General features: G+C 52.1%; 5 protein-coding genes and 1 pseudogene across 5 annotated transcripts; 4 read left to right on the forward strand and 2 right to left on the reverse strand.

Annotated features, from left to right (window-relative positions):
* Positions 1 to 1,446: 1,446 nt before the first annotated feature.
* CFAP410 (cilia and flagella associated protein 410) lies at positions 1,447 to 8,197 on the forward strand. Its single transcript, XM_037407399.1, has 7 exons — positions 1,447 to 1,555; positions 2,193 to 2,211; positions 2,884 to 2,930; positions 3,734 to 3,963; positions 4,598 to 4,769; positions 5,415 to 5,508; positions 7,117 to 8,197. Exons 1-7 carry the CDS (start codon positions 1,479 to 1,481, stop codon positions 7,240 to 7,242), a joined length of 765 nt encoding a protein of 254 aa, XP_037263296.1. The 5' UTR covers positions 1,447 to 1,478; the 3' UTR covers positions 7,243 to 8,197.
* Positions 8,198 to 10,831: 2,634 nt separating this feature from the next.
* LOC119156980 lies at positions 10,832 to 17,326 on the reverse strand (annotated as a pseudogene).
* A 5,363-nt stretch (positions 17,327 to 22,689) lies between these two features.
* PROCR (protein C receptor) lies at positions 22,690 to 25,885 on the forward strand. The gene is made up of 4 exons (XM_037407616.1): positions 22,690 to 22,870; positions 23,071 to 23,307; positions 24,967 to 25,233; positions 25,317 to 25,885. Exons 1-4 carry the CDS (start codon positions 22,690 to 22,692, stop codon positions 25,427 to 25,429), a joined length of 798 nt encoding a protein of 265 aa, XP_037263513.1. The 3' UTR covers positions 25,430 to 25,885.
* A 6,323-nt stretch (positions 25,886 to 32,208) lies between these two features.
* DNAJB11 (DnaJ heat shock protein family (Hsp40) member B11) lies at positions 32,209 to 47,897 on the reverse strand. Its single transcript, XM_037406310.1, has 10 exons — positions 47,718 to 47,897; positions 47,428 to 47,584; positions 43,903 to 44,000; positions 42,681 to 42,813; positions 41,599 to 41,741; positions 40,985 to 41,067; positions 39,651 to 39,708; positions 37,968 to 38,079; positions 37,397 to 37,556; positions 32,209 to 33,150 (listed from the first exon to the last, which is right to left on the reverse strand). Exons 1-10 carry the CDS (start codon positions 47,885 to 47,887, stop codon positions 33,086 to 33,088), a joined length of 1,179 nt encoding a protein of 392 aa, XP_037262207.1. The 5' UTR covers positions 47,888 to 47,897; the 3' UTR covers positions 32,209 to 33,085.
* A 310-nt stretch (positions 47,898 to 48,207) lies between these two features.
* On the forward strand, positions 48,208 to 57,145 carry TBCCD1 (TBCC domain containing 1). Its single transcript, XM_037406309.1, has 7 exons — positions 48,208 to 48,666; positions 48,746 to 48,895; positions 50,629 to 50,995; positions 51,965 to 52,151; positions 52,304 to 52,801; positions 55,870 to 56,030; positions 56,622 to 57,145. The coding sequence occupies exons 1-6, from the start codon at positions 48,325 to 48,327 to the stop codon at positions 55,997 to 55,999; spliced, it is 1,674 nt and encodes a 557-aa protein (XP_037262206.1). The 5' UTR covers positions 48,208 to 48,324; the 3' UTR covers positions 56,000 to 56,030; positions 56,622 to 57,145.
* A 6,145-nt stretch (positions 57,146 to 63,290) lies between these two features.
* CRYGS (crystallin gamma S) lies at positions 63,291 to 65,909 on the forward strand. The gene is made up of 2 exons (XM_037406311.1): positions 63,291 to 63,625; positions 65,584 to 65,909. Exons 1-2 carry the CDS (start codon positions 63,317 to 63,319, stop codon positions 65,854 to 65,856), a joined length of 582 nt encoding a protein of 193 aa, XP_037262208.1. The 5' UTR covers positions 63,291 to 63,316; the 3' UTR covers positions 65,857 to 65,909.
* The last annotated feature ends 36,401 nt before the right edge of the window (positions 65,910 to 102,310 follow it).

Raw genomic sequence — 102,310 nt, forward strand, 5'->3', positions numbered from 1 at the left:
GAAGCCACCTCATGCCAGCTGGCCTGTGAACAGCTGCAACACAGAAAAGTCAAGAACTCCAAAAATTGCTTCAGCTGCCTCCAAGCGCTTGTATATGCAGCTCTAAAAGCCTCTGTGCAACACCTGTACACTGGATTTCCAGCCTGAGGTCCTGGCTAGCTCTCCATGGGTGTGATGGCAGCCCAGTGCTGAGAGACAGAAAGAAGAAAATGCAGAGGGATGATCTGCCTGACCTGCTTATCCCACATTTTTCCTCAAAAGTGCATGCCCATTGGTCCCAATAAATGCATCTTTTGGCCCCCTGCTTATCCAGAAGCATGGCGGTAAGGAAGGTTGGGAGCTCAGTGCCACCCATGTCCCCTCCCCACCATGAGGCCATCACCACCACCACCACCACAACGGAGGGTTCAGTTCCAACGTATTTGAAGTGCTGCACCAAAACACCAGTGCAAACAACTAAATAACCACCAGCCCCCATTCCTGCAGTGGTTTCTGTTGCTGAGTAAGGCTGAAACACACAGAAAAACATCGGGAAATTATGTATTAACCCTTTCTTTTGGACTGTCAGTCCTTGCTAACCACACTGCTTCTTCAGGCCTCTTCATTCCAGCCATCCCAGTTCAACCTGTGTGTTTGCCCCCCAGGTAGAAGATGGCAGCACGACACAGCAATTTTACCCCAAAACATGAGAGCAGGAGAGGCCTTGCAGCTCCTGGTGCTGATGCAGTCAGCAGTGCTACCTGAGTTTCTATACGTTAACACACAAGGTGGTGTAGAAATACGTGGAAGTATGTATTTCATTTATGCACCCTTGATATATACATATATAGTGGGGTATATATGTATTCTATGTGTGCACAGGTATATATACTCATGTGTAAAGTTAGATATAAATATATATACTGTAAATGTGTAGCTATATGTACGCAATATTCCCTAATTAACATGCAATGAAATTAGTAATACAATTTGCACGTAACTATTAAGTAATTAAGTAAAACTGTGCCTCAGGGGGCTGCAGGGCAGCCAGCTGCTGCGGGCAGCCCCAGCGGCCACAGCCCGAGCACAGCCGGGTACCGGAGGAGAACTGCCCCGGCCCTGCCCTGCCCTGCCCAGCCCGGCCTGCCCTGCCCCGGCCCGGCCTGCCCTACCCTGCCCGGCCCTGCCCAGCCCGGCCTGCCCTGCCCCGGCCCGGCCCGGCCTGTCCTACCCGGCCCGGCCTCCTCGGCCCTGCCCAGCCCTGCCCTGCGCAGCCCAGCCTACCCTACCCTGCCCGGCCCGGCCTGCCCTGCCCGGCCCCCGGCCTGCCCGGCCTGCCCTGCCCGGCCCCCAGCCCAGGCTGCGGGTGAGAGGCCGGCCAGTGCCCCGCGGGGCCCCGGTGCCAAGGCCCGTCCCGCCCCGGCCGGGAGGAGCCTACGCGGGGGATGGGTCCCGCCCCTGGCGATGGCGGCGGCGCCGCGGCCAGGCCCGGCCCGGCCATGAGGCTGACGCGGGCGGCCGTGCTGGCGCGGGCCAAGGCGGCCGCGCTCGATGGCGTCCGCCGCCTCAACTGCTGGTGGGCGCCGGCGGGGGGGTCCGGGGCCGGGCGGGAGGCGGGCCGGGACGCGCAGTCGGGCCCGCGGCGGCAGCCGGCCCGGGGAGACGGGCAGGCCTGGGCCACAGGGAGCAGGCAGGGCTGGGGGGCACGGGGGGTGACGGGCAGGGCTGGGGTAGGGAGGAAGGGCGGGGGGGGCAGGCAGGGCTGGGGGGGCAGGCAGCGCTGGGGGGCAGGCAGGGATGGGGTAGGGGGGCAGGCAGGGATGGGGGGCAGGCAGGGATGGGGGCAGGCAGGGATGGGGGGCAGGCAGGGATGGGGTAGGGGGGCAGGCAGGGATGGGGAGGCAGGCAGGCAGGGATGGGGGGGCAGGCAGGGATGGGGGGGCAGGCAGGGATGGGGGGCAGGCAGGGATGGGGTAATGAGGCAGGCAGGGCTGGGGGGCAGGCAGGGATGGGGTAGGGGGGCAGGCAGGGATGGGGGGCAGGCAGGGATGGGGTAGGGGGCAGGCAGGGATGGGGGGGCAGGCGGCCTGCGAAGGGGTGAACAAGGAGGCCAGTGGTGGGGCTGGGCCGGGGCTGTGCAGCCCAGGCCTGGGGGCAGCAGGTGGGGGCTGGGCCCTGCCGTGCCGCCGGTGACCCCTGCTCTCCTCCCGCAGGGGCAGCCACCTGACTGATGTAAGTACGGCGCAGCGCTCCCGGGCCTGGGCGGCCGTGGTGGACCCCAGCCCGCACCCCGCCGGAGGGAAGCCTGAGCCAGCAGCCGGTGTGGGGAGAGGATGGGGTTGACAGGGCGCCGAGGAGGGCGCAGGCCTGGGTTTGGGCTGGCCCGGTGCCAGTGAGCTGCAGTGCTTTTCAGAATTGATTAGCATCTCATAGGAAAAAAAAAGAAATAAAAACGATTGGTGGTGTTTCGAGAGAGCACTTGGAAAATTCCACTCTGAGGTCCTGTGCAGACCCCCAGAGAGTGGGACCCTGAGTCCTGCGTCATTTGTTCGGGACTTTGGATGACGTGCCCTTGTTAGGAGAGGGCTGTCTGGCGTAGGAGGGATCCTCTCCTGTGTCTGGGGGCTGGAAAACCAGCACAGAGACTGCGGAGTTGCTGGAGCAGAAGAGCAACGTGATGCTGGTGTCTGCGCTTCCACTGCTGGGCAGAGAGGGTGGAGGAGCTGCTGACTCTGCACTGACCATGGCAACAAATCTCTCTGGTGGTGTTAAGCTTGGGTTAGACTCAAGCAAACCCAAACTGCTGTTTTGCTTTTATCTTCCTTGTGTGTGATTTTAAATTGCTTTTATTTGTATTTGTTTTCTGGGAGTGTCAAATTGCTGTTTCTGTCTCTTCCTGCACAGATATCGATATGCCGGGATTTGCCCAACATTGAGGTGATCACGTTCAGGTGAATGACAGACTGCCAGCTTTGGAGAGGGCAGGGGAAATGGCCTTTCTCGTGGGGCTGTGCCTTGTCCCTTGGTTTCTTACCACTTTTCTGTGCTTGTGCATCTGAGCTGCCTGGCTCTTCATGCCTGATTTCTCAAGCAGCAGAGATGCAGAAATGATTATTCTTCTGCTGGTTCCTATGCACGTTTCCCTTTGCTGCTCAAGAAAATAATCTCTGTTTTGAGAAGTGTTATAAACCTCTTAGGATTGTTGCTCCCCAAGTCCTATTCCGTAGTTTGGATGGGGATCTTCTGGGCCTCTGCATGGGGCCCGTTTGCAGAATGCTTGTTGAAATGCTTCATGGACCTCACAGAGCTTTTAATTTCTGTAAGCCTCCCCCTAACACACCCATCGTTCACCTACGCTGGGGATCCCACGGACCCAGTGCTGTCTGTGAATCTGAGCTTTTTCGCTTGGGAATCTTATATGGGTTCTCCTTCAGCGAGTCTGAGGAACTGCTACAGAAACGTGTGCGGGTGCGACAGGTGTTAGGGGGAAGCAGAGGCTGTTCATCATCAGGAGAGAGGAGAGCCTGCTTTTTTAATTCTTTCCCCTGTTTAAAACAATGAAATGCTATAAGCCCACTGAATGTCTGTTGCCATGCTGTGGCACGGTGAGGTGCCACGATGAGACTCCTCAGTGAAACTGTTGCAGGAAAGGGGGCTGGAAAGCCACTGTGCTACAGGGGCTGTGCTGCCACCTAAACAGTACAGCGAGGGAGGGGTGGGCTTGCTGGTCTCTGACCCTACTGTCTCTCTTCAGCGTGAATGGCATCTCAGACCTCGAGCCGCTGAATCAGTGCCAGAATCTGAGTGAACTCTATCTGAGGAAGAACAACATTACAAGCCTAAATGAGCTCTTCTACCTCAAAAACCTACCCCGGCTGAGGGTCCTGTGGCTGTCTGAAAATCCCTGTTGTGGGTCAGACCCCCACCGCTACCGAATGACGGTGCTGCGTAACCTACCCAGCCTGCAGAAGCTTGATAACCAAGGTGGGTGCTTGCAGGTAAAGGGACAACCCCAAGCTACAGGCAGGGCGACGTGGAAACCGGTAAGGTGTTGGTTCCTCTCTTTAAGGCATCCTTTGACTCTTCCTTGAGTCAGGATGTGTTAGAGGTTGAGCATCCCTTCTGCAAGATCCACCGCTTCTGTTTTCTCCTTTCCCTTCCCTGCAGCGCCAGAGTTAACACCAGCAGGACTAAAAGCCTCATTGTAGCGGAGATGGTGCCACTAATTAGTGGTTTTTTAGAACTCTTTGCTGTGGCAAAACAAAGATTCTGTAATTGGATCTGCTGTCATTAAAAAAAAAAAAAAGAAGCTTTTCCATCTGGTAGCAGTAATTTGGTAGCTTTTGGAGCCTTCTCCAGAGACAAGAGATAACAAAGCATGTTTGCGTCCCTCCCTGATACCTTTCTGACTTTGTGAGATGGGTGACAGCTGCCAGTGTCCTCCTTTGCGGGTTTTACTGCAGGAGGACGACGAAAGCAAAAGGCCAGTACAAAGGACACTTTTTGGCCCAGACCCCAGTGATGTAGCTCTGTAGCAGCAGTACCTGCCCTGTTACAGCTGCTGTGTTCCTGGGCTGCTGGAGCTTGTTGCAGCAGGCTTTTGTTTTGGTTTTTGCAGCTGTGACAGAGGAAGAACTGTCCCAGGCCCTGGTTGATGGTGAGGAGATCACGGCCCCACCAGCTAGGAGGAATGTGGAAAACGGCTGCCCTGAGTCCACTGTATCTAGTGCTGCTGAATCCACAACAGAGACTGAGAGTGAACTGCTGAACTTCAGTCTGGAGGAGACAAAGTGAGGGCTTGCTCGTGAGCTGTTAGGATTTCTGGGCTGAACTCGCATGTGGCATGAAAGGACCCTGCCAGCCAACCCTGATACTCCGTGGGCCAGGCCTGCGGCTGGCACAGATTCCTGTTGTTCCAGTTACCGTGGTGGAGCTGTGCTGGTTTAATAGCACTTGTGGGTCTGGTTCTGTATCTGCAAAACAGGCTCTTCTGTAGGTGGGTACTTACTCTCGAGTGTCAGCTGCATGTGCGGACAGAGATGGATCCTCTCTGAAGCGTGAGCCCCAGTCCATTCCTGCTTATCTCTGCTTCTGCGACACGCTTTGGCGCATGTCAGCGCTGCGGCATGTGTTGTTCCAGTGCACTGTCACACAGTCTGCAGTCCCAGCTAGTGTCAGGCACGGGAGCCTGTTGCCCCAGGTGGGGGTGCAAGCAGACTCCTTGTGGCGGCATCCTCATTTATATTTTATAGCTGTGAGGTTCTTGCTTCACGTGGGAATTTTGCTTGGGGTGTTGTGGTGTGTGAATAGATGTGCCTTGAGTCCTTCAGCTGGATGTTTCTTGCGTGGTTGCCCATGATTAGAAAGGATTCACCTGGCAGTGTAAGGTTCTCCCAGCTGGTCATAATAACGTTTGCTCTTCTTCCCCTTCTTAGCAAAATTCGAGAGGAGCTTGGTATGAAGCCTGTTCCCAGGGATAAATTTTCCTCCTTTTCACCTCGAGGGACAGACTGCAGCTGCAAGAAGAGAGTGAGTATCTTTTAAAGACCAAATTGCTTTTCATTGTGTGCAGCTCTGGGCCCCCCCATTTCAGAAGGACGTTCAGGTGCTTGAACGCGTCTGGAGGAGGGCAGCGAGCTGGGGACAGGGTTGGAAGGTGTGTCCTGTGAGGAGTGGCCGAGGGACCTGGGCTTGTCTAATTTCAGGGGGAAAGGAGGCTGAGGGGCAACCTCATTGCTGTCTGCAGCTTCCTGGGGAGGGGACACGGAGAGGGAGGTGCTGAGCTCTCCTCCCTGGGATCCGGTGACAGGACACACAGGAATGGCTCAAAGCTGCGCCCGGGAGGTTCAGACTGGACATTAGGAAGCATTTCTTCACCGGGAGGGTGGTCACACCCTGTAGACATGTCCCAAGCCTGTCACGTGTTCAAGAAGCATTTGGACAATGCCCTTAATATGCTTTAACTTTTGGTCAGCCCTGAAGCAGACAGGTCATCAGTTGGACTAGGTGATCTTTGTAGGTCCATTCCAACTGAAAATACTCCATTCTCTTCTATCTTTAAGACATCATGCAATATAAAGAAAGCCCAGTGGAGTTTGTCCTCTTGGTCTGTCTGCACACAAGCTCACGTGTGCCCCTTCCCTGGGGTTGTGCTAGGAACACGTGCTGGATGGGCAGCAGCTGAAATGCAGCTGGTAGACTGTCGGCCTAGGGGGAGGTTGCTTCATTGAGAGCTTAGGTGGTTCCTCAGCCCCTTCCGTGGTGTAGCCTTGGATGAACTTCATGGATCTTGGTTGTTCAGCTGGGAATTGCTGTCTGTTGGGCTGAGCGCCATCACTTCAATTGGTGCAGGGAGGCCAAAGTGAGATCTAGACCACGTTCTGCCTCATTCTGATGTTAGTTGCCTGCGATCTCTGTTCACGTTTTATGAGTGAACACTTGAGTGAATCACTTTGCAGCATCACGAGTAGTACCCACGGGCTTTGGCCTTCAGGAAAAGAAAACATTAAAGGGGAAATGGCCACAGATTGCAGCAGGGGAGGTTCATGTTGGATGTTAGAAAAAATATTTTCCCTAGAAGTACAGTTATTTAGGAGGCTGCAGAATGTCTCCCTGGAGTTTTGCAAGACATGGTTTGACAGAGCCATGGTCTGGTGCTGGCAGTAGTCCTGTGTCAGTGCGGGGGCTGGGCTGAAGGCCTTCAAGCGTTCCTCCCAGCTCACGCTTTCACAATTCTACAGGCTCTTCTTATTCCTCAGATCAGAAGGTTCCTGTCCTTTCCCATCCTACATGTAGTCACGCTGGAGAGAGAGGGCGGCTGCTCTTGCACTCTTGTGTGCGCCTTTCCTCACAGAAGCCCGTTGGGAGGGTGGCGGGGAGCCAGAGGCATGTGGGCAGTCGGTGCAGGACTGGGCGGATGGGTTTGTCCTGCATTCCAGTTCACCTCCTGACACGTCTCTGTCGGTGTTTGCCCCGAGGGCTTGGTCGTTCTGTCCCTGTAGCTGCAGGTGGCTGTTGCAAATGGCCGGCTGTGGTGGTGGTGGTGTTCCTAGAAAGAGCAACTTTGAAAATCAAGTGTCTTTTTCTGGGCTGGTGTTAACATGCTTGTGTAAAGCATTGTCTTTCTCGTCCCGACAGAACAATGTCCTGAATGCCATCCTGCTTCTCATGAAGGAACTGGACACGGAGGGTCTGGAGATAGTCCAGCAGACGGTGGGGAGGAGACTGCAGGCGTTTCGGAAGAAGGAGCTGCAGGAGGAGTGACAGTGCCCATTACAAACCTCCCTGGAGCACCAGCCAGCCCCAGCCCCGCAGCACCATTCTGCCCACACATGCCTGGCTGCAGCCAAAGCCTCCGTGTTTCCCGCTGTGTTTCCCCTGCGGAGGGGCTGGAACGGGGTGCTGCTGGCTGCCCCTGCCCCGTAGCTCCCGACATCACCCCCAGCTGTGTATGTCACACTGGGGCGGGCAGCACCTGACCTGGCTTGCGGGAGCTTTCCTGCTTGTGTAACAGGCTCAGTTAACGTCTGTGTCTCATGTCACTGGGGCTGTTTGATGGGAGCTGCCGGTAAATCAGCAAAGCAAAAGCGAGCGGGGCCGCAGTGAGAGGTGCTGCTGTGCTGCGCGATCGAAGGGGGCTTGGCCAAGCCTGCTGCCAGCTAGAAAGGTCACTGCTTGTCAGTGGCTCCCTGTCAGACTAACCAGCAGCCAGCCCCTGTGTGTTTGCAGGCTCTGAAGGCAGTTTCTACCACAGAGTTTGTTTTGTGAAGTCTGTCGGGGAGATGCTGCCTGAAATGATCACCCAGAACTGTCTGGTGCAGATTGTGAAGGTCAATGTCAAATTCCTAATTTACATTCAACTCATGACTTCTGGTGCTTGTTAGTGCATGTAGCACCTGACTTGGCGGTCAGGCGGACCAAAGAAAAGCTCGGTGCAGCCTAGGTGAAACAAATGACTCTCTCCTAGATCCTGAATGCTCAGCTGTACTCTCACCCCCACATGCCCCTGTAGGCATCTTAAGGAAACAACATTAGAATAAAACGCCCCTGTGCGTTTTTAGGAGAAAACAAGCCAAGCGTTACTGTCAGGTTTGCGCAGGCATCGAGGGTGGCATTTCTGTGTAACTGAAAAAGCTGCATTTACTAAGATTTTGTAGAGCCGCTAAATACAAATGAAAATGTTGTGACATACCAAATAAAACCAATTATCCCTCTCGGACGTGTAAGCTGTGGCTGGGGTTCAGCAAACATAGCGAGAACAACTGACTCTGGGCATTGCTCCATTATGTCTGGTTCATGGCTTGCATTGTTAGCCCTGCGGAGCAGGAGCAGCGCTGTGGGCCCCTGCGTCTTCCCGCTTCACTGGACCCGTCAAAGGGCTCGCTCGCCCCCGGCGCTGGTTGATTCTGCACCGAGCTGCTGCAGGGGCTGCTTTTCAAAGGGGCTGTGCTATTTGGGAACCTTGCGGCCACAAGTCCCCGCCGAGTGCAGGAAGCAAAAGAGGCAGCGGGCAAAGCTCACTTGCTCATGGCAGAGGCACAGAGCCCACCCAGGCAGGGCAGTGGCCTCCGAGGCACAGGACGCGGCCCCTCTGTGCCGCTCGGCTGCAGACCCTGGCCCTGTGTGAGGTGGGGTGGCGTGTCCGCATCCCTGCTATCCCAGTTTGTACGGGGGTCCGAGCACCCGTGCGCCGGGTCATGCTGCTGTGAGGAACGCTCCTCGGGGATGGTGACAGCCTGTGTCCACAGGCCTGTTTACTTGACCTTGGTGGGAAGGGGCACAGTTTGACCCTCGTCACTTGGATGAAGATTGCTGATGCCTTTAACTCCTCAAATGACCTAGTTCTTGCCTTCTGCATTAAACCCAGCTGCGTTTAAATAGCCAGTGTGATTTATAATGTACCAGACTTTCCTTGACAGCCAGGGCCTGAGAGACATACCCGTCATCTTGTTTGCATCTTGCCCTTGTGCTGAGGGCACGTCCTCTCCCAGGCTGCCTCGACAGCCTGCTCGGTGGCAGTAGTCGCGCCTGTCTGTGTCAGGGGACAGGGGAGCCAGACCCCCCAGCTTTGCTGGGAGGAGAGTGATCAAAGCAAGTGTCATGGCTTGTCATCAGGGCAGCTAATGGAGCAACTGCCGTGGCCTGAGGCTGCTCTGGCACCGTTCCTCCCCTCCGCGCTGGAGAACTCTGGCTGTTAATCCCTGACTGCACGACTGTCCCCGAGCAGAGCTCGCTGCCTACGTGCTGCGCTTGTCACGCTTGGCTGGGGCGGGTGCTCCTGGGGCCGGGTGAGCTGCCCTGGGTGCTCCCGACTGCTCCTCGCAGGGTGACCCTGATCCCGCACACCCTCGGAACAGCCCAGGGGGGGGCTGGCCTCTTCCCTCTGGGGGCCTGGCAGCCTGCCTTTCGCTGAAGATGCTCATAGCTTTTTTGCTCTGCCTCTCCTCAGGGCCGGGGGGCAGCCGGGGCTGGGCTGGCCGTGCCTGGTTGCACCGTCACCGCATCCCCTACTGCTCGTTCTAGCAGCACACAGGGTGGTTGCCCCCCTGCAGGATGCTGGGGCTGTCCCTGTCCATCTCCCCCCCCCCCACCCGCCAAGGGATCTGGGATCTGGCGCTCCAGGCTTTTTTGAGTGGAAATGAGGTGCGAAGGCTCCAGTGACCCCTGTCCCCAAGTGCATCCAAATGCGAAGCTGGCCTGAGCGTGGGGACACCCCCCTTCCCCATTAACACCCTGCACCCGGCTGCTGGAGGGCGGCTGCCAAGAGCTGTGTGGTGTGACCTGCTTTCGCCCTGACCCGCCCAGCAGGGGATATGGAGCAGCGAGGGCAGATGTTTCCCGGTCTCGCCTGTGCCAGCGGCTGTCCGGTCCGCGGGTCCGGATCCAGCACATATTGTGTCCAGGCCAACCGCGGGGGTCCTGGATGGCCAGCGGTGGGGGCAGGTGTGGGGGACAGCACAGCGCGGGATGGTCCCTGGCTGATGTGAGGTCCTGCACAGGAGCCAGTCGGGGCTCCTCAGATGTGGGATGGTGGAAGAGCCTGTTTCCCATTGCTGGCACTGGGAGGAGCGGCCAGGTCTGCCTGGGTCCCCACAGCAGATACTCGCCTGGGAGAGCCGTGATGCAGCCTCCGTCGCAAGGTCTGCTCTTGCTGTGTGTCCAGCTTCTGGCAGGGAAGATGAAGAAATTACCATCTTCCTCCGGAGCCTAAACAAGTAACGTGGCCAACTAGAGGAAAGCACTGAAAGCAGGGACCTTGGCACTTGGGACAACTTGCTGGAGGAAAAAAATAACTGTGTGTTTGACCCAAAAGACTGTGAGGCATCTTGGTGCTGGCAAGGCCTCAGAGGCTGGAGCTGTCAGCCGAAAGCCCCAGGAGGGAAGTGGCCTGGGAAAGGGGCGATGCACACGCACAGCCGGCCGGCAGCGGCCGAGCGCGGCGCAGCGCAGCCAAGCCCGAGGTTGCTGCACGTGGGAGCCGGCCCGCTTGGCAATGCCCTGAGAAACTGCTCTACAAACATCCGCCTCCATAAATCACTTCTGCGCTTTCTTTGAAGGTGGGTGAACCAAACAAGGAAGAAGCAATTCTTCTCTGGGATTGCGAAGTCTGCCTGCAGAGGGATGCTGACCTTGCAACCGCACCGGCCCGGCAAGGCAGAGGCCGCCTGCGGTCCCGCTCTCTCGGGCTTTGAGGACAGAAGCAGGGAAACCTCCTGGCCCAGCAATTAATCCAGCTCTGGGAGACCATCTGGCTTTGTTCAGGGGACTGTCCCCCCAACCCTAACCCCCGGTCTGCCCCCGTCCCTTCCCACGGGGACTTGGCGCACAATGACCACTCTCCAGCGAGGCAGGCTTTGGCTCCAGCGGGTTTTATCTCATAGAGGAGGAGAGCAGCGCTGCGAACAGTACAAGATTTTGGGAGTGTCACCGAGCAGTGGTGAGATGACAAGGCATGGCACCCGAGGCCACACAGTGACGGTCACCAGCCAAGCGTCATGCAAGGTGCCAGGGAAGAGGGGCTTGCCGGCCCGGTACTCTGCTGCTGCGCCCTCCAGACATGCCATTGGGCAAATGCCACGGGAGGATGGAGCTTTACCTCACGGGCAGCCGAAAGCCCCTGAACCAGCCCCTACCCGCGCCAGGATGGCGCGTACCTCCTCAGCTTCCCCCCTGCGCGCAAGGCAGGTGACTAAAAGCAGCAGTTGGCTCAGGCGTCAAGCCGCTACATAAGGAATCAAGATACCCCATCATTAAATAACAGCAATAAACTACAAGGGAAGATTAGGGTCTGGGCTCCGCAGCTGGGCTCTAGCAACACCTCTTTTCTGCGTCTGCACAGGGATCAGACCCTGGACCAGCCACCTGGGGCAGGACTGTGCTGTTTTGGGAGCCACAGCCAGGCTCTGCTGCTTTAAGGGGTTGATGGCGAAGCTACAGGCTACTGAGAACAGGGGAGACCCGGCGCTCCCCGAGCAGCACGTGGGGATGGAGAGGATGTGGGTGGGGGCTACGGCTTGGGCTGGTGGGACTAGAAGCCCTTCTCAATGCTGAGTGTGCGGCGGGTGACGTGCTCCATCTTCCCCGAGATGTACTCGGTCAGGCTGATCTGGTAGTTGGCGAGCATCTTCAGCATCAGCCGCAGGTTCAGCCACCACTGCTCTGGGGCAGCCTGTGCCTGCGCAGGGGGGACTGGCTCTAGAACCTGGGAAGGTCCCCTGGGACCTGGTGAACTGCTGGGACATGGGGATGGGACTTACTCAAAATCAGTGACTTTCTTGAGCTCCGTCACGGGGCTGAAGGCCACCACCTTCTTCCTGAGCCCGATCACGCAGGCAGAGTCTCCCGAGTTGGCAAACACACGCCCTGGGTAGGAGGACACTGTCGACTGTGGCTGCCTTGGGGGCCAAGTGGCCAAGCCAGAGCAGCAGGGGCTGCCCGGTGCCACCAGCCTCCCACCACCCCACCACCCACAGCCCTCGGCTCACCCTTACGATAGACCTCCTCCAGCTTCTCTGACATCCACAGCACCGCCTTCACTCCCATGCTTGGTCCCGTAGTTGCGGTCAAAGGGGGTTGGGGCTCCCCCTGGGGACAACGACATGGTGATGTCAGGCCCATCCAAGTCTTGGGGAAAGCAGTGGCCATGTTGCCCTGTCCCCTGTACCTGCTGGAGGTGGCCCAGAACGTTAATCCTGCAGTCAAAGATGCCTTTGCCTCAGACGAGTAGAGGTTGTAGAGGAATCGGTGGTATAGTGCTCGTGGCACTTCTCATTGCTGGGGAGCAGAGGGAAGGGATTGGGGGGGCTGCTCCACAATCTGGCATCCCCAAGGGGTCCCTCTGTGCTCCCCTAAACACCTATTTTTGCTGGGTTTTGTTCTACCTGAGCCCCGAGCGCCAGAGGCCCTGGATGGGGTGCTGGGGCAGGGTGGGGACAGCAGCAGAGGCATCCAGCACAGGACCATCCCTCTGGCCGAGCGTGGCAACCGGGCAGGATGCCACCGCCCACCGTGCCAAACTCGCTGCACTCAGGGACTGTCTCTGGCCACGGGAAGGGCTCAGCTCTGGCCTTGCTCCCTGCCACAGGGCTGGGTTTTCTTAGTGAGTGACCCCAGGCGTCCCCAAACTCACCGCAGTACCAGCCCTCTCTGGATATCCGTCTTCATTTTGTCAGTCAAATGTTCCACGTTGGCCTGCAAGATGAACGCCAGGATGCTGGCAGCCATCCTGGGTCCCTCTGGTCTCTGTTTGGACCCAAGTGCCACTAACATCAACCCAGCAGCTTCACGGGGCTTGGCCGTGTTCCTCCAAACTCTGCCCTGCCTCGGAGCCTTCCCTTTCCCAGTTTTCCATCCTATTTTACCCAAACGATGCTGCCAGAAAGCAGCTCCTACTCTGCTCACCTTCAGGTCATGGATGGTGAAGGGATCTTCATAGACGTAGGCGGCGTCGGCGCCCACTGCAATGCCAGTGACAGTCGACAGGTACCCGCAGTAGCCCCCCATTGTCTCCACGATGAAGACGCGGCGCTTGGTGCCTGAGGCCCGACATGCTTGATGCGGTCACAGCTCTGCACCCAGGAGAAGCCGGGGGTCACACCAGGAAAACCTGTCCTTGCTGCCCGGGATGGGACGCTGGTTCGTTCCCGCATGCCATCCCACAACATGGCAGGACCTGGGACCCAGCGAGCTGCCCCCTGCCCTCCCTCACCTCCATGGCCGCGTTGACAGCTGTGTCCGAGCCCAGGCTGAAGTCGGTCCCCGGCACGTTGTTGCTGATGGTGGCAGGGATGACGCACATGATGATGCAGAGCTCCTCGTACTGCCCGCGGGCCTCCACCAGCTGCAGCACCCCCTCGTACGCCTGCAAGGAGCCGAGGACTCGGGAGATGCCCTGGGGCCGGATCCACATCCCAGAAGGGGTGGCCCGGGGTGGCCTGCGCCGCCCTCGATGCCGGCAGCCCCACAAACCAGAGCTGAGGATGCCCCCACACCTCAAGACCCCCCGATGACCAGCAGCCCCTTGATGTGAATTTCCGCACGTTCTCCCACAATCTTTTCCATGCAGGTCTTGGGCAGCTGTCCCTGCGGTAGGAAGGGGAGGAGAGGCCGGGGTGAGGACAGTGGTGTCCCCTCCCCTCCCTGCCACCCCCCTCCCACCCCCTGGGCTGGCACTTACCGCTTGGTGCCCAGCATGGACCCCGCCACGCCCAGCCAGCCCGCCAGTCGTGCCAGCCCACCTCACGGATCTGCAAGCAGCAGCGCTCGGTTTTAGGATGGCAGAAGCAGCCTGCCGCTGCCCGCCAGCCCAAACCCACCCCCTTGGGAAACCCGCAGCACCCAGGCTCACCGTCCCCCTTACCTGCCCCTTGGACAAGCCCTCGAAGAAGCCGTCGCTCACCACGTAGAGGGTGTTGCCCCTGGCAGATGCCGATCCCACGGCCCGACCTGACGGCAGCGTTCATGCCGGCGGCGGGGGCACCCACATTCAGGATTGCCAGGCTGAAGGGGCTCTGCAGGGACAGAGATGGGGATGGCACGTTGGTGTGTGTTCCCAAGGCAGGTGATGATGTCCCCTGCTGCTCCTCATCCACTCCTTACCTTCTCCTGTGCCGGTTCTGGTGTGCCAGCAGCTTGTAGATGTTCCAGTTGTTCTCAAAGCTCCTGCAAGGACAAGGCGGCGTGGCCCCGAGGGGCGCCTGTGACCCCGAGGCGTGGGTGGGGATGCCCTCCCAGCTGCAGGAGCCCATGGTTTCCCCCCCAAGGGAGAAGCCTCCAGACCAGCATGTCCTTTTGGCCCATCCATAGGGATGTCTCCCCCCCATCCCGGTCCCCACTCCTCACCTCCCACGGAGCTGGATGGCCTCCTCAAACCTCTTCTCATCCATGGCCTTCTGCACGTCCTTTGTCTTGGGGGAGGAGAGATGCAGCACCGTGACACCCACGCTTATGGGGAGGGGAGCAGGACCCCCACCCAGCGGGCTGGCGTGCCTGACACACACCCCCCGCCCCGATACTCACCACCTGGACGCACTCCATGAGTGGCAGCCGCACTGACTTGGTTCCCCGAGAGGCTCACCACGCAGGCGGGGTGGTCCGGCGTGGCCTCCAGCAACGCCATCACCGGCCTCCATCCCCATCTTGCTGCTCTGCAACAGGCAAGGGGCACCCGCTGCCCTCGTGACGCTGGGGCCCACCCCCGCCAGCCAGGCGGGATGCTCCCCTGTGCTCACACAGGGATGCTCCCATGACCTTGGAAACCAGGCGGCTGCTGGCACACCCAACTCACAGCCAGAGAGCTGCTGGTTTCATTTCAACAACCCGTGAAATTTGCAGCAAATGAGGGGACCTGGGCATGCGGCTCTGCTCGCACAGGCGGGGCCACCCCTGCGGGGGCCGTCTTGAGCCTCAAGTCCTTTGCAACAGGCAGAGGGAATGCAGGAGCCGGGCTCCCCACCAGCCTGCTGCTTTCTGCAGGGTGACCCCCGCTCCATGTCCTCCCCCAGGACCTACCAGCACACGGTCAAAGGCTGACGGGGTCCCTCCGCGCTGGACGTGGCCGAGGACGGTGAAGCCAGCTGTCAAGCCCAAGCGTTGCAACCACCAGCTGCGGAGAGAGAGGATGTCATGCTGGGGACCGCCAGTCCACCCTGGGTGCCGGAGTGGGTGCCAGAGCGGGCGCTTACATCCTTCACGTAGTTGGAGGAGATGGGTTTGCCACTGCGGTCGATGGCACCCTCGGCAATGATGATGATGTTGAGCCGCGACCCTCTGCTGCGTGTCTGGTGTGAGGGGAGAAAAAGAGCTGCCACGGCTTAGCCAAAACTCACCGGCGGCCGAGCCTGAGCACCCTCCCCCGCTTGCCACCAGCTGCTGCCTGGGGGCGGGGCTCAGGCTCAGGGTGGCTGAGCCCCTGAGCCAGCGGTGCCCCTGGCACGCGAGGGCTGGATTTGCGCTCGGCTGAGTGCCCCGTTTCCAGGGACAATGGTGGGAGCTCCCGAAGCTTCGCAGGGGCTGGGCACCGGCTGTGGGGCTCAGCCCGGGGCCTGCGGGATGCTCTGGGGTGAAAACGGGGACAGGACCTTAGGAACCCCCCCCTCACCTCCCCAAGCCTCTCACACATGAGGTCCTCCCAGCCGTCCTCCGGAGGGGACTCAGGGATGAAGAGCCAGTCGGCGCCCGAGGCCAATCCGGACACCAGCGCCAGGTACCTGGGGGGACACGGCGGTGGCAGCACCAGGCCTGGCCCCCGAACGTGGCACCCCGTCGCACCGCAGGGGCTTACCCACAGTGGCGGCCCATCACCTCCAGCACGAACGTCCGCTGGTGGCTGCAAGGACATGGGTGGGAGGAGAAGGAAGGTGGGTGCGATGCTCCAGGGGGGTCCAGCCCCCAGCCCCAAGCCCGCTCACCTCTGCGCCGTGGTGGTGATGGCGTCAATCACCTCCATGATGCGGTGCAGCGCCGAGTCGGTGCCGATGGTCATGTCGGTGCCGCAGAAGTCGTTGTCGATGGAGCCCACCAGCCCCACGATGTTCAGGCGGCAGTTCTCCCGTGCCACCTCCTCGCTGATCTGCCCTGCCGGGGGGGACCGCCGTGCCACTGGTTATTTTGGGGTGCCCCCATCCCCCACCAGCATCGGGCCGGATCCTGCCGAGCAGCGGAGGAGCCCAGCCCTCCCTGGGGGTCACAGTGACAGGGTGGCACCTCTGGAGCTCAGCACCCTTTGAATGCTTTCACTCTCCCCACCCAGTGCGTGTGGGAGGGGGGGTCACCCACCATCTTGGACCAGCTCCTCCAGCAGCCCACCCCACTCAGAGCGGAAGATGTCGGCGCCCGTCAGGCTGCCGTCCCCGCCGATGACGCAGAGGTTGGTGATGCCGTGCTCCACCAGGTTACGGGCGGCCCGCAGCCGGCCCGCGCGGGTGGTGAAGGCCTTGCAGCGGGCACTGCCAATCACCGTCCCGCCCTGCAGAGGAAAAGGGGGGGGGGGCACAGCTTGTCATGTAGCTTTTTTTGGGGGTGGTGGTTGGATTTGGGGGTCCCCACCGGTGAGCCTCACCAGCTGGATGATGTTGGAGACGCTGAGCCAGTTGGCTTGCTTGATGTTGTCACCCCCCTCCACCAGCCCCTCGTAGCCCTGCGAAGAAGATGGGGGTGAGGGGGACCCCGGCACAGGGGGGGCAGCTGCCCCCCACCCGTGATGGGGAGCATGGGGGTGCCCCAACCTCGTAGATAAGGAAGACCTTGGCTCCCACGTATATCCCCATGCGGGTGACGGCGCGGACGGCGGCGTTCATCCCTGGCAAAGCGAGAGGTGAGCCAGGGTGACCTCGAGGGGCCCCACACCCCACAGGGCACCGGATCCCAGGGGTGTCCCGCCCCCTCGAGTGGGGGGGCCCAGAGACCGGGGAGCTCCGCGCACGGGTGGCAGCCGCAGGTGAGCGAGACCCGTCAGCCATCCCGGGGGGCCGCGACCCCCACGGCGGGTGCTCGGGGCTGGGCACGGGGAGGTGGCGCGGGTGGGCCGCGGCGACCCTTCCCGTGCGTCGGGGACGCACGGGAGGGGGGTGCCCGTCCGTCCCCTCCCCCGCCGCGGGCTCCCGGGCAGGAGCGTGGGCCGCGTCCCGGCTGCGCGCCCCGAGGCCCCGCGGATGCCGCTCCCGCCCGGCCCCGCTCCCGCCCGGCCCCGGCCCCGTTCCCCCGCCCCACCTTGCGCGTCGCCGCCGCTGGTGAGCACGGCAATGGCCATGCCGGCCCCCGCCATCCGCAGCCGCTCCAGCTCCGCCGCCGCCATCGCTGCGCTCCCGGCACCGGCGCCGCCGACCCCGCCCCGCCGGGACACGCCCCGCGGCGGCCCCGCCCCCGGCCCCGGCCCCGCCCTCGGCCCCGCCCCGCCATGTTGTGCCAAACTCTGCCATACCGCGCCATGCGGTGCCATACTGCACCATACCACACCATATTGTGCCGTACTGCACCATGCGGTGCCATACCACACTATACTGCACCATACCACACCATATTGTGCCGTACTGCACCATGCGGTGCCATCTGTGCCATACCACACTATACTGCACCATACCACACCATATTGTGCCGTACTGCACCATGCGGTGCCATACCACACTATACTGCACCATACCACACCATTCTGCGCCATATCACACCATACTGTGCCATGCGGTGCCATACTGCACCATACGATCACACTAAGCCATACCACACCATACTGTGCGGTGCCATACTGCACCATACCACACCATATTGTGCCATACTGCGCCATGCGGTGCCATCTGTGCCATACCACACTATACTGCACCATACCACACCATATTGTATGCCCGTACTGGCCCATTGCGGTGCATCTGTGCCATACCACACTATACTGCACCATACCACACCATATTGTGCCATACTGCACCATGCGGTGCCATACTGTGCCATACCACACTATACTGCACCATACCACACCATATTGTCCGTCGCGCCATGCGTGCAATCCTGTGCAACCACACTACTACTGCACGCATACCACACCATAATTGTCCCATACTGCCCATGACGGGCATAACTGTGCCATCCACACTATACTGCACCATACCAACACCATTCTGTGCCATACCACACCATGCGTGCCAGCTGTCCATACTGACCCATACGCAACATACCACACCATATGGTGCATACCCCACCATGCGTGCCATCTATCCACACCATACTGCACCATACCACACCAGCTCGCCATACACCTAGCCTGCCAGCGTACCATACTGCACTGCGACACTACCTAATACTGCTGCAACCTCCACACCATATACGTGCGGTGCATCTTGCACCATGCACATACCACACCATACTGTGCCATACTGCGCCATACCATGCTGTACTGCGCCATACGTGCTGTACTGAGCTGTACCACACCATACTGTGCCATACTGCGCCATACCATGCTTACTGCGCCATACTGTGCTGTACTGAGCTGTACCACACATACTGGCCATACTGCCATACCATGCTGTACTGCGCCATACTGTGCTGTACTGAGCTGTACCAACATACTGTGCCATACTGCGCCATACCATGCTGTACTGCGCCATACTGTGCTGTACTGAGCTGTACCACACCATACTTGCCATACTGCGCCATACCATGCTGCACTGCGCCATACTGTGCTGTACTGAGCTGTACCACACCATACTGTGCCATACTGCGCCATACCATGCTGTACTGCGCCATACTGTGCTGTACTGAGCTGTACCACACCATACTGTGCCATACTGCGCCATACCATGCTGTACTGCGCCATACTGTGCTGTACTGCTGTACCACACCATACTTGCCATACTGCGCCATACATGCTGTACTGCGCCATACTGTGCTGTACTGAGCTGTACACACCATACTGTGCCATACTGCGCCATACCATGCTGTTACTGCGCCATACGTGCTGTACTGAGCTGTACCACACCATACTGTGCCATACTGCGCCATACATGCTGTACTGCGCCATACTGTGCTGTACTGAGCTGTACCACACCATACTGTGCCATACTGCGCCATACCATGCTGTACTGCGCCATACGTGCTGTACTGAGCTGTACCACACCATACTGTGCCATACTGCGCCATACCATGCTGCACTGCGCCATACTGTGCTGTACTGAGCTGTACCACACCATACTCTGCCATACTGCGCCATACCATGCTGCACTGCGCCATACTGTGCTGTACTGAGCTGTACCACACCATACTCTGCCATACTGCGCCATACCATGCTGCACTGCGCCATACTGTGCTGTACTGAGCTGTACCACACCATACTCTGCCATACTGCGCCATACCATGCTGTACTGCGCCATACTGTGCTGTACTGAGCTGTACCACACCATACTGTGCCATACTGCTGCCATACCATGCTGTACTGCGCCATACTGTGCTGTACTGAGCTGTACCACACCATACTGTGCCATACTGCGCCATACCATGCTGTACTGCGCCATACTGTGCTGTACTGAGCTGTACCACACCATACTGTGCCATACTGCGCCATACCATGCTGTACTGCGCCATACTGTGCTGTACTGAGCTGTACCACACCATACTGTGCCATACTGCGCCATACCATGCTGCACTGCGCCATACTGTGCTGTACTGAGCTGTACCACACCATACTGTGCCATACTGCGCCATACCATGCTGTACTGCGCCATACTGTGCTGTACTGAGCTGTACCACACCATACTGTGCCATACTGCGCCATACCATGCTGTACTGCGCCATACTGTGCTGTACTGAGCTGTACCACACCATACTCTGCCATACTGCGCCATACCATGCTGTACTGCGCCATACTGTGCTGTACTGAGCTGTACCACACCATACTGTGCCATACTGCGCCATACCATGCTGTACTGCGCCATACTGTGCTGTACTGAGCTGTACCACACCATACAGTGCCATACTGCGCCATACCATGCTGTACTGCGCCATACTGTGCTGTACTGAGCTGTACCACACCATACTGTGCCATACTGTGCCATACCATGCTGTACTGCGCCATACTGTGCTGTACTGAGCTGTACCACACCATACTGTGCCATACTGCGCCATACCATGCTGTACTGCGCCATACTGTGCTGTACTGAGCTGTACCACACCATACTGTGCCATACTGCGCCATACCATGCTGTACTGCGCCATACTGTGCTGTACTGAGCTGTACCACACCATACTGTGCCATACTGCGCCATACCATGCTGTACTGCGCCATACTGTGCTGTACTGAGCTGTACCACACCATACTCTGCCATACTGCGCCATACCATGCTGCACTGCGCCATACTGTGCTGTACTGAGCTGTACCACACCATACTCTGCCATACTGCGCCATACCATGCTGCACTGCGCCATACTGTGCTGTACTGAGCTGTACCACACCATACTGTGCCATACTGCGCCATACCATGCTGTACTGCGCCATACTGTGCTGTACTGAGCTGTACCACACCATACTGTGCCATACTGTGCCATACCATGCTGTACTGCGCCATACTGTGCTGTACTGAGCTGTACCACACCATACTGTGCCATACTGCGCCATACCATGCTGTACTGCGCCATACTGTGCTGTACTGAGCTGTACCACACCATACTGTGCCATACTGCGCCATACCATGCTGTACTGCGCCATACTGTGCTGTACTGAGCTGTACCACACCATACTGTGCCATACTGCGCCATACCATGCTGCACTGCGCCATACTGTGCTGTACTGAGCTGTACCACACCATACTGTGCCATACTGCGCCATACCATGCTGTACTGCGCCATACTGTGCTGTACTGAGCTGTACCACACCATACTGTGCCATACTGCGCCATACCATGCTGTACTGCGCCATACTGTGCTGTACTGAGCTGTACCACACCATACTCTGCCATACTGCGCCATACCATGCTGTACTGCGCCATACTGTGCTGTACTGAGCTGTACCACACCATACTGTGCCATACTGCGCCATACCATGCTGTACTGCGCCATACTGTGCTGTACTGAGCTGTACCACACCATACTGTGCCATACTGCGCCATACCATGCTGTACTGCGCCATACTGTGCTGTACTGAGCTGTACCACACCATACTGTGCCATACTGCGCCATACCATGCTGTACTGCGCCATACTGTGCTGTACTGAGCTGTACCACACCATACTGTGCCATACTGCGCCATACCATGCTGTACTGCGCCATACTGTGCTGTACTGAGCTGTACCACACCATACTGTGCCATACTGCGCCATACCATGCTGTACTGCGCCATACTGTGCTGTACTGAGCTGTACCACACCATACTGTGCCATACTGCGCCATACCATGCTGTACTGCGCCATACTGTGCTGTACTGAGCTGTACCACACCATACTGTGCCATACTGCGCCATACCATGCTGCACTGCGCCATACTGTGCTGTACTGAGCTGTACCACACCATACTGTGCCATACTGCGCCATACCATGCTGTACTGCGCCATACTGTGCTGTACTGAGCTGTACCACACCATACTGTGCCATACTGCGCCATACCATGCTGCACTGCGCCATACTGTGCTGTACTGAGCTGTACCACACCATACTCTGCCATACTGCGCCATACCATGCTGTACTGCGCCATACTGTGCTGTACTGAGCTGTACCACACCATACTGTGCCATACTGCGCCATACCATGCTGTACTGCGCCATACTGTGCTGTACTGAGCTGTACCACACCATACTGTGCCATACTGCGCCATACCATGCTGTACTGCGCCATACTGTGCTGTACTGAGCTGTACCACACCATACTGTGCCATACTGCGCCATACCATGCTGCACTGCGCCATACTGTGCTGTACTGAGCTGTACCACACCATACTCTGCCATACTGCGCCATACCATGCTGTACTGCGCCATACTGTGCTGTACTGAGCTGTACCACACCATACTGTGCCATACTGCGCCATACCATGCTGCACTGCGCCATACTGTGCTGTACTGAGCTGTACCACACCATACTGTGCCATACTGCGCCATACCATGCTGTACTGCGCCATACTGTGCTGTACTGAGCTGTACCACACCATACTGTGCCATACTGCGCCATACCATGCTGTACTGCGCCATACCATGCCACACTGTGCTGTGGCAGGTGATGCCGTGCTGGTATGTGCTGCCGCCCAGGCTGATCCAGCGGGGAAAACTGGATATTTTAATAAAAATTCCATTATTTCATGTGTGTATAATTACGTTAGGTGTAATTAAAACCCACACAGCGTGATCCCGGGCAGAGGTTTCTCGGTCCCAAGTCCCCACCCAGCTCATTACGGTGGCTTCAGGGATGCTGCATCCCGAGGGTCGCATCCTGCCAGGGGTGGGGGTCCTGCCACAGCTGTGCTTGCCTGGAGTGCCAGCACTGGCCATCTGCCCCAGGCCCCCCGAGGGGCACAGCGTGTCCCCCCATCCCTCCCGGAGCAGCCCCCGCACCGCTGGGTCCCCGCCGGCCCCCGCCCCACCCAGGGGAGCGGGGACGGGCCCTGCCTAGCGGAGGGACGGGGAAACTGAGGCAGGCGCTGGCGAGCTTGGCGCCTCATCCTGCGTCAGCATCACTGGGTCCTGTGGGGCCCAGCACCCCCCGCACGGCCGGCAGGGAAGGGGTGTGGGTGGCCCGGGATAAGGAAATGGGAGAGACCTGGCCCGAGTCCCGCTCTCCTCCTCCCGCAGCCCCACCTCCCCGGCCCTTAACTCCCCGCCAGGCCAGCGGGGCACCCTCCGTCCCCATCCCTGTCCCTGTCCCTGTCCCCACGATGCTCCGGGTGCTGCTGCTCTGCGGGGCCCTGGGCTGCGGTGCGGGCCAGGCAGGTGAGGCAGGGACACGGTGGCGGTGGGGTTGGAGAGGCTTGGGGTTGGCATGGAGTGGGGGACATGGTTTGTGGCGAGGGGACGGAGCGGTGGGTGATGTCGGGAGGGGACAGAGGGGTGGGTGATGTCCGGAGGGGACGGAGCGGTGGGTGATGTCCGGAGGGGACGGAGCGGTGGGTGATGTCCGGCATCTCTCGCAGTCCCACTCACCTTCACCATGTTGCAATGGACCCGCGTCTCCGACGGCAGCTCCGTCTTCTGGGGGAACGCCAGCCTGGACGGGCAGCTCAGCCACCTCCTGGAGGGGTTTAATGTCACCCAGATGCTGCCGCTGGAGCCCCCTGACGCCTGGGCCAGGCGGCAGCAGGATGTGGACACCTACCTGCAGCTCTTCAGCCAGCTGGTGAAGTTCTTCAGCAAGGAGAGGCCCATCAGCTGTGAGTGGTACCCAGAGGGGGGCACCGGGGCGCCGGGTCCCACTGGGGAAAGGGAGCCCCGCTGTGCTGCCTAGACATGGGGACAGCTCTCTGGGGACAGCTGGGCAAAGGGATGGGGACATGGCCACATGCAGAACCTGTCTCTGGGCAAAAGGAGCCCTGCTGCAGAGCTGGGAGTTTCTTACCTGGAGCTCACCCTGGGAACAGGGGGATGCTCAGCCTCCTGCTGCCCCTCAGGGAAAGGGCTGGGGGCTGCAGCTGGGGGGATGGTGAGGTGTAGGGACCCTGCCTGCATCCCACCTGCACCCTGCCTGCACCCCGCTTGCACCCCCCTACACCCTGCCTGCACCTCCCTACACCCTGCCTGCACCCTGCCGGCACTGCCTGCGCCTCCCTACACCCTGCCTGCACCTCCCTACACCCTGCCTGCACCCTGCCGGCACTGCCTGCGCCTCCCTACACCCTGCCTGCACCCTGCCGGCACTGCCTGCACCTCCCTACACCCTGCCTGCACCCTGCCGGCACTGCCTGCGCCTCCCTACACCCTGCCTGCACCTTCCTACACCCTGCCTGCACCCTGCCGGCACTGCCTGCACCTCCCTACACCCTGCCTGCGCCTCCCTACACCCTGCCTGCACCTCCCTACACCCTGCCTGCACCCTGCCGGCACTGCCTGCACCTCCCTACACCCTGCCTGCACCTCCCTACACCCTGCCTGCACCCTGCCGGCACTGCCTACACATCCCTACACCCTGCCTGCACCTCCCTACACCCTGCCTGCACCTCCCTACACCCTGCCTGCACCCTGCCGGCACTGCCTGCACCCCCCTACACCCTGCCTGCACCTCCCTACACCCTGCCTGCATCCTGCTGGCACCCTGCCTGTACCCTGCCGGCACTGCCTGCACCCCCCTACACCCTGCCTGCACCCCCCTACACCCTGCCTACACCTCCCTACACCCTGCCTGCATCCTGCTGGCACCCTGCCTGCACCCCCCTACACCCTGCCTGCACCCTGCCAGCACCCTGCCTGCACCCTGCCGGCACTGCCTGCACCCCCCTACACCTTGCCTGCATCCCCCTACACCCTGCCTGCATCTTGCCTGCATTGTGCCTGTGCCCTGCCTGCGCCCTGCAGCCTCTGCAGCGGGGGTGGGATGCTGGCAGCGAAGGTTTCATGGTTTCGTTGCTCCTGCCTGCATCAGTCCACATGCCCGTGTTTCCTCTGATGCTCCTGCCCAGAGTGTTTTACCTTCATTTTCTTTGTCACCCCCCCAGCAGTTTTGCCCCAGCCCTGGGTTTCCCTGCCTGGCACTCGGGGAGCCCTGTCCCACCTCGGGGTCCCTGGCGCGCCCCATGCCTCTCCTTGCCCAGTGTTCCCAGGCTGGCAGTGCCACATCCTTCGGCGCCCTGTGCTGCACAAGCACCATCCCTGTAACCCGAGGCTGTGCTCTCCCCAGATAAGAAAAGGAAAAATAAGCACGGCCACCCCACCACGCGAAACCTCGCTGCCACCAAACGGAGCGAAACCAAAGCGCCGGTGGGCCGGGTGGTGCGGGCTGAGGCCTTGCAAACTCGGGGCACAGCTTGATGCTGGTGACGGCAGTGGGCTGCCGAGGCTGGGACATGCTGACCCTGACCCCCACTCTGTCCCTGCAGACACCCAGAGCTTGTGCTGCCACCTGGGCTGTCAGCTCTTCCCCAACGGCACGGCCCACAGCTTCTACGAGGTGACCCTCAATGGGACAGCTTTCCTCAGCTTCCACGTCCCCAGCGCCACCTGGAAGCGGCGCTGGCCCGGCAGGGACGCGGTGGCCACCTTTGCCGAGAAGGAGCTGATGAAGTACACCAGGACCACCCAGGACCTCCAGCATTTCCTCAACACCACCTGCGTTGGCATCCTGCAGGCTCAGAGCGCCAGGACAGGTCCGTGCTGGGGCTGGGACGGGACACAGTGGCACGGTGGGGGTGACCCCAGTTGTCACCTCCATCCCTCTTGCCTTTTGCAGGAAAACAGAGCAGCCGGTCGCATGCCCCACTGGTGCTGGGCCTGATCCTGGGGGCCTTCACCTTGCTGGGCATCGCTGTGGGGATCTTCTTGTGCACAGGAGGGAGCTGCTAGCGGAGCCGTCAGCCATCCCACGTCACCCCATGAAGGCAGGAGATGGACCCATCATCGCCCCATGGAGGGACCGAGCCTGTGCCCCACAAAGGATGCATCTCCCCAGCGCCACGAGCTTTGCTCCCAGAGGACACCGGTAGCTTCCCTGCCTGGCCCCAGCAGGGCTGACCCCCCCAGCAGCAGCACCCTGCCCCAGGGACGGTCCCTGCGCTGGGCTGGCACGGTGCGCTGAGGCTTAACACAGAAATATGCTTGGCATGGATGGAAAAAAACAAGAAGGCGGGGAGGGGGGCAAGTGGCAGGAGGAACAGTCAGGAGAGGGTTAAAAGGATGGCACTGAGACCCTCACTATCCCTGTGCCAGTGGGGATAAAAACATGGGACAGGGGGCAAGGATGTCACACCTTTGTGGCACCGCTTCGAGATGTCGTGCAATAAAACCGCCCGCCAGCGCTCACAGTGCGTTTGGTTGCTCTCCCTTCCCCCCCGCAGCGCCGATGTGGGGCTGCAGGTCCATCGCGGGGGGCAGGCATGGGAGTGGGGGCTGCGAGGTGCTCCTCAGCGTGGCCAGCCCCTGTGTGGGACCCCGGCCCGTGCAACGAGTTTGCCAGGTCTCTGGAAAGGGGCTGGGGGGGTTTGCGCCTCCGGAGCTCGGTTCGTGCTGCCCACAGCCTCGGGCGGACTCGCTGAAGGCATTTTGCCAATGGCCAAGTGGCAACGTTTCGTTTATTTTTCATTTCCTTGTCCTCGAGGGAGACACCAAGGCTGAGCACAGGCAGCTGTAACGGGAGGTGCCTTTTCTGAGCAGATGAATGCCTTTAACGCTCTCCCGTGAGGATGCTGCCCGGAGGGATACGGGAGCACGGGGACACCAGGCGAGGGGCAGGGCGGGCACGGTGGAAAGGCCCAAGGAGCAGCTAAAGAAGCGCAGGGCTGTGTTGCCACCACAGCACAGCAGAGTCACTGCTTTGCTTTCCTTTTCCGCGATCTAGATCCGAGCTAAAAGCTGCTCTTTGACTGTTTAAACCTTGGTTATAGTAATAATAAATCCTGGCTGTGTTTCCCTTCATAGCAAGATTTTGAGCACGACACCCTCTCGTGTTCATCTCCACTACCCCGAGGGCAGGAGGGGTTTGGGGTGAGCCAGGAGCTGGCATGGGCCACCAAAAGAGGGGACAGCACAGGAGCAAGGAGCTTCCCTGGATTAACCCCCAGCTCACCCCTTTCTAAATACCCTTCCCTGCAGCTCAAAGCAAGAACGAAAGGGTGGGCAGGGGGGAAGGCAGAAAAGGAGCTGCAGGACAGAAAAGGGATGGGAAGATGACATAGCGGTTGTCCTTAAGGAGGGATGGAGGAGGAGGTCTCCAAAGACCACATCTCATCACCCTGGCCACGGGCCACCCGCCCGGGCAGCCCCCGCCCCCACCAGGCTCCCAGGGCAGGGGCCAGGGTGCTCCCCACCCTTCAGTGGACTTCTTTGAAAAAGGGAAATGGCAGCCAAGAGGCTGAAGGATCCAAAACAAGGCTGAGGCACATCAACGTCATTGCTCGGCTTCTACAGCAGCGACCTTGGCAGGAGCTCTGCCGCGGGCCGAGCACGGCGTGTCCCCACCACGCGGGCACCAGGGGGGGATGAGGCTGATGCTGGAGGTCAAACGTGGTAGGCTTGCTCCCCACGAAGGGATAAAAACACTCATCGCCAGCTTCCAGTGAGGAGCCACGGCATTCACAGCTCTGCTTTGGGTTTTGGACCTGGGGCATCCCCGCTGCCTCCACGTGGAGGCAGGTGCCGCCCTGTGGTCACAGGACCTGGAGTGACTCTCATGCCAGGTTCCCCCCCAGCAGCTCCTCGCTCCAGCTGGGAGGGCAGAGCGTGGGTCCCACGGGACCCCCAGGCTGCGACGGTGCCGTCGGGCACGGGCTGGCAGCAGGGATGGCACCTGGGACAGACCCAGGCTGGAGAAACCGAGGTGGTTTGGAACAACAGGGCTTGTTTGGCTTTTTGTTGCTGAAATAAATCATTTTTTGGACAGATGAGGAAGTCCCTGCTTTAAAGAGCTCTGGAAAAGCCTTTTTCCTGCCCCTGGGTGCCCCGTGCATGTTGGCTGCAGCAGGAAAGCGCTCCAGAAAGGAGCCGACTCTGCTGCTGGTCTCTTGAGTCTCCGCCAGTGCTCAGAGGGGGACGGGGCCCCAGCAGCGGGGATCCCCCCAAAACTGCAGCACCCGGTGAGGCAGCCACATCCCGAACTGTGCCTGGGGGCACCGCGCCCAAGGCTGCCACCCCCATCCCAGGGCCACCTCCTGCGGGGGGACCAGCACCACTGCCTGACACAGGCATGGTGGCCAAGAGCAGAGGGGTTGTGGCAACAGCATCTACCTCCAGCGCACCGCAGCCCCAAAGTTTCTCCTCCTCACCCCAAAACCCCAACTGCCTCATTGCAGGGCCACCAATACCTGGCCCAGCGTAGCGTGCTGAGGCCACGTGGCCTGGCTGCCCCAGCCGGTGAGCTGGGGTCTCTCTCCACCACCACTCCAACATCTACCACCTCTCCAGCAGCTGGTAGCCACATCCATCGCCAATCTTCTCCCAAATTTGGTTATTCTTCCACTCTTGATCACAGCTCGGGACAGGCGCCAACACCTAACCGCGTATCCTGTCAACAGAAGGATGTTTTTAATTTGGTCCTTGGGGTTTTTTTGCTTTCTGCAAGAGGGGGAACAAACGCGCACGCAGACCTTGGGAGGCTTTAACCAACCCTCCTACGCAGCATTGCCCCAAAGCAAACCCACCTGGCCATCCACACCGCTGTCCGGGTGAGGCTTTGCTTTCCATGGGCCGCATGGTTTCCATCACTCAGCCCTGCTGTCCCTGGCTCAGATAAGGGCCGAGATACGACATCCAGCCTTGAACCTCACTCCAGTAAGACGATGCCAATGTGCTAAGAACCAACTTTGCCCTTCACCCACATCAGCTCCCACCCCGGTGTCGGTGTCCCTGGCTGTGTCCTTCTGGAACTTCAAGCCCCTGGCACAGCATCCTTGGCTCCCTGCCCCAGCCACCCGCGGTGCCCTGCCTGGCCCCAGGGACAAAGGGACCTGCCTGACAACACAGTGATGGGCTCCTGTGCCTGCCCGGGTGAGAAAGGGAGGCAGCAGCTCGGACCCCCCCGTATGTGGCTTATTAGGAAAACACGTAGCATCAGACATAAATCTGGAAGGAAGAAAGGATTATCCTTGTAAACACCCCCTACGCACTTGGTGCCGGTGTTTGTGTCATCATTTTTCTGGATTAAACAAGCTCTGTTCTTCTAAATTTCCCCAGAAGTCACATTGTCACAGCCCCACACAGTTTCGTTCATCACCAGCTTTGGGACATCCTTTGTAACCCGGGGGCTGCACTGGGCTGAGTGGGGCTGCAATATGCACAGCCCCCAGCCAGCCCTCCCCCGAGCACGGGATGCTCCTTTTTATTTTTTTTTTTTTTTGGGGGGCAACAGTTTTGGAGGTGGAGGCTGTCGGGTATCTACTTTCTAGCAGCCTCCTGCTCCCACACGAATGGGCAGGTCCCTGGAAATGTTGAACAGCCGAGGGAAGGGCTGCGCTGGCACGTGGCTCCTTGCAGGGCGCGCGGGTGCCCGGGGCCCATCGCAGCCTCTTCCCGTTCCGCTCGCCTCAGGTCAGCGTGCCTGACCAAGCCAGAGGGAAGAGGAGGAGAAAGCTGGCTGCTGGCCACAGGCAACAGCAAACAGGGCTACGTGGCACTCGGGGTGAAGGGTGGCTTCTGGGCAGCAGGACACCGCCAGTCCCACCGCACCTCCTGCCCTGCCCCAGCTGGGCTGTCCCCTCCCTGGGGACCGCTGGGACCGAGCCAGCCCTCGCACGATGCTCGGGCAGCGCCGCTCATCAGCCCGGTGGCGGGGGGCAGAGCTGGGGCTGCCGTCCAGGAATCCCATTCAGGACTCCAGCAAGGATTCATCGCTTCACCTTGCCAGGAAAGACCCCCACGGTCTCCAGACACTTGAGCAGATGTGTCCAGGAACATCACAGATCCCTGTGCCTTCAGAGCCGTTTTTTCCTGAAACCAGTCACTTCCCCCCTCCTATCGCCAGTGCCTCTCTCAGAAGCAGAAAAGTTTAGATACAGATAAGCACTTTACAATAACAAACTCTTCAGGGAAAATCTTGAGCTCACTTGCACTGTACTTGCAGAGAAGTTTCCACGGAAAAAGAAACCGCTGTTTGGCAACACTTTCAGCCCCTGCCCGGGGAGGAGGGATGCTCTGTGCAAGCAGTGCCGGGAAGTGACAGCAGTGGCCCTCGGCACGGCTGAAGCCATTGGGGGGAAAAGGACCCCCTTGGGCCAGACTGCGCCCCGGCACCCACGTACCTAATGCTGAAGCCCCTGGTGCAGCCCCAAAATGTCAGCACCCGGGCTGGGACAGGCGGCGTGACTTTAGACGGGGCAAGCCCAGACTGCAGAGGGACAGAAGCAGACAAGGCTGCCAGGGCATGATGCTGCCCAGGAAAGCAGATCTGACCTCTGTTTTCACCCCCCATCATCTACCTGCCAGGGGGTCCTCACCCCACCTGCTCCTTCACCTCGCCTGGGACGGGAGCGATCCCACCTAAGGCAGGTAACAGCCTGGGTGAGGCGAGGGTATCCCAAAGCAAGGCTGTGGTGTGGCCCTGGAGGAACTTCTGTGGGTAATCAAACTCGCTCGCGTCGGAAATACACCGGGATCCCATCTCAGCCAGGCAAGAACCCCGTGCTTGCTTAAACACCCCCTCCTCAAAACAGCAAGGACTTCTAAACCCTCAACAATCCCAGACTTCTCTAAGGATTTAGGGTTAAAGGGGACCACAAAGTTTGCTTTATTTGATCTAATTCAGGAACAACAGAAGGGGTTGGAAATTAAGACTGTGCATTACAGGATTCCCAGCTCAGAGGTTCACGCTTTCAGGACGCTTGCTCGGTCCCAAACCAAGAGGCAGCGATGTGGACATCTAAGCCTCCTAAGAAGATGATGTAGGAGTCCATGTGCGCTATGACTCACTGACACCAGCCAAGTATTACCGAACTAGCGGACACAGGATGCCAAGGACACTGAATAGCTCCTACAGCCCCCTGGCCAGACACCTCGGAGCCCTTTGAGGACAAACACCTCCCCACAACCCCAGAAGCAGCACAACTTCCCTCAGACAAGAGGAAATGTTTGAACCAGACCCTGGCAAGCACCAGCGTACACCACTGCCCGCAGTGAGAACATGGAACCCCGGCAGCTTTGAAGGTGGGAAAGGCAAAGGACACCACTGCACACACCCCACGGCCAGGGGGAATAGGAAGAGGGAAGGAAGCAGGGTTGCTTTGCACAATTTTGGCCTTCCTCTTTGGTTTTCTTCTCACCCTTGTAAAAGCTGGGGCTTTGCAGCTACTGTTGCTGTTCTACATAGCGCTGGCCTCCAAGGAATACAGACCCACAATGGAAAACACACAAACCACAGGAAGGAAAAGAATTAGCAGGAATAGGAAAAGCAGCAGCAGGAATGAGTACTCGTGCCCGAAACAAATGCACTACCTGCACCCCTAGCAGCAGGCAGGAAAAACCACACCACCTTCTCCTGTGCAGAAGCTGGGGCTTTGGTGTGAGGTCCAGGCTTTTTGGCTTTATTGCTACTGGTGAGCACTGGCAGCATGGTCATGTGCCAGTAGAACAGAAAGACAATCATCAAACAGACCCTCGAGGGGCCCAGGTAACAGGATCCAGCCCCATGCACACAGATATCAGCTTCTTTGAAATCTGAGGTTTCTTAGAAATCTAAGCTAAGGGGGGGAGGGAGGGGAAAGCAGGGGCAAAGCTGCCTGCGGACACTTGGAAAGAGCTAGTCATCAAATGGGCAGATGCCCAAGGTAGTGGCCTCAGCTGGGATTACAGCTCTGCATTACAGATTTTGAGGAAGACCAGCACTGAGACCACGGGTTTGACACCCCAGGTTTGTCTTGTTCCCCCCTCTCCCAGCTGTTCCAAAAGCCCCTGCTTTGCTCTGCCAAGCCAAACGTACAAAGGATCCAACAGGAAACCTTCCTGCTGCTGCTGCTTCCGCTGCGTCAGCTCCCGCCGCTTTAGGGGTTGTGTGCTGCCCTTGGTCTAGCAACGTCCCACCCAAGGGCTGGGCCAGAGCTGCTCTCCATCTCTCCACGCTCAGAGCTGAGCTACTTAAAAAGCTCACGATGAAGAAAACCAAACAAAAACCACTACCTTGAGTCTCATGCTGCTGCTCCCTGGCAAACATTTCCACATAGAGAAAACTGATCCCATCCACTTCCCAGGCAGGGGACGAGGTACAAGGCAGCAGCGGTAAGAATCCCACTTTATAGCCCCTAAAAGCCCCCAGGGAAACAGAACACCATCCTACGTGAACAACTGACTCATTTCTCTCACTGCCTACATCCCTGTCACAGCGAAGTACAAGTCTGACAGGCACCTGAGGAATTGTTCAGCTACCATTCCTGAAGAACAAGGAGACGAGTCTCTGGCGGGGGTGCTTAAAGCACGAGGGTCTTCACAACAGAGACCAGAGCAGCACAGGCACCTCCCTGCCAGGTTACCAGCCCCCAGTTCAAACAAAGCAGCTAGAGCTTTGCCTGATATTAGCAGCTGTAGTTTCACCCTTTACAGCAGCTCGTGGCTTACCTCACCGAAGGGACCGGTCCTTGTTAGTCCAACGACTCGCAGCTGTCCCAGGGTAAGGGCTGCTGACACACATAACCAGGTAGCTTTTGCCATTCCAACTCAAACATCTTTATTTCTGTGCTGTTAGCTTCACCCGTCCTCACAGAGGACAGAGTGCAGGAGGTAAGTGAACTTTTCCAGACAACTTGTTATGTTTGGGGGCAACGAGGAAGAACCAAGGCCACAAGGAGCCACTCCCGTTGTTTCCCAAAACCCCACCGTGGAAGTCTGAGGACTCTTTGCTAAGCTGTTGTGACTTCAACTTTAAAAACCAAGCGTTAACTTTTGGGACACGAGGACTACTTGGTAGTTAAGAGCCCACAGGTGCCTTAAGAGACTCTCTCCCTCTGCTTTCCCAGCTGTGTGAGGGGCCCAACATAGCCCGTGAAGGACCTCCTGCCAGTCCACTCCCAACAGCACCCGTACTCCTGCCCCAGAAACACAGACTCTGAAACAATACCACACTCTGGACTCAGAGGGGAAGGGGAGGAAGGGCTGGGATTACAAAAAAACCCCAACAAAACCAACAGAAACTCAGAAGAGACTGACACAAAGGACGTAAAAAGCAGGAGAAGCTATGAAAGTATGTTGAGATGGTCAAGAAAAGTCACATCAAAATATATTTAAAAACCAGGAATTCCAATCTGTGTGGAATTTAAAACTCCTTTCCCCACCTTTTTTTTTTTTTTTCTGCTCAAGGAGCATGTTGTTCCAGGACGTGGAACATGATAGGCAGCACCAGTTATGTCCTGAAAAGGGTAGTATTTCCCAACTTGTGTGAGCACTTCCACCATTTACAAAGAAAAAATTATATATAGCTCAACAATTGCCCCACCCTCCCTCTTTTCCATTCTACAGTGGGCAGGAGAAAAGACTGCAAAAAAATCTGACTTTTCATTTTCAGTTAAGTCCAACTTTCCCCACACATCAATAGCCCTGCAATCCATTGTACACCTTCTGCACCGATCCTTGTTTCAACAGCTGTTTGAGACCTGCAAGAGAAAGGAAAACATTACTGCACAGCACAGACAGGAGGACAACTCTGCACTTGCTGTTCCTGTTGCATTTACACATCTGGCTCTAGGCCCTGGGGTACCAGCCTTTCAAGGCTGAGCCCACATACCTGAATAAAGCCTAAACAGGTACTCTAAGAGCATCATTAAAGAGAAAGGAAAAATCCCCCTCAAACCCTGTGGCGAGACAGCTTTACTCCTGCTCCTTCAGCACTCCTACAAGGAGAGACAGGTTAGCGAGGCTTTAACGGTGCTTTCCCAGGCTCTCAGGGCCGTACGAGGCCAGCCATTGCAGGGAGAAAGCCTCTGCTACAAACTCAAAGCCCAGTGCAACACCTCAAGATTCTCAGAGCTCTGCAAGGGATAAAGGCAACTCCCAGAGCTACTCTGCTGTTGGAAGTTGACAATAATCTTGTCATTTTAAGCACAAATGCAATGACAACTTGCTGGGTATTTCCAGAGTCTAATTCAGACAGCTCATCTCCCCAAGCTGCCTCACAGCCCAAGAGAAACGGGCCAGCAGCCAGCTCAGGAGTGCCATGCGTGCTTTGGGTCCTTCTGGACTTGCAGCTACAGCAGCCACATCACAGTAATTAGAAAGCAGAGCCTTTCACACTGGTACGTGGTGCCCGAGGACACTGCTGTCCACTAGAAGTAGTCGCTTAAGGCAAGGCAAGCAAACTTATCTGTGGGCTTAAGTATCCCACTGAAGGCCTGAAAATATTTTTTTTTTTTGGAAACCCACGGTTTTACAAAGGGCTCTAGGTGACTTTTCAAATACCATCTTCCCCACCCCTGAAAGGCCGTTCATAAAACAGTTCAAAGAACTGTCACCTCCAGGTCCTATCAGTATCAAGTGCTTACCAGAACAGGGTAGGAGTGAGTCAGCTCTTAACGTACAAAGTACGGTTAAAAAAAGCACGTTAAAGTCAGCACCTTCAGGACAAGACTGGCAGGTCCTCACTGTTACTTAAAGGGCAAATCCATACAAAACAGAGGAAGCAGGACCGGCAAGAACAAATGTGTCACACTTTTTTCAGAGATAATCGTAAGGGACTCCCTCTTCAAAGTCAGCCTGGTCACATGCTGCCAGGACACCCACTGCCTCGGACCAGCACCAGAAACCATTGAGCCCAAGAAGGAGCTGTCAAGACCCAAAACAGAGAGGAAAACTCCCCATACCATGGGTAACTTTCAAACAACAATACTACTAAAAAAAATAAAGCTAAACTGCTATAATTCTGCTGTTGGGTGTCCCCAAAACAGCATCAGTCTTGCAACAAAGCACACAGGCAGCTTGCTTGCACCTCAGCGTGACAGACGACAGGATTGTCGTCCTGCCTCAGTTCAGCTTGCTCTGCTGCTCCACTGAAGCCAGTCACGGTGTCATACTGTACACGTTTGTATAACAGGTCAGGTTAGGCTGGCTAGAAAAATTTAACAATAATGGTGATATTTAAGTGAGGTACATAGGCATGGAGAGGGAGGATCAGTAATTGAGTCAACCAATTTACTTCTGCAGAACCCCGCCCCGCCCCTAACTTTTCAGGCATACAAGCTCTTCTTCAGGAAATCTAGCTAGAAGAGAGCATGTCTTCCTGCAAACCTCGTTCTGCTTGTCTACCTTTAAATTATTTGGCTACAAACAGTACCGTCCTTTCAGACCAGTGATTTGATGCATAAGGGTCACAGCAGCTCTGTTGAAATACTGGAAAACTGTCCTGGAAGTAGTAACTGGAATTAAAACAGCTCTCTGGCAGGCAAGAACTATTCATGCTTCTTGCTTGCTGGCCAAAGAACCCTGAACTCTTTTCTGCATTCAGAAAAATCCTCAACAGCAGGGCGGAGTGAGCCCCCGTGCAGGAGCTGGTACTCATTACGGGTAGGTTGCTCTCCAGGGGAGCGCAAGGCAAGTTCAGGTCCCCACCGCAGCCAGAGGTGGCTGCAAGCCACTTCCTGGCTGATGGGTAAGAGGATGTGCCTCCTGGAAGTGTAGTTCTTTGAAAGGAAGGCCTTAGCTGGAGAAAGGTGTGCTCCGGTAACCCTGAAAAGAAAATGTGATTAGCACCAGCCCCGTATCTCACTTCCTGCTGGCTAGCTCTAGACAGCTGCCTGCTGGCCTGAAGGATACCCAGTCTGTGTACAGGATACACCAACACATATCTGATGTCCAATCAGGAATTCCGGCCAGGAATCCTGACATTTGGTGCTACTGCACCTCAGGCATTTTTTTTTTTTACTAGAGCCAACTTTGAGATTTTTCTGACATCACCAACAGATGACAGGTTACAATACAGCCTGGGCATTACGCTGCCTGCTGTTAGGCTAAACACTCCAGAGTTAAAGCACGGGATCCAAAGCTCCAAAACAGACAAACCACAAGTCTCACTAGAGAAGAACGAGAGATATGTCAAAGAGAAAGTCACCTCCAATCAACAGGCAATAAATTCCCTGATGTCACACTAGCACAAAAGCAAGCATATTATTTCTCTGACTCTACAGCTTAGATTGACCAGAGTGGTGCTCTCTGAGTCAGAGTATCTCCTGACTGCCCTCGGAGCTGTACGTATGGTTATGATAAGAAATTAGGACTACGGCCAACAATAAGAAAAAAGGGATGTTTTGAATTCTGAAGCCTAGTGTCCTTTTGCATGTGTACACTGAACTGCTGCCACGCAACATGAATAGACCTATTCCCTCATAAAACTCTTTAAACAACTGGATGTTTGGAGATATTCTAGCACACAGTAATGCATCTGACTGCCTACCCAGTCACCTTCCTCTAGGAAGTGTGGAATTGCTTTAGGAGGGAGTGAAACACCCAAAAGCCCTGTGCCTGAACATGCTCGTGCCTGTACAATCATCTCTTTGTTCCTGGGATATCCATAAAGGCGTGTGAGTAACTTTCACAAACACAGGGGCTTCTGTCACTGCTCCTTGTCCAGTCTGCTTAAACTGTCAAGAGCAACAGCTGGAATAACCTCATGTCTGTCTGCAAGGTGCTGTCCCCTTATGGAGGGAGGTTCAAGAAGGGCAGCAGAGCCTGGAATGAGACCTTACACCGATGTGGTCAGTGTGTCCTGCAGCCCTCACCGGGCACAACATGCTTGCAACAAGCGGGAAAGCACAGGGGTCAAAACACAAAACAGGTCCCCTCAAAGCACAGCCCTCACAGCCCAAACAGCAGCAGGAAGAGCCACAGAACATGAATCAGTAGCTGCAGCTACCAACTGAGCTCCAAGTGGCAGTAGCAGTGTGGCCAATGCAGCAGTACATGCCACAGGGCTGAGAAAAGCCCTCCGAGGGCTTGGCTTCCCTCTACAAACTTCGGAGAGTCCAGGAAAGCTCTGCATCTGCCTCATTCCACCAGGACAGCTGCCAGATTCCACAAAAGAGCAGCAGAAGAAAGTATGATAGCCCTGACCAGCAGGAAGAAGTTCTGGGGATGGGGATTTTCTGATGAGCTGCACTGGTCCATCCCAAGAACTTCTTTGCCCCATAGCAGAGGATGGGGCCCTCAATGCCTACTCTGACGCCTTGTGCAGAGCAGCAGAACCTACTGCAGAGGTGGCTGAAGTGAAGAGGAGTTTCCAGCTAGTAGTATCTACCCTCCCGTCAGTTATAGGATTTCTACATAGTTCATGAAGTTTCCATTTCAGCACTGAAGCAGAGACGCGGATTTCTCCCTATGAAATACCTGCATTGCATGCTTCTTCCCTATACAGCCATAAAGCGCTCAGGGTAGGAGACACAGAGAGGAACAATCCTTCTGATGCTGCATGACACTCTTTACCCTTGACAGTGGAGGCATTTTCAAAAGTCTTGCCTCCCAAGAAAGTAGCAGGGGTTGGAAAACCGCTTGTGATCCCATTCCAGCCGAGGCAAAGCAGACAGAGGCTAAGCCCAGCAAGTCTTTCAGTTCAGACAGATGGCCAGCTACAAAACAAAGCACCTGCAAATCTGCCAAGTGCTACGTCCCAGCAGTGGCACATCCCAGCCTAATCTGGCTCCCTACAACCGCAGCAGCCAAGCTCACTTGCTTCAAAGGGAAATGGAAGTTAATCACAGGGCATCGGCCAACTGTGTTATGTTGTACAAGGGGCATGGGGAAAGCAGAGCCTCTTCCGACTGCTGCAGGCCACTGGTCCCATCGTGCCAACTTCTTATCAGCTTTGGTGAGAGGTCTGTGCAGCCCGCTGCCAGCACAGAGCTTTACAACACTCACCTTCCCGCTGTTCGTTTGTCAGTTGCTCTTTGGGGAACTCCACATCAAACGTTATTATTAGTGAGCCTTTGATATTATTGTTATCAAAATTTGGAAGACCTTCTCCTTTCTTCCACAGTTTGGCCCCGGGTTTTGTAATTTTATCCCGAGCAACGTGAACCTAGAGACAAAAGAAAGAGCAGAACATTGCACGTGTTCTGTGTGTATATCCCAATACTCCAATGCCATTTCCAACCTACTGGAAAGCTTCAACTGAAACTGACTCTTCACCAAAGTCAGTGATATTCAAGGTGTCTAGGCAGTATTACTGCCAGGACACATGCCAGAACCAACAGCACCCAAGACAACACATGCAGTAACTGCTGTGGCAGCCTCGAACTACGACCCAGACTGTGCACCCCTGGTACAGAGTCTCTTTTGGCTCCACAGGAACTGGTCTGGAAGTCTCTAGCAGAGGAGATCCTGTGTGCAATCAGCAGCTGCACAGACCCCAAGAGAGCTAACCCTCAGCACAGAAGACCTGCAGTTAAATTTTGTTTACACACAGCAAGAAAGCAAACCGTTGCCTCACCTTGTGCCCATCCAAGTGGGCAATATCCATTTCAAAGCCTGTAAGTGCCTCGACCAGCGAGATTGTCACGTTTGTATACAAGTCATCGCCCCTTCTTTCAAAGACTGGGTGCCTGTGGAATTAGAGACTTTTGATGAATGCCAGGTGCCCAGCAAAGCCACTCTACCACTCCCTTCCTCAAAAGGACAGGGGAGAGAAAACAACAAAAGGCTCATGGGTTGAGATAAGGAGAGGGAGATCACTCAGCAATTACTGTTATGGGCAAAACAGACTTGACTTGGGAAAAATTAGTTTATTACCATTCCAATCAGAATAACACCTTCCCCTGACCCCTCCCTTCTTCCCAGGCTTAGCTTAATTCCCAGTTTCTCTACCTCTTCCCCCTGATCGACGCAGAGGAATGGGAAATGGAGGTTATGATCAAATCATCACACATTGTTTCTCCTGCTCCTTCCTCCTCACACTCTTCCCCTGCTCTAGCACAGGGTCCCTCCTACAGGAGACAGCTCTCCATGAACTTTCCTAATGAGTCCTTTCCACAAGCTGCAGTTCTACACACACTGCTCCACCGTGGGTCTCTTCCACAGGGCACAGCCCTTCAGGAATGCACTGCTCCGGCATGAGGACCCCATGGGGGTCACAAGTCCTGCCAGCAAACCTGCTTCAGTGCAGGCTTCCCTTGGGTCACCGCCTCCTTCGGGCATCCCCCTGCTCCAGCGTGGGGTCCTCCATGGGCTGCAGGTGGAGATCTGCTCCACTGTTAACAATCACGGGCTGAGGGGGACAGGCTGCCTCACCAGGGTCTTCCCCACAGGCTGCAGGGGAATCTCTGCTCCGGTGCCTGCAGCACGTCCTGCCTCCTCCTGCACTGACCTTCATGTCTGCAGTTGTTGCTCTCACATAGTCTCACTTCTTTCTCTCACTGCTGCAGATTTTTTTTTCCCCCCTTCTTAACACGCTATCAGAGAGGCGCTACCACCATTGCAGATGTGCTCTCCCTTGGCCAGCAGCGGGTCTGTCACGGAGCTGGCTGGCATTGGCTCCATTGGACATGGGGGAAGAAGCTTCTGGCATCTTCTCATAGAGGCTACCTCTGTAGCCCCCCCCACTACCAAAACCTTGCCATGCAAACCCACTACACTTCCTCATAGGGGAAATAGGTCCTCTAGCTTCCTTCCCTTTATTTGTGAATTTGGAGAATTCACAAATCAGATAGGAAGTAAAGAACAAATGAAGTTAAGCTTCATTTTCCTGCACAAGAGATATACTACTAAATAACCTTTCTATTTCTAGGGCAGTGAGTGGTGAGGTGTGTCAAGAAGTTGTGACTCAATTTTTTTAGTAGTTCATTTCCTTATGATAGGGAGATAGTATATTTATGGAAAAAGGAGATATTTCATGTGATTCACACAAGGAGCTACTAATGCGTGCCAGAATTCAAGCCAAAGTAAATACAAATGGACTTATTGCAGCATCTTAACAGTGGTGAATACTCCACTCCAGCATCACCAGGGCTGAACATCCTGCACAGCCCTGAGTACCAGAGCCCTGGCTGCACTGGCTGTGCTGAAGGGCAAGTTGCATGCTAGTCAAAGAGGCAACACTGGGCCAGAAATTTGCTTGTAATCTTCCTTTAGAGTAAAGAGAGAAAGAGAGAGTGGCCAAACTAGGCCAGTTACTTACTTAAGAACTTTTATTCTGAAGCGCAAATCACCTGGCTCCCCATCCACGTGGGGCTCACCTGTGAAAAAGAAAGGAAAGCTCTGTTTAAAGGAGCTAGTTAGTAACAACTAAGAAACAAGCAGCATATTTAACATGTGAGCTGCACGTTGTGTTTGAGGAAAAAATAATTAATTGATCTTTACATGACTAACCCCTGCCTACACATATCCATTATTAAAGAGCCTAGAACTTTCTGAGTATTGTCTCAATAAGCTCATACCACTCCACTGTTCTGAAAGACCTGCATGTTAATGATGTCCTTTACTTATTGAAGGACTTCATCTCCTCAGGCAGAAGGGATTCCTTCACATAGTCAAGCCTGGAACAGAATTTTTGAGTAGAAGGGTATCTGAAACCTCAGATTTAGAGTTTTGGTGGTTTTTTTTTTTTTTTTTTGTGCACCCCCAGTACCAACAAAGTGAGTGGAACTCAGAGCGCTCTCCAGACTTAGCAATGAGTATGCTCCTGGATTTCAGCAGCACACAGGGGACACAGCACTTACAGGAACACATGCCGATCAGTCACCCAGTGCAGGGCTCGGGCACTTCCATTGCTGTGCTGGCTTGAGCTGGGATACAGCCAATTTTCTGCATAGTAGCTGGTACAGGGCTACATTTTGGACTTGTGCTGGAAACAGTGTTGATAATTCAGGGATTTTTTTTCTTACTGCTGAGCAGCACTTACACACAGTCAAGGCCTTTTCTGCCTCTCACCCCATCCCACCCGCGAGGCGGCTGGGGGTGCAGAAGGAGTTGGGAGGTGACACAGCTGGGACAGCTGACTGACGGGATATCCCATACGATGTCACGCTCAGCATATAAAGCTGGGGGAAGAAGTAGTGGAGGATGTTTGGAGTGATGTAACCATTAGGTGTTATGGAGCCCTGCTGTCCTGGCGATGGCTGAACACCTGTGCACCCATGGGAAGTGGTGAGTGAATTAAGTTTTATTTTGCTTGTGTGCAAAGCTTTTGCTTTACCTATTAACTCACTGTTGAGATAAAAGCAGTTTTCCTCATTTTTACTCTTCTGATGCTCTTCTCCATCCCACCAGGGAGAGGGAGCAAGGGGCTGCATAGGGCTTATCTGCTGGCTGAGGTCAAACCACAACAGTCCTTTCTGGTGCCCAACGTGGGGCTTGAAGGGTTCAGATAGCGACAGATTTGATTGGAACGTCCTAAGTCAAATTTACAGCCATTATTGCTGTTTAGCTATTAACTGCCACAAAGACCAGCCTCGTATGACTGAAAAGGAGCAAGTCAAAGCTGAGCAGCAGGGCAGCACCCACATAACATACCTTCGCCAATGAAGGGATACTCCATGCCATCCCGCACGCCTGGCTCTATCTCCACTTCTAGTGTTCGCTCCTCATTCACGAGCCTGCCAAGGGGAAGAGCAAGCAAGCACTAAGTTTTCAACACCTACTTATGTTACCATCATAATGAGAACGCTCCCAGAAGTTACCACACACTCTCTCCTTGTTCATACCTACAGAGGGAAGAGTGCTGCATTTCTTGTACGCTGATACTAATTTAGTAGGGAGGGCAAAGTTAAGCTAAATGCAGTGTCAGCATCTGAATGCATGACTACATCACAGTATTCCACATCCAACTGCTCCCAGCTGGAAACTGGGCTTCCCTGGCTTTGATTATTCATATTTAGTTGTGGAACTTCCACTGTAGTATGACTGACTGTTCAAGGAATAAAAGGCTGAAAGGGCAAATTGAGGACCTCTACATCCAAGAGCTGGCCAACCCTACTGCAAGAATAAAGACTGGCTTCTTGGGAATGAGAAACCCCTGTTAAGTGTTTCCACATTCCCCAGATATTACTGGTAGTACAGGCACTTTCCTCCATCTAGTGGCAAGTTTTGATTAAACAGCCATATAGCAGTAAGAGCATAAAACTCACTTGACATTTGGACATTCATCACAAACAACTTCTTGAGTCATCTGGAAACGTCCAGGACCCAACTGGGTGGTCCTCATCTCCTGCCGGCAATTGCATTTCCGTTTGCCAGGTGCCTGTCTTGCCACTGGCTTGTTCCTGACAACCTGCATGAAGAGGAAGAGGTTGATACCAACACACAGGCTGGCACTCCTGGGTTGCCTCAAGGGTCTGGATTGCTCAAGCAGCCTGAACATGATTTGGTTTTGTGTGCTGCCTTCACAGCAGCTCAACAGCCTCAGCAAAACATTCTGACAACAGTCTTCACCTTCCATCTCTTGCTCATCATACATTAAATACCACGAAAAACTCTCCGACACCACTGTCACCATTTCCTTTCTTTTTCCTGCACACCTTTCTAAAAAGGAAAGGTAACATTAGGATGAAACCCTTCACACTTTTGTTAGGATAGTTTCCTTGTCCCACACAAGGGCAAAATTTGTAGTTCCCATTTACCCAGACACTCACAAACTCAATCAATACAAATTCTAATATGTGGAATAGCAGGGATTGTCAGCACCAGAAATGCAGCTTCCTTAAAAAAAATAATCAAAAAGACCACCATACATTTGCCAAGTATGTAATCCAGACATTTGCAGTGACATGTTTGGCCCCTTAAAGAGACTATGAAAAATCCTCAACATGGTTTTGCAAGAATTACAAAATTAATTTGAGGCTTATGAATGGGCCCATCAAATATCACTGAATTCCATAGAGGGGCCACTTACACCTTTTTCCAGTTTGGCTGCTGCAATAAAAGCAAGCTACAGCCAGACACACGCAGCCAGTAAATAAGCTATTATCACAAGAAACATCCCTTTACAGAGAAATTGCCAGACGGCAAACATGAATAAATGTATTGTTTCTTCAGTTAACTACTAGCAAATAGCATCACAACATCCTCCGCTGTCACTGCCAGATACTGTGAAGACAAGCATCCGTTTTAGTTCTGTTCTTTGGGAGAAGGTATTATCCTGAGCAGTGGCCAGGCCAGGCATGTCAAACCTAAGAACACGCTGGAGAGACCGACAGGCGAGCAAACTTACTTCTACGAAGTTTCCTGAATACACCTCCTCCAGTGTAACCTCCAGGTCCACAATGATGTCGCTTCCTCGGGGAATGTTCCGGTCTTGTTGGCGGGGGTTACCTCCAAACATGAATCCAAAGTCCCCGAAGAAGCTGGAGTAAAGCACATCAATTAATCCAGGAAGGAATTCTGATCAAGCGAGGCTCCGATGAAGACAGCCACCCAAGGCAGCAGCATCATGCTGCTTGTCAAATGCTTCTAGCCTCCTCCGAGTACAAAACAGCCTCCTCACAGTACAAAACCACCACAGTAAATCCAGATACCTCTGTTTGCTCCCTCAGGACACAACCTAATGCCTTCAAACAAAACGGTCACTTTGGAAGAGTTTTCTGTACTAAAGAAAACAAGTTTTGCAGCAGGAGTTGAATGCCAACACCTCAGAATCTGACCACTGCCTGAGGAAGTCCTCTCCGTACTACACGGCCGCTCAGCTACCATCACCACAAGGTGCAAACTCTGTGTAGCACTTCACCTCTGGCACTGCAAGTCAGTGCTGGCAGGTTGGTTTTCAGTAGTTTGAAGACGAGGGGGATGAGAAAAAACTTCCTAGTGAGTCTGCATATTTTTCCTCAAAACAGACCAGCAGACGGTGCAAGTTCTTATCCAGAAGGATTACACAAGATGGGCAACTTCAGGAATTGGTTTAGTAAATTTGTGCCTAGCAGAATCAAAGGGGCACAAACAGAAAATTGGATTCTACCTGAGCCACATGCAAATGCCTTCAGATTTTAATGATCCAAATTCTACAGCTGCTCTGAAATGTAGTGTAAGTCACTACAGCATTACCTTGCAAAAGAAAAAGTGACCCCCAAACATTAATCAAACACCAGATAACACAAGAAAGTTCCTACAGGTTTAAAGCAGCTGCAGCACCTTACAAATCACACACACTGGCAATGCAGCTTGCTAACTGAGCCAGAGCTGCCTATGTGGGAAGACACCATTGGTTCCTGCTCACTGCTCCTGAAGCAAGGACTGATGCAAGACAGACAACTAAAAGCGCACATGGGATATCCACTGTAAGTGTATTTCTTCAAATTCTCTACTGTCACTTCAGATCAGTACCTCCAGACGGCGTGAGAGAACTTAACATGGAATTTGCCTAAACCAAACACATCCACGAGCATCACAGAATTAGACCACCAACTGCAGAACAGCTTAAAGCGGCAAGATCTCCTTACTGTGAGAAGATGTCTCCATGGGAGCTCTGGTGACCATCCTTCAAGCCCTCCTCACCATAGGCATCGTACTGCTTCCTCTTCTCCTCATCTGACAGCACCTGGCAGAGGGATGCAAGCAGACAAGACACTCACCCACAGCTGAGCTCAGTTACTTAAACAAGGCTCCAAGAGGAAGCTCACCAGTACTCTTCACTGGGGGACAAGCAGCAATGCTTTATGTTACAGAAACGCTGGCCAGAATTCGCTTGCTGCACTGGGCTACGAAGTTAAAAATTTATCATTTAAACCCATAAAAAGTACAATTAGTTTATTAAAACAGCAGAAAATATAAGAAGTATGAGTTTATCTTAAGGATTAAAAAGGAATCGGAGGGAACAATTCAAAGCAGTTTCTACAAAGCAGGACACTGGAAAAAAAAACCACAAACACATTAATACCACTCCTGGTTTTCAGTTTTCTTCAAGCACCCAAAATGGGTATTTTTTAACAACTGGCAATGATGGCAAGCTTGCCTACCAAGCTGAACTTGTCAAATACAGTAACTGCACCAGCTTGAATGTTGGCCCTCATTTCTAAGGGTAACAAAAGTTAGAAGTGACTTCAGTGCTGAGGCAGAATAATACAACCCAACACGCATGACTTTCAAGACTGTAAAGCTTCAATTTTAATGCCTAAGGATTGATCTTTGCTCTTTCCTGCCCCAGAGACCCAAAAATTTCCAATCACATTTAGCCTTCCTCCCCTGTTGATCATATTTGGGAAGGTTAAAATTGCCAGGTTAGCTTTCAAAAGGCTAAGGAGCACAAACAGGTGGAGAAGCAGTAACAGCCAGAGGAGCTGGCTAAATGATAAAAACTAGTCAACAGTGACTTTACTAGTTTCACCTAGTAGATAAAAGTTCAACTCTCCCTTTGTCTCTTCAGATTTTGCATTAAAATACACATTTCCTAAAACCAGGATAAGCTTTCCATTCTGTGATCTGTTTGTGTCAGAGCAAAATTATTCCGGTAAGGTACTGCACAGTCCTGTACTGTGAGCAACAGGAAGAGAATTAAAAACACAAAATATCTGCCTTTCTGTTAACTTCCTTCTTTCTGCAGGCTGTTGGAGAACACAATTTCAAGTACTGTGAAGAGAGTTCTTTTTATGTTAGGCTGCCTTTAAAGCAAAGCAACCACAGTGGACAAGCTTAGAAAAAACCCCACAGAAGCTCCACCCCTGAACCATCCTGAGACTAATGAGGACACACAGATGAGTCTTGGGTCCCTCGCATGGGACCAGTCTCCTTTCTAATTGAAACTACTGTTCAGACCACACAGCTGCAGGGTGGAAATCACTTTGGCTGTTAAAATGAAGGAGACCGCAGTACTTTAATTAACCTACTTTCCCCACCATTATTTTTTTTTTTAAGACTTTGCTATAGATAGTCAGCTAGCCAAACCCTGAGCAGCAGTACTGCTCACAGAGGCTGGTGCTTTACGGCAAAAAGCAACCAGGTTCGGATTAAGTGATACCCAATTCTAGCTCCTTTTTGCTCAAAACAATCAAATCGACACACTGCATCTTGTAGCTAGTTTAGCAGGACTTTCCAGCTGTACTGGCTAAACAAAGAGACAAGGACCTTGCAGGACATCCCAATGTTATGCCTTCCAAACCTTCTTTAAAAGCCATGTCCATCAATACCAGATTTCAGTATTCTGATAGATCTCTCTTCAGCAAGGAGCACAGGAGACTCTGAAGGCAGGGTTTTTAGCTTAATTTTCACCAGCACCCAGCAAGAGCATGTTGCAGCGGTATTGTCTGTGTTAGCACTAGAACGCCACAATTTACGCTGAACAAGGACACTGTTGTGCTTCAATAATACCCTGGGGTTAGGGGGAGGCAGACTCAAGTCACTGCTCATGAAAGTTACTATTCACCTACTCCGGCTACCACATTCCCTGCTGATTTGATTTACAACTATTTTCTCCCCAATGTTTTTAATAGCAAGAGTACTCTCAACTGTTACTATGGCAAAGACTTAAATAAACTAGGACTCGGTGAAGAGGTAGAAAAATGCTTCCAGGGAATAAAGTACTGTCAAATGTGACAAGATCCCAGCCCACAGAAACTACATCAAGCTCACAGCTTTGAAGTAAACCGCATGCATCCACCTTCAGATACTGCAAATGACAGGTAACAAATACTTTTTTCCGCAAAAGAATTTCTTTATGTTCACTGGTCTCCCTGCGATAGTTCAGCCAATGTATTTAAGAATAGGTAAGTCTGCTAAAAAGAGGTCCCAGCTGATACAAAAATAGAGTTTATGCGTTTTCTTTCTGACCAAAGAGGAATGCTTTCAAGCTGTTTCTTTCACTTCCTCATTTATTTTGTATTTGCATATCTGAAGAGCACATGAACATCGAGGATGGGAGCAGGAGCTACACCACAGCTGCAGGCTGAGCACCACCGCTGGACTGCAGCAGGAACACAAACCCTTCCCTTCTGAAGCTTGACTCCTCAAAGAGGACACAAACATCCCACCCAAACAGTCCACCAGGGCAGGCAAGCTCCAGGTGGAATCACTGCTACAAATTCTTGCTGGTGAAACACTATCTTCCTTCAGGGCTCTCTGCTCCGTGGGGAACTACGGGAGCGGATGGAAACCAGCGACAGCAGGGAGACAAAAAGGACAGAGAACGTGGACAAAACAGATCCTATCACCTTGCCTAAACTGCATTAACACATATGTACATGGCAGAGAAAGTAGGCTTTGACTTAAAACACTCTGCTAATGAAATAATCTATACGTGATTTATCTAATACACTGTGCTATTAGTGTCAGGTATCATTTGTATGCAACTGTAGTATCATGGAAACGACAGGAATCCTCATGTGTACTGACCCACAACTATTTTTCCTACCTTAACACCTTTTAAGGGGCAAGCCAACCACCTTTTCGGTCCCAACAGCTCAGACTCGCAGCCAGACTGCATACATAGACACTTGCTCCTGTGCCAATACTCGTAGCTGAGGCAACTCTATTTCTTCCTCAAATAACTATTAATAAATAACTTGGTAACTTTAACTGGGTGCCTTCATTTTCTTTTAAGTGAGCTAAGCTCTTTCATTGTCCTCCAACAGAAGGAGCTGTTTGCTCAACCCGGCAGCCTCTCTGCCATGGCTTTTTGTTTGGTAGAATGCCTGAAACTTCATGCAACAAAAAGAGGAGGATGCAGCCCACCTACGCCTTACAGCAAGGCCCTCGCATTTCCAAGCGGCCCTCCCTTCTTCCCCTGAGCGTTACAGGACGAAGCTCCACGGCACTACTCGCGGGCCAAGCTCAGCTTCACGCTGGCAGCACCGTTCCCCACACACCCCCTCCGCAGCCTGGGAAGAGCTGGGCGCCCCCCCCCCCGAGCTCCTTACCACGGGGGGCACGTCCTCACCCCTCCCTCCGCGGCGGACCTCGGCACCCCCTGCCCCGCGGCGAGGCTCGGTAGCGCCCACAGCAGGGCGGGGGTGCCCCGCGGCCCCCGGCCTCACCTCGTAGGCCGCCCCCAGGTCCTGGAACTTCTCCTGCGCCCGGGGGTCGTCGGGGTTCCTGTCGGGATGGAGCTGCAGCGCCAGTTTCCGGTAGGCCTTCTTGATGTCCTTGATGGAGGCGCCGCGGGAGACCCCCAGGATCTTGTAGAAGTCCCTCCTGCCGGGGGGGCGAGAGAAGGGAGGGAGCGGGGCCCCGTCAGCGCCGCGGCCGCCGAGCCCGGGGCGGGGATGTGGGGAGGCCCGGCCCGGCGCTGAGGCACGGGCCCGGGGGCGCGGCCCGGCGCACTCACCCGGCGGCGGCCTCCCCGCAGAGGCAGAGAAGCAGGAGGCAGAGGCGGCCGAGCCAGCGCGGGGCCATGGCGCGGCGGCCCGGCCTGCCCGGCGGGCGGCGGGCAGAGGGAGCAACGCTCTCCGGGCGGATCCGCAGCGCCGCAGCCACCCGCCCCGGACCGGCCACCATTAGGAGTGAAGCGGGGCCCGCTGACGGCCGCCAGCCAATAGGAACGCGGCGCAGCCCCGCGCGCTGCTGGCCGCCGGCCTATCGGCTGCGCACACTTCACCACCGGCTCCGCAGCAGCAGCCAATCGTCTGACAGGACGTCGGCGCCGAGCTCACCGGTCCAATCACGGCTCGTGGCGTCACATCCTATCGCCCTTCCAGGCTTCGCGGAAGTACGAGTTTGCCCAGCGGCAGCCAGTCAGAGGGCGCGTCGTTTGTTCCCGCCTCCTCGCTGGCTTGAGCGGCCAATCGGAATCGGCTCCGAGGGGAAGGGGCGGACCCCGGGCTTGGCGGAGTCCTCCACTGCGTGAGGGAAGGGTCATCTCGTTGGTCCTACGCGGGTGCCGCTCCGCGCGGCGCCTCGGCGGGCACCGGAAGCGAGCGGCGGCGGCGGTCGCTATGGAGGCGGTGGCGGTCCGTGTGCGGCTGTGGGTGAAGGTGGAGCCGTTCCTGGTGGGGGCCCTGCCCGTCCCACCGCCCACCCGCCTCGGGCCCCACTACCTGCGGAAGATGGTGGCCTACGCCCGGGCGCGGGCGGCCGAGGGCTACTTCCCGCGGCTGTCGTGGCCCTGCTGGCGGCACGTCGCCTGCGGGAAGCTGCAGCTGAGCCGCGGCCTGGCCTGGCTCTACTTCGAGCTCTTCCGCAGCCTCCTGCGGCACGACCCGCCGCGCAGCCTCGAGTGGGCCGAGGCCGAGGCGGCCTGCGCCAGCGCCGAGGAGCTCGAGCGGGAGCGGAGCAAGGCAGGAGCCCAATCCCGGGCCGGGCGGGTGTGGGGGACCCCAGCCCGGCCTGACGCCTCTTTCTCTCCCTCTTGGCTAGCTGTCCGTAGACACCCTGCAGTTTCTGCTGTTCCTGTACCTCCAGCAGGTGAACAAGGTCTCTCTGCGAAGGTCTCTGATCGGGGAGGAGTGGCCCAGCCCCAGGACCAAGTCTCCCAGCCTGACTGGAAAATCGGCCAGCGAGAATAAGGTACCTGTGGCTACAGGATTCTCCTTGTGTGGCCCGGTGGGAAACTGCAAAGTCCTGCCCTGAGGCAGGCTGAAAAGCAGTGGGTGTGTTCCTGGGAGGGTGTAATACTGCCTGTGGTCAAGTCTAAGCTAGAGTCAAATTGGAGTTACTGCACTCAGTAGTAAACAAAACGAGGTTGGTGTATTCTCTGCAGCTTTACCAGCAAGAGTTGACCATGGGAATTTCCTAGAGTCTGAGACCAACTGTGATAGTTTTCCAAGAGCCTTGGCAATTCTCTTTTTAAGAAGCAGCTTCCTCTTTGCTTTTTCTATTACTCAAATGGAAAGCTTTTGTTATGTTGGAGGCTGCTTTCCAGTGATCCACTGTAGAGTATAAGAATCCCGGGATGGTCTGTGGCGTTACGTTTCAGAGAGGGGAGTTGGTTGGTCAGCTGTAGGTTAACCATGTGGATGGAAATGTTTAATGGTTTCCTTTTCAAATAATGTCAAGTAATTTGAAAGAAGAGAAGCGAGCTGGATTTATTGGGTGCAGCTTATTGGGCAACTCTGTATTTGAGAGCGATTGGTAACGTGATAAGGCTGGCTGCAAAACTCTGTGGATTTCTGTCACAACTGTGATGCCATGAGCTGTCTGAGGTAGGGGAATGTAGCTTGGGACAAGCTGAAATAATTAAAAATAGGAACGGGGTAATTTTATACTGAAAGAGTGAACAAATGAAAAAAGAAACGAGAAGAACTGACACAGGGCTGTGAGGTGGGTGGGCATGGAACATCCATAAAAGCTGATGTTCTCTTTTAAACTAGAACTGTTACATAAAACTCTGGACAGGAAGGAGGTGTGTCTTGACTACCGTGTACCCCTCCTGGAGGTTTTGGTCCCGATGGAATTGGGGCTGTCTCCACTTTTCCCTGTGCGATCCGGTGAGATTTCCCCAACTTCAGCAGTGCTTGTGTCCCCTTTGAAGTGGTGTGGAGAGGCTTGCCCAGTCCAAGGGGGTCTCTGTCACAGTGCAGGGATCTCCAGCTGCTGGACAAGACGTTTGCAGCTGCTTCTCATCCCTTTTGGCTACAGCCCTTGTAGATGGTGAGGAAAATGTGTAATCGCAGCCGTGTGTTGCTTGTTTTGCAGTTCACGGGCCGACAAAGGTTGTCTTTATTAAGGTCTGCCATAATTCTAGTCTCGCGCTTTTTTTTTTTTTGTCTGGAGCCCTTTAGAATTTGAACTAATGATTCTTTCAGAGGTCTTTTGGTTTATTGGTGTGCTCGCTGTGAAGAAATGACCCTCTGCTTTTTTTCCCTGCAGTGCCTCAGGAGACGGCACTGAATCATATCTGAAGGTCTGGAACAGACGCGGCAATTTTCCAATAGAGCAGTTGCGAGACCTTGACTGTCAGTTACTGATTTCTTTCCTGCCGTCAATTGCCAGCAGCAGCTGGCTGAATTTGTGTGGGAAGGATTGTAGGAGAGTCTGTTCCTGTTTCCTAGAATGAAATATGTGGTGCTTGGAGTTAGAATAAAATGGTTTTGTTCCTTTTTGCGGGGAGGTTGCTTTCTGTGGGTTGGAAAAGCAGAGCAGCAGAAGCAGTGAGCAGGGGAGAGCACCACATTTGACTTGCTTTCCCCCTTCTAGGACAAGCGTAAGCAAGGATGCATTGTATAATGTCAGTAAAGCTTGCTAGCTCTGTGAGAACTTGCCTCTTCACCTCTCTTTTGTGTGTTTTTCTGCCCACCAAGAACTGGAACGATCAGGACCACCGTGCCTTTGTGCAGAGCCACCTCTTGGATATGCTGGAACTGCTGCTGGAGCCAGAGCAGCTCACTGCCACCTCCCATTCCACCCACAGTAGCTTGGTGTCCTATGAAGCCGTCTGTGCTCTCAGCTTTCTTATTGAAGGGACCGTGAACAAATCCAAGACAGTCCATCCTTTGCATGAGCTTGCCCTCTGGCAGCCCTGTCACGGGCAGAACGGCTACTCGAAGGTTTCCAGAGCCTTCTCTTTCCCCAAGCTAGAGAGCTGGCTGAGGTCTTGCCTGACGACAAACCCTTTTGGAATGAATGCTTGCCTCAAGTCCGGGAAGAAACTCGCGTGGGCACAGCAAGGTAGCTACCGGCCTTGCCTTTATTTTCAGAAAGGACTTTCCGGTCTCAGCTCCTCTTGCTGACCAGGAGTCTGGCAGTGTTGGGGGGGGAGCTTGGTTTCTTTTCCTCCTACTGTCAGTGGAGATGGGGAAAGTAACAGCTGAGAGGTGAGTCTGGGCAACTAGAGAGTGCTGCGTGACATCTGCGTGCATTTTTCTGGTCCTTGGATCACTTTTGTGAGCAAACAGCAACAACTTCATTGTTAAAGGCCCCGCTGCGTGAGGTCAGTATTACTACATTATTCAAGTACAGCTGGGCACAGAGAGTAGATACTGTGGTGTGTTTGCGGCAAAGCTGAAAACTGGTCTAGGTTTCCTTGTCTTGAATCACAGCCCCTCACCTGCAGAGACATGGTGGTGGAGCCAGAGCATCTTCAACCTTAGGAGAAAAAGAATCGGATTAATACGTTGTTTCTCTGACTGCATAGACGTGAGAGTGACAGTATGTTAGGTATGACAGCGAGGTTGCTCAAGGATTATACTGTAGAGGGAGCATTTCACTGTTCTAAAACATGCAGCTCCTGCTTTCAGCATAAAACTTGCCCTAAGGATCTTCTTTCCAGGCTAAATCTTGTGTTTGGGACCAGACTTCTGGAAATGGAGATGCCTAGGGCAGGGCTGTCTGTAGCCTGTGGGAGGCTTTGGCTGCCCCTGAACAATCTTGAAGAGTTTTTGATCTTCCAATGTGCCCTGAGTTCTGGAGCTTCTGCCTGCTCCGTACTACTGACCTGCCTAGCAGGCACACATCGGTGGGTGGTGTGACTCGTGCATGAAGTGATGCAGCTTGACGGTACCATCCTTGAAGTTGTGGCCTGATTATTTTCTCAAGGGATTGCTGAGTGATGTGGGCAGTGAGCCAGCATCCTGTAGGGATCCCATGTAACCTTTTTGTGCTTTAATTTTAAATGCATTGGTGATCTTTATTTTGCAGTTGAAGGAACAACCAGGAGAGCAAAGATTGCCTGCAATACTCGTGTGGTGCCAGAGGTGTTCCCCATGGTGATAATGAGCCAGGTGTACAAGCAGACACTGGCCAAGAGCTCGGACACCCTCGTGGGGGCTCATGTAAGGATTCATCGCTGCAACGAGTCCTTCATTTACCTCCTCTCCCCTCTCCGGTGAGTTTTGTTCTCCTGGAACACAGCTAGATGTCTTTTCAGCAGGTTTGTTCGAGCGCAAAGTTTTTTGTTAGATAGACTAAGCAGTGAAAAATTGAAAATGTTTTGCTCTTTCCTGCTCACCGTGTCCTCGCTGTCTTGTTCTTTGGCAGATCTGTGACCATTGAGAAGTGCCGGAATAGCACTTTTGTCCTTGGCCCTGTGCAGGCGTCTGTTCATGTCCACAGCTGTGACAATGTCAAGGTCATTGTGGTTTGCCATCGTTTGTCCCTTTCTTCCACCACTGGCTGTACTTTTTACATTCTCACACCTACCCAGCCTCTCATCCTCCCAGGGAACCAAGCAGTCAGCTTTGCCCCTTTCCACACCCATTATCCGATGCTTGAAGACCACATGGCTCAAGTGGGCTTGGCCACTCTGCCAAACTACTGGGACAGTCCCATGCTGGTGTGCAAGGAGAGCGGTGACATGAGTGTCTTCCGCCTCCTGCCCCCCTCGGACTTCTACACCTTCGTAATTCCTTTTGAGATGGAAGGAGACACCACGGAGACGCCGGGTGGGCTTCCCCCTGCCTATCAGAAGGCGCTGAGTCAGCGAGAGCAGAAGATACAGATCTGGCAGAAAACTGTGAAGGAGGCAGGCCTGACCAAGTGAGTGCGTCTGAATAGGAACGTGTGAGCTGCATTGCAGCTCAGCTCAGGCATGCAAATAGAAGATGCCTTTGATGTGGTCCAACAAAAATGCTTTAATAATGGGTTGATTTGCATGAATCATGTCTTGCATGCCGTTTCTAAAGCATTAGTAATTAGCAATCTTGCGATCGTGGTCTTTGGTATCATTATAGTGAGAAGAATAATGCTCACAACCGTAACTCTGAAGGAGGTGCATTGTTTTGATTGCATTTTCCTAGCTTGTGAGACTTGAGGAAAAGCATGCCTAGGTACTGGTGATGGTTGAGGTGAGGGATCCACCCTGGCAGTAAGAGTTTACAACCTGTCTCACGCTGGGTACTGTCTCTCTGCTGTCTCTGTTCTGCTTCCAGTGTCGCATGCTGCCATGGGTGAGATCTGGGTGCGTACCCTGAGCGACAGCTCGACTAATTATTGGCCTGCAGCTGATTGACGGTCGCTCTTAGCCCAACCTTTACATTGAGACTGAAGCTTTAAATTACTGTCCCATCTGTTGTTGAGGTGAGCTAAGAATGTGCATGTGGACCATTACGGTAGATCACCTTGTGGACAGTAGCTTTTAAAGTCCTCCTTACCAGATCACGCTGAATCCTCTGCCCAGCTTTTGCTGTGCTAGCTAGGCCTATCTATCCCACCCCATGTACCGTGAGCATCTGCTGGCTTTCTCAGCACCTGTTGTGGAGTTCTGAAAAAGTTCAGCTTGCTCCCTGTGTCAGCGTGCTTCCTGCTGCAACCAGCCAGATCGGGCGAGGGTACAAATCTCTGCTGACTTCAGTTTAGCTTTTATGTTTTTGTGAACCGTTTTGATACAGCAACCTGAAGGACCTGGCTTCCTTTGCAAAGACAGAACGGGGATAGTACAATTGTGAAGACTTGAAGAGATGACAACAAGTTTTGTTCCCTAAGCTGTACTTAAGCTGTATAGATTTTCTTTCTGTTCTGTGCTCAGTCGATGAGTTGCCACGGGTGTGTAACTGGGTGATGATAAGCAGTGATCTTGGAGGGGTTTATACTGTGGGGAACACGGAATATGAAAACCTCCTCTTGGGTCAAACTGTCAACAGTTCCCATCATACCAGGCTGAGGAGTTCTGGTCCATTTGTTTGTTCATTGTTTTGGAGGAGCTCCCTCAGCTTCCCTTGTTCTTTTCTGAAGTCCAGGTGCCTCTGTGCTGAGCGTGGAGGAGCGTGCAGTTTGAAAAACTGGGAGAGAGAAAGGATTCTGAGGCAGGATTTTGCTATAGGAGGAGGGTAGCTGAGCAGCAGTGATCCAGTAGTGGTGACAGAGGTGTAAAAACCTTGGAAATTCTCAGTCTTCAAGGGCTCAGGGAGAAAACTCAGAACTTTTCAGAGAGGAAAGTTAGAACCTCAGCCCTTGTGCTAGCTGTTGTGTCTATCAGCTGCATTTAAGGTGCTTCCCCCTCCACCCATTGTCCTCCCAGGGCTGCCACTTCGCATCGTAGGGTTTTGTGAAGGTGTTTGGCCTGTCAAAATCTTGCTGTTAAAGGAATGTGAAGTAATACAGATTATATGCTTAGTTTTAACATCCTCTACAGCAATCACAGCAAAGAGGCAAAAGCTCACTACTGGAGCGGTTAATTTCTTAAAAGGGGGAAAACTCTGCCAAGTGTAGAAGCTTGCTGAAAAGAAACTGGTCAGCTGACAGTGTAAAATGTGTCTGTCTCCTGCAGGCAGGGAGACAACTAGGAAGCTTAGAGCAAACAGGATATCAGACTTGTAGAAAGAAAAAAGCTGCCGTGCTTGAACGGGGAGGTGAAAGGGAATGTTAGAAATAAGAAGACATCTTTCAAGAAGTTGAAGTTGTCTGAATGAGGAAAGTGGGGCAAAAAAAGAATGCAAATCCTGCCAGGCTGAAAGTAAAACCCCCGTAAGACAGGACCAATAAGACAGCTTGAGGAACAACTCGCAAAAAGCATAAAATCCTGTTTATTCATTTTCCGAGCATATGAGACAGAATGTCTTTCAGGGTCAGTAGCAGATCAAGGTATATAAAGAGCACTTGGAGAACATAAAACCATAAGGGAAGAAAGAAGTGACTGCCTTTGTGTTCATGTTCTCTGGGGAGGAATTTAGGTTACCTTCTGTCCTAGAACCCTGCTTTCTGTGGAATGTCTCAAATGTAATCGATAGCACAAAGAAGAACCTTCAGCTTCAAAAAAGGGTCTCGGTACACCGGGCCTCTGAAGCCGTGGCACAAAAATGAATGGGGCTGGTTTGCTCCTCTTCCCAACGTGGGGTGGGATCAGCACATCAAATTAGGATTGGGTTCAAAGCAAAACCACATAAAATCCCACAGGATATTTAAAATGTTATGTTTTACATGGGTTGTGAAAGGAATTGTGTAAGCTCATAGAAAAAAAAATAAAATCCAGCAGGACTACTCAACACCCATGCCACCTTTGGCTTAAGAAATTCTGGAACTGATGGCTGGGATGTGACTCTGGAGAAGTATTGCTGTTAGACTGTGCTGCTTTTGGGCATCTGACTGGTGCCAGTGACAGAGAGCCTGCATTCCCTGTTACTGCTGGTCTTAATAAAACCACCCCAAAAGTTATTTAGCAGTAATGGGAATTAGTTAAGGAGTGTTGTTTATAGGTGCATTTTTTCCCCTGATCTCCGTCCTCTCTCTTTCAGATGCTGTCAGAACAGAATTTTGTGTCTTTAGTGCTAGAATGCTGGTTACTAATCTTCTTTTTCTCCCTTTTCAGACAGTTTTTAATCTGTGCTCTAAGAGTAAAGTGCAGGCAGCCCTGTGGGGCAGGGTTGCTGTGCTGGTGGGATGGGGAAGTTTGCATGACTTTTCTAACTCTGCCAGTTCTGCCTTTGGGGTTCACCATAGTCATGTTCACTTGGTAAAAACCTTCTCTTCCTGGTACAGACAGTTCAGGCATCAAGCCCAACTCTTAGCTCTGATGTATATGGAAGCTTGTTTTGGTAGTGAAAGTATAGTACTATAAATAAGTGTGACCTTTACATACTGATCTTTTGCTGATCTTCTTTTGCTTTCAGGGATCAGAGGAAACAGTTCCAGATACTGGTAGAAAACAAATTCTACGAATGGCTGATTGAGACAGGGAACCGTCAGCAGCTGGATAGCCTTGTCCCTCCTGCCGTAGGCTCCAAGCAGGCAGCAGGATAGAACATTCCTGTGCAGCGGAAGGAAAGCAGGGGTGAGTAGAGGGCCTGTTTCTCTTGATTCTTTATCAGGAAGAATTGCCCCGTGTTTCTTTGCACAGCCTTGGCAGGGGTAGGAGAAGGAGGCTGTTCAGTGGCCATTCTCCCGAGAGCCTGGCATTTGGTTTTAGTTCTTACTTTGCAGTCAAAACCTCTCAAGCAGTTTGAACCTGTTCCCTGTGTACACAGCACCCCCCTTGTTCTCTGCAGGTGTTCTGTTTGGTTTGTTGGGGACATCCGTGTGTGTCTATAAAGGCAGATAGGGATATTGTATGTAATCTGATGTAAAAACTTACTTGAATAGCTGCTCTGTCAGAGAGGCTGTGTGTATTAATGTTTGTACTTATCTGTCTTACTTTTTGCTTAAAAGAGTCGAGTGAGATGTCACATAATTCGTACTTTGTGGTCTCTTTCTCTTCCCAAGTGGAAGTGGTTTAGGAGCCAGAGACAAGCCCTTATTGTGCTTTTCTGCCATTGCATATTTCAAACTGTTGTAAAGTTGTTGTTTTTTCCTTTTTGTTAGTCTTTGGGTTGCCTTTTCTTTGCTAGTGTTGGGAGTAAAATTTGCTCCTCTTATTTTGTTACAGTCTCGGAATATACACTGAAAACAGTTCTCATTAGGACTTTGTGGCCATCCTGCCTGAACACGCTCGATGTGGATCTGACCCCCAGCCTCGGTGTGGACTGGGCTGTCTGCTGCAGGATTTCTGGTCACTGCTACTTTCCCAGGAAGATGCTGTAACTATGCTGTTGGTAACTGAGGAAGTGCATGTCACTGGAGGATGATGAAGTGTGCCTTGTTGTGGATCCTTCAGCAGGGAGGCTGTCGCCACGGTTAGTGTCCGTGGCGTGCAGGTGTCTGGCACAGGAGCCCTTCCCGTTGCAAAGCTGGATGCAGGGCTCTGGGCATCGTGTGTGTCTGTATGGTACAAGGCAGCTGCACTACTTCTGTAAATGTGAAAAAGAAATGTTTGATTTTTTTTTTTTTAATGAATGAAATTCAATGGATATTTTTTTTATATGAAGGTGGCACTTAAGCAATGCGTTTTTATGGAATTAACTTTTACATGTTTGCGTTGTTTTAACGAATGTCAATAAAACAAAATTCTCAGATAAGCTTGGCATGTGTCCTAGGGAGAGGGTTTTACCTGTATGGTGGGTGTTAGAGGGATGCAACATCTCTACAGCTTAATGAAATGTGAACAGGTCAGCTGAGAGGAAAGTGCTAATTTATTAACCGCCGTGGAGTTGAATGTTTTGAAGGCTGCCGTAGCACAGTATTTTGTTTCCTACCTTTAATATTGCTTGTAAAGGGTATCAGCTTGAATGAGTACCATTTTCATGCGCTAGTGGAACCTCTCATGGGGATATCTGCTCATAGCTGAGCACCTAAATAAGCCAGGCAAGGCAGACAAAGGCATCGTGTGGGTGACCAAAGGCAGCAGCTGTCGGTGCCTTATGAAGGAGTATCCAAGCTTGGAGTGAGAGGAAGGCAGGGGCGTTTAGTGCTCCAGTGTACCCAGCTGTTGTGATGTTAGAAGTTTTCTGAAGGTCGCTCTTAGCTCCAGGTGAGTCGAGTGATGCAGTGCAAGGTGAGTTTATTCTATTTAACCAACATTTAAGGGAGGGATGTGCATAGTGACCACAGCGGAGCTTTGAGATGTCCTAGTGGACGTACTGAGTTGCCTTTTGATAGGACCTACATTGTGGTTAAACTCTGATCTTCAGACAGCATTTGAATAAAAAAACCCCAATATCTAAGTGGCCTCACAGCTTTCTAGCCGTAAGAGGTGTAAGCAACAGCACTGGGCAATTCAAGACATCTAAAATGGGCAGATTGGTGCTGAGTGTGTCTGCCTCAGGCTGTTGTATCTGACTGCATCTCGCAGAGCTGCAGCAGTGTACACGGTGTGGCACGCAGAGCCGCTGTTGCGAGACTGCTTGTCCTGACAGATTTGAAATAGGTTCTGTGTGTTTCAGGCGCTGCTGTGCCAAATTTGTTTCCCTTTGTTTCACTAAGCCTTTGGGCTGGTGCAGTGAATAGCTGCAGAGGTGTTTTTTCATAATGCGCTGGCGGGGGGGGGTGTGTGGGTGTCCATAAGCCAGCAATCCTCGCCCTCCCTGCTCAGTGGGCCAGACTGTGGCTAAAAGCAAAAACCTTTTTGCTCAAACCTCAGACAGTGGTGTAAGAGTTTTGAGTTGAATTTGTGATGCTAGCAGATACGGTCACAAATCTGGGCATCGTTCTTTACTATCTGATGGGTGAAATCACTCACTTTGGGGGTGTGTGGCCAGGCATACTTCTTTTCTTCTGTCAGGCATCATTTGGAGCAGTATAGCTCAAGCTGAGGGTGTGCTATAAAAATACATGGCCTGTTTGCTGCACAGATGTTTCCATTGTGAGCTTTTGATGCAGAGGCTGTTCTTTGCAAGCCTGTGGTGTCTGCCCTGAGCACGTGTTTACTGTTTCCTAGCTGCATCTTTTGCTGCATGGGAATGTTCTCTGATAAATATTGGGTCTCCTCCTTACAAATGGGGGTGGGCCTTTTAGAGCTGATGGGGATGCCTTCTTGTTTAGCATGCTTGAAAGGGAGAGAGCAGCCAGATTGCCCTCCGTCCTCCAGGACTTGGCAGGGGGCTGCGTGTTTTGAGTGTGTTTGGCAGAGTTTTGGTGTTCTGACTCAGCAAATGGTAACAAAGGGAGGATGGCGAAGCCTTCCTTTATTCCATAATCCTGTTTGCTTTTCTGGAAATCGGCTATAGCCTCAGAATCACTGACTCAATTTTTGGATCCTATTCTCATGACAAAGCGGCTGTCTGGTTTAAAACAAGCCCATTATAAAAAGGGTGCCTCAGATCCTGGCTGTTTGTAACAGCTTCTGACGTTCCTCCAGCACTGGGGAGCTTGGCTGGAACGGAAAATGTCCAGAGCTGGAACCAAGGTAAGTTTATTTGCAGCCTGTTCATGATTGTGGCTAAGAGTACAGAATTTATCAGGGATAAGCTGTGGAGAAACTTTGATTTCTTTGTTCTGCTGACAGCTTCACCCTCTGTCAGTGTGTCAGCAAGAGGAGATGCTTGGAATCCCTCTTCAAATGGAGGGAAACTGAAGCTGAGCCCTGCCTAGTCTTTTCCCAGATCTTGGCTGTTTCCTATAGGTGTGGCTCAGTGAGAGGATGGAGTTGAACACAGTGACTGGTGAAGGGATATTTTAAAATGCACCAGGATCTGATGCCTTATAAATTGATGGTGGAGGCTGCTGTGCCAGCAGTGAATGTGACGAGCTGCGTTTGCAGAGCAGAGTCTCGTGGAAGGCTTCCTTGGGAGGACCCGGGTCCCAACACCACTAGCAGCAGCCGTTGCATCCCCCTTCCATGGTGGAGCAAAGGGTGTGCTGCGACAGAAAGACACCTGAGTGATGACCATGTCACCCTGAGAGATGCAAACCAGCCTTCCGATTTGGTAGAACCAGCAGAGATGAATTTAAACTGGAGAAGGAGGTAGATTAGAAAGCTCAGCTACAGCTAGAGTGGCATGTGTCAGCTGAGGATCCAGCTCTAATGCTCTGTTCTTTGGTCACGAAGTTAGCAGAGCTGGGCTGGTTGGTCACGCAGACCTTGTTGCAGGGTTGGGACTGGGCAGGAATGAACAGCTGGGAATGGAGGGTGAGAATTCGGGGCTGGCGGCCAGTTTCTCCTGTGAAACGTTAAACAACCGTTGAGAGGTTGTGGACAGGTGTACATGTTTTCACTGTATGAGTTTGGCTTCTGGGTTATGTTCCGTTTAACCTGTGGAAACTGTAAAACCCAAGGGGGCAGAGGGCTCAGAAGCAGAGTGGTCTTGTAGGCACTGGCTGATGCTGTGGAAGATCTGGATTCAGTCGCTCTTTTCCGGCTCCTTTCCTCTGTGATCTTGGCTGGAAGTCATTTGGCTATTGATGAACAGTCTTTAGAAACCGAGGATGGTGTGTGCTGCTGGCTGTGAACCTGGTGGCTGGCGGGTTGCAGTGGGATGGTCTTTACGTACCCGTGCGTAGGGAAGGTGCCGGGGAAACGTAACTGATCCATGCTGGAGTCTTCTATATGTTTGAAGATACTTTTGACACGTACTGCCCTTACCCCTGCTGAAAGCCATGGCCCCTTTGAGCGTGCTGCAGGGAATTCGTTGATTATGCACTGCTGTGGTGCAGCAAAATGTCCAAGAGAGTTGTCGCTGAAAGAGCTCAAATCTCCTCTTTTCTCTGTGCTGCGCTCATCTAGCACATTCCAGGGAGAAGAAAAGGGCAAAGGAGAGAATTAAACACAATTTCTCACAACATAAGCAAGCGATCTGCCCCAGGAAGGGGTCGCTGCCCCCATGCTACTTACTCAAAAGGCAGTGGGTGCTGCTAGTGATTGTTTACGAGTTTCCTTCTAACAGAGCTGCAGGTGGGAAGAGGTGTGATAGCTGCTGTGAGGTGGCCAAGGGAGTAAGAGTTTTACAGTCCTGTGAGGAAGATCTACTATGGCAAATCTGTTATCTGCCAGGTAAGCCCCCAAAAAGCAAAGTTTGGGCAGCGAGCAGCTAATGGGTTAGGACTGCGAGCAGAGCAACTTGGTGGCTTTGGTGAAGGAGTCGGAGTAAGATGCGACTGGAATGGACTGACGAATCCGGGATTGAAATCTGTAATTCACCTGTCATTGTCCTGCAGGTGAAAAATGTCCATCTGGTCTGTTTGTGCCTGAATCGCTGGAGGAAAGCTGAGAAGCGCTGAGTGAGGAGGTCTGAAATGACCGGAGGGTGTGCGCAAAGGGCTGTGGTGGGGAGGGGGTGGGCAGGAGCCCGCTCCTTCAGTCTTCCTCTAAGTATAGAACAACGAACGACAGTTTTGGTTGGTCACTGTTGTGTGGGAATGGCCGTACTCTGGTTCCGCTCTTGGATTTCTTTGGCTATGTGGCTTGATAAGCACAGGGAAAACACCCTCCTGGGAACGCCAGGTAGCTCTGTCAAATTGAAGTTCAGTTGTGTTAAGCTGGGTGGGGAAGGGACATCAAATGAGCTTTTTTGTTACAAAATTAAAGTCCGACTGAACCAACTGCATGCACAGTTGCTGTGGTAGGGCAGCACTGGAGGAGCTGGCTCTGCTGGATGCCAGCCATGGAATCAAGGCAGCCTGTGCAAAGCCAAGTCCAGAGGTGACGGAGACCTGTTCCTCTCCCACCGCCAGCCGCCCTGCTGTGAGGCTGGAGGAGGTGCTGCTCTGCCCGGGCAGGGTGCTGCCTGCTGAGACCAGACCTGTGGGCTGAGATCCAGATGTGTAAACCAGCAGGGTTGTGGCTGGCAAGGGCTGACCAGCATCGCTAACTACTCAGAAGTAGCGGTGCGGGAAAACAGGAATTGGAGGTTTTAGTGCACAGCTTTTACGATCTTTATTCACTTGCTGGAAGGGTGGTGGCGATCTCCCAGCTCTCCGTTGTGCTGAAGAAGGGAAGAGCTTGCTCAAGAGGGAGAGACGTGAGGACAGGTTGCTTTTCGATGTGCCGACTACTTTGTGATAGGAAATCAGTCTCTTGGAAGTAAGAGGGAAATAACATTATCCTAATAAAGGTTTACTAACAAGCCACAAGACCAACAACATAAATCCTCTGGCATGATACCTGGTCAGGCTGGCGGGACACACTGACCATCCAGCTCCAGGAAAACTGTGACTAATTTATTTTTTAACACAAAGTGAATGAAAAAAAAAAAAAATAGGGAGGGGGTTGTCCTAGATTTGAGTCTATCTCCTGGGTTGAAACTGTGGCAATGAACGGTATTGTCAACAGCAGTCATGTTAGACCAATACCAGTAGCCGAAGTACAACCAGCCAGGAGCAAAAGGTGGTCCTGTGTCTTAATACTCAAGCTATGGAAAAACTGTGGGGAAAAATGGATTACAGAGTACTACGTGTTAGATGTTTAAACCATTGTGGCCAGAAAAATTCTCTCCAGAGCAATTGGGGGAATTGGCTGAGGTGATCTCAGATGCTACCAAATAACCCGGCAGCATGTATGGGGCTGGGGTGGTACTGGAAGGCTGGAAAAGGTGAAATGTCTTGAGTACGTGGTGCATTGGATCAACCAGCCTGCATATCAGCTGGTTTGATGCAAGGCTCTAGAAGACACTGAAGTAATCAAACTCCTGTTAAGGTGGAAGATGGGCTAGTAATTGGGTGCAGCTGAAAGGGTTTTACTGAGACTGGTTCACATCAAACTAATGTAATTTTGAGCATGGTCTGGCATCACAGTATCATAAACCAACAAGGGGTGTAGTCAAAATAGACATGCTGGTTTGGGAACCCTTATTGCAAAAAGCAGCTCTTGATCAGTGTCATCTGGAAGGATCTAAAAATGGGGCTGAAAAAGGGACTGCTCTGGGTCTAGAGCCTGGCAATATTCCCACAAAGAGTTTTTTGAAGGAAGCACGTGTTGTCTCTCCAGGGCTGCCTGGGTTGGTGATACCTCGGGCGAGAGGAATGGGATTTGCTCACCAGCTCTCAAGACCATTTCAAAACAGGTTGTGATCAAGTAGGGAAGAAGTGTCCCTAAGCAAAGTGCTTTGCAGTCAGCTGCCTGGCCGTAGAGCAGGTCTTGGGAAAGAAATGTGACAAATTGGAAGTGTCAGCTGTATCGCAAACTTGCAGCAACCAAAGCAGAAGCGGCCAATTGCAAATGCAGTCCTCGGATTTCCAAAGAATTCTGCTGTCCACCACGTACGTGGAGCAGCACTCCTTTAGCTTGTGGCACTGGTAAAGCTTGCGTGATGTCCAGCTTTTGGCACTGACTTTTGAGAAAGCAAGCTGTGGAGTGTTAGAGTGGGAACAAGGAGGACGCTCGCAGGGCTAGAAGATGTGACCCAGGGGAAAAGCGACCTCACCACCCCCTTATCAGTAAAGGTCTAACTGCAAACACTCGGTAACGAAATGCTGCTTAGTGTAGTCCATCGACTGCTTATAGCTCCCTTGGTCATTGTTTAGTAACTACTGATCTAGAGAAGGTGGGAGGGAAATGTATTAATAGTGTTTTGCTGCAAAGAGGACAGGGAGGGACTTCACCAGGGGAGCTTTGGGTTGGATTGGGACCGAATCAGGTGCTGGGCAGGGCAAGACATTGGTGGCAGCTGTAGGTGTTGGGGCCAGGCTGGTGAATTGGCTGCCACGGTGAGCTGGGATGCAGTTGATCCTGCTCAGCGGTGGAGCTTGAGGAGTTTTTGACATCCTGGGGGCTCTGTTTTCAGATATTTCATGCCATGGTACAGCTAGAATATGGATGCAGACACGTGCCGGGGGACGAGGAACCTCCCTGCTTTCCTTTCTCTGCTTGTGTTTCAGGTCACCTTCTATGAAGACAAGAATTTCCTAGGCCGTTGCTATGAGTGCGACAGCGACTGCCCCGATTTTCACACCTACCTGAGTCGCTGCAACTCCATCCGTGTGGATGGAGGCACCTGGGTGGCCTATGAGAGGCCGAACTTTTCTGGGAACATGTATGTTCTGACGCGTGGGGAGTACCCTGACTACCACCACTGGATGGGCCTCAACGACCGCCTTGGCTCCTGCAAAGCCGTCCAGATAGTAAGTGTGACCTCTTCCCGAGGGACATTTTAATTGAAACACCTATTGTTAAAGGGTTTCAGCGTGCTTGTGGGTGGCCTTCATCCTCCTGGAGACCTGTGGGAGCTCCCTTGGAGAGGGTGGCTGTAGGGGGTTTGCTCCTGCAGTCCTGCTCTGGGACCGGCAGGGCGTACGGGGGGTGGAGAAGGTAAATCTCTTCCACTTCTGGCTGCAGTGGGGAAAAGCAGATCCCTTTAAGCACTTTGTAGGTGAGTTTCCACAAGAACAGCAGTTTAGTTTTATCTGCATGTTCCTCTTGGGACTTCAGGGTTGCACCGAGGTTTGCCCCTTGCTTTCCCTGTGGTGTGCTGCCAGCTGATCCAAATCGGGCGGTGGGCACAAGGCTTGCAACAGTGGGATGCAGGTTGTGCAGGAGCACTGAGAACAAGGAGCAGTTTGCCCCTCTAGCAAGCCAGGGCTCCCTTCTGATACAGGGAACTGAATCTCAGCATCACCGAGCCCCTCTGGACATGGAGAGAACAGCCCCAGCAGCAGACCTGGAGTGACCAGGAGTAGGAGGGATGCCTGAACCCCTCCCTGGGCAGCCTGCTGTCTCCTGGTATTAGGAGCGCACGGGGCAGTGCATGTCTCCCCACTGCAGCGCAGGAACTGTCCTCATCGCCCTCCTAGCTGATGATGGTGAGATGCTTCCGCAGCCTCCGGCAGCAGCTCTCCTTCCACCCGCAGGAGGTGGGATAAATGTAGGTTGACAGTGAGCAGCATTTACACCTTGTGGAAGCGCTGAGGGGGAGAAAGAAGCAGAGGGGACAATCTGGGTAGCCTGTGGGGAGAAGCACCCTTTAAAAGTGGCAGGGATGGGAGCATGGATGGAGTGTGGATTGGGGCTGAGACACTGCGTGCTGCCGCTGCTGTGTTCTTGCCAGCAGTGGGGCAGGCACTGGAGATCTGTGCATCGCTGATTTGAGTAGCACAGCCGTCGATTCCTGTTGCGTGGAGCAGGTCTCACAGCTGAGAAGGGGTTTTGCTTTCATGTCTGGAGGTCTGTCGCGGCTTTGAGCCTGCTCTGGGTTTGAGCTAGGTCTAAATCCCTTTGCACAGGGCAGGGAGAGTTTCCAGCCAGTTCAGAGCACTGATCTGGCATAAGAGAAGGAGGCAAAACACGTGGGAGCTGTAGCAGCAACACAGTTTCCTCCGTCAGGATGAAATGCGGAGGCCTTATCCTGCACGTGCACCTGGTGCCTGACTACCCGTGCTGCGCCCGGGGAGGTTGCATGGGGACCTGCAGCTCGCAGTGCCCTGGAGAAGCGTCGGATCCGAGAGACCCGCCGAGCCTGGCTGGGGCTGGCGACAAGAGCAGGCTGGGGCGGGTGGGGGAGGCGGGGGAAGATGGTGTCCAGGCAGCTGCAGATTAAAACTGCCGCAGAGCCTTCAGGCAAAGCAGCGCTTCAAATCACAGTGGAAAATACCCGTGCTGTGTTTGCCTGTAATACAGCCCAGCTGGGGTCACCAGCTCATTAAACTCCTCGTTGCCCGGAGGAGCGGGGAGTGGAGGGGGTCCTTCTCTCCTTCTCATGCTCACGTGGCGTGGCTGACGGGTCCCAGCCAGCAGCGGGACTGGGACGGAGAGCCCAGTGCCTGCTGTCGTGGCCTTACCCCTCCCTGCCCCCTTCGTCCCTGTGACAGCGGGCCTGCGGTGGGGGTTTGAGCTGAAACTGCTCTGCTCTGCCTTGATGCTTCTGTGCACGCTTTGCACGTGATGCTCAGTCAAGATTTACCCTGGTCGCCTCCCCGACACGCTTTTGGGGGCTGACGTGAGCTGTTCAGCCCTGTCCTGGCACGCTGTGGGGGTGGTTTGTACCTGACATGAGTCTAACCGTGCCTCAGCTCTGCTCCCATCCGCTGGGGACACGTCGGTGTCTCCCCCCAGCCCTCTGCCATTTTCTCTTCCTTTTTTCTAGCCGAGTGGAGGCCGGGGCCACATCCAGGTCTTTGAGAAAGGAGATTTTGGTGGGCAGATGTTTGAAGCCACTGAAGACTGCCCTTCTGTCATGGAGGAGTGGCACATGCGCGAGGTCCATGCCTGCAGAGTGCTGGAGGGTGTCTGGGTTTTCTACGAGCACCCCAACTACCGGGGCAGGCAGTACCTGCTGCCCAAGGGGGAGTACCGCAAACCTGTGGAGTGGGGAGCAGCGAGCCCCGCCGTCCAGTCCTTCCGCAGCATCGCTGAGTGATACAGCCCATTGACTGGGCTGCCAGAAGCCATCAATAAAGCAACTGAGTCGCTCAGCTCAGCTTCTCCTACTTATTCCTGGGGTCTGTGTGCGAGTTATCCTGCCCTGGGGGAGCCGGTGTGGAGCTGAGCCTTGTCTAAGCAAAACACCCTCCTTGCCAGCCCCAACTGCCTGTCTCTGCTGTCATCCCCTTCCTCCAGGCTGTCCCCTCCCTTCCCCCCCATCCCACTGCCCCTCTCCAGGGAAAAGCCATCCTGAAGCTGGAGCTTGTGCTCTAGTGGAGCGGTGGGACCACCCATCCCCAGGGCTCCAGTTTTTGGTGCTGGCTGTGGGTGGCTCAGTCTGTCATGACCTTGTAGAGTCCCCGCTTGCTGTGTTGCTGCTCCATGGTGGCTCGGGAGAAAGGGCTGCTGGTGGCTGGGGAGAAGGGATGAGGTTTACACCCATAGCGTGTGCAGCGAGACCCCCCCGGGGGAGCCTGAGCGGGCAGCAGACGTCCTGTTGCCGAAGGAGCATGTCCATGTCCCTCGCGTGATGCACGAGGCAATGGGACTGGGGAGGAGTGGAGGTGAGAGGCAGGGGCCCCTGAGCAGGCAGGAGGGAGATGACTGCAGTCTCAGTGGGGGATGCTGGGGACCCTGACAGCCCAATGTGTCAGGCACAGGGTGGCCCTTGGAGGTGTGAGACAAGGGGTCTGGCTGCTTTAAATGGGACTAAGCAGCACATTAGGCTGGGCAGCTGGTCAGAGGTGGCGAGTGCCTCGGAAAGCTGCTTTGGGATGGCAGGTTGCTGCTGAATGATCTCAAAGGGCAGGAAGAGGTCCCCGGGCACCTGAGATGTGCACAGAGCAAAGGGGGCTGTCAGGCTTCCAGTCAGCCCAGTCTGCTGCCGCCTGCAGCACCCCATCTTGCCCAGTGCTGCTAGATGTCAGGCTGGGTCTGCACTGTCACCGTGTGCCCACACACAGCCTCCTGCACAGGGATAACTGATGTCCGCTGCGCAGGGCACTCTCCTCCCGGGCACCCCGGGGACCCACAGCCTGTTTGCATATCGAGCCAAGGGGCCTTGGGATAATGATGCTGGACGTAGGAGCAGAACCCTTCTAGCCATGCTCTGCAGTCTCTTCCCAGTTGATGTATGAGGTTATTATGGAGCAGGGAAGCAGGTTAAGTGATGCTTGTCAAGCAGCGGTGCTATGACCCCCCGGGAATGCAACCACCGGTGGAGAGTGGGAAGAGGCTGCTGAGAGGGGCAGCTCCGGCCTTCTGGGCTTCCCCCAGCACAAAGGTGGGCTGAAGAGAGTTGCCTTCCTCCTCCTTCTGCTGTGACCCTGCAGTTCATGCCCCACCCCCCAGCCTGAGCTCCCTGCCCTGTTTCAGCCCTCTGCTGCAAAGGGTGATGCATCCTCTTGACCAAATTCCGTCCCACCTTGCCTTTCTCATCTGTCACCTCTCCATCATGGGTCAGGAGGGTGCAGACAATTTGGCATCATGGTTGGGGCTCAGGGTGTTTTCCCCCTAAAATATTTCTCCAGGACCAACCAGCCCTGCCAGCATCTGGCTCCAGCTTCCATTTCCCCCCTGGCTCCTGGCAAAGCTCTCCAAGCACCTCCAAGGGCTGCTGGCTCCCACCTCTGCAAGGCACCAGCCCGAGCATCACCTGGCTGCCGTTTTTTGTGGGGAGCCGGTTGCTATCCCTGTTTTGGAAAGAAAGTCTCCTGCAGCTGGGCATGCTCTGGCCAGTGTGTTTCCAGCCATCTCCCACCCCAGCTTTGAGGAATGCCTGCCGGGGCAGTGTGCTTCCCCATCCTGTGTCCCCTGCAGTGGGATCTGTCCCACCCTGCAGTGGGTGCCGGCGCACGTTTGGGGTGCTACAAGTCCCATGGCTGCTGGTGTACATCCACCCCGGCGCATCAGGGGAAGCAGACCTGGTTCTGGTTTGCCCTTACAGTAACATTCCCTCCCCATGTCCTTCCCTTACACTGCTTGATCTACCCACTGCAAAAACACAATTATCCAAACTCTTTCCCCCCCGCTCCTCTGGCTGGCGCTTGCCCTCTGGTGTATTTTGCATTGTGCCCTGAATGTTGGCAACCAATGCAAATAACAATAAAATATGCTAGTTGGGTGGGGTTTTTTAATATTTTTTTTTTATTTTATTATTCTTCTAGATTACTTTTTCCATTGGGGGCTCCCTTGTCACGGCTGCACGCAGAGCGGAGTGCATATGGATATGAGCGGTGGCGAGAGCAAGCGGGGAGTGCAGGCAATCCAAACCCAGCCTGCTGATGCTGTTTTTTGCTTGACAGCTAATTTCCATTTTTCAGTATCAGGGGGTCTGCTCTGGTAATTGGCATGCAGATTGTGTCTGATGGGCCTGTTAGACACGAGAAAAGACTCTGCTAGTTAGAATAAGCCAACCCCAGGCTGATGGATGGGGTGTAAGGAGGTCATTGCGAGAGAGAATATACAGATGCCCGCGCGCACACACACCTACGAAATTTCACATTTTGTGCCCTCCCCCCACTCCTACTTTCTTTATCCAGCAAACTCTAATCTATCATATTTCATTGAGACAAATCCTGCTCCATTTCTCTCTCTTTCCTTTTTCCCTTTAAGGGAAATGTGATGGAACCTACTCCTGGATTTAATAAGAAGATGGTGCGGCGTAGCAGGAATTAAAACGGTGCCATGCTTCATTAGCAGCTGGGGATCACACGAGCTGGCCCAGATGTTAATTACACTTTGGGAATTAATTGGTATAAGGCATTCCTCTCCTCCGTCTTCGGTAATCCGGTGGGTGTGCAAGGACTTTGGAAACAGAGCCTGCCAGGCAAGCGTCTCCCCTCCTCAGCCCATCCGGCACCGGCTGTGACTGAGAAACACAGGCTGGCTTTGAAATCCTGAAGTCACCTTCATTTCCATCCCCTTGGTGCCCAAAGACCCGCTGTTATTTTCTTCCTCCCTGCACCACTCTTCTCCAAACTTTTTCTCCAGCTGCTGGGGAGAAGCAGGTCCAGGTGGGACTGGGGAACGGTGGGAGGTAGCACCCATTTGGAGGTGCCTCTTAAAACTGCCTGTTCCCAGGGGACCCTCTATGAGGGCTGGTGGGATGGTGACCTCCCTTTCCCCTGCTCCCTGACCCATCCTTGCTGGCCCATCCCTTCCCTCCAGTTCTGGGTGAAGACCCATCCTGCTCCCTCAGCCGCACAGGAGGGCCGCAGTTCTCAAATGAAAATGGTCTCCAGTTTCTTCCCTCCCCTTTTCCACCTCGGATTCAGGCTGGTGAAATGCAAAAGCTGCTAAAAAGCTGGGCAGGGGGGGCTTTCTGCCAGAGGACAGGGATGATATGCTTGGAAATGAAGAATATTCCTCTGAATGCTGCCAATTTGTTCCTTTTCTGAGCTGGCTGGTGGCGGCCCAGCGTGGGGCACGGTTATCTCTGCGACAGAGCATCACATCTTCAGATTTCTGCCTAGGCTAGGAGAGATTGCTGCATGATCCCAGTGGGACAGTTGTGCTGAGCTTTGTCCCCCCCTCAGATTGCTCCCAGGCCCTAATGACGTGAGCTTGCTGGCACTGCAGCCGCAGCAGGGCTTGGCTGCAGCTCTCGCCGTGGCAGGTGTGATGCCATCAGCCCACGCTCCTGTGTTTGCCCTCCTTTTCCAGGTTTCCCAGCAGTGATGCACCCAGGTTGCAGTAGAAATCCTCCTTGCTGCTTGCTGTGGGCACAGCCTGAGCTTTCGTGCTTCCCACAGTGGTCCTCAGGGTTTTGTGGGTCTTCTCTTGGTGTTGCTGATGCTCTTCAGTCCTGAGGCATCAGCAACTTGACGAGCCTTTCTACTGCCAGCAAAGGTCATTAATGAATGAGACTCAGCAGTGTCCCTTTGGGGCAACACTTTATTGCCATTTGGTTCCCTTGGAGCCCTGCTGCTTTGGATTCTGGGTTTCCCACCATCTCCTTGCTGAAACCAAAGGCTCTGTAGGTTCAGCCACTGCCCTAGACCACACCTGGGCAGTCTCTGAAGGTCCTCACTCGTGCTTACAGCACATACTTTGGTTTTGCCAGTGCAACCCTTCCAGGTGTCCTCTTTTCCTCTGTTTTATGTGCAACCCACCCGCTGGATCCCCTGTTGACGGCAGCTGAAATGTGAAGGTTGCACAGAGCAAAGCATTACAGGAGGTGATGCTCAAGGCTTTGTCCATCTCGCTGTGAGCTTGTCAGTGGAGTCTGGCCCAGCGGTGGGCGTGCAGAGCTTTCCAGCTGTGCACAACCATTGCAGTGGCAGACCTGAGCTGCTTCGTATCTCATGCACATCTGTGTACACACATGGATGTCCTTGGAGGCCCTTCTGGCGTCTGCTCACTATCCCTCGTGTCCTCTCTCGTCCAGACGTGCTGGCCATGTGCGGGGTTGGCCGTGCCCACGAGCGGGTGCGCAGGCAGAGCTGCCTCTCCGGGACGTGCGAGGGGTGACGAGGGATCGGCACCAGCACCCCAGCCTGGGGCTGCGCGGCTCCCCTACAGCTGCAGAGGGACACGAGAGGAGAAGACACTGCCCAGGGCATCAGCCTTCCCTTTGACAGTCCCCAGCAGAGGGCAATAGAAGCAAATGCAAGAGACAAGCCCTTGCAAGCAACGTGCAAGGGGAGCAGTTCTCCAGCCCGCGGACCTGCCGGCAGCGAGGCACCGCAGAGCGGTGCGGGAGCGGTGTGCGGGGGGGGGGGGGGGGGGGGGCGGGCAATGTGCAAGCGGAGGGATGTGCGGTTGAGGGATGCTTGAGAAGAAGGTCGAAGCAAAACAGAGTGATTCAAGGATAATTTGGTCGGAGTTAAAAGCAAAACAATGCTTTCGTAAGCCCACAAGTAACTGCTTTGCGTTTAGATGGAGAAGGAAGGGGAGAAGTTTAACCCTTTTCTTTAAACTTTCTTCATTTTAGGTCGGTTTTTATGTGGAGAGTGCTGCCTTGACAGGCCTCCAGAGAATGGTGCTGGAAGGACAGGCTCTGAGAGTTCCCAGCACTGATTATATCCCACCCGCTCAACTTGTGTGGCTGAGCTGAGCTCAGTTTCTGGGTCTCTTTCTGGATGTTCTGGTCTCTCGGACATCAGATTCCATGCGTGCCTGGAGGCTCTGGGTGCAGACCTTTGTCCTGACCGGAGGGATGTGCAGGGCTGGGGCTGGCCCAGCCTGGAGGCTGCCTTCCTTCCTGCAAAGCTAAAAGCACAGCAGGCTGCAGGGGGGAAGCAGCCGGGAAGAGGAGGGCAGAGCATCCCTTCCACCTCTCCACGGCTGGACCAGCTTGGGCGAGAGCCTGTGTCCTGCTTGCTGCACTACTGCTTCCTGCACGCTCCTGCCTGCCTTGGCAGGTATTCACATCTTGCAGGTTTCCTACATGTAGTTTTTCAGCAGATGGTGGTTTTTTGGTTTTGTTTTTTCTCCCCCCCTTCCCCGCCCCCAAGCTGCTTGGAAGTACATGAGGATGTTTTAGCAAGGAAAGATTTCCATGGCAGCAGCACGGTCCTACAGATGCCCTCCCAGCCAGGACAAGACATCTGCACAGACACTGCAGGAAAGTCTTTCCTGGCAGTGTTCCCACCTGGGTGCGGAGCTGAGACCTGGTCTTCTTTGGGGAAAAACACGATTATTTGAGAAGAAAGGGGAAAATCTATGTGGCAGGGAGCTGGGAGTGCCAGGGAGCAGCACCCTGCCTGGATGTAGGGTGCCCAGGACGGCCAGACACCCCAGCAAGGAGCTGGGAAGGGTATTTGGGCAGAGACCCATACTGTGCTGCTGCTGCTGCTGCTGCTGCGGTGTGGGGCTGGGGTCAAAGCCTTGGGGGACAGAAAGTTTTCTGGGGAGTCTGGGGTAGGCCTTTTGTCGAGATGCTGCTGCTTGGAGACGGCATAACCAGAGTCCTTCCATAAAGGAGAAGAACCGAGGGGGTCCCACCAGCTTTCCTCCGTGGAGCCCCCCGATCCACCTCATTAAACCCCTCCTTGCTGAGATGAGCAAGGCGCAATCTCCCCATCTCAGCGTTATCTCCCCATCGGCCTCTTCTCCTGCCACGCTTCCAGATGCTGCTTATCTCCTCTCACCTTCCCCAGAAACCCGGCACGCTTCTCCCACTCCCCCGGCTGCAGGCAGAGACGGCTGCCCGCGCCGAGACTCTCTACCTGTGATCTCCCTGGCTCTTATCTGCTGCCGGGAGTTTTGATTCAGCCCCCGGCTCAAAGTCAAATGGATTTCTGGCAGGGCGAGCACGGTGAAGGTCGGCAGCAGGGAGGCAGGCAGGGACCACGCTCTCCCCCTCCGCCCCGCTTGAGCCAATTCTCCAGGTAGCGCCTATCCCCATTTATTCTCCAACATTATCAATTACATTTGGATTATTATTACTCATTCAAGCCAAAGTGAGTCGCAGACAGCTATTTCCTAATGGGGAAATGTTACAGGCAACTTATTAACGAACAATGCATCATTAAGGGGGGAGAGCTTCAAAGGCTCATAAATGCATTTCAAAGGATACAATGCGAGCGGAGCCTGCAATCGCATATCTGGGGGACATGGGCAAAATTTGTGACAAGGAATATACTGGGCCCAATGTAATTAACTAATTCTCGATCAAAGGGGTTTTAGAACTGAATGGTCAGGGAATTCAATTATGGGTTTCCTAATGAACCACTGTGTGCCAAGGCAGGGGGATGTTTTCTCCTGGAAAAGCAGGGCTGAGGATCAGGACTAGGATTTCTAGGGTGGTTTGGGATGAGAAGCACCAGAAAAGCTCATCCCAAGTGGATGTGGCATGGGGGGACAGAGCACTGCACTGCGGAGGGAGGCACCAGCTAGGTCCCCCGTGACAACTGTCTCGGAGATGGCCCATAAGGTGGGACGCGTTCACCCTGCACCTGATTTGGGGCAGAGCAACAGCTCTGTTGAAGCCAAGGCTGGTGGAAGGGGCTGGGGGATGCAGGTCCCAGGAGGGCAGGATGGCTGCCCTGGGGCGGGTGCCGCCTCATCACCTCCTGGGAAAACCTGGGCAAGGGAGATTTCCTCTTCTGCTTTCTGAATCCAGCCTCTGGTAAAAATAGTGTTGCGCTCTGTTTATGAAAGGAGCATCTTCTAGTCCTCCACTAGTTTCTTTTATTATAGAAAGTTGGTTTGCTCACTTTACAAAGGGAAATGTATTATGAATTTTCCCTTCATTCTCCTCCTTTTTTTTTTCCACGTTTAACAACCGATTTGTGTGTTGCATGAAAGTTACACAGTTCTTTAGATGCGTTTGCTATTTTATTTTCTTTCATTCAAAAATATGTCAGTAATCTTTTTGTTAACATGAAAGATAAAGGATTAGTAATGCAAGATGCAGTTTTCTTGTAACCTTCTTGAAAGCAGACTATAGTTTCTTATCTGGCTCTAACATTCATTTTCCTGAAATGAAAAAAAAAAAAAAGGACTTCTTAAAATGAAATAAACTATATTTGATTCAGACGAGCAGCGCTAGCAAAGAAAATTATTGCAGCTGGCAGAATGGAGAAGCTGCACAGAAGTCCCTCTGCCACAGCCGTGAGCGCTTTCCAAGAAAACAGCATACACGTGTGTACATGTGTGCACACGTGTGCATAGTCTGCACGGAAAATGCTGCCAGGAGAAAGCACCGTGACCGAGCCTTGTGTTGATTCACAGCATATCCCAAGAGCTGGCTCCAGAAGCCATCACGCTTGCCTTGGGGACACCCAGGCAAGCGTGGAAGCAGGACCCTGATGGCATGTCCCAAGCTGGAGGTTGGCCACCCATTGCCTCGGCTTGATGCGCGTTGCAGACGTGCAGCAGTGGGCTGCCCGCCTGCTACCCGCTGTGCGTGCCCCTGCATCCCTTCTGGCTTTGGCCCAGAAGCGCTTGGGAGCTGGGGTGTCTTTTGGGCCACAACTGTGCTGGGTGTTTTGCAAACCCTGAAGACTACAGAGGCCAAGAAGGAGGGAATCGGTGGATTTTTATATGCTGATGATCCCTTGAGGAAGGTTTCTAATGGAAGGTTTTCTCTGGCAGCAGCTCACGAGTCTGGCAGGTCACTGTGGTGGTCACAAGCACAGCCCCAAACCACCTGATGGGCTGGGGTGGGTGGCAGGGTGCGACCCATGTGGGCAGTGCCCACCGCAGCCTCCTCCTGCTGCTGAGCCCAGGCACGGTGCTCTAGCTAGGGCTTGCAGGCAGGGCTGTGGGGTAAAGTCACTCCTGGGCCTCTTCTGGGCTGCCCCTGCCATCCCTGTTAAACTCCAGCCATTGCCATCTTGGCATCTTCTGCTCACGGCTCATGAGCAAACAGGGTTTTGCAGCACTGACAGCCCCTGGTTACTCATTTGAGCGATGCTGGGTCTCCAGGAGGTCCCACCTTGTCATACTCCACCTGTCTTGGCTGAGAGCTTCCTCTCCTCCCCGCCGGCCGGGGATAGGAGCTCCTGCTTTGGGCTGTGCAGGCTGGTGATGGCAGGTAGGGAGGAAAAGATGCAAGAAAACACAGGGAGGAGAAAAGAGAGATGGGGACAGTGCGAGGGGCTACCAGAGACCAACAGGTCTTCGAGCATCACGTGCTGAAACAATCAAGTGAAATCTGATGGAGTTGATGTCTTTGTAGACACGGAGAATGAAAGCAAACACAGGGTGAGCAGGGGCTGGTTTTCACAGGACCAAAATCCTTTGGTTAAAAAAACGCCTCGGCAATAGCAGGAGAGGGATGCAGTAGCCCCGGGAGAGGTGGTCCACACAAGTACTCCAGGATGCCGCCTGCCCCTGCCCACCCTGCCGCCGTGCTGGCTGCTCTCCCACACCGGCTGCCCTCTGCCACCAGCCTGGCAGCTCTGCGAGGGTTAAATCATTATATAAAATGATGGATTTCTATAGCAATTAGCTAATGGGTCCTCAGCATGTAAAACAAAGTACTTGCCCCCCATCAGGTGGATTTGGTTAATGTTGAGCTAGCATAATAAGAAGCCAGTGTTTATAACTTTGTTTATAACCTCATTTGCAGGGAATACTTTGTTTTGCTCCGGAGAAACTTGATATTTTCTATTGCTGACAGAAATAATGATTTCTGTCGCATACAACATGGATTACATTCTACTCCCTCTGCAGGGCTTAAAAATAACAAAAAAAAAAAGAAAAGAAAAGAAAAGCGTCAACTTTTAGGCTGAAATCTTCACCTTTAGTGTTTAATGAGCCTCTTGTCCTGTGCTAACAGATCCATGGTTTCATTTGAGGAAAAGTGTGTTTTCATTTCAAAGGAGCCCCCCCGCACTGACCCAGCCTTCCCTTCCCCCCTCTCTGCCCCAGCACACACGCTATTTTAATATTTCATATATTTCATAAGCTTTTATGCCTCTAAAAGAGAAGTGAATTTGTGGAGAGTTGAGCTCTCCAGAGCTGTACTTCAGAGCTGGGAAGTAATTCAGGGTGAAGCCTGTATTAATCTCAGGTGAGAGAGATATTTAAATTCAGGCTACCAGTGTGAATATAAAATGGGGATCTCTTTACAAAAATTTCAAATTGTAATATGCAAAGCTTAAAGAAAAGAAACCCCAAGGGAACAGCTTTCTTCTAGAACATTTTGTTCCAACCATCATCTCTTTACCTTTATTTTTTTATTTAAAAACCCTCCCTTTGCCATTTTGTATTTTTAAATTAAATCTTTCAGTTTTTAAAATGAAATTCTTTATTGCTGGGAGATGGTGGTTGGGGGTGGGGGTGGGTGGGTGGGGAACATAAGTGCCTGTCTGTGAAAAATGGTGCATGGGCCCAAATTTTAGCTGGAGCAGAAGGAATAGTGACCAGCGGGGAAATAAAGCCCTGCCTGGTCGGTGCCTCATGTCGCCAGGAACGTGGGGCCCCTTGCCAGCTCCCCACATGGGGGATGCTGCCTGCACCCCGCTTTTGGGGCAGCTGCCCCCCCTCCCTCCCCCCCCAGTCTCTGCCTGTAGGGAGGGGAAGGCAGCATGGTGACGGTGACAGTCCTGCCGTCCTCCTCCAACAGCCCCAGGACAGCGCTGGGCTGAGCTGGTCCTTCACCACCGGCGCCTGGCGCACGTTCAGCCTCCTCCTCCCAAGCAGATAAAATGTTAATATTGATTTGTGATCCTAGGCAGCGGACAATTTATTTGCGTGCATTTTGGTAGGGGTGGGGATCAGCTCGCAGAGGTCTGTGCCCGGCGTGTTGAGCAGCATCACCCAAACCCCGTTAGTACCACTCCTGGGAGAGCCCTGTATTTGGATCCATGGCAAAATCCTCGGGCTGCAACCAGCTCCCAGGTCAGGAGAAATGGTGACAGATGACATGCTATTATCAGCTCTGTCAATTAATTAAATTATACATTATGCTTATGAGGGTGATACACTGAGCCACTCTAGATTAAGTGTCTCAATTAAGTCTTTAATTTAGATTTAATAAGTAAGTTATTATATGTTAATAAAAGATCAATTAGTTGTTAAAAGAGCATTGATCCAGGTACAATAAGTGTGTCAGGGAGACATCAGGCTGACATTGAAGAGACTGAGCAATCGCGTGCACAACATGTGTACAATTAGGTTTTTAATACAGTCAGACTGGAGTGGCACGGGGGCATCCAGCCGGCGCTCAGCCTTGGGTTTGGGATGTTGAACAGAGTGAAACCCGGCTCGGCCCAGCTGTACGGGCTGGGACAGCCAGGTCAGACCCCATCCTTTGCTCTCAGCGAGAGCAAGTGGTTCCTCCTCATGGGATGACCCCAAGGAAGGACCTTCCATCAAAATTGGAAAAGGGGTGTCTCCAAAACAGCTGGATTTACTGCTCGCTCCCATATAAACTAGGCGTCGTGGTGCCTTTCCACGCCGGACACCCCTTCCTCTGTGACCCCCAGCTGAGCCCACACATTCCCATGGGGAATTTGGGGCGAGTGCGGATGGTTGGGAGCCTGTGGCTGGGCTTCCAGGGGGAGGGGAGGGAAGCGCTGGGCTCCAGAGGAGCCAAGATTTCAGCTGAATATGGATGACATCATTATATGGGTGATCCTTTCAGCAACAGCGAGCCGGGTTTTAAAGTAGCGACCTACAGCATACAAATGATGGGTTTAAAGGAAATAAAAGAAGAGATGATTTGAATAGCATACATTTATAGAAGAAAAGCCTTCCCCCCCCTTCCATTTCTAATATCTTTCTACGGGGCAGGCGCTATGCATTCGAAAAGAAATTAAAACACTCCTCCTAAATACACTCCAGGCAGTAACAATGGCAAAGTTAAGAAGGTTACGAGACTTAGTCGTCCCAGCAACATGTCATCAAGTTGAAATGAGCAGGAAACACAGATAACGTAAGAAAGAGGAGGGGGAAGGAGAAGAATAAAACCACAGGAGGAAAAATGCCAAGAGATTGAGAAAGAAAAGGGAAACCCCTTTTTATTTGCTGTTTCGTTAGGATGAATCTGATTTTATAGACTCTAAAAGAGGCTAAAATATAATCTCCTTTTGTGTAATGCGTGTGTTAGGAAAATGTGTCATCAGCAATTCTTCTGTACACCACAGCAATATTCAAAAAATTAGCAGGGATATTCAAGTCGAGCGACAAAGAAAAACAAACAGACGACTCACATTTCAAGCTTGAGCTGTCATTTAAGAACATTTCCAACTTTTTATTAACCTTTTTGATTGTCCCTGATGGTTTCTTTCTGCTGCAGCAGAAAAGCTCTGAGTTTCAAAAGGAAGACAAAGCACATGAGAGAGAGAGAGGTCTGAAATGCAGCTCGATCTGCCAAGCAAGCCCAGGGCTCTCCCAGCTCTTCCACCACGGCAGACGTTTGTGCTCGGTGCTGTACGTGGGCACGGGGAGAAAGCACCCTCGCCCTGTGCGGTGTGGCGCCTGGCAGAGGACAGAGAAGTGGTGAACAAAGAGAGACGAGAGGCTCATCTGAGCCATAAACCCAGATCTGTCCGGTCAAACGTAGGCTAGTTATCCTTGTTCCATGCACCAGCCCAACGCCGGCACGCCAACACCAGTTTGCTTCCATTTTACAGGGGCAAACCCAAGTGTCACGGGAGTCTACAGCGCTTGGTGGACACCTCTGCAAAGCCTTGGGGCTGTGTGTGGTGCTCGCCAGTGCCCACCACTCCTGTGTCCTTCACATGTACGTGGGTCTTGGGGTGCCCCAGAAGAACACGTGTCCGGTTGTTGACTTCATGCTGGCATGTCACCCTGCCGTTGAGGTTTGATCCCTGGCTAGAGTCACTAGGCAAGGCTTTAATTAAAAGTAGTAATCAATCAATCAATCAATCAAGTGCTCAGCCTCATCTGTGATTGCTGCAGGAGACTTGGGGCTGCTGAGAAGCTGGCTGCTTACTTTACTCCCCAAACAGCACACTGGAGTGGTTGGTAGCTACTTGAGTTACGAGGGGATATTGATACTGGAATAAATGGGGCTGAACTGGGAAAAACTTGAGCGGATTGCCAGTGACTTTTCAATCGCAGAGCAAGGGAGGCTGTGGAGGAGCCCCTCTAGCAGTGCACCAAGCACAGCATCCCCCAGACCGAACCCTTCTTGGAGAGGAGCTGGTTTTACGCTGAGATTGGTGAGTGATGAAGAGGATTAAACACCAGCATTGTCCGTGCTGTGGGGGAATGGACTTCCCGGTGCCAGAGAGCTTTTCTAGTTATCTGTCCCTAAATGTGGACTGAGGAACCCAGTCTTATGCACTACTTTTAAAAATCTTGATCCAGGCATTTTTTGTGTGTGCGTGTGCCTCCAAACCCATGACACCCCTTAAGTCCCTCAGCTACATTTTAAAACCTCAGCAGTAAGTATCTCAGCTTGCTCCTTGCTGAGATATTTTTGGTGCTTGTACATTACATGCAACCGCACGAAATTATTCTGCGCTCTGATAAAAATCTCTCCTCTCTCCTTCCCACCCTTTTCTTCCACAAAAATATTTATTTGTTGTGCTTTTCTTTAATTATCTCTTGCTGTGGCTTCTTGTTGTGGATTATATTTTAAAGCAAGGATTGATTTAGTTAATTGATGGAGAGCTTTGCCTGTGAGGATTTCATAATCCTTGCTATTTTATCTTTGCAATAATTGCTATGTTTGTGATTATTTCAAAGGACTAAGAAAAAGCAGACAACAAGAAAACAAGCTCATCCACTCCTGTTTTGCAGCTTCTCCAGACACCTGGGTGGGCTCCTCCTCCGCAAGATGTTCTCTGTGCAGCAGCTCAGGAAAGACAACCAGGCAATGTATGGGGTGAGATGCTGGGGAAGGGTGAGGACCTGGGGACCCAGCGCAGGCAAAGCTCTGCTTTGCTCCCAAATCCCTTAGGGCCTTGGTGGCACGGTGACACTGATGACTGAAGGCCATCCTTCTGGGGGACAACGGTGAATAGCCACCAAGGAGACTCCAGGATCCTGCAGCCATGCGTGCAGCCACACTTGGCCAAGGATGCTGCCATCGTACAACTGCATCAGGGTGAAGGGCAGGGGAAGAGGTGCACCCTTTCACACCACCTTGCTTCTGGGGTGACATGGTCACAACATCCCCTGTCCATGCAACAGGGGCAAAGGCCTGCCCCATGCGTCCGTACGATTTCTGGACAGAAAGGGGAAAGGCTCGTTCCTGCCCATGCACAGGCAGGTGTGGTGGTGCTGTTGAAAAACTGCCCTTTTAGGGGGAAGGGTTTGATTTATGTCCTTCTGGCTTCGGGCCAACTGTGAATCCCCGTGGGCTTGGAGCTGATGTGGGTGATGATGGCGGCGTGCCACCTGAGGGTGCTGGATGCAAAGCCACGCTTGAGTTCACTGTGGGACGCCGGGTGTGAGGCCGTGTTGGCGTCTGCTGTGGGGTGTCAGGCGTGAGGCCACGCTGGTGCCCACCACGGGACACTGCATGTGAGGCCGTGCTGATGTTTGCCATGGGGTGCTGGGTGTGAGGCCAAAATGGAGTTCACTGCAGGGTGTTGGACATGAAACCACACCCGTGTTTGCAGTGGGTGCCAGCCATGAGGCCACATTGGTGTTTGGGGTAGGACATTGGGCCTGAGGACACACTGGCGTTTGAGGTGGGATATTGGACACGAAACCATACTGGTATTTCCCACGGGATGCCAGACATGAGGCCACACTGGTGTTTGTGGTGGGATGTTGAACGCGAGGCCATGCATGTTTGTGGTGGGACACTGGACACGAGGTCACATGCGTTTGCCATGGGACACTGTACATGAGGCCACACATGTTTGTGGTGGGACGCTGGCCATGAGGCCACACTGGTGTTTGTGGTGGGACGCTGGCCATGAGGCCACACTGATATTTGTTGTTAGGTGCCGGACACGAGGCCACACCGGTGTGTGTGGTGGGACACAGGACAGGAGGCCACGCACGTTTACTGTTGGGTGCTGGACGCGAGGCTGCACTGGGGTTTGCAGTGGGACGTCGGACACGGAGCCCCGGGACAACACGAGGCCACAGGGGTTTGCGGTGGGACATGGGACACCGGGCCACGGGGGCTGGCGCGGCCGCCGGCCAGAGCCGCGCCGGTGCCGTTTGCCGGGCGGCCGCTGGAGGCTGCTGCTGGCCGCGCAGTCACCGGCAGCCGCGGCACGGCCCCGCCGGCAGCTCTGCCCGCAGCGCCGCCCGGCCCGGCGGGGCTCACCGGGGCCTCCCGCAGCGCCGGGACCGCGGCCCCGCGTCTCCGGCCCCTCCCGGCTGGGGGGGTCCGAGGGCGGGAGGGGCCCGCGTGCCGCTGGACTGACCGTGTTTCTGTAACACCCGCTTGTCAGTGCCGCTGGTGTTTTTCCTCGGATTCAGGAGCTGTTAAGAGGGTCACACCCCGGGGCTGCAGGCAGGTGTGCGTGGCCGTACACACCCTGGCGGAACGCCAGGGCCCCGGGCGCACCATCGCGCCGCCGCGGCTGCCCTGGGCACCCGCCCGTCGGAGCCCGGCGCCGGGCTCCTGCCCCGGCTCGGCCCTACGCGGTGGCTGCGCTGGCTGCCCCGGGCAGCTCCGGGACGCGTGTCGTGGTTAGCTGGCTCTGCCCCATCTCCCAGGGGAGCTCTGTGGATGGACCTCGGACCTGGCCGTCCCCTCCGCGGTCAGGGACCGCTGAGGGACCCTGTGGCCAGCCCTCGGCTTGGTGGCAGTGAGGGACCGTCCCTTGGTGGGTGAGGGCACTGCTGGTGCTGGGGTCACCCTGGGCTCCAGCTCACCCCACCCGGCGCAGCAGTGCCGGTGCCCGCTGCGCAGCGCTGGGTGCGTGGGTGCAGCATGCCTGCGGCTACCCGTGCTGCCGAGGATCCTGGTTTTCTTTCAGCCTAAGAAGCTCCCACTACTTGAAGTTCATGGGTGGGGAAGATAGGGCACACTCTGAAAACTACTGGATTTAAAGCTTGGATGTGAAGCAAACTCCAAGCTGGTCATCCAACATGGAGAGCCTTGACTTCTCCTGCAGGCACGGCTTCACTCATGCTTCCGTGTTCCAGCTACTTTTGATGCAGGCATCCTGCAATAGCTGATCCTTCTGGTGACGTTCCACTAGCCTCCTGCCTTAAACCTGATCTGTCTGTGAGAGGTCAAAGCATGTTCTAAGGTGTTTTCCTAAAAACTTGACGGTGACCAAACGTGTGCTGAGACTTGTTCAGTACTGTGACTAACAGTCATTCCACTGTAACCAGGAAAAGGGGGCTCATGGTGAAAGCAGGTCATCCAAGTTCCTGGCTGTTGTCTGGAGAAGAAAGAAGGGAACAATGTGCTGGTTTTCCAGAGTTTCCATGGATGTGGTGAGTGCAGAGCAAGCAAATCATAAAAATCACATAATGATTGATTCAGGTATAGAGGACGCAAAGTCCTGGAAAGATTACATAGCTTGTAACTTGCACTTACCTGCCTAACTGTTGGGTTAATGTTTTCACCCGTGCGCTGGGAGGGCCAGTCTCACTGAAAGATGTTAGTGCATGCTAGGTCTAAGGAAAGCACTTCTGTGATTCTCCAACTGCTATAACCTGGGTTTTGGTGATTTCATCTGAATCAGTCCTCTGAGATTTTTTGCCTGCTATAATTTGATCAAGCCCTGGGAATACATAGGAAAACTCCTTAAATTACACAGGTCTCACGTCTCACAACAAAATGCCTTCAGTGTATGGAGTCTGCCAAGCTTTCAGCAGTTGCAGGTGATGTTTCTCACCTTCTCCTAAGTGTCCTGATAGTCCTCAATCTCAGCCTCTCTGCATCGCCTTAGTTTGGTTTGCACCCAGCTTCAGGTGTGCTGCATCACCCTGTCTGCTCTTGATGTGATGGGTATATGGCTTCTGGGTGTATGCTCAGTGGGGGTAAGCAGGCGGGGGGCAGTGGGATTTGAGGTCTCTCCCACCTCCTCTGCAAGGCAAAACTGTGCAGGGATTGAGAGCTCAGGGCACAGGAGGGGGCCTTCATCAGTCTGAGTAGACTGGATTAACTCCTAGCAATACTTACAGGGTCAGCCCCGCCTGCTGCTGCTTCGTATACATGTTCCTGGTGCTAAATCCAGGAAAGCAAAGTCTGGTGACGTGATTGCAGGAACGGAGCTCAGCTTGATCAGCTCCTAAGCCCAGTTGCTGAAGTTCTGTGTTTTTCCTAAATCTGTAAGGGCTGGAATTGCTCAAGACAATCCCGAGTTTAAGGCCTGCCTAACGCTTGGGCAGCTGTGTGTTAAAATCAGCTGCTGTACCTGGAAGAAAGTAGTTTGAGGCTTATCTTTGGGCCCTAATCCTCAGGATCACCTGCCTCAATGCAAGTAATGTTAGCACCAGGGACAGAGGCTGAGTCAACCGTTAGGCACAGATCCTACTGCTCTGCATGAGATATGGGACTAATGCAGATGGCTCTAGCAAAGAAAACTGGGCTTTACTTAGTGTTCTAGGATGCCCCAGTCCAGAGTTTTGTCAAGGTGCTTTAGGAATCAACCTCAAAAAAGCAGGCTTTTGGGCACTGAAGAGTGGAAATGGGTGCTGTGATGTAAAGGCTGAATTTGGGAGAAAAAGGGGGTGTTTTTTATAGTTAAGAGGGATGGTATTTGAAGAGAGAGGGGTGCCTTGGAGTGTAAATCCACAAGGTGAGTGGGACAACAGCTAGCAAGAAACTGGAGGGTCTGAAGCCTCCTTCTTGGCACAGGTTACAGATAGGAATGGTTGGATATTTCCTCTTCAGCTACTCAACTAGTAGGTCCCACTCCATGGGCAGAGGTCTCCAAGGTCAGTGATTCCAGTCCCTCCTACTCTTCTGCAGATGGATCGCAGAGGTATTTAGCCCACCATGACCTCTCTCATGTCCCCTAGATGCAAATTTGTTTCCAATACCTGTAGTAAATACATGATGCCCTCAGGTCCCTGTGCACTGATGGTGATTTTCTGAGCTTTTGGCTTTGCTCCCAAAGCTGATCCTGACTTGGAGGTGACCAGGGAGGGATTTTATGAATAAAAATAAAATAGGCTGCTGCAGTCTGGGCTGGGACACTAATCATGACAGAGAGGTAGTGGAAGCTCATGCCGTAGCTCTGCCAACATCATGAGAGACTCACTCCTTCCAGCATCTCTGGCAATATACTAGAACAGAACCACTCCCAGTAAGAAAACTCTGGCATTTGAGGAAGCTTCTTTTCTGGCAAAGCAGAGGCTTTGTGTGGTGGTGTTTGATTTTTTTTTTCCCCCTCAGTGTGAGAAACTTGTATGCAAAATGATGGATACAATTGACTCCCTGCCTTTAGGCATCTAAGGTAATAGCTAAAGAGATGGAAAACAGAGAAGACGGCAAGCCTGGAGAGCTGTGGTCAGCTAAGGTGAGACACACCACTGCAGAAGCAAGCTTACAACAAACTTACATTCCCAGAGGTAAGGGAGTCCGGGGTGTCTTCCAGTACAAGGGGCAGCAGATGACTTTAGTAAGGAAAGAGGTTCACAACAAACAGAAGGATGCGTTTCTTTGCACAGTGTTTCCTGGCTCTGTTTGTGCTGGATGATCATCCTATGGGTGTGCTGGGTCTTCTGGGTAAATTCTTGGGCTACCTTTGTAAGCCACTGTCCTGTTTGACCCAAATGCTAAGCAGACATGGCATGAGTGGACAGTCTCTACCTGGTCCCAGTAGTATTTTGAGTGTTCCAGAGCTGCAAATATCTTTCCTTTTGGAACGTAAAGGGAAAAAAAGCAATGAATTCCCTGGAAATGCCTTGCTATGCTAACCCTGTCTCTGACCCCACTCTTTGTATGCAGAACTTGCTGCTGGGAGTCCTTAGTGTTTGTGCTGCTTCATCTTCCTGGGGTTTGCATCTGGCACTTATGCCCGAGCCATTTCCTGAGAGCCTCAAGCATTTGGAGAGCTGGTTAGAGCACGGTTCCATCCACTGTCTGCCAGCATTTTCCTCCTTCATGGGTAAGCAGTAGGGGCACTCTACAAACGATGGAGACAGGAATGCTACAGCTTGGAAGCAGCAGCACTGGGGGAAGTAACTGTGCCTCCTGTCATCCACAGAGGCAAGCCCCCCCATCACCTTCAGTTTTTCGTATGCTGGGAAATGAGGGGAGCAGGAGAGGAAATCTCATTAAAGACCTTGCTGTTGGGAATGGCTGGATGTCTCATTAGAGTGGGGAAGATGACTTGTTTCCTCTCTGCAGGTTTTTTTTTCCAGGAACTCCATGGAGGGAAGGAGCTCATTTAAAAACAAATATACATGCCCGTGCGCCTGCAGGACACACTATTTCAGCATGGGGCTTCTATCCCAGCACCCAGGGAAGAACTCAGTGGTCGTTTTTGAAAGGAAAACATAGTCGTAGGTATTTGGCTTTGGATTTTGCTGTTGCTTCATTTGCCCTGTCTCAAATCATGTAAGCACTGAATGGGGATGGATGGGTCTCCTCCGCTGGAAATCGTGTGCTATGGGAAGAAAGAAAGGAGGAAGAGCTAAAGTGGGGGGGCTGAAACTCCTTTCCCACCACCCTACCTGCACACACAGTGTGCACGTGCGCACACTTGCACACGCAGTCACTGCAGTAGTACTGTACTCCTGCCAACAGAAACTTGGAAGCGGGGGGGGGGGTGGGGGGGGTGGAGAGAGCGAGAGACAGCAAGCATACTTATCAAGTGGCTTGGACCGTAGCCGATTTGAAATATTACTAACCTTGCATTTTCAAATTTGATGCACAACAACCAAGATGCTAATACTTTCCTTAGTTTAGAAAAAAAAATCCTTTCACCCATCTCTTCTAGCCGAAGATTAGGAGAGAAGCTTTAAGAAGATTTAAAAAAAAAAAAAATCAACTTCTGAGCAGCGGAAAAAATGGTTTGTGATTCAGGGGCTCCGGGCAATTCATCATGGAAATTGGGTTTCTTAGCCGACATCATGTGAATCCTTTCGGCCCTGTCAACTTTTTAATACATTACATTGAGAATGTAAATCGTGTTGGTGAGGGGGAAAGAAGAGGGGAAAAAAAAGAGAAAAAAGAGAGCTTCTTCATTTTGGGTTTAGAGGAGAGGCAGCTTGAGGCCTGTAATTCATATTAACTAAATAATAATACAAAAAAACACCCCTCTCTAAATATACAGATATCTATATACACCTAGGGAGGAAGGGGGGAGGGAAGTGAATGAGACAGACCAAAATTGAAATAATTTTATCCTTTTGAAGGGTGAGTATTTGAAAGGGGTTTGTTATGGATTTATTTTTATTTTCTTTATTATTTTTTTATTTGGGTTTATTTTATCCCTTTCTCTGCTTTAGCTTGTTCTTCCGTCAAAGAGATGAGCAAAATGAATGTTTTAGAGGTGGAGGAAGATGGAGGAAACAGAAAAGGGAAAAACTGCAACAGCAGTCTGGGATCTTTTCTGAGTTCGGCTGTTTTCTTCACTTGCATGCTATATTCTGGTGATCTTTAACTCCTTAGCGGACAGTGAAAGCTAACACTAATTTGTAGATATATTACAGGGTGTGAAAGTAAAGCACTGGATGGAGAGCCTGCAGGTAGTGCTGCGAGATCTCTGGGACTGGGCTGCGTGTACTTTGAAGCATGAACCTTGCAGTGCATTTACTCTCTGAAGGCGTCCTTCTGGAGGTTCAACGCAAGCTGTATGCAGCACAAAGGCTCCACATAAACCCCTGGATAGGGCTTAGCTGCTGTACAGGCTCACAGCTTCCTGGGCAGTGGGGAATCTTCACCAAGCATGTTCTCATTATAGCTGGTTGCTTCCCCTGTGCCTTGAAGTACTCTCAACTTCAGAAAAGTGGGACTGATCATCATCATCTAGAAAGGGCAGGGAAAACACAGAGCATCTGATCTTGCCTGGGGGGCTGCTTTTATTTTTTCTCATTGGATGATGCAACATAGTGATTGAGACATGTTTTATACCAATCATAACGTAATTCAGGTTGGAAGGGACTTCTGCGGGTCTCTACGTGGATGCCCTGCTCAGAGCTTGTCAGGCTTCTGTGTCTGAAACCTCTCTGTGCAAGGGCAACTCTGGAAGAAGACAGTGAAACAAAGGTGTGAAAGCAGTCAAGTCAAGAAGGATAATAGCAAATAGGACAAAGAATTGACTGGTTTCAGCAAAGTCATGAGAATCTAGAAGGTTCCTCCAGTACCCTCAGAGAGGGGAAAATGGCTGGAAGTGGGAATTGTAGCTGGAGCACATCTAGAAAGATGAGGAGAACAAGCTTATTTGCTCTGCTGAAGACTTCTTGGAAAGCATCTGAAAAGATTAAACCATTCTTACAGTCTTAGAAAAGCCACATCGATGCTCCCATGCTGAAATGAAGTTATCAGTTTGTATGCCTGCCACAGGCAGAAGATGGTGGGAAATAAAAAGTGCAGAGACGGCGCACAAAAGCCATTGAGAGGCTGGGGGAAACAATGCAGCTGGACAGAGTGTCTGGGTCTGCTTTCCTTGAAGAGGAGGTAAACAAGAATGGTGTCCAAAATATCAGATGGTATGCATGAAGGAGAACTGGAGCACACAGAACAAAGGCATGGCTGGTGGATCTGACAGCGGTTTTGAGCTGATTATGCAATGTGTTTTTTGTCAGCGGTGTCTGCTCTGAAAAGCAACACCCAAGCAGGGTATTTGACAGTATCACCAGTATGGCCCATGTGGCACTGGCCGTGGGTACATGCCATCATGTTTCCAGGCAGATCCAGCATCCAAGTAACACATAGCCAAACTGCTGTGGGGGGAGGCAGCTCCTTTAAAAAGGTTGTTAGTGGCTGCCTAGGACAAGAGTGCGTCTTAACCAGCTAAGTTCAACTCCAGCCAACCACATCTAACAGTTTGTCTCTCTCCCTTTGCATTTCAGCTACAACACAAATGAGAACATGCTTCCCACCACTCCCATGGGAGAACTGGTTTATCACTGGGGCCTTCCTTGCTTAGCATCTAAGTCTTGAAATACTGATGGAAAGCTGAATGTGTTCCTTTTACTGAGAAATGTGGTTTATTAAATGCAATTTAACTCTGTTTAAATAATGCCCTAAAAACAAATATAAATTCTGAACGCTTCTGTTGGGGTTAAGAATCCTCGGTTTTATTCTGCTTGTGCACTGCTATAATAGGTGCTATTCCTCGCTCCATGCTTGTAGCTCAGATTTGCAGCGTGATAACTGACAGCAAACAGTGATCCTTCCATTTTCCTGGAGACTCTTGCAGGTAAATTCATGGATACACACATGCAAACTCTACAGTTATGCAGACCAGGGGGGCTGATATTAATAATGCACAAGGAAATGGCTGGGTGTTACTTTTATGTGCAAGAACATTCCTGCGTGTGACTTTACTGAATTTACTAGACTATAGCCAAGCAGCTGACATCATTGAGGTATTATTTAGCTGGTGTCTGAAGTTGAGGACAGCATTTCCAGTGGGGTTTTCTGAGTGTGGTGTCCTTCAGAAATCATTCATTTCCCTTTTTTTTTCTGCTCCCAGACCTGTACTTCCGCACAGCTGCGTTTCTTCCCTTGGAAAACAGCCCATCTCCTGTCTCACTTCCATTTGGGCATTGCACCCAGGCTCAGAATCTAATCCTTGGATATCTCTAACTCCTGCCAAGAACCTGGTCTTTCCCACCTTTAAAAGGCTCAAGAAGGGTGAAACCAATGCTCTGTGGGAGTAGGCTCAAGAATATTGGAGTAGATAGAAACTCCGTTGATGGGGTCACCTCTGAGAGTCTGAAGAAATGATTTGCGGCCTCTTTCCATGTGGGTAGAAGGGACAAATCTCGGCAAAACGAGAAGCTATTTCTTTGGCAGATTCAGGTTTGACCTGCCAGCAGTGAAGGTTGTGTGCAGCTCACCCCTCAACCTCAGACACATCTTCACCTCATTCTGCTGAACCTGGCTGCCTGCTTCTAGGTTACACACCCCTTGCAGCCACCCTACAAGGATTTCCCTTTAGGGTCGCTTCCAGACCTTTTGCATCCTCACAGATGAAGGCACTTGTTCCCAGGTGACTTTGAGGAAAGCTTTAGACAGGTTGCTTATTTCTCTCCCCCCCAGCCCTTCAGTCCTTAATTGCCACCTGCTCAGATCTTGGAAATGAATTGTTGAGGCTGTCAGGGCTGTAGAGCACATAATAAAGTGCACACATGTATGTGTATACATATATATGTAGGCCAGCTTATGTTGTGATGCTGTAGTACAGCTTAATTAGGAAATTAGAACATCATTCAGACATCTGGGACTATGCCTAAGATGGAGATTTTTCTGGGGTTTTTTTTTTTTTTTTGGTTTTCTCATTTAGGTTTTAGTCAGATTCCCAAGTGAAATAAACAAAAGGCTAATTGCTTTTGGATTTTAATTACCACTCCAATACCTGGGTTTATTGTATGAATTGTGTTTTATAGATGGCTAAAGGACACCACTAGCAAATGACAGATTCTCAGCTGACAACAGCTGTGTTTAAACCAAAGTAATTCTTTGCAGTGGGATCCAAAGGACAGCACGCACATTCATTTGAGAAATGCTTATTTTTTGTTGTTGTTCTAGAATGTAACTTCAAGACTTGGCTGACTTTTAAACATGATATAATTAAGCATGCCTGAAAATATATTTAAAAAAGAAAAGACAAAAGTAGAAGTACTTTATAATCCAGAGTGTTAAGTCTCTTCAAAATTCCTTGAATAGTTACATTTTTGCTTTAGTTCAGGGGTGGCCCAGCACACTCCTAATATGTAATCCCCAAGTGTCTTTTCACACACAATGACTCACTCCATTACTACAGCGGTTTGGTTCACATCTAGTTATCTTTAATGCCTTGATCAATGTATACTTCTGTATGCCTCCTGCTTTGCCGGGTGGGTTATTCCACTGATTTTAAAGAGTATACAATGCTAGGCAAATCCTCATTCTGCATCCACTTATTAATCCTAAAAATATTAGACATCCTTTTTCTATCCATCTGCATTTTCTTGCTTGTGATGTTCTGACTGAACAATGGCAGTAGAAAAATTGCTTTCTTAAACTGCTCCTCAACTTTGTTTTCGACGAGTTAGGAACTCTAGATTTCTGTTTCCATTGGTGGCCAAAGGAAGTTGGAGCAGACAGGTGTTTTTGAGGAAGCCAGATAATGTATTCCAAGTGTATTTATTACAAATACCTCAGTTTGGGAGCAACGTTGAGTGTGAAATAACTTGTCATGCAGTGAGCCCTGCAAAATTGCAAAGTGAGGGAACCAAGGAACGTCAGCTGAAGGACTTCAAGGTTTGTACTTCAGAGTGAGAAGAAATGAGAGGTGAAGAAGTGAACTCAGAGTTATGTGAGCCATCAAATCCTGACAGCCCTTGGGCAAAACTGAAGTGTGGATTTGATAGGATTTCTGATGTTTCGAACATATAGACAGGAGGTTTGTGGAAGGAAAAAGCATTTTCTGGGTTGAGACCTCCTTGGAGGTATCCCCACAGGTAAGCTGGTTATGATTTTTGAAGGGCTTAAAGTTCGTCTGTAGGGAATTCAGAAAAGGTCATACAAATTTGAAGCATAGTGGTTGCTTTCAGCAGAAATCTAAAAGAAAGTCTTGCAGACCTCTTTTTCTTAGAAATCACAGTATGTGGTACTCAAACTATGTGTCTCTTTGGAGAGTCTGTCCTGAGTGTGTGCCTGGGACAAGCTAAGTGATTCATCACCCGGGTTGATTCCAAGACTAGCAATGAGTGTACATTTAGGCACATTCAAATAAGTGTGTTTGCTCACAGCATCATGCAACTTTGTGATTTACGTCCAGCTGGTGCCCTGCTCCTCCAGCCGACGCCTTTGGCTCTTGGATGCAGTCCATAGACATCTCCCTTCTCTCTGCTGCCTTTTCTGTGGCTGTCCTAGAAAAGCGGACAGACTTGGTGGTCCCATTCTTCTGGTTTTGGGCCAGAAGGACTGTGCCAGACACTAGCCTCTCTGCTAACTCAGGCAATATATACATTTAAGGACAGAAAACAAGGTGTGTGGGATGTCTTCCAGCCTTTCTCCTCCCCTGGAGCCATCTCCGTAGCAGCTAGGCAGCAATGGCCTCCTGCATGGCATCAGGTTGGCCTGGAGCTTGTGGGTACCATGGGCCTCTCCTCAGCTGTGGGCTGGCCACCATCACCTCTCACCCGACTGGGCAAGATGTCTGCTGGTGACCTGTGACTGTTGCAGGCTACTTGCATCCCACCACAGGGAGAAGGCGTGTCCCACCACCATCGACCAGACATAGCGGGGAAACAAAGCGAAGGTGGACAGTTGTGTGCCGTTGGTTTTATTTATTTCTGCTGAGACTTGCCATATACCAGCCCCCATGATGGTAATGTTGGCTCTGAGGGAAGGGGAGACTTGCATTCTGCTGGGATTGCGTGGGATTTATCGTTGCTTAATTTTTATACCCTGGACATGACCCAAAGGCCATGGCTGGGCTTGGCTGTGCCATGGTGGGGAGTGCAGGAGGTAAGTGGTGGCCCTGCCCGTGGAGTCTATGGCTGAAACCAGGCATGAGGCAACATAGCAGGCAAGTCATGGAGTGTGCCGTCACTGTGCTGCTCCCTATGAAAACGTGGGCACTGCTCAGCCAACAAGCCATGCTGGTCCTGATTAACCGCTGCCCAGCTGCCGTCAGGCTGCCCCGTGCCCCCTGAGTGCCCTGGGGGAAGGACCCGAGTCCTGAGAACCTCTGGAGCCTCTCATTGGCTTCTGGCTTTTAGCTTGCACTGGCTCACGTTTTCACCTGGCGGGTTTTAGTAGCCAAAAGAAGACAGTTTTGTCTATAAAATGCCTCCTTCTTTCTCTCCTCCCCCCGCAACTGTCCCTGAGAGCCTCCCTCATCTCTCCTAGTGCCCATCAGCCATGGTGGCATGTCCCACCATGAAACCTGGCGTGGCATGGCATAATTGAGAAATTACTAAATGATGGTGTAATGAACATGAGGTGGTGTTCATTCCTTTGGGAAAATGGCTCTTTTTAATAATTTTATATAATTTATATAAATATTAAAAATTATATTTCAATATAATTCTATTTTATATAATAGAATCCAGTTGCTGGATTCTTTCTGACCCAAGGAAATGTGAGAGCTGGCCCAATTTGTGTCAAGTGGATAGACTCTGAGACTAAAATGCGAGATGACCCTTGAAATTAAGAGTCTTTGATAAGCAGGTATGATTGAGTGGGCTGTTCTGGAGCTACGCACTAAATGGAGAAGGAAAACTAGCAAGCTTTCTGTAACTCCATTAGTGCTTTTCAGTTAAATTGCATAAAAACAGAGAGCAGAATTTTAGGGTTTAGGGATAAAATGAAACATGAGTTGTTTTTAATATATTGGGGAAAAATATTGAGAAATTGTTTTTCATCGAGGATTTAGAACAAGCTCCATCCTTGTTGAGTTGAAGCAGAATTAGAACAAATTTTGAAATGTTGAAAACTGCTGAAACAATTTTTTTTAGCTTTCAGGAGAGCTTGAGTGGACACTAAAAGGGTATAAGTTTTATTTGACAAGACACAGATAAACTTGCTGCTAATAATGGAGTTGTAATACAGTTGGAATGTTGTTATATTTGCAATGCATAAGCTGGTAGGAGCCAGTGAGATCTTTTGCTTGTACAACCACCTCGGTTGGTCTAATAAAAGTTATATATCAAAGTTTTTCTTATAGAATAGGAGGTATTTTTAACAAAAAGGTAACATTGCTGTGGGGAAAAAAAAAAAGTCTCCCCTAAAACCTGTTCAGTGAAATCATAGCTTTCAGTTAAGAAAAAGAAAAAAAAAAAAATCTTTGAATGGGAATGCTGGGACCGGTTAAGTTACTGCTGCAGACCTTTCCAGCAGGAGAGAAAGAAAAATGGTTTTATAAAATTAATCTAGGCCATATGAACTGATAAAATGAATTGATATTTCCAAAATTATAAGTAGCAAGGTGCTGTAACCAATGGCTAGGTATATTAGTGCAGTATGTTTGGATCATGGTCTTTGAGTCTAATTTTTTCTATTCATAGCATGGAAAAAAAAATAGATTTTGTAGACAATCAGGCTTGATGATATGACAAGTAGAGGTGCAGAGAGATCACTGTCTCAGCTATCTGAATCTGGATCTGGTAAGCTGACACAAACCAAACAACATATGTTTCAATGCCACCGAACGCAAGGTCAAATATTTAGAAACAAAAGACGCAGGAAGCACTGATGGGCTATAGGAGGCTATAATTCAGTTATATCCCAGGAAGCAGCATATTTGAAGATATTTTTGTGTTACTGTAAATAAACGGCTGAATGTGCCCTTCTTTTTGTTGTCCTGAGGCATGAAAGGTTTTGTGACACCCGGCATACTTATTTGAAGCCAATAAATGATATTATCTCCACTAATGGAGCTGGGAAGATCATTATTGAAAGGCAGCATTCAGTTTTGGTCTTCACGCTCTAAGCGGGAGGGCACAAGTGCATGGAAAAGCTGGGGCTTCAGCAAACACCTACACACAGAGACACAGTAATCAGCGTATTCGGGCTACCAAAAGCAAGCTTTAGAGGGTGATTTGACTGTGGTATCTCAATGTCAACACCTGCATCTGGTACTAAAGTGATCTTTGCTCTAATAGATCCATCACTTCCCACCAAACTCTCATAACAGAGTGCTCATAAGATGAGAACTTGATTGGACTTAAGTGTGATAAATTCCAAAGGAAAATAAGATGCTGACAGTGAGAGCAATTAACTGCTGGAACAGCCTCTCATGAGGAGCAGTGAATCCGTCATGACTGCTTGTCTCTTTGTTCACAACTAAATAGCTTTCTGAAAGGTTCACTCCAGTTCAACCACTGCTATGGAGCAGGCTCCAGGTGTCTTAAGAAGGTGGAACCCCTTCCATTGCCGCACCTGGGGGGTGAACCTCTGTGACCCTCATGACCAGCGCAGCCTTCTCCAGGCTCATCTCCCACTCATTTCGGTGTAGTGTATTCAGACACAAACCTGTGCTCCTCTTCACAAGCACCTTTGGCACAGCCGATTCCCTGAAACTGGTAAGTGTAACCTCATGAAAGCGCTGTGATTTAATGCAAAATTATTTACCAGATCCTAGGCCCAGCAGAATTCCTGGGTGAAAGATGCCCCCATTGCATTTTAAAATGTATACGACACAACTGGGCTGTAATCCTTGACGGTCCCTGCGAGTGTGAACACCAAGCACCCTGGGTTCCTTGGAGTTAAAACTTGGTCTCCAGCCAGGAGATAATGCATCCAGCCACGGGCAGTCATACTCTTCCAGTGCCAGTTTTATACTCATTGTGCCTCAGCCTGACATGCTGGCTTTGAGACAAGTGTTTTACGTACTTTTTGTAAAATTGGAGGGGTTTTCTGCATTTGGGATGAATCCTGCTTAAGATAATAAAAGCAGATTTCACTTTCTGAACTTAATCAATAGGTCTCTTCCTGGCAGCCAAAGCAGCCTGTATCCACAAGCTGGCGTAAGGAACTCTCGGCTGTGACAAAATAAGCATCGATGCATGTAAAAGGTGGAAAGACCAAGGCATCTATATACAATAATAACTTGTTAGTACTTTCTTTACAATTCTTTCATTCCCATTTTTCCCTCACTTGTCTCCTCTTTTACATTTATTTTGCTTTTCCTCTTCCTGCTTCTCTTTTCCATTCTTGTCTTCCCCTCTATCTATTTTGTCTTGCATGTATGAGCCTTTGTCGCCACAAATCAAACCTATTAGGAGCTCCAAAGGGATTCTTGCCAATGGCCTCCCTTTGTGAACTCTCTGGCTTTTTTTTTTTTTTAATCTGCAGTGTTCCGCATTATATTGCCATTGATTTAATAGACCACCATGAATTTTACTACCTGTCAAACAACAGCACAATTATTTTGAATTCTATTGTGGCAGAGCTTGACACCCAGCTCTGGATCACTTTACACTTTTCACCCTTGCTAGAGTGCACTTGACAATTCAGGATAGTATTGTATGGGATTGCAGGATGGCATTTTGTGTCATTGTTTTAATTTGGCATTTTGGGGGTTGAATGAATTGGGAGTAGATGGGTAAAGACTCCCACCTACTTGAATCTGGAAATGACATGTGGAATATGGAAGCTATTACAGGGTGTTTAAAAACCCAGACTAATTCCCTTCTTCCCTCTTGTGACTCCCAGCTCTGAATAAATAAGACGGGAAGAACACTCATCTTTACTGTCGGTTCATCGTTCATGGGCTGATCCCGGAAGCTTCCCAACAGGATGCTGAGAATCCTCCCTGGCTGGATGCTCTGTACTGACCAGCAAAGAGTCCAGGCACATGTGCCTGGAGGCATATTCCCCACGGACATGTAAAAACTGTAATGCACTTTGAGAGCTGAGGTTGGCACTCCCCAGTGTGCAGCAGATTTCCTACATGGAACGATGAGTGGATTACATCTGCATTAAAATAAAGAAAAAATTGGTTAATTCAGGATGAATTAGCCCTTTGTATCCTTTTTTAAAGAGCTCTTTCTATCATCTTGCATGACCAGTATAAATTGTTTTTCAGATGACGGGAATAACAGCTTGAGTCTGCATCGTTCTAGGGGCTGTACAGATGCAGAAAAAGACTCCAACAACTCTTATGTATGCCATGAATATATTTCCAGATAGCAGCAGGTTCCTGGGTGGAAAGCGTGGACGCAGAAGAATTAAAGGCTTGCCCAGGGTCACAGAGTGAGTCTGAGTTGGTCCTGGGACCTGTTCTTCCAGTGTCTTAAAGTTTTATTCCAAGCATTTTCCTTAAGGGGTTTTTTATTCCCCTGCTGAACATGGTCCTTCCTACAATGAAATGTTCTCCCCGGGGTCTGAAGCAGATGGGTTTGGCTTTTGAGTGAGTACAGAAAACTATTTAGGTCACCATGATTGATTATGGGAATAGTAACAGCATGGCTTTCCCTCTTACACAGCTTCCTCCTTTCCAGGAGAGCTCCTGGTTGAGTTAAAGGTGTGATGCCAGTGTGTGAGGATGCTCACCCTTCCCCACCTCTGAGACAGGGCTTTGGGAGAGGTTTCTTCCGTCTGTCCTCTGCAGAGTGAGACCCACTACGCACTGATGTAATTCACCTGTAAAAGAGGTGCTGGCCCCTGGGCATGAGCTAAGACCTGCCCTGAGTCCACCAAGAGCGAGTGGCCGTGCTGAGCTCCATGAGCCTTCCAAGTTCAAGCCAACCTAGTCCTGCTTTGGGCTGAGAGTGAAGGCTAACCCTCTGCAACGAGTAATAGAATGATCCATAAGGATTAGAAAGGAGAGAGAATATGCTTCTAGATCTCCTTGGCCTTGCAGTAGAGAAGGTTTATTGTCCCCTTTCCAGGGAGCTGGTGGGGTGGTACAGGCACCTCACTGGACTCCATCACACATGGGGCACAAATCTGTCCTGTTGGGGGAGATTTTTGGCTTGGGGTAGGAAATTCATGGACTGCATAAAACTCCCAGGAAAGTCAGATGCAGGATGTGGTGGCTCTGCAGTGTATATGGTGAGGCCCTGGCAGACCAGGCAGAGGTATGTCTGTGCTTTATGGCATCTGCAGAAGTGGGATTGGGCCCAGGTCCCTCTGCTTCCCTTGCAAACACAGAGCTATGATAAAGTTTCCAGAGGCCAGGGTCCTCCTCCCCCAGCATTGTGACAAATATGCATTGTGTTCTGTTTTGGAGATCCCAGTCAGACAGAATAATTAGGCGGCAACACAATTTATTGCCTGCAGCCCTATAAAGCTCAGGAAACACTCTTTCAGCCCTCAGCTGGTATTTAATCAATGTATCATAACTTTTATTAAGCCTAAATGCAGTGCTTCTGAGATACTACGTTTAAAGTGTGCCTGGAAACCAGGGCCATTTTTTGTTTGAATTACATATCACAGCATCATGCAAACTGGGAATAGGATGACAAGGAGCCCAGATTACAGTCCTCTCCCTGGGGATGCTCCGGAGATTTTTGTCCTGCCGTGAGACCTCTGATACACCACCAGGTACCGGGACGGTGGGAGGCAGATTGGAGCCGTTGAGGTCCCAGCTGCTGTTACAGATTAAGAAAGGGTGGGTGAGTCACCATGCCCATAGGTTCCATGCAAGCGCTGTGTGTTGTGACAGTCGCTTCAGCTGCTTATCAAGGAGCACCTCTGAGTCCTTGCAGAGATGTCTTCTGCAGCACAGGTCTACACGCAGGGGAAAATGCTTGTACCCTTCCCAGGAAGTAAATTCCTGCCTCTGAAATGCTGTATTCATACACTGAGCTCTCCTGGCCATGCCACGACACCTCTCTGGGGACATTTGGACACCTCCTTTGCCCTCCTTCGTACTGGTCCAGTCTCCCCAGTTCTAAAAGAGGACTCCTCCTGTAAGTCCTTTGTGCCTGCCAGTGGGCAGCAAGCCCTGCTCGTATCCCCGTTATCCCCTTGCTGAGCTGCCCTTGCCAGTTGCTGAGGTGGGCAACCAGAAAGCAATTCCAGGGGCATCCAGGTGCCCAACCCCCCGAACGGGTGGTTGAAGGCTTGCTTAGACAATCTGCACCCGAACCACGCCAGTTTCTGCACACGAAGCTCTGTAACCAGCGTTACAGCTGTCTGCCGTAGGCTTCCCTGGGCTGAGCGACGGGGCGCCGGTTTCCAGTTGCGATGGATGGATGGGCAGGTGAGGGGATGAGAATCACGTCCTGGTTTCTGGATCTACAGCAGGACTCCCAGCCTACCAGCACCGCCTGAGATTTGACAAGAACTTAAAAACTTTGCCAAATGTTGGAAACTGGCTTAAAATGCTAAAGACAGTAGTTAAACCCCATGGAAATTCTAAAACAAGGATGTTATTAAAGTGGAATTAAGGACAAAAGAGTTGCTAATATCTTCAAGAAAAGGGAGAATAAGAACATTTGGGTTTTAAATAGTATTAGAATATTAGCTGAAATCTAGAAAAAGGTTTATCTGTAAAACACTGTATCCGAGAAGGTTTCAATTCATGGGTGAGATACTAACTTGATTTCCAGCTTCTCCTAACACGTTCTCTTGTGCTGGGGCCAGGGTTGTTGTGTGCCATAGACCGTCACGGCGGGTCAGCTGGTAATGTGCTCTCAACCTTTGGCATGTGTGACCTGGCACTTGTGAAATGTGCTTTGCCCCATCTCCCCAATGCTGGAATGATTGTTTGGGAATACCCAACCTGTGGCCTCTTGTCTGAAATCCCATTCCCACCGTCTGCCGTGGCCAACAGGGTAGTGCGTGCCTGTCAGTCAGGGATTGTTCATTAGTATAAATAACAAGAACCATCGAAACTACAAGAGCCAGGATTAAAAACCAACATAACTTTTGGCAAGACAATGAATCCTCGTGCTCCAAGGGAAAGGCCAAATTGAAGTGAAAATAGGAAACTTTCAAAATGAAAAATGCTCCATTTTGAGCAGTGAATTGCTAACCATTGTCAAACTTTGTTATCGCCTGCCTGGTTTCTAAACTCTAGGCATGGACGGCATAGAGAAACCATTTTTTAAAATCTGAAATCATAACAATTTTAAAAAGTAGGTTTTCCTACTTCTCACTGCTTTCTGAACGTGAGTTATTTATGACTGTTTCCACCCTTATGAAAGACTTCCCCCCCCCCCCTTTTTTTTTTTTTTAATACATTAACACGGTGATAAAATCAGGAACTCCAGCAGGATAGAGTTGCCTTCCAGGCATGCGTAGAGGCTGATGGTCTGACATGTAGGTCTGGTCCTTGATAATTGTGTTTATGAGGCACAGTGTAGAGTGGCTGTTGGTCCCGGTGTATTGCCGTGGCCAGCAGGTCAAAAGAAGGAGGCATCCCCTCAGCACTTGTGAGGGCACGTCTGCAATACTGTGTGCAGTTTGGGGCCCCCAGTACAAAAGATACTGACAAACTGGAGTAAGTCCAGCAGAGGCCAACTGGATGGCTGTGGGGATGGAGCCCAGGACAAATGGGGAGAGAATGAGGGGGCTGGGACAAGGACCAGAGAGCTGGGAGGATTTTAATTTTTGGAGATATTCACCACTTGACATTTTCGTCTTTGAGGTCCTTACCGGTGTTAGAGCTCCAACATGCCTTCACCGATTCAGATGGCTGTGTGCACTGGGCCCTCTGGGCTGCAGGTCACTGGATGGTGTGGCTAGAAGAGACTCAGTTAAAGCCTGGATCAGAGCCATTGAATGCAGTGGAGTTAAATTCCAATGTTTGGTGCTCCACACTTTACATGTGAACCTGGAGACACCTGGCAGCTGAGAAAGCTGTGAAAAGCCAGACAGGAACCGTTTCAGCACTGGGTAGAGCTCTTTGCCAAAACCTTTCAGGGGGGCAGTCACTGTCACATGCAGACGGTAGCAAAGTTTTTGATGGGGCTGCTGAAATCTGTGTGTGCACAGACAATTTTTTGTGTGTCTGAAGTACCCCTGTTGTAAAGCTGCCTGGCTCCACCGGGAAGCTGTGGAGCAGAGAGAATGTCTTTTTTATCATTTCTGTATTCACTGCAGACTATGCAAAGATGCAAGAGACTCGCTGGTGGTCACAGGGGACTAAGGTATCTTCTTATATGTAAGAGTAAAATACAGTTCTCCTCCTGCCTGGGGGAGGCTAGAGATGGAAGGAAACCAAAGGAGCCCTGAGGCTTATCTGAAATACTCAATGGAGTGGCTCATCTCTGGCTTAGGCAGAAGAAGATCCGTACCTGGAGGCAAACAGGCAATGTAAGGTCACCTCTGCATCTTATGGTGGTCTTCTAGCTGGTTCGAAGTCTTTCCTGCTGAATATCCCTGGCAAATTCTCTTGTCATTAAATATATTTGTTAGCACATGGATGATTCTGAAACTAAGCTATAATTATTGGTGGAGCTGGCAGTGGTGCTTATAATTAAGGTTGCCAGACATTTCCCATTAAAAGGTTCTGTTTTCCAACGCTATATCCTTGCCAACATGTAACTGTTCAGGCTGAAATTTTCAGTTGCAGGCCGTTGGCTTGGGCTGGTCTTTGTGTATATGAATATGTGTGTGTGAGAGAAAGCAGGAATAAAATATAGTTTAACCAGATCCAAGAGTGTGATACAGGGCAAAGGCATTGTTTTATAGTTATCTAAGGGAAAAAATATCTGACACCCACGTTGTTGAGAAAATCTGGCACTTTCATGCTTTATTTTTATTTTCACAGGGACTTGAAATTTGGCTTTGTGACAGATCTGGGCTTTTTTTCCCCCTTCAGACTCCCCTTGCTTGTTCTGGCCAAATTGGATGGCTCTGCAGATCTGCTGCAAACATGAGAAAAAGAGAAGGTTTGCCCTGAAGTTTGTCTGGAGCTTGTGCAGCCCGGGGCTTCAGGAGGGGAGCAGGGTTTCCCCCTTCCCAGGACAGGTGAGCAGCCTGTTGTGTGGTTTGTCTCTGGAATAACAAGAATGCAGCTTGGGTTTCCCATGCCCTGAGTGTTTCTCCAGCGGGCTCACTTGGTGGGAGGCAGTCACACCTGCACCGATTGTGTGGGGGTAAGGGCTTTCTGCCACCATGGGAAGGGGTGGAAGTGGAGCACAGACTAGATCATACAAGGAGATGGATGGTGACTGTCTATAGAGTGAGATGGGTAGATCCTTGGAAGGTCTTACAGCTTCCATTCTGCTCATCCAGGCTGGAGAGGTTGCAGGACCAGGCCATAGCCCTGCGTGTCCACATCTCCTCCTCACCTGAGAGCAGGAGTGGGCGGAGGCGAGAGCACTGGGCCTGGGCGCTGCTCTGGGGAGCCATCACCAGGAACAGCACTTCTACCCTGGCTCCAGGGCTTCCAGTTAAAGCTGGGGAAATCTTCCCTCGGAGTCTTTTATTTCCCAAAGCACATCAAGTCATGTCGAATTTGCTGAGTTGTTTTGGCTGTAATGTCAAAAATTCTTTCCAGCTAGAATACTCTGTTTAGGTGTTTTGTTTTTGCTTAGCTCTGCAAACAAAAAAAAACCTCACTGGAAAAAATTGGTTTTGTAGTCAGTGCAGGGCTTGAACGCTGTGCAGGCCTGGGGCCGCCTGTTATGGAGCTAAAACTCAGAAGAAAATTGAAGAGCTGCTGACTGAAGGACCACTGTCGTGTGCACTGTGTGAGGCAAGGATCCTCCGGAAAAAACAATTTGAATCAAAGTCAGGAGTATCAGGTATAGGAAGAGGGGAGATGAGATAAAGTTTTACGAGCATCTCTGATTCTTTAGAGCGTTAATTTGTCTAGTCTTCACATTGCTTATGTGTGTAATCCTACCTACACCACTATCTAGCTATATGGAGATTTATGCTGGTAGGTAGTTGCAGGATATTTGAAAGTTTCCTGATCACTGGAATGGTAGAGTATGGGGAACACCTCAGTGCATGTAGGCTTGTGGCTCTTTTGGCTTCAGGGAGGTTACTCTGATTTATATCAGCTTAAGATCTGGCTGTGTTTGCTTTTCCTCTAATTACATAATAGGCTCTAAAGAAGCAATCTGAGTGATTTTTGCTTTTCCTTTTCTATTAATTTATCTGGCCTGTTGTCTGTCTTTGGCAAATTTAAATTGTTGGTAAAGATAATGCTGGAGACGAATTTCAGACAGCACTGTTCCTATCCCCAGCTCCTACCTGTGATATTTTGGAGAGAAGTTCATGAACGAAAATGGTGGTGAACATTTCATTACAGTAGGCTGCCCATTCCAGACATGGTACTGCTGGAAAAAAACCCAACCCGTATTCAAATTTTGGACACGGCAGTCTTTGTACCTTTCCAGGGCAAGCCTTGCAACCTTTCTTAGAAAAGATGCTGAGAAAAAGCAATTTGCCTTTAACGAGTCAGGATACCAATCTCAGTCAAGATACAATAAACCAGGCAATTTGAAGAAGGCTAAAGAAAAGTTGCAAAGTGGCTTTATAATTGAATTTGCTAGTCATGTTTCCATAATTATTTACAAGTACAGCATCTGATATTGCAATGCATTTGTATCACTTTTTTCCTAATTGCATTGATGTCAGCAGTTATTCCCAGCTATTGGAGCCCTGCAAGGAGCCAGTGCCCAGGAGCTTCTCCCATTCTCTTCCACTTGAAGTACCTTCCCTCCTTCATCTTGAAAAGCAACTTCACTTTTATGCAGGAACCTGTAGAAGTGAGCTGAATAATGTGCAGCTTAAACTAGTGCCTGATCTAACTGGCATTTCTTTTAACAATGCAGCAAGATACTGAGCTTGCTGAGGTGATGGGGGAAGAAGCAGCAGAGGCCAGATCTTATTTTTTGATGGCCTCAGTTATTTAAAGAAATTGATTTTAATTTTTTTTTTTTATTACTTCAAGTTTTAGCTAGCCAAATTTAAGAATGTATGAACATAAAATTTAGATGTTTTCACAGGAATTTCTGGATTACAAATCTGATTAATTCCTTATTTTCTAGATCAGTTGGGTAAAAATAGCAGAAATTCAATGTCAGGTTGGTAGTAGTCTTGTGAGGGCCAGATGCTTAGCTAGCATGAGTTGTGGCAGCTGTGTTGATTTCACAGGCATGATGATGCTTTATGTCAGCTGAGGGTTTGGACTTGAGTTTTGATCTTGCTGATAGTGAGATCCAGGGATCTGTACTAGATCATTTCACTCCCTCTGAGTGACCAGCCTATTGGTGTCTGCATCTCAGCTGATCGCTCTGGACTCCTTTTTATAGTTCAGGAAGATGTAGCCAGAAATATTCCATGGTGTTTGAAGAATGACTCGTTTCACCAGATGCGTTTCTAGTTTTGGCGGAGATGTATTGCTCTGACTCTACTGGTATGGTTTGCTAGCCTGTAAAAAGGATTATACCTATGGAGAAGCCAATGTCAGACATGTGCATAAAGGCAACGCCCTGAGACATCTGCAGTGAATCCTTCCTGCGTTTGAATTGACGGAGAACGGAGCTGCATGACAGGGGTTGCTTTGCCCTGCTGTTGATGTTCCAGTTCACCCCACTTCTTGTTGCAAATCTACCTGTGCTCGGCAAAACGCTAGTCTTGACCATCT

This window comes from Falco rusticolus, chromosome 13 (assembly GCF_015220075.1).
Source record: "Falco rusticolus isolate bFalRus1 chromosome 13, bFalRus1.pri, whole genome shotgun sequence".
NCBI lineage: Eukaryota > Metazoa > Chordata > Aves > Falconiformes > Falconidae > Falco > Falco rusticolus.

Excerpts from the sequence above, each read along its gene's own strand:
- CRYGS (XM_037406311.1), top strand. The coding sequence starts at position 63,317 with ATGGATGCAGACACGTGCCGGGGGACGAGGAACCTCCCTGCTTTCCTT. Across the intron at positions 63,626-65,583 it reads CCTGCAAAGCCGTCCAGATA|CCGAGTGGAGGCCGGGGCCA; the intron begins GTAAGTGTGACC and ends CCTTTTTTCTAG.
- DNAJB11 (XM_037406310.1), bottom strand. The coding sequence starts at position 47,887 with ATGGTGGCCGGTCCGGGGCGGGTGGCTGCGGCGCTGCGGATCCGCCCG. Across the intron at positions 39,709-40,984 it reads GTATCCCTTCATTGGCGAAG|GTGAGCCCCACGTGGATGGG; the intron begins GTATGTTATGTG and ends TCTTTTTCACAG. Across the intron at positions 33,151-37,396 it reads GACAAACGAACAGCGGGAAG|GTCTCAAACAGCTGTTGAAA; the intron begins GTGAGTGTTGTA and ends TTTCTCTTGCAG.
- CFAP410 (XM_037407399.1), top strand. The coding sequence starts at position 1,479 with ATGAGGCTGACGCGGGCGGCCGTGCTGGCGCGGGCCAAGGCGGCCGCG. Across the intron at positions 2,931-3,733 it reads ATTGAGGTGATCACGTTCAG|CGTGAATGGCATCTCAGACC; the intron begins GTGAATGACAGA and ends GTCTCTCTTCAG. Across the intron at positions 4,770-5,414 it reads TTCAGTCTGGAGGAGACAAA|CAAAATTCGAGAGGAGCTTG; the intron begins GTGAGGGCTTGC and ends TCCCCTTCTTAG.
- TBCCD1 (XM_037406309.1), top strand. The coding sequence starts at position 48,325 with ATGGAGGCGGTGGCGGTCCGTGTGCGGCTGTGGGTGAAGGTGGAGCCG. Across the intron at positions 48,667-48,745 it reads TCGAGCGGGAGCGGAGCAAG|CTGTCCGTAGACACCCTGCA; the intron begins GCAGGAGCCCAA and ends CCTCTTGGCTAG. Across the intron at positions 50,996-51,964 it reads ACTCGCGTGGGCACAGCAAG|TTGAAGGAACAACCAGGAGA; the intron begins GTAGCTACCGGC and ends TTTATTTTGCAG.
- PROCR (XM_037407616.1), top strand. The coding sequence starts at position 22,690 with ATGGGAGAGACCTGGCCCGAGTCCCGCTCTCCTCCTCCCGCAGCCCCA. Across the intron at positions 23,308-24,966 it reads CAAGGAGAGGCCCATCAGCT|ACACCCAGAGCTTGTGCTGC; the intron begins GTGAGTGGTACC and ends CTGTCCCTGCAG. Across the intron at positions 25,234-25,316 it reads GGCTCAGAGCGCCAGGACAG|GAAAACAGAGCAGCCGGTCG; the intron begins GTCCGTGCTGGG and ends TGCCTTTTGCAG.